This window comes from Mytilus californianus, unplaced genomic scaffold, assembly GCF_021869535.1.
Source record: "Mytilus californianus isolate M0D057914Y unplaced genomic scaffold, xbMytCali1.0.p SCAF_7, whole genome shotgun sequence".
NCBI lineage: Eukaryota > Metazoa > Mollusca > Bivalvia > Mytilida > Mytilidae > Mytilus > Mytilus californianus.
This window is the reverse complement of record NW_026262723.1, coordinates 87,829,274-87,943,027: the sequence shown is the minus strand read 5'-3', so window position 1 is coordinate 87,943,027 and position 113,754 is coordinate 87,829,274. Positions and strand designations below refer to the sequence as shown.

The 113,754-nt window shown below is 30.4% G+C and overlaps 2 long non-coding RNA genes across 49 annotated transcripts; one reads left to right on the top strand and one right to left on the bottom strand.

Annotated features, from left to right (window-relative positions):
- The first annotated feature begins 21,917 nt into the window (after positions 1 to 21,917).
- Positions 21,918 to 95,276, top strand: LOC127707468 (uncharacterized). 5 transcript variants are annotated; one of them, XR_007984931.1, is made up of 11 exons: positions 26,959 to 27,200; positions 29,614 to 29,670; positions 36,173 to 36,333; positions 46,185 to 46,331; positions 51,315 to 51,468; positions 54,220 to 54,288; positions 64,155 to 64,272; positions 65,587 to 65,626; positions 81,189 to 81,300; positions 90,264 to 90,359; positions 94,938 to 95,276. It is a non-coding gene; the product is annotated as an uncharacterized LOC127707468 (long non-coding RNA). The 5 variants fall into 5 exon arrangements; XR_007984930.1 differs by lacking the exon at positions 94,938 to 95,276 and having other exon boundaries at positions 90,264 to 91,019; XR_007984932.1 differs by lacking the exons at positions 26,959 to 27,200; positions 29,614 to 29,670; positions 94,938 to 95,276 and adding an exon at positions 21,918 to 21,981 and having other exon boundaries at positions 90,264 to 91,019.
- On the bottom strand, positions 68,313 to 71,853 carry LOC127707467 (uncharacterized). Of its 44 annotated transcripts, none has more exons than XR_007984897.1 (4): positions 70,592 to 71,853; positions 70,454 to 70,522; positions 70,385 to 70,419; positions 68,313 to 70,348 (listed from the first exon to the last, which is right to left on the bottom strand). It is a non-coding gene; the product is annotated as an uncharacterized LOC127707467 (long non-coding RNA). The 44 variants fall into 44 exon arrangements; XR_007984896.1 differs by having other exon boundaries at positions 70,385 to 70,453; positions 70,489 to 70,522; XR_007984925.1 differs by lacking the exon at positions 70,385 to 70,419 and having other exon boundaries at positions 68,313 to 70,241; positions 70,278 to 70,348; positions 70,489 to 70,522.
- Positions 95,277 to 113,754: the final 18,478 nt, after the last annotated feature.

Sequence of the window (113,754 nt, the reverse complement as noted above, 5' to 3'; positions counted from 1 at the left end):
TTACATCAAAACTGTCAGACTGTCAGATGACTTCTTACAAGAGTTATTGGCCTTAAGTGACAGATTTTACCAGTTTTTGCAGTATTGTCTTTTTATCTTGAAAACTATAAAAGAATCTTTTAATACGAAAAAATTATCAGCAAAAGAAGTCACCTTTAAAATAAGATACTTTTGCCGAAATCATTAGTAGCCTATTCTCAGGTGTGATTGCCCTTATATTATGATTTTTTTTTTTTTACCTCTTTTGTGTTTTGGGCAAAAACTAAAGAAGATAGAGAGAAACTACAATACATGACTAGCAATACAAGATCCACAAAAAAGATATTTTTTTCTAGGTTATATAATCTAGATAGAGAGAAATTGTAAATAGAAAAGCTGTTAAGCACAATAAGATTTACACCAAGATGTCCTTACATGAAATCGGATACCCTACATTTATCATGCTTTTCAATAACACATGGTCAAATTGCTGAAAGACCCCCACTTAAATTATTGAAAACTATCATTCTGCAGTGACAATAATTATCTTGGTGTAAATTAGATACACTCATTCGGGCGTGTATCTAATACATACAAATAAGTCAGCATGACCGAAATTGTCAACTGGCTCCTTTTAGAAGTTAATGCCCTTGAAAGTTTTTTTTTATCAAACTATACTAGATAGTGAGAAACAGCAAAAAGCAAAACTGTTCAGCACAATAAGATCTACAAATCAGTCATCACGGCTGAAACTCAGCCAACTCCTTATATATAGAAGTGATTTCCCCAGAATGATGATTTTTATCAATTTGGCATTTTTATCAAAACTATTGGAGTTAGAGAGAAACTTTAAAAAGCAAAAAAAAAAAAAGAAAGATCAGCAAAATAAGATCTACAAGTAAGTCAACATGGCAGATGTGTCACACTAGCTTTAGGATTTATTGCCATTTAATGATTTATCTAGAAAAAACTTTTGCTAGAATGCATTTAACTTTTCACTTTTATTGTTAATCAGATTACTATGTGATGTTACCTATTCTGAAGGACAAGATCATAATAGATCCATGCACAATGGTAGGAATAGAATGTTTTGATCCAAAAGCCAGGGTTATTGGGCCTCTTGAGCAGATAGATCTATTTCATGTTGATTCAGCCATAGATATACCTGTATACTCAGAATACTCAGAAAAACATGACAGTGCTCATTCTAACAACCTTGGATGTTCTGATCATGTAAGGTTATCCAAAACTCAGGATTTAGTTGTCCTCATTAGCAGATAGCACAAATATATTGTTCATCTATCATGTCTGTTGCAGAAAAACAGGAGTGCTCATTTTAACAACCTTGGGAATGTGTTCTATTCAACATGTCACAGATTATGTTAAAAATAATCATTAAGCCTCTATAAATTTTAAGATAATCACCTAATTTTGTTATTTTAATTTCTGTGGTTAAATGTTACACAAATATGTAGTGAGAAATGTGTTATATGTTTTCTATGTAACACATACCAACTGTCAGAACTATTCAGGCTATATCTTTTACACAGGAAGTCGTTTTTGCAAAGATGCATTTTTCCTCTGGGAAAAGAATGTTACTATAGCTTTTCTACATGAATGAAACCAAATTTAACATTTCTAATCTGGGTCAAATCAGACAATATTTATCTAGGTCAAGACTGTGAAGAATTTTAATTGTCGGCTTTAACCCTCAGTAACTGTACTTACTGATATGTAATGATTATACATTTAAAGAAAATAGTAGGATGATGGTAGGCAAAAATCAATATTCATAAACTACTTAATGAATAGTAAAACAATATCACAAACTATATCATTTCTTTACAGTGTAGAAATACAGTCCCATATGGCATGCACTTAATGATAGAAAACAGTCTGGGTTATAAGGTATGTATATATGTATCTTGAAAATGTTAGTCTCATAAGTAAAATTTGATGCAGCAGTTTGTGGGATGTCTTTCTTTTAATTCAGTTTTTGGGTTTTATTGTATCTTGATTGATGGATGATCAGTACAATATTCAGGACAAGAACATGTAAATGTAACACGGGTATTAACCCTGCTTTTTACAAGACAGACATATTGTGTTTGGAATTTTTAACATACTTATTAGGTAACATTCATCAAGAAGACATGTCACCCCTTCTTGTTACCTTTATATGTTAAGTAAAGTCACTTAAAGACTAGTCATTGTATTTTTATTTCTAAATACCACCTGCTTTGTTGAGAAATTGCACATACCCATTTTTAAGTCTTTGATTTAATATTAGGCACTGAGTTAAACTCCCTACCATCCACACTGAAAGCACCAATGTGGTTTGGGGATGACCATTTGATTTTCAGGGGGGTTCAGACAGTAGGATTTTGGAAATCAATATCTTCTTGGCCTTGTAAGAACTGACTAAAAAATAAGTCCATATAGCCGAAATTGTTCGTCAACACTTTTTAATAGTTAGTTTTCTTAAATGACAATTTTTACCATTTTATGTGTTTTTGTCTATTATCTTGAAAACTACAATAGATAGATAGAAACTTTATGAAGCAAAAATGATCAACAAGACCAGATCTGCCAATAGGTCAGCATAAATGAAATTGTCAATTGTCTTCTTATAGGAGTTATTGCCCATATATGACGATCTTTTTTACCCTGTTTTGTGTTTTGGGCAAAACTATAGAAGATGCAGAGAAAGTTTAAACAGAAAAGTTATCAGCAGTACAAGATCAACAAAAAAGAGATTAAAGTCATGAAGTATCTAGATAACAATGTTGCAGAGTGTCCATTGTTGAAGATGCACACAGACCTAGGTAAGGAACACAAAAGAGCATGTAGTTTCATTAATGCCAAACATCTTGAAAACTAGAAGAAAGAGAAAAACTTTAAATAGCAAAAGTTATCAATATGACAAGATCTTCAAATTAGTCAATATTACTGAAATTGTCAGAACAGTTCTTATTGGAGTTATTGCCCTTGAATGACGATTTTTACCAATTTTTTGCCTTTTTGTCCGTTAATTTGAAAACTATAATAGATTGATGGAAACTTTAAATAGCAAAAATGATCCACTAGGCAAGATCTACAAATAAGTCAATATTGCTGAAATCATTGGTCAATTCTTTATAGCAGTTAGTTATAATGCCTTTTTGATACGACTGTGGGAGGGCTGTATAGCCAGTCAAGGTCGTTAAAAACTCCCATCATCATCAACCCTTTTGATGACATTTTTTTCCAATTTTTTTGCTTTTTGCTGTTATTTAGAAAACTATAATAGATAGATAAAAACTTTAAATAGCAAAAAATATCGGCAAGACGAAGATCTGCAAATAATTCAGCATAGATGAAATTGTCAGTTGTCTTCTTGCAGGAGTTATTGCCCTTAAGAACGGATGTTTACCCTTTTTTAGTGATTTGGGCAAAAAATTTAGAAGGTACAGAGAAACTGTAAACAGAAAAAATTATCACAAATGCAAGATCACAACAAAAGATATTAGAGTCATGATTGATATTCTAGTCTACATTGTTTAAGAGTCTTCATTGTTGAATATGCACAAATACCAAGGTGAGCGACACAGGCCCATAAGAGTCCTTTCACCTCTTTTTCTGTGCATTTGTTCTGGCAGTAAACAATTCTGTAGCATGTTCCTAAGCAACAACAAGTGACAGCTTCTTGATATATATTGAAGCAAGCTTCACCTGTTAAAGGTGTTTCTTGTCACATGTTTGAGATCGTTGGTATTATTCTTCCTGTTTGCCTCAAAATTATAACTTTAAAATGTCTTGCAAATATATAAAATAACTATGAGTTACAGCTTCTTGATACATGGCACTGAGCTTCATCTGGTTATACCATACCATGTTGTATATTATTCAGTTCCTTTTGATATCCTCCTGGCTGAAAACTTATACTTTTAAAATGGCATGCACTGACTGGTGTATGATAAATTTCTTACATTTTTCTTAGCAACTACAAACCATAGTTTCTTGATCTGTGCATAGCCATAATCTATGAGCAATATATATCTAATACTTGTACATCTTGTTTTATTTGATTTTTAGTCTCTTTATTTAATGTAGTACATAGCCTTATTATATTGCCATTATTGGTAGATTCATTAACTAGATACCTAAGGAAATCTTTAAAACAATAAAAATCAAACCATAGTCATTCATCTAGTAACTGCTGTGAATCTTTGTGTATTGAAAGCAAGGTTAGAAAGCTTCAAGTTTTAAATAGTTTTTATTTATCAAAATGATGAATAAAAACATTCACCTAAGATGTTCTTTGAAGTTCATGAATTATGTCCCTTTAAGTAAACAAAATTGGATAATTTATGCATTGAAATATGTAGCGGTATACATTAATATACATTAAACATCTGAATAAAACAAATCTCTGACATGTTCATTTTGGCTTAAACTTGTTGATAAAAAAAAAAGTAAAGTTATATTCTCAGACAATTTTATGGAAAAGCTTTGAATGAAAATACCCATAATTATATCTATCCTGAGTTGTTCCCACAGATATATATCCATATTTTATGAGAACTGATAAATTATTTAAATTTTTCACAAGACAGTTTAGGCCTGTCCTAAAGATGGTAATTCTGAAGTATCATATCATTACATAGTGAGGTTTTCATAAGGGGTTCCCTCAACCAAGTGTTTTTTTAATCAATTGAATTTAAATGGTAAAATTACATTTTCACAATTGCCTTCATGAACTTAAAGTAATATTTGTGATTTTGAATAATTGAGTATGGGTTATTTCTCGACCAACTTTAGATGCCTAACAGTACCCATTGACAATTTCTCCATTGTAGGTCGGGCATACTTTAATTCTGAATAACTTGATTAAAAGACATAGCTTATCCCATGGACAATAAAGAGATGTAATAAACATAGTTTACTTGTGTGAATAGATCTGAAACATATCTATGGATCAACAGGGTATGGCGGACAATAGCTTTTTCCTGTGGTTACAGAGATTTAAATTTGCAGTTATTTGGTGTTATTTAAAAGCATGTGAATGGTTTAAATTTCTTCCTACATATAACAAAACTAATTTTCCTTAGCTACCTAGGAATCATCCCTATATAGCTACTTAAAATAGTTTAGGGTTTGTTCTACATATACCTATCAGTGGCCTTTAAACTGAGTGATTGAAATTTTTGGTGTACAGATCACTAGACTACATGTGTCTTGTGATCTACATTTTAGTTGTACAGATCACTAGACTACATGTGTCTTGTGATCTACATTTTAGTTGTACAGATCACTAGACTACATGTGTCTTGTGATCTACATTTTAGTTGTACAGATCACTAGACTACATGTGTCTTGTGATCTACATTTTAGTTTTACAGATCACTAGACTATCTTGTGATCAACATTTTAGTTGTACAGATCACTAGACTATCTTGTGATCAACATTTTAGTTGTATAATAGATCGCTAGACTATCTTGTGATCGACATTTTAGTTGTACAGATCACTAGACTATCTTGTGATCGACATTTTAGGTATACAGATCACTAGACCATATGGTGATTTACATTTTAGGTGTACATATCACTAGATTATTTAGTGATTTACATTTTAGGTTTAATGATCACTAGATTATCTGATGATTTACATTTTAGGTAAACCGATCACTAGACCATATGGTGATTTACATTTTAGGTATACAGATCACAAGACCATATGGTGATTTACAATTTAGGTGTACAAATCACTAGACCATCCATATGTTGATTTACATTTTAAGGGTACAGATCACTAGACTATCTGGTGATTTACATTTTATGAGTACAGATCACTACACCATATGGTGATTTACATTTTAGATATACAGATCACTTGACTATCTGGTGATTTACATTTTAAGTGTACAGATCACTAGACTATTTGGTGATTTACAATTAAGTGTACAGATCACTAGACTATCTGGTGATTTACATTTTAGGTGTTCAGATCACTAGATTATTCGGTGGTTTACATTTTGTGAGTACAGATCACTACACCATATGGTGATTTACATTTTAGATATACAGATCACTTGACTATCTGGTGATTTACATTTTAAGTGTACAGATCTCTAGACTTATCTGGTGATTTACATTTTAGGTGTAGGTAATATAATTGATTTTTATATGTACATATCACTAGTCTGTGAGCTGATATGAGTTACTTGAAGTATTGGTTCAAGCATTTAAAATCAGTGCAGAACTTGCTTGTAGTTTTACATTTGGTCCTTTCAAAAATAAATAAAAAATCACTTGAAAAGCCATGATTAAAAGAACAGATATGTAAGATATTTACTTTTGAGGTATAGATATTTGTGGTAACATTAATGTTAACACCTCAAGCTATTTGGCATAATTTTTTCATAAGCCCTTTGAAGATGGTCCTTGTTTGGTATATCATTATCTGTTTGTCAAGTCCTTCGATTTGTCAGCCATTCTTATGATAATTCAGGTATGCTGTAATGGATCTTTATGAAACCTTGCACAATACATTGTTCCATGATGGCAATATCATTTTTTAATTTTAAAGAGAGCACATCATTTGATAAGTCAATCTTGCTTTAACCGAATATTCAAGAATTCTGGGACTAGAAATGAACAATAATGAGCATGTGTTGCAATAACTCAAGTTTTCCTTAATCATGTTAATGGATCCTTATGAAATTTGTACTCGGTGCTTGGTTCCTTATAGATAAGCTCATTCCTTTCTTATTTTTTTCAATTTGTTACAGGGTGTTAAAAACTCGCAATGCATTCCTCATAGCATAGAATAAGTTAAAGCTTACAACACATACTGTCGCTGTTATTTCTCTAACTTTCATGTTTTTTTCACATTTCTTGATCAATGTGAGAAAAATATTTCTCATCTTTAGAGAAAACTTTGTACTCGGCAAATGATTGGTCAAAATTATGACGTCAAATTTTCTTGGTTTCTTTAAAGTTTCCTATTGTGACGTCATGAAAAAAGGCAACTATGCTTGATGACTTCACATATAAAGAACACAACTTTCTGCAAATCATAGAAAAGGAAGGATAAACTTTGTTTAGATATCGTCTAAAAATCATTAAAGAAACAGATGCCACCACTATAACCTGTATATTTTGATATTTATCCACTCTCAACAATTAGATTTTAATTATTTAAAAAGCTCGGGTAGCCTCGCGCTTTAAATATTAAGAATTAACTGTCTCGAGAGGAGAAATATTGTAACACACTTGATGCAGTGGTGGAATCTATATATCTAAGAGTTGAACTTTGGTTCTGCCTAGTTAAGTAATTTAATTGCCACTTGATGGTCAAAATAGCTTAATGTTTGACACTGTGAAATATTAAAAAGAAAATTCAAACAGAGGTGCTGATTAGTGTAAAACATTGCCATTAAAGTCCTAAGTAGTGAGTCCTAGTTGTAAGGCTGTAGCTCCACATACATGCATGTTCTTTTAGCCTCTGGTGGCTTAGCATACACAAAAGAATATGGGTAAGAATAAGAAGAAAAATGTTATCCACCAAATTAGGACTCCCAAGTAACACAAACCAGTATGATTGAAATATTGAATCTAAACATGTATCAGTGAATGTTGTATATATTCTTTGGTAATAAAATTAATACCAATTTATGAAATATAGTTTGTGCACCTGCTATAATGGAAATTACTTTTTTCCAGCATTTTTCCAGCATTTAGAACTTAGTTATTTTCAGCCAAAGGAGTTGCTGTAATTATTTACATCTTTGTCCTTTGGTCTATATGGATAGCTGTCTCATTGGCAATCATGCCACACATCTTTGTCCTTAGGTCTATATGGATAGCTGTCTCATTGGTGATCATACCATACATCTTTGTCCTTTGGTCTATATATATGGATAGCTGTCTCATTGGTGATCATACCACACATCTTTGTCCTTTGGTCTATATATATGGATAGCTGTCTCATTGGCAATCATGCCACACATCTTTATCCTTAGGACTATATGGATAGCTGTCTCATTGGTGATCATACCATACATCTTTGTCCTTTGGTCTATATGGATAGCTGTCTCATTGGCGATCATACCACACATCTTTGTCCTTTGGTCTATATATATGGATAGCTGTCTCATTGGCGATCATACCACACAACATTGTCCTTTGGTCTATATGGATAGCTGTCTCTTGGCGATCATACCACACATCGTTGTCCTTTGGTCTATATATATGGATAGCTGTCTCATTGGTGATCATACCATACATCTTTGTCCTTTGGTCTCTATGGATAGCTGTCTCATTGGTGATCATACCACACATCTTTGTCCTTTGGTCTATATGGATAGCTGTCTCATTGGCGATCATACCACACATCTTTGTCCTTTGGTCTATATGGATAGCTGTCTCATTGGCAATCATACCACACAACATTGTCCTTTGGTCTATATGGATAGCTGTCTCTTGGCGATCATACCACACATCGTTGTCCTTTGGTCTATATATATGGATAGCTGTCTCATTGGTGATCATACCATACATCTTTGTCCTTTGGTCTCTATGGATAGCTGTCTCATTGGTGATCATACCACAGATCTTTGTCCTTTGGTCTATATGGATAGCTGTCTCATTGGTGATCATACCATACATCTTTTTCCTTTGGTCTATATGGATAGCTGTCTCAATGGTGATCATACCATACATCTTTGTCCTTTTGTCTATATGGATAGCTGTCTCATTGGCAATCATACCACACATCATTGTCCTTTGGTCTATATGGATAGCTGTCTCATTGGCAATCATACCACACATCTTTGTCCTTTGGTCTATATGGATAGCTGTCTCATTTGCAATCATACCACACATCTTTGTCCTTTGGTCTACATTGTATATGGATAGCTGTCTCATTGGCAATCATACCACACATCTTTGTCTTTTGGTCTATATGGATAGCTGTCTCATTGCCGATCATACCACACATCTTTGTCCTTTGGTCTATATGGATAGCTGTCTCATTGGCGATCATACCACACATCTTTGTCCTTTGGTATATATGGATAGCTGTCTCATTTGCGATCATACCACACATCTTTGTCCTTTGTTCGATATGTATAGCTGTCTCATTGGCAATCATGCCACACATCTTATCCTTAGGTCTATATGGATAGCTTACCCATTGGCGATCATACCACATATCTTTGTCCTTTGGTCTATATGGATAGCTGTCTCATTGGCAATCACACCACATATCCTTCTTTTTAGATTAGAAAAATGTTGAAACTGAAGCTAAGCATTTTTTTTTTATAATTATAAAGACCAAAATGACCACCATGGATAAAAATCAAGGATAAAGGTAAAATGCAAGTGTATGTCTATTATCTTGAAAACTGTTATAGATAGAGAAAATCTGATGCCACAACTATGCTCAGAATGTCAAGATCTACCAACTGTTCATTTCTACCAAATGATAAGATAGATGACTTTATTTAATATTAATTGCCCCTTAATGATGATATATAACCAATTTGAGCTTTTTCTGGGGAATTATCTTGAAAACTACATCAGACACCGAAACTTTCAGTAAGTGTGAGTATACTCCAGGATTGGTACACTGTGTTTGTCTTCTTTATGTTAGACCCACATCCTTTGGTCTCTGGCAATCATACTACATCTCCTTATTTTTAAAACCACATACCACAACTAAGTCAATTGTAAATCATCAATCAGCACCTTATAGGAGTTATTGCCCTTGAATGACGATTTATACTAAGTGTATTGCTCTAATGTAGTGGCTTATCAGTGTGAAGTAGCATTGAATGACCCTGGATTGAAAAGAGGAGTAGAGGCGCTCTTATAACATTCAATTTTTGCCTACTAGGATGGGGGCATCATAAATCAGAAAAATTTCTAAGGGGTTCTGCGAAACCCTGTGTTTCGCCTACGATTGCTGCTGTCAGTGTAAAAGTGTAATGTTGACTTAAAATGTGAGTCCATTTATCAGTTAAATACAGACTGTTAAAAAAGATTCAAACTTTCTCTTTAGATGCTGTTTATTGGTCTTGAAGATGAGCTTCTGTCCAAGTTTCATAACAATCCATGAAGGTTATCAAACTTATCATGTCAAAAAAATTTAATCTCAGACTGTCAGTAAATGTTAACTGTAAAAAAAGTCCATCTATCAGAAAATACTGAAAATGAAAATATATTTTCAAAAGACATTATCTCTTAATCAAAAAAAAGTTTCATAAAATTCTATGAAGGTTTGACAAAGTAATTGATGTGTAACAAACTTTAACAAATGTAAAAAAAAAAAGTCCATTTATCAGTAAAATATAGAAAAATGAAAATAAATATTTTCAAAACTTTGCTCTGGATACTGTGTTTTTGTCATAAACAAGCTTCTGTCTAAATTTCATCAAATTCCATGAAGGTTTGACAAAGTTATTGATGACTGAAAAACTTTAACCTCAGACTGAATATAAATGTTAAGTGTGAAAAAAAACTAAGTCCATTTATCAGTAAAATGCGGAAAAATGAAAATAAATATTTTCAAAATTTTGTTCTGGATACTGTATTTTGGTCATAAACAAGCTTCTGTCCAAATTTCATCTAATTCCATGTAGGTTTGACAAAGTTATTGATGTCCAAAAAAACTTTTAACCACAGACTGAACCTAAATATTGACGCAGCCGCCGACGCAATCTAGGATCGCTGTCTCACTTTCGTGAAATAAATTTTGCAGGCTCGACAAAAATGAACTAAAAAACATTTTCTGTCTTACTTAGCCCTCCAAAAGTGTATTCAGATCTACCTGTGTAAGAAGTTTAATTTAAGCATTTTCTACAAATACATTACATTCAATATAGGATTAAACACATTTTTTCTAGAGGTTATTGATGTGTAAACCGGGGCGATTAACTCACAAACTGAATAAAAGTCCGAAGGACTTTTATGTTAAGTTTGTGAGTAAGAGCCCCGGTTTACACATCAATAACCTCTAGAAAAAATGTGTTTAATCCTTATAATTCTTCAGTCAAACATTCGCGATTTTTAGTTAAGATTTTTTGTTTGATGGCTACTACCATCAAATGCACATGTCGTAACTAAGGAGTTAGTCGCCATATTGAATTTCTAATATCCGTAAATGTTCGATAAATGCAACAGAATCTAAAATGAAATAGCACCTACCTCAAAAACTGTATTTTAATGAGATATTATCCGAATTTGAAGCGTACAAGTAACGAAATAATCTTTCGCTTGAAAGTTTTCATTTGTATGACGTCGTGTTTTGTCATGACGTAAATGCGCTAAATCATTCATGAAATTTAGCGGAATTTTTCATGAATTTTAATTTTATGAATTTTCAGAGCTTTAATGCAATATTTTTTTTTGTTACATATGCATTAAATTAGAAAAAAACTGTTATGTTTTTGTTTTTCAATCTCAATTTGCTGAAAATCCTGGACTCCCTGCATATGCATGTGTATCACGCATGAATAGATGGTACGAAAGTAGTTTCGGAAACATGGTTTATCGAAGTGTAAACCAAGGTAAAAAATTCTAATTAACCAATCCGTTTCAAGTATTTATAGATATGCAAATCATATAAGAATTATTATATAATACTTACACCTGAAGTTTAACTTGTAGAAGCTTCTTATTTTAGAAACCATTTTGAGTGATTGAATTCAGAAATGAAGCAGGATTTCTTGTGAGACACTGACCAAAATGTGTACTTTGAAGCTGATTGGCCATTTATTAGCTTAACTTTGTTAAAAGGGTTTGTATCATCTATTGACTTCAGTTGTTCCATCATTGTTTAAAAACTATTCTCCTGTGAAACCCATATCAACTGATCTGGCAAAATGTTTGCCACAATCAACTTAAAGAGGTCTAACTTTTTAAAGTTAATTCAATAACACAGAGATGGTCATTTTTCATTTTTTTTTTTAAGAAACTTATATATATATATAAATATATATCTTAGGTTTTAGCCAATTCACAGTTTCATTTTTTTCCAAATCAATAAATTAAATATCAAGTGGAAAGAATGAAAAAGTAAGAGTTAAAATTTTCTCACGTTTTGGTCTGTTGGGCATTAAAGGTTGTTACATACCTATTATAATAAGTAAAGTTATATAGGTAATGTTATTTGTGAGGGCCTCCCATTGATGTATAGGTAGAGCTTATCTAGGTAAACATATAGATAGTTATGTTCTGAAGTTGTTTAACCAAGGGGAAATGGAATGTGTTAGAAGACAGAAGACTACAATTCAATACACATTCTTGATCTGATTTTATCCTTCAGGCTGTTGTGTATAGGGTTCATCAGTCTAGCCAAGCATCACAAAGATATAAGGGTCAATGTATTGTTAAAAATTCATGTAAGTATTAATTTACATTTTTTTAGCGATATTTTTTAAAGAATTATTGATATAATTTTTTTTTTTTGTTCAGGGTTAAAATAATTAATAGGTAGTGGTGGTAAAAAGAATTTGTTATTTCTGTTTATGTATCTTTAATATAATAGTTATGTACAGCAATTTAAATGAAATTGTTTGTTATAAACTAAGATTTATAAAAGAGAATTGTATCTAATTCAGTTCTAGTGCTGTATATCTTTAGATATGTTTGATATAAGAGTTATCAGTTTATTGGTATTATTAAAAATGTAATTATTCAAATTTATTTTGTATATATCTTCACAATAAAAAAGAAAAGAAACATGATACAGTTCCCCCCACCTGCTGCTAAGTTCTTGTAAATCCAAATGCCATAATGCTTTGAAAATTTGATAATCCAGAATGAAAGATGATTTGATTTTTAACATCATATTCTTATTTATAAACCAAAATTCAGCACAATATCTACATACATAAAACAAAGTCTGGACAACTTCTTGAATTTCGGAATGACTGAATGACGCACATAAGTATATATCACTATATGCCTAGGCCACATTGTGGCAGGGGCATAAAATTTAAGGTTGATGTTGATTTTCCGTACAAAAATGATGTTAGAAAGTTTAAAAATATAGATAAGGGCAGGGTACATTTTTGGCATGCATAATTGGCCCCGTATTTTCTAGATATTGAAAAATTGCTTAATATAATTTTTTCTCATAATTCAGATAATGAAAAGATTATCTATGGCTTGGTGAGTAAATTGATTATGATGTCTTAATATAATATTATAAGACAGATTTGCTAGATTTTAGCCAAAAAATCCACAAATTTTTGAAGAATTATCACTAAATTAACATGAAGCACAAGCATGACCCAAAATAATTTTTTGTTAGACAGTTAATATTTAACAAGATACATTTCCTGTGTAGATATCTTTTTGGGAGAGGGTTATTCTCTGTATTATTTATCTTGCTGTATAAACTATAACGTATGAAATTATTAATAACAAAAAGTTTGAAACTTAATTGAAGTGCAAGGACTTAACACTTATACCTTTTACCCTATTTGTCTGCCATTACTGGACATTGTAGTAGTTTCCATACAATTTTCAAGTCACAACTAAAAATGTCTGACACAATTTAACAAAAGTAATTGTTGTATGACGTCAATAGTTTTAAGTGTTGCAACATCTAGGGTCAAGTGTCACAGATTCTTAAATAGCGATAAGGTTTTTTTTCGTCTCATTGTATAAGGTCACTCTAAGGACCAGAGAAAACTGACCTTATAAGAAAGGTGACATTTGAACTGAGGTTCAGAATTCATAGGTCTTACTAGAGAGGGACAAGAACGGTTTTCTTTTAATAGAGAGGACCTTTATAGCAGGTTTGAATGAATATTTGATTTAAGGACCAATTTGCCCCAAATAATTTCTTTATTCTGTTGTTTTTGTCATTTTTGGTCAGACTTGTTGTTAAGGAAAAAATTACAACAATGTAGTATTTGGTTTGTGTTCCAGTAAAATCAGGATTAAAGGAGACAAAGTATAAGCACTCTTCCTTTGTGATATATGGGCATTGCTATAAATTTACAATTAAAAAAGAAGAAAAAATTGGTGTATCAAGACAGGATAAGTTTGTCTATCCTGCACTGAAACCTGAATTGATTTCTACAATTACAATTGAGAATTGATTATAAATAGGGTTGGATCCTGCTCCTACTGATGTAACATATATTAGATATAGGTAATATATAATTTATCACTTATTTATCTTGCAGTAGTTATGCATTATAGTTTTACCTTTGAAGGGGTATGAATTTTACAGTACGATCCATTATAAATGACATGACATATTAAAATCGTTGTAGAGTACCTGACATCCAATTACTGTGACAGGGAACAGTATTGTTTTAAGCATACAATGCCTGTGGTCTATCAATTAAAAATTGAACAGTATTTAGTATTTTTTTTAAATTTTGAAATGAAATGATGTGCAAAAAGTGCATGTGATCATACTGCATTCAGATGACACCATTTCAAGAGATATGGCTTTTTAATCATAAACCATATTGTGGTATTGTTTATTTGTGGTTTTCATGGTGGTTCATATTTCTTGGGTTCCTCTTGGTGAAAGCTTTCAGCTGTATGCAACAGACGTTATGTAATTATTACAGTTTCTGTGATATTAGGAACCAAAATGACAGAAAATTGTTTCTAATTTGTAATTTGTCTAGCATTTTACTTGGTCAGGCATATAACTGTGTACACACTTGCTATACTTTACACTTAACAATATGACATATCCTGCTGCTGCCCTTCAATATTTAGTATTTCATCAATACTAAATATAAAAAAGTATCAACTAAAATATCAAACTCCAAGGTAAATTAAAAAGTCCATAAATGTGATAAAATCAAACGTCAGACTATATCAACCAACGGAACGAATGGAAAACAAATGTCATATTAGGGTAATTCCTGACTTGGTACTGGCATTTTCAGAAGAAAATGATGGGTTGAACCTGGTTTTATTGCTAGCTAAACCTCCCACTTGTATGACAATTAAAATTATCTTTCAGGGACAACTTGCAAGGTGTATAGAGATTTTAAAATTTTTTACCAGATGAAGATTGAAGATGCATATATATCTAAATTAACATCATGTGCTTTGGTTATTTATGATAAAATGATAAAATTGCTACGTTATTTATGATTGTGCAGAACATAGATTTTTCACATTATTAAAAAGTGCTGGTTAACCCAAATTGAGATATAAGTACTTATATATTATATATAATTTTATAATCGTAACGTATTTATTGAGGATAAATCTCCCATGTCCAAGACTTAAAGGTGGAAATCCATATCAAATTATTTTATTTCAATTTAAGATCATATATCAATACAAAACAGCTTTCTCAACAATTCTCTTCTCCAATTGAACAAGTTTCTCTTGAGCTGAATTAGTCTATATTCATCAAAATAGTTTTACAAAATAGTTTTACTTAATAATTTCCCTCACTTCGCTGTATACAATGTAGTACCATGGGATTTCAATATTTTTAGAAATTCATCTGTAAGATCATTAAATGTGTATTCGTAAAAACCTTTCTTTACGAAAGGATAGTGGGAAAAAGACCATTTGAGTAAAGATATGTTGTATTATTGCCATGTCAAGATTCCCCTGTAGAGTAAATATTGACTTGCATGCATTAAATCCAATGGGAGATTATCGTCTCTCTCAAAAGTTGGTTAAATCATTACACTTTCTACAGCTTTTATTATGTGACATCTGCTTGTCATACAGAAATCAAATACTTTACAAATTTAGTGAATACTGTAAAATAATCGATAGTACCAATGTTAATATGACTGGAGTCCTCCTACACTACGTACAAATGTCTGCTTCCAATGAATGAAATAAATATCACAACCTACTACACAGAAGTCTAATTTTCCGCGATTTTGAGAAACTAGATTTATTAGACGAAAATTGGTTAATTTACATCATTTTAAAAATATCTCTAAACATAATGAGAAAACTAATGGATATGAGATGATATTCCATCCATTTCATTCATATGAACTGTAATTATGAAATTTAATGGAAATAGAAAAGTTTTTTATGATTGCTAATTGTTCTATTTCCATCAATTGAAATTTAGGACTTAGTATTTCTATAATCCCACTTCATAATAAAATCATTTTGTTATGATATTATCAATTAATGTCATTTCATTGAATAAATTTCGACTCTCATTTTGTGGAAATCTAATAAAGACAAGAAAGTTATGTCTGGAGTTTCCATTTTCTTTAAATTAGTTTCTATAATAAAACTTCCTCAATTACGGTATATAAATTCCCACATCCTGATTTTGTTGGTAGACATTCCAGTTAACATTTGGAGTTAATATGGAAGTCAGTGACTTCCTGTTTAGAGATTAATGACATTCCTGGTTTTAGTACCACCCCTTAAACATTTCTTATTTAAAAAAAAAATCTGCATGATTGAGAAAATATGACAGTCACTAATTTCAAAATAAAAACTGTTTCCCAGAAAATTAGTATTGAGCTGTACCTTGGAATAAATTTCTCTGATGAAATCTGCTTATTGGTATTTCCTATTAGATTTGAATGTTGAAATATAGTTTGGTCATAAATTTCAAAGTAAAAATCATTTCAGATGCATACATTTTTGTGGTGATGCAAGGACAGCATTTCAATTGTGAATTTACCTAAAATCCCCAATCATAGGGCATAACTTCAATAAATCTGCTCAGAAAAAAAGTTTCATATTGTAAGAATGAGGATACTAATACAAGAAAAATTTCATTCCGCATCTATTATTGAAATAAATTAGACATTGATGTTAACAGAAACCTTAAACTATCTCTTTATCAAAGTCCATGCACTAAGAATGGTAAGGTTGACAATATCGCTATCTTCATTTAAACATTGGTATTATACTATCAAAATTATATATAGGTGAGACATATCTCTGTGTCAACAGTTTATTACATTATAATGTTTTGGTAATTTTTAATCATCATTCTTTTCTTCACACAAATTTGGATGAAAATGTTTCTTGAAAGAGATTAAGATTGAGATAGTAAATTCAAAATTAATCTATTTTTCAAACTGGTTTTTATACATTTGAAACAATTTGAAGGATATTTATGCACTTTGCATGTATAATGTATTTTTGAATCTGAAAACTTTATCTTAAGACATGGAATGCATAATTTAACATCTTCAGGTTATTTAAGCTTTATATGGTCACACATAAATAATCATTTGACACAGGTTTCTCAGATGGAGGAAATCTGGATCAATTAACTTTAGTTTGAAATCTGGTTTGTCTATGGAAACAAATGAATTATTCGAAAATGACTGCAGAGCATAACTTTTTCAAAATCAAAAATTTTAAAATCATTATTGGAAATGAACGCATCTTTTGGTCTTTAAGATTTTGGAAATTGACTAGGCCTCACTGTGACTTTGAGATGAAGAACAGCAATAAAAGCGCTGTTCCTTTGCTTTTTGTGTGTTTTTTGTTGTGCATGTACTGATTTTGTGTGATGGATGGATACCCCATATCCTTCGTTTGTCTATTGTGTGACATACATAAATGGTAAAGTCTGCATTATTGTATAGAAAGAGTTAACTCAAACAGCTAACGACGAAGAGCTCCCAGTAAAATTGATTGTGGCAAATATTTGGTTTTTTGTTTGTTTTGTTCTTCATATATTTCTAAAAAAAATCCAAATTAGTGTTACTTTTTCTGTACTTATGGACAAATTTTTATGAATAATAATTTTATTATAAATAATGGCTAATCAATGACTAAGGAAGCAAAATGATGTAATTTCAAATAAATAAACATGGGATTTCAAATTTATGTTATAATTTTCTGTTTATATCAGATAGAGAAGTATTTAGAAATGCATAGGGACTGCATTTATAGAAATCCCATCATTAGAACTTTCCCTATCATATTAAACTACGTCATTTACACTACCAAGTCATGCGATCTCCTTCCTCTGCCAAGCACTTCAATTAAGTGAAAAATTTACCTAATTGAAACCATTTTAATGACCAGTGAACTTATTAAGACACATAGTCTTTGATAATTGATAAAAGTAGACTTGAAGTTGGATTTATTTATGCTTAACTTACATTTTTGTGGTTTTATTTTTATAGGTTGAGTGTTCAACAGGAGAGAAAGTTTCATCACTGAAAACACAGGTTTGCAATGATATATTTTATTTTTACATCATAATTGAAGTAAAGGCAATTAAGTATTGGTCTTTTCAAAAATTTAGTTTCTATGTCACCAGCAAAATAGGGTAAACCTTTGATATTCCTTGGTGTTGGTAATCTCTGGACTTGTTATAAAATTCTCTTTTGAAACCACTGGAAGGTAAAGTTAAACTTGCCTGCAATCTACCTTTAAGGATGTACTTAGGTGAAATTAAAAAAAAATCTAGAATTTAAAATTGATACTATAACTCAGAAGAGCATTAGTTAAGGAACAAAATAGGCTAAAAATATTGATAGGTTATGGAGCTCCTTTTTGAGATATTTAATTTTTTAAAAATGGTGGGAAAAGGCTTACTCAGACTTTTACCTTATATTTGCATTGGTATTATTTGGGTCTCAAATTGAAAGAAAAGAAATCTAGAATCTGCTTAAATTTTGGTAAATGACCTTTTATGAGCTATTGAAGTCTTATATGAAAAGAAAAATGGGTGTTATGGGGCAAAATATTTTACCCTGTATAGTAGGAAAAAAACCAAGGTTATTTCATGTCTGTCATATTTGTTTTTCGTAAACTGTTTTGTTATAAATTAGGCCGTTAGTTTTTTCAATTGAATTGTTTCATATTTTTCATGTCGGGGCCTTTTATAGCCGACCATACAGTAAGGTTTTTTCTCATTGTTGAAGGCCGTACAGTTGCCTATAATTGCTTACATCCACTTCATTTGAACTTTGGTGGATAGTTGTCTCATTGGCAATCATACCACATCTCCTTATTTTTACAAGGAGTTCGTACAATTGACAAAAATTTCTAAACCTGACCTAAGTACATCCTTAAGTGTATAGTTTACTGAAGAAGGAGATATGATATTATAGGCTTAAAGATCTAGTCTCCTTTGAGCATCTAGTTCCACTTTTCCGTAATGAGAATACCTTATAAATCTTTCATAGTTTAATAAGGAGTCAAAGGTCAAGTACAAAAGGATGACGACTTAATTTAAACCAATGAATAATTTTAGGGGTGAAGGTCATGACATACATATTAAAGAAAAAAGCTTATAATTTTCTCAAGCTCGAACTTTGAAAAACAGTTGCTGGGAGTACTTTAGGGAGCAAGAGCCTTGTCATTCAGCCGTGTACAGTTTCAAGGTCTTTTGGTCACAATGGTCATATGAGTGTATTAGCCATAAAGAATTTGGAGTTTTATAGAAATATTCCAGTTTGATTCTGCTCAAGGCTATACTTAGAGCAAATATCATGAGGTTAAGGGTTGTAAAAACAATTTGAAGTCATGACTGAATGCTATGCTGTGCAAAATGTTTATTGTTTATGGAGACAATACTCTATGTATACTAGTATGCTGTGAGATAATTTAGATTCACACAAATGGATGTCCACTGGTTAACCCTATATACAAATTATTAGACAATACAAGTGTTATAACGTAGTTTTTTATCTCACAGAATTTAAAGATTAGTTAACTCAAGATTAACTCATGACTATTATGTTGGGGTATATTTTTATCTGTAAACAAATATTGAAAAGTATAGGTCGTATTTACTGAATATCAAAGGATCCCTGAACAGTGGTTTTCATAAAATTTCTGATCCTACATAACCCCAAGGGTCTAAAATTGTGCTGGTTCTTTGTAAATTTTCATACTTCTCTAGAAATGGGGGCTATATTCAATCACCTTGTCCTTCTGTCCAGTTGTTCATCCAACAAATATTTACAACACACTTTTGTATGGTAATTACTGAACAGAATAACTGAATATTTGGTAAGCTGCTTAACAGCGATGGTTTTGTTGGATAAGAATGAAGATGAAATCGCCACACAAGTGCAAGCAGTTTCATAAAAACTGAGATATCCATACTAAGTCTCCAAACTTCAATACAGCCCCACATACTTAAACTTCATCAAAATCACCTTTTGAGACAACTGGGATAGACAGAAAGAATAGTTAACAAATTTGATTTTTTATGCAAATGCAGTCTCTTTCTTGACCTCTACATATCGTTTGATTATTTGTGTTGTTGGTTTGCTGTCTCATTAATGTATACTTAACATCTCTTTTGATACTGTGGATTCATTATTATTTGTGGGATACCAATTATCAGGGATTCCGTGGGTACAGGTAAACCACAAATTCAAATGTTTAACGAATTGCAAATGTTCTGTAGGGTTGTGTGTGCACTTTGTCTAAACCACGAAATCAAATATCCATGAAAAAGCAAGCTTTCCTCAATCCATGAAAATTGGTACCCACGAAAATAAATGAATCCACAGTATATATTTCTGTTTTATGACATCGTACTCAATTTGTTTCAGTATTCTTTTTATTTGAGAAAAAAAAATAAAAAAATCTTAAAAGTTATATGCAAATTAATCTGCTAAAACTAAAGCTCTTGAAATGTTTATAATTGAAATTAAGAAAAAAAGTATTACAACAAATATAAAAAGATGAACAACGACCTATCATTAAAGGCAGTTTGTTGAACTCTAGATGTCTTTTGGTTTTTTTTTTGCCATTGGGTTGTTTGCTCATAGATGTATATCTCTTTTTTATTCAAATGTACATTCTGTAATAGAAGGTTGTGTTAATATGGTTTGCTGAACTAGACAATGATGTTAAAACTATATATATAACTAATTGAATTACAACGGATTTAATTGTTTGCACGAAAAATTGGAAACATTTTAAGAAATGCAGATTTTTTTTCAGCATTGAGACTTTTGAAAATGAAATTGTGGTTAATTTTGGCATAAAATTACAAATAAAAAGATAGTGATTTCATTAAAATATGCTGACAAGTGAAATCTGTCATTGATCTTACAGCTCGATTGATTTAAAGTATATTTTTTTTCGTATGAAATTCTACTTTTAAAATATGCACTCCAGAATCACCTAGTCAACTGTAAAAACAGCTGATTAAGGTAAACATTGGAAAAATGTCAAAAGAAAAATCCCTTATTCTATATTCAAACTGTAAAAACAAAGAAAATCCAAGTCATACTTGAGCTCGATCCAAAAATTTTACGTAAAAATGATTACATTCCTCAAAATTAGAAATAAGTTCCCCTAATGCAAAGCTTCTAGATTTTTATTACGACGAGGGGAAAAAAGACAAGGCCAAGTGATAAAATGAAATAGAATTGAAAATTCGTAAAAAAAAATCTATATTTCGGCAATTTGCATAATTTAAGGTGCAAATAAATAGCATATCAGTCATTCTATAAGATCTTAAAATGCATTTTCCTTAACTTAATTTTATGTTACTTAACTTATTTCAATAAATTTTGAAAATGAAAAGAATACTAATTATAATTTTGCTTAGCCTGCAGGACAAATTCCTCTAGGTCTTCTTGATGAAATTCTTTAACCTAATATGATAAATCTTTAAAGTGGATTATCAGCTTAGACCATATTAAACAAATTCTTTGGTCAATCTCAAACAAAAGTCTCAGCCAAGTGTTGTGTAAACAAATGAATGTGGATTAAAAAGAGGCACACGGTCATTTCAACTTTTTAATGTGCAGGGTTGGACTTTTGATAATCCAGATTAAAAAGTGGACCACACGCATGTCATTAAAGGATGCATTCCTTTATTATAACTAGTGCAAAGTTTGAATTTATTATTAGAACAATGCTGCAATATGATAAACTTAATCATATACATGTAAGAAGGGTCATAACCTATGTCACATGATTTTTCATTGATTTCTTCTAATTTCATGCAATTTTACAAGAAATTTGTTCAGAAAATGGTTTCTTTTTTAGATCAGTCGCAGATTTTGTGGATAGAATGAAGAAAATGAATGCAGGCTTTTACAGAGATATAGGTGTGTAATAAATGTATATAGAGACTTATAAGTCACTAAGGTGCAAATCATTTTATACATATTTAAACAGAACTTTGTTTTAGTTACCGTAGAAGTGCAGTTTCAATGCAGAAGATAATTATATTTAATTGGAAAATAAAAGAAGAAACAAATTCATTAATTCAACATTTTCAAAAAACTGTAGGTATTTAATTTATTTTTAACATATTTGCTTTATATAAAAAAATTTTTTTTTAAACAGAGCGCATAGTATATTTAGGGTTTGGGCCTTAGTATATTTCTTTTACATGAATTTTAGTGATAATTTTAAATCCTAAATATAATATAAACTCTACTTACTGATCTTATCTTATACAGTTTCCTGGACCAAATTATTGACAAAAACCTTGGGTTGGTTGTTCTCTTGTACCAAATTATTTGGTTGGAATTCTTATTTGCAGCTCAGTGAATGAATTGGACCCAACTTTGAGAAAATACTTTGTATTTTATTCTCGAGTATCCCTTGTTTTATTTTTTATTGTGATTAATTAGGGTTTCAATTACCGGAGAATGGTCATTCATTTGCCTTTCTTATTGAGTCAAAATAGGGATAAAAATTTGTCAAATCTGTTCATTCTTCCACTATTCTGTAATTTAATAGCAAAGAAACTCTGCTTGACAATTTTGCAAAAGAAAGTAAAGAGAGACTGCTTGTAAAATTTCAAAATGTAAATTATGTTTTTAAAATTCTTAAATTTGTTTACTTTACTTAAGAAACTACTTATCAGCATTATTTAGTTTGCTGAGTCGACAAATATTATAAGAGTCCTGGTTTATCAGTAATAATGGCTTAATGCAAAGATTCTTTAAAATTATGCAAAAATAATTCTATTTGTTTGAGGGATAAGGCCTAAAGGGAATTGAACAAGACCAAAGAACTTAAGCCATTATTCAAACATGATTTGGCTGAAATATTTGTGTAACAAACAATCAGACTTGCCGTTATAAGCAATGGTAAGGGTATTAGCTACATAATTGTATATATTGCTTAATAAGCAAATATTTTATGGTTTTTAAAAATGATAGCCACATAATTTTTATTGAAATACCTGTCCGATGAACAAAGGACGGAATTTGAGTTCATTATGTCTACATTACATTTTGGTTATAGTTAGAACTATAAATTGACCCAGTTAAAAGGTCAGTGGTATGGAAAAGGGCACATCAATCCCATCCCATTATCTGTGGCTCTTTAAAACAATTCATCACACGTTGCTTTGTAAAGACTAGATATTTAAGGACACAATTGAAAAATTCTTTTATAATTCAGAAACTAATTTACATTGTTATGTCGACATGGTGATGAAACATACTTAAAATTCTGTGGTATTTAGAAACGTTTTAATTAGACGTCACTGTGATTACCCCTTCAAATGTATGCTAATAACAGGAAAAGACATTTGGATCGTCCGTTTACCAAGATTACCTGTGTAAGTACATGTAAAAGTTTTTTTTTACCGTGAGATTGTCATAAACTTGACATATTCATGATTGTTGTCATTTATCTAGGTCATGTCAACTCCTTCAAAGAAAGTAAAAAGTCTTATTGCATATATAAAGCTTCTAATAAGGGGGAAATGAAATTTTATATTTGCATGATATATTATTTATTTTGCTATTTATGGTGTATTTTTCTTTTTCAGTAATTTCTATTTTTATTTGATTTTAAGTCTTTTTTGTGGTCTTTTGCTAGATTTGCTTAGGAAATAACATCTATGGTAATCAAGGTGGCTGTTTCGAAATAAACTTTGTTTTTTTAGTAGTTAGCAACAAATGAAATCACAGTTTGCATCAATATTAAAAAGTTTACTTTCCAAACAATTACTTGTTATGAAGAAAAAATATAATCTATATGTTGTTTGATTGACAAAAATGATCTATATGATAAATATTCAAAGATACAATGTAACTTTAAAATGGTGTCGGCATACACATACTGCACAAGAGACATGTACCTTCATACAATTTTAAAATTACTAACAGTGTCACTTCTCCAATTGTAAAGAAGTAATTTTGTAAAGGAATTTTGTAACTTAAATCTTGTATACAATTTAGCCTAATTTATAAGTTCCAATGTACCTATCATGTTCTTGATACTCAATACAAGCACAGACATCACTCATGGTTAAAATACCTTAATCCTGTTTTTGTTGATAAGACAACTCTTTTAAATTCTTTGACTATATATGGAGTGAGTAATATTACATTTCCATGGAGGAATTTGTAAGATGTTAATTATTATTATATCTATTATAATTTTTTTTTAAAAGCAGAGGGGGTGGTAATAAAAAAAATTATACATCTACAAATGTATACATCTTTATTCATATCTACCTATTTCATCTAGTCTTTCTGAAATCTTAACAACAAATTGTAGAGACATTTTGGTATATATAGATAAGATCTCTTAGTGACCATTTGTAGCTCCTCTGAGCTTTTCCTCTTCTTTGTTTCAGTCTCTGTAAAAAGAATAGTTACAATGCTAGTAAAAATACAAACATGAATGGATAGACTAGTGAATCAGAAATGGATATTAATAGCAGTTTAAACTTTGTCTGACCTGATTATTGCACATGTGCACCCAGTGAGTTGATGCTGCACAATTTTGTTTGTTAAGGTGCAAAAGATATGTCAAGTATGTTGCCCTGTAACAACAATTATTTTCATTCACTGAATTCTTTTTGGGTGTGTCTGTCTACATTTCAACAAAATCATTGAAATATAATTAATATTTTGTTGCTTTTATTCATAATGGTATAATTATGACAAAAATATATGTTTAGCTTTATATTTCTACACTTAAACTTCAACTGGTTTCATTCTCTAGGTTCAGTTACATTTGTTTGACTAACTATAATATTAAAAGACAATCATCTCTACCTAATGAATAAAAAAATATCTTAAATTTAGTGTGGTATTCAACATCCAAACCCCCAGCCCCATGTGAAAATGTTCAAAAGTGAAATGCATGATGATTTGTGAGTTTTGAATTTGAATGAAGTTCAAGACATTATGTATCAAGGTACGAGGTGTAAGTGAAACTAAGCAACTGAAAATTCAGAACTTTTTATTTATTATTTGTGACCGGATACATATGCAAAAATGATAAAAACTAGCATTTAAATTTTGATAGCATTATGTGTATACAACACTTCCATAATTCACAATAATTAATCTTACATTTTTGTCCATTGTTTAGCAATGGCAATAATTAATGTATGCAAACATAGCTGAATTTACAATACATATTGACACCATGTTTGTGTTCTTACTGTGGCAATATAACGTCACGGTACCCAAATTGCACAGAGTACCTAAATTGCACCTTTTTAGCTAAAAATAGCAGGGGAAGTCTTACATATCCTTTGTTTTTCTATTACAAGTTTTTTTAGAGACTAAACAATATGTATTTTTATGATTTGTCATTATGCACGTCTTTCAACATAGCTAAATATATTGGAATATATACAAAACATTCACAGTATATATCAAAGATGGAGTATCCACTAGAAAAAGTAAAATCTACGGAAATGTCGGCATGCGACGTCCACAAAAAGTCAACTTTTGAAAATGAGCAATTGAAATATGTTACAGGCATCCATATCTTAAAAAGGAATAATAAGTATGGACTATTGTCAAATTGTTCTAAATATTTGGAGAGATAAAACAAAAAATCAGCTATTCGATTTTTAAGGATGTTATTTTAAGCATGGATGCAATTTGGGTACCCCTCACAACAGAATCATGGATCATTTGGAGGTCGGTTCAAACCCATTTTTCTATGATTCAGTATGAATTCAAAATAAAATTGGTGAAACTATATAGTAGATAAGGATACATCTACAAAATAAACAAAGTATGGAAACTTTTGTCTGGATCATAAATAAACGTAGGTGAAAAAACTGTCAAAATAAGTGCAATTTGGTTCCCCTCACATTATATATATTTTGGTTCTATTTTACACTGTCTCCAAAAACTGTATACAATTCATTCAAAGCTAAATAGGAAATCTTGATTATAATGTCATATGATGTAGAAGTCATATTTTGTATATAACCTAATGTTAGCTTATAAAATATCTGTGCAAATTAAGTTATTTCATATCAAAAACAGTCAAAGATGTCTCTTACTGCACATACTTTTTGAAATCTGTACTTTTCTCAAGTTCACTGATTATATTCTGTTTGCTTAAAACGGAAATCTGTGAATAGAATATATAGAGCTTAAAGTTAACCGTTGACCTTTAATGGATTTTTTTTGGTAAACCGCAAGAACCTGACAATTAGTGTTTTTTGTGGGAAGAGTTTGGAAGGATCCCTTTGAAGAGCAGGGAAGCGAGTTAAATCATACCTACAATCTCTCTCACGATTGTAAAGTAGATAACGCTGTCATGTGATTCAATTTTATAAACATGAATGAAAAAATATTATATTTTCAATTTTTATGAATGGAAATGAAACTTATTTACATAAATTTTCATTCATAAGTTTTAAAAGTTTATTGACATCGATTCAGTTAATGGCTGACTTATTTCCATTAAAAAAAAAAACAACCCAACTTTTCTATGAAATGTAAAAAAGCTTGTTTAGATAAGTCAGATATGTTATAATTATTCTATTTTAATTCAAACTTTTATTCAATATGCTTTTTTGGTTTAAAATCAGTTTTTTTTTAGAAAAAAATCAAGAAAATATTAGAATTAGTATTTGAGAAGAAAACTAGTTCTGTTTTTTGTTAATTTATTCAAAATAGACATAATATATTTACATATAACAAAAAAGAACATTTTTCCTGTCTTCAACTAAAAGTAGATTAATTTATTTTCAGGATAGTACATATATCACAAAAGTTTTTTATTATTTAAAATTGTATTCTATTAAAACATTTTTTTTTTTGTACATGTAAAGCTTGGAGGTATTTTCTTAGTTTTGCCAGCCATGAAATAAAATTTTAAACCTCGTCTGCTATTAAGCTGTTTTAAAATTTAAATATATTTTCTAACTCATTCATCTTCTCTTGTTGATAAAATTGAGTTGATGTTTTGTATAAAAGGAATGTAAAGTATTTGTGTCAGTGGTACATGACATATGGGAGAACAGGTAAATGTAGGAGTTTAGACGGGAATATCCAGGGAAAGTTACTTGGTTCTCAAAGCTTGCAAGGTACAGGTAATACTGCAGGTATTTAAATTATTTTTCTATCTTTCTAAATATATTACATTTTTAAAAAAAAATTGTTCCCAAGAATTTAAAAAAAAAGTTTGAAAATATCAAAATAAATAAAAATTGTACTTGCATTGTTTTAATGGTTTGATATTTTGTGAAATGAATGTTTTTTTTTTCTTTTTGCATGAATTGTAATATTAGGAGTTATTTCCCCCGAGGGGAAATTTATACTGTATGCATTTAGCTTTAGCTAAATTCTGTTTTGCATTATTTAGTTATTGAATTTCTAAGCTTAAAGTCAGCCATTCTTGACAAATATATATAGTTTTATAATTGATTTGAATATAAAATTTATGAATAGCACTTAGAATATCAATTGATTAAAAGATAGTGTTCCAATTCATTTTTTTTTATATATTTATGTAACACTAAATTAAGGAAAAATTGAATAAGCAAAACTTGAAAATGAACAAAGTGTGGTAAACCTGTATTTTAGAGTGGTTTTACTCTTAAATAATAATGCAGTTGAATGTTTTCATTTCTTATATTTAGAATTGAATTTTATAAAAAAATAAGTAAATATGAGATTGCAATAGGTATATGTATTCTGTAAAGGAACCAATTACTGTATATGTTTAGGCCTGAAACAGGTCTATATATATATATTTATGTGTGTGTGAGAAAAAAGAAAAGTGTGATTTGAGATGTGAAGATCAAAAGTAGGTGACAAGTGGGTGTAAACTGACCTGTTCCCAAGATGTTTATTCTGGGAGTATAAAACATCTAATGATTCATTACAAACATGACAAGTAAAAGGCAACATCTATCAACTCTATGTGAAGGGACATATTTCTCAGGTTTCTAGGTAAAGAAAAATATACACCTTGGGAATAAATGAATAATCTTTATGAAAGGCAAATATAAAATTCTGAAATTTTATTAATGGGTGGGTGGTATGGAAATTCTAAATTAGGATTTTTATATAAATACCTACCATTTATATGACTGATACAAGTCCCAGTTTTTGGATCTGTCTCCTTGACTGATTTAAGAAGAAAGAAAATAGTTTGAATCATAGATGTATAAACCCATATATCTATGTTTGAATATACCATGTGACAACAATCTTATTCAAAATCTGAAATCTTTAAACTTCTGAACATTTAAGCCCTAACTGAAAATAAGGAATTTTACAAGCTACATATTAGATTTGGTAAAGAGTTACTAGTCATTCTGCTCATGCATTCTCTTTTAATCTGGATGTATATTTGATGTTAACCATTCTGAAATCAAAAGTAATGCATTGCCACCATTGAATGGACATGACATGGAATATTGGGTTAAAACAAAAATAAGAAGATGTGGTATGATTGCCAATGAGACAACTCTCCATAAGAGATCAAACGACACAGAAATTAATACATTCATATTCCTATCATAGATATAAGAAGAGCATAGGTCTAGACCACTGCTGGTGGACTATTAGTCACCAAGGTTACCATACAAACAGTTGCTAATGCTTTGGTATTGGTATGGTTTAATTTTGTTAGACTATATATAATGTAATTGTAATAAAACTAAGAGTTGCATCTCCCAAGTTGACCTTTCTTGTTTTAGCTGTTCTGTTTTAAGTTAGATTGAGATTTGATGCTCACAGATATTTTATATATTTTGCTTCCAAAATTTTTGATCTTAAGAATACCTGATGGAAGATATTCATTTGGGATCCATGATTTTAAAAAATGTGCCAAGGGAGGTTGGGGCTCAGGTTCAATTACTGATGTTCCAGAAACATTGGGACTGAAAAAGGGTAAATAATTAACATTAAAAATGAGTCTTGGAAGCAGAAAACTCTTGGGTAAACTTTGATGCAAAAAAATGAAAGTTTAAGAATATTTGCTTTAGAAAAGGCAGAACATTCTTAGTCTATAATTTAATATGTTTGAACTTTTAACTTCTGTTCAAGATTTTTATACAACACAGGATATAGTTCATTATAGACAAATTACAATGTATATATAAGTAATATAGGTCAGACTTTATGTCACTTTTTTGCAGAGAAATTACCACAGAACAACCTGTTAAAATAGTTTTGGTTTCAGATGGAAATCTAATTTAACCAGATCAATGAAGCTGTACTTATACCCATAAACTTAATGTTCCTAACAATAATTATTATTTATTTGAGGCGTTTAGCTAAGAATGCAGATTACTGCTATGTTTTTTTTCATACATGAGTTTTTATTAAGGATAATTCTCCTGTTTGATGGGTTTTGTTCCCACATGTATTGAATGGCTTGTAGACAGCCTTACTTCCGGCTTCTGTGCAGTAATGAGGCATTACTCTAACATCTATTACTGATAAAAGATATTTTTTGTTCAATAACTAATGCAGATTTTTGTTTAAGAACAGATATATGTATTTCAGGTACAAACCACTGTGCAATGAATTTACAGACGGGCGTTGTCTAAAGATATCAAAAAGGTATTCATTAGTTATTGGGAAAAAAATCTTCAAAGATATTTTTTTCTATTGTCTTCAGAAAGTTTTCAGAGCCTGATATTGTTGTCTTTTGTTTTAAGTGGTATTCATGGATAGATCCTTTTCACAACGTTGAATATATTTCAAACACTTCTGAATCTATTAGCGATAGATTTTCTAAAACAATATTCACAATATTTCAAATCTTATGAATTGTATGCATTACTTCTGTTAATCTATGAATAATTCTTTTACTCAGTTACATGGTTTGTATTGTGCATTTTAATTCACTTCCATTTTTTGCCCTTCTGAGAAATATTATCTGAATGTTGCATGAAAATAATGTTAAATGACAGACAATACTATAGTTATTACAACTACACAATTTTAGTTAAGATTTGTCACTTTCGATTATACTGTTTTTAATCTATATTCATTGAAATATGGGTGACAAGTTTTTGATAAAAAAGTGATTTATACTGGAATTTTGCCATTTAGTTGGTCAATAAACCCAATATAATTAATGTGATACCCTCTGATGGTACTGATAGTTGGGTGATGGCCAGAATAGGTTTCTCTGAACTGATGTGTCCTGAATCAGGGTCAAAATATAACTGAAAAATGTGTTCAAGTTTGTATATTTGATAGTTGTACAAGTACTAATTTATACAGTTGCTAAAAGGTATACACAATGTTAAATCATCATTTAATCTTTTGCTGCTCAGCTGGCTATTTTCGTGTCATCTGTTTGAAAAACAGTATTGCATTGGAAGATTTGCAGGCATCAATTGGTGATCTGATGGTTGCAAATGGAGTTTACAACCATAAAATCAAAAATTGGTGCCCTCAAATCTTCAAATACATTATTGTTACCTCCATTCTAATGCAAGCCAAAGAAATTCCGCTTAATCATAAATTTAAAAATCAGTCACACCATGTTTGGACCTGAGCACACAATTAAAGCACAAAATTGTAAGGCAAAATCTGTTGCAGTCTTCATAGGGATGATTTATAGAATCTTTAAGCTGATTTAACAACATAGGGCATAGATAAGACACATCCCCTTGCATAGCCATATTCAAATCATTACAATAATTATATAGCCATCTTAGTGGTCTCATAATTAAAGATGAGGTCATGTGAATGATCCCATATCTGTGAAACCAGACTAATTTGGTATAAGCTCCTCCAAGCTTGCAGTATATGGATGTTTAAGCAAAACTGGTCAATTAGGCTTCGGAATATAAATATGTCTCAATAGGGTGATATGTCTTCCTTCTGACTGTTACCTTGCAAGCTAACACCAAAAAATCGTACTCAGTGTGTTGGTTAAGTAGGAAGCAGGATATATAGACCCCGTTTACACTTGTACAAAATTGAACCTACCTTTATTTGAATCGATCTTAAAAAAGACCAGTTCGCGTTTACATTTGCACAAGCAAGATCGATTTTACACTGCAACATAAAAAGAACTGGTCTGACCTGATTACTTTACATTTCGTAAACAAATAATTGTAAAAATAGAATAGTATGATAACGTGTGCATCTTGCACGGACAATCACACACTTCAAAATCATGGAAAACATATTTTGATCATTGGAATTTCGTATGCAGTTATTAATTATCTTTTTGGTTTGCACATCATTTATTCATTAAACAAAGAAATGTGAGAAGACTATCACTTAAAAATGAAAGGTCAATGCATTTGAAAATTAGGATTTGCAGCAAATAAATAGAATTTATCGATTCAGAAGAATGATCCAACAACGGAATCTATATTTACTGTTCTTATCCCATCCATCGTTTTTAAACATGTGTGTTTTTGCCGCCGAACATACACAGATTTATTTTCATATCTAAATATAACATTCACTTGAAGAAAGAATGATTGTGGATCGATCTAAGCGCTTACACTTGAAGAAAGATCGATTCAAATAAGATCGATCTTTTTAAAACCACCTCTGGAGGTGGACTTTTTAAGTCCGATTGAAGATCGATCTTTCCTGTTTACATTAGACTAAAGATCAGTCTTTTTAAGACCTATCTCAGGAAAGATCTTCCTGTTTTATAAGTGTAAACAGGGTCATATTCATATCACATTAGATGCTAGGCAGCCAGTCAAAATTATGCCTATGATTTTTACTCACAACATATTTGAAAAATCTTATAAGAAGTCATTTTAGGGTTGTTATTCATAAAGAATAAAACCTAAAACGAGGTTCTGCCATCCTTGAAGTTATTCTGTGAATTCAGACATTGCTGTGTGCATTCATTATTGGTATTGTTGCTAATGTCAGTAATTAATAAAATTGTGAGATCATTTAATATAATCAGGAAATGTTGCATACAAGTAATGTGATCAGAATTTAAAATGCAAGTTCTAAATAATGCTTAACTAATCATATTATGTATGTTACAAACAATTCTTTATTTACAGTAAAAGATGAAACAGTTTTTTTTACACCAGAGTACAAATGTACTTCATCATTATATGTCATAAATAATCTCTCATGCTATTGACCTCCATTGATATACAAAATGTATACATTCTCAGTTCAAAGGAAATCCAAATTGTTTACACAATGTGAAGAGAACCATTGTTTTTATTGAAGCAGATTGGTCATGTATCATTGTCAGATCTATTGTATGGGATTGCATATCATCCAAATCTATATTCAAAATTTGTGGGATCAAAAACCTTGTGAATATGTCAAAAATGAAATACATAAAGAAATTTCAATATGCATTACACTGCTGCAAATAGAATTATTTGGCAGGGAATTTCTGTATTTGTTGATAATAAGCCTCCTGAACTGATTTCTCGTAGACGAATATAAATTAAAGAGTTGCAGTATGATTGCCAGAGACAACCATCGAACATGGTCCAAATGACCTGAATTTAAGCAACTTTAGGTCACTGTCTGGCCTTCAACAATGAGAAACAGTAATTTTTCAGTGCAGATTTAAGTACATTTGAATTATTTTTTACCATAATAAAATTTTAAATGCATGTTCCCTTTTTTATGTAACAGTATATTTTAGATGTATAAAACTGCTTCAATTGTGTTTTATACTTTTTTAGAAATGGAGCACTATGTTACATTAAAAAACCATTGATTTTATATGTGATATTTCATTCATGATAAAGTGTGAATGAAATACTTGATGAATAATAATAGTTGTGTGGTGACTCAGCTGTTAATTTATTAATGACCAGTAATAATGATGATGCAGATTGGAGTAATTATTTTAAAATCTGTTTTACACGTTTTACTTGAAAGTGTCAAGTGAAGTGAATACTTATTGTTAATGAAATGTTCTGACATCTTTTTTAAATACAAGAAATATACTATTTCAATAGTGACAAATTAATAAATTGCTTCTGAGTGAATGTATTGGTTTCTGTGATTTTAAAAGAAAATAAACTAAAAAATTATATTTTTTAAACCAATGATAACTGAACACGTAATTTATACATTAATGAAATTGAAATCAATATGGAATCAACTGCTTGTCTTATTAGCTAACCTTTGATTCTGTACATACATTTTTTTTAGTTTCTAATTAACAAATTGCTACTTTATCTTGCTTAATACAAATTCAAATATGAAATAGGCAAATTTATTTCTTATTCAATTAGAAATTATGAAGACAATAAACTTTTTTTCAATTTTGACCTTTTTCCCTGACATATTTTAAAATATGATGCATGTTAGACTAAAAGACTACACACTATGGACATGTACTATATTCTTAGACTAAAAGACTACACACTATGGATAAGTAAGGAAGACAGTAAAAAGCATGGATGTTAATTATAGATCGTAATTTTAAAGCCATGTGAAATATAAGACATAATAATAATAAGTCTTATTTTTTTTTCATCCCAAATTGTCAGCACATTTTTCTAGCATTCCTTTGAAATTTGGTTTTGTCCATGTCAGTTAATTTGTCTAAATATAATACAAATTCCCATTACAAGGTAATGATAATTGTTGGGTGCAAGTACACTGGATGTATTAATCTGGATTAATTGAAAGGAAAATGTTTATACTGTAGCCTGGCACCAGTTTTTGCTGTATGTCCCCAAGGGAAATAGTTGTGAGGCGACTTAAAGGGCAATTATTTTATTTCCTGAATATGATATATATATTGTAATGCTCTACACATTATCTTCATTACTTAAAAGCATGATTCATAAATATGTATTATAACTGTCTGTTCCAGTAAAAAATAAATTTATTCATCATTGTGTTGTATGAATATAAAGTGATTTGTCTCCTATGGCAGATCTCATCATATAAACTGCTTTATAAAATTTTCTGTTTAATTTTCAGAGTTGCATCTTTTTCATAAGGACTGTATGAATTAATGTGTATAAAGATATCAGCGCTTTTGAAAAAGCAACAATTTTCTATTAAAAACATATAGTTCTTATGAAATAGCCATTTTATTGTTAATTGATTGGCAATTATTAAATAGCTAACTTTTCTATAGAATGCATGGTGATTGCGAAATAGAAAATTCTATACAAATCACTTTGTGTGTATGAAAAGGACATATTCAATACAAAAGATAAATATGCATTTGAAAAAGTCATATAAATTCTTGACAACTTACTTGCCATATATATATAAAATGATCTTGGCTAATTTATGCTGACAAATATTTGTACTTATAGGTTTAAATATTTCATTGATAAAAGTTTTAATGGAATATTTTAACACACTGGATAAAGGATTTTACTTTACAGAATTTGTTTCCCACCAAAGTTGGTTTTGTTAAATGAATGCATTAAACACATCTTGATGGAAAATTTAATAGTTACATGGGAAAAATACAATTAAGTATGTAGCAATAAAGAAAATTACCAATACTTTAGAAACATAATTTCACATGCTTACTATATAGTCAGGAACCTGATGTTCAGTGGTTGTCATTTGTTGATGTGGTTCATAAGTGTTTCTTGTTTCTCGTTTTCATATAGATTAGACCGTTGGTTTTCCTGTTTGAATGGTTTTACACTAGTCATTTTTGGGGCCCTTTATAGCTTGCTGTTCTGTGTGAGCCAAGGCTCTGTGTTGAAGGCCGTACTTTGACCTATAATGGTTTACTTTTACAAATTGTGACTCGGATGGAGAGTTGTCTCATTGGCACTCATACCACATCTTCTTATATCTATATAATAAAATGATAATACACATTGGCAATGGTTATGGAGTGTTAAAATATATGTTATGGTTTAAAGATTATTGCAAGTTTACCATATAGGTTATGGTCAAAACAGAATAACTAAAAAAAAAAAAAAATAGATCAAAAGAATTGCTAAGTACATTTCTAAATAAAGTACAGAACGATTGAAAAAAAAAATTAAAAAGAATTGCTAAGTACATTTCTAAATAAAGTACAGAATAATTGAAAAAAAAATAAGATTAAAAAGAATTGCTAAGTACATTTCTAAATAAAGTATACAGTGATTTTTTTCCCACTCAAAAGTTGTGTTAAATTTTATACCTGGTAACATTCAGAGACTAATTTCCTAATTGATTTTGGAACATGATGACTTGTGAAAAACAGTATTCATGATGACTTTGGAAGGACAGTATTCATTATGATTTATGAGAAAGTAAGAGATGCCTGGTCAGGTCATCCCAGGACTACAACACAAGGCCTTAGGGTTACAAATTATTCATGATGTATATTCATAAGGCCATTACAAATTAATTTTTAGCATTTTTGGATTCAGTCACATCAATTTGGGGTAGAAGAAAGTTGTGATATGAAATTATTTCATTGAATCCAGCAGTCTAACCACATTTTTCTGACTTATTATTTACATTTGAAGAAAAAAATAAGTTACTGCCTTTTTGACAATAAAATTGAAAATTAGATGTTTGAGTACTCAAAGAAACAAATTTCAGATAAACAAATCAATCTCACGTCACATTTGAACATTTTATTTCTTTCAATAATTATGGTTTTCAGGAAAAAAATAATGGAATTAAGCTTACACCTGTTCTTGTCATCCAAAAACTAAATAAAATAAAGTTTAATTTGGTATGGACTAAAGTACTTATTGAAGATACCAAATAACTTTTAAGACATGCACTGAATAAAAAACAATACCATGATTCCTTTCCTAAATTGAAAATCCTAATGATAATGAATCAGAACTAGATTTAACAAAGTTGGTATCTAAGAAAGTGAACCCCCCTTTAAGTACCCTTGCCACTGTATCTAACAAAATATTGGTCAAGTGTGTACATATCATTGTTAAGATATAGGTCATGAAAGCTATCAGTGATCATAGGACTTCAGAGAAACATAAATTTAAACATCATTTTTACATCACAAATCAATACTTAATTCTATTATTCTATCATCAGTATTGAGACATACTACTTTTTATGGAAAATTGACCAAAAAATGGTTAGTTTTCCCCAATGACAGAATTTTTTGTGTGAGGCAAATGTGGTGTGTAACCTGATCCCTGTTTAATTATAGAGAATTGGTACAAGATATTGACACCAGTGGACTCTAAGCTTGATTGGTCTGATTGGGAAGGAAGAATTAAGGTGAAGGAAAATAAACTTGAGTTTGTATCAGCCACCATAATCAAGTGTTTCCTGTGTTTGAGAAGGGGTGTTACAGAATGGCTGTCCAAGGTATGGAAATATTTTAATCTACAATTGTGAAAGTTGGTGTAAATGTCTCACTCAGACAGATGTATGATAGGCGGGGGCAGGTGTTAGACAATAGGGCTTGTTATACATATAAACTTGGCAACATGAGGACAGACTTTACTTTTATTCTATTCTCAGGTAAAATATATACTGTTCTGTGTCAAATATTTCTTTGAAATGAGAGATTTTTAAGCATATTTCTGTTGTTATTATAATGTATGCTTACTTGAGTTTCAGTAAGATATATCAATCTGACATCAAAATTTTTTGTGCAAATTGATGCTCAAACATAAATCTTCAATGTACCAAGTTGTTGGCCTAAAATGTATGCTTTTTTTAACTGAATGATAATTTGAATTAAAGTTATCTGAAGCATGACAGATGTCCTCATTTTACATGTGACGACTGATACAGCTTATAGCAACTGTTTACATTAGAATATTCTTACATTTTCTCTTTGAAATAAAGTTTGTCACAAGAAGTTCACAATCTTTCTAAAATTCAGTTTGTAGGTTAAATAAATTCATAATCACATGACTTAATTGACCTTGACTTTAACAATTGTCATACCTAAATCCTTACTTACTTGTCTGAGAAATCTCTGAAAAGGTAAATTTTACAGTCAATGAATAATAATTTTTGTTTAAAAAAATTTTTTAAATAAAAATATTCATAAAAATCAGTTTATGACAATTCTCAATTGCAGTAGTATTTGTTTAAGTGATATTTAAATTTCAGTGACAGTTTAAGGACATCTAAATATAGTATTTTATAATAAGATGAACAGGATGGGTTTTTGTGAATGATAACAGATTTCATTGATAAGTTATTTCCTTCCTATAAACTCCTACAATTATATATTACTCATATTATAATGATCAGTAATTGACCTTTAATAAATTCATATAATTTGGTTTATTCATACATGTTAACATTGTATGTGAATGTCAACAAGTCTTAGTTGTAAATTTTCTGTTTTATCCTGTAATTATAAATTTATTACTTATATTAGTCTTTTAACCTTTAGGTTGTAATACTTTCCCAAACATTTGACAGATCAAATCTACTTGTAACCTATTTTACATAACATACAATACCACAGGAACTACAATGTAATCTAATTAAGAGTTATTTCCCTTAACAGTTTCACCGCATGGTCATTATTGACCGTCATTAAGGAAGTTATAAGAATGAATAAATGAATGTGAAAGTAAGACCATGATTGCTGGAGGTTACATATATACATGTGCATAAAAACTGCAAATAACAACCTTCCAGCATTAAAATACTACTAGGGGATGTGTAGCGACCTTGACTGGCTGTTAAGCTCTGTAGGTTAAAATGTAAAATGAAAATAGAAAACATAAAATTAAGTAGTTATGCAGAAATTTACTATCATTAGTTTTGAAAAAAAAAAACAATAAAATAATTTATGGTTCTACATTTGTGAATTTTAAAGACAAAAAAATATGTTTTAATTTTATGTTTTCACAAAATATCATCAGGAAGGGGAGGTAACTTACAAAGGGATAACACATATTGTATGTATCTAATTACATTGATTAAATAAAGCAACAAACATAATGACCTATATTTAATGAAACTGTCATTTAAATAAAAAAAGAATAAACCAAAAGGGAGAAAAGAAGAAAACTCTTCAATATTTTTATCTGTGTATTATGCATCCATATGAGATCCTTAAGAGTACTTCTTTAATACTGTTTAAAACAGAGATGATTCTTTCTACTTAAAGTGCATGAACAATTTCCTACAAAAAAACTAAATGGATTTGCATTAGAAAATGTGTGTCATAGAGTGTGTTTTTTTTGTTGGTCTTTTGATCATTAGGAAGGCCATTAAGACTGGATGTCTCTGTAATTTGACAGTGAAATTTGTCTTACAATAGTTATAAGTAGTAATTTCCTGCAGCCAAAGGTGAATGCTTAGATTTTATGAAGTGCAATGCAAAAGTCATTTTAATGTATAAAACTTGCATAATACACATGTAATCAGTTCATGTCTTCAGTTGAATTATTTGTAAATAAGAAACTTAATTTTCTCCCATGAAAAGATAGTATAAACATTTAATCAATATGAACATGAATTCTATGCATGACCTGAAGGCTAAAATAAAATTTGACCTAGTAGCCTTTATCTGTTGATGGTCTTGACAAACAGCCAAAATCTGATGGAGGATATTTTAGAAATTACAAAAATTATGAAAAAGAAAGAAAAAGTTTTATTTTTCTGTATTAAAAGATAAGACATTTTCTGAAAGTAAATTTTTTCCTCCCTCACAAAGTACTTGACCTAGATTTCATCCTATAAGCTGTCATAGTGAGCCTGTTCATTGATTTACTATGTTGAGAATTCCTTTCTATTAATAGAACAGCTTGAGTTGTGTCTGTTACAGAGGAAATCCTCACCCTGGGAGATCTGACCCACAAGTAAGATAATACTACTGTTTTTATGAATGAATTGCCTTATTTTGTACTTTATCTTTTTTTCATTGATAAAAGTATCATTCAAGTTTTAGGCCGAAAATTTAGTTGTTTGTGATTGAAGATGATTGTGTATTCTCTTGTGTAAACTGAACTTGAATAATTCATTTGAGAACTTACGATCTTTTAATATTTTTATCATACCAAATTGTTAAGTAAATATTTGCGTTTGAATTTAAATATTGGAATTTTGACTATTACCTATTAATGTTGGTAAATGCGCAGTACAAGGTAAGAAACACACTTTAATACATTTTATAATCCATAAACTTTCATGTAATAGAAATGAATACACGGAGATGTAAATGAAGGTTGCAACCCAGCAACACAACAGAATCAGTATAAACATCTAGAGGACAACATATGGTCATCAACAATAGACAAGTGCTATTGCCATATGCTAAGCTTCAAAATCGTCCCGGGTGAAGAGTCTAGACATTTTTTAATGAAATTAATATAGACTACCAAATTTCAGTCATCAACACCAGTTACTTTTACGTTTGAGAAGAAAATACTATTAATTGTTTATTCTATTTGAATTTTTCGCTGCTGTAAAGAAAAGAAAAGAGGCAATTCATCCATCCAAGAATATCTCCCAACTTTCATGTTTGACTTAATTATACTTTGCAAATTTTTTACACAAATGTAAGGATTGATATTGAAAAGCTAATTTTGGGTTTTTAAGAATTTCACTATTGCCACTGGAGAGTTTTAGACATTGTACTAGGAAAATCAACAGTTTTAGACTTTGTACTAGGAAAATCAACACGTTTAGACTTTGTACTAGGAAAATCAACAGGTTTAGACTTTGTACTAGGAAAATCACAGTTTTAGACTTTGTAATAGGAAAATCAACAGTTTTAGACTTTGTACTAGGAAAATCAACAGTTTTAGACTTTGTACTAGGAAAATCACAGTTTTAGACTTTGTACTAGGAAAATCAACAGTTTTAGACTTTGTACTAGGAAAATCAACAGTTTTACCCTTATTCTGAATAGTATAGTTTGCTCATTAAACTGGACTATTCACTGAATTTGAAACATGGTACCATCGAAACAACAGTTTTATTTGTGGTTGTGATACTAAATAAACATTAGACTGAAATATTTTTTCGTCCTTTGGTGCAAAGCATAGTATATAATAAATGACTTTAATAAATGGACAAAAAAATATTTTCTCGTTCACTTTTTATTGTCATTACTGGCCATTGTATTTTCCTAAAATTGTTGTATCTATAAGAGGGAAACAACAATATAAGAATGATAGTTCTGTTAACAAGAATGGGAACCAGTTAGATACTCTGTCTGGCCTTCATATGTACCAACTGTTACATTCATATTAAACTAGGAGGAAAAGTTCATGTTTCTTATGAAAAAACAACAAATAAATGCTCAACCAGCCATAATATTAAGGTTGTTCATCACTCTTTATTTGTACCACTTATGTCTGTAGTCCATCTGTCTGTCTGTCTGTCTGTCTGTTAGTCTGTCATGTTTTTCAAAAATCTTACTCTGTGAATCTGTGAAACCAGTTGGTAGATTTGTATAAAAGTAGTCTGTATTACCATTAGATATATATTGTAAATTCACAAATTATTGCAAGGTTTTTATTAACACCAATAATGTCACTCCTTGAGTATCGCAATAAGAAGAACTCACGTTCTGATATCTGATACATATATCAGTATGTAGCTTTTCCTAAAATTACAATAAATATATATATTATAAACTCTCAATTTTGTTCATTCTTCAAAAATCGCAATAATAAATGCATGCAATAAATTCTGAATTAACAGTAATTAAGGGCATGGCTGCCATTTCTTTAAATAAGTCATAAGGTTTATCTATGGTAAGGGCAAAGGTGTCAAATCATTCTAAATGTTAATTTTTAATGGTTATTCCAATAAAAAAAATGACCAATTTAAGTCAAGCAGAGTAATAATTAGCAGCAGATTTTTTTCTGTTAGTAGAATCATAAGTTACATTCCTTTGGCTTAATACTAACCAGAGGAATAGTAGGAACTAAAAAGCATCATGAAAAAAAAGTATGTGAATTTACTCTTGGCAGTCTAGTAGATATTAAACTGACATTTATTATATAATTGGATAACGAGTAGTTACACACCTAATAATTGTATAACGAGTAGTTACACACCTAATAATTGTATAACAAATAGTTACACATCAGATTTGGGTTTAATTATGATTGAATGAGTGGTGTCCTAATTGAAGCTAATGAACTTAGAAAATTGCTGAAAAAGTGAATACTACTTCTTTTTTTGGCCATATTGACCGGATTTTTGGTGTCCTATTGAGAAGTTTATGCTTCATATTCCAAGAATACTTTTTATGCCCCCGCCATAGTGGAAGGGGCATTAAGGTTTACCCTTGTCCATCTGTACGTATACCCCAAAATTGGTTTCCATTCTCTAACTTTAGTTTGCCTCAACCAAATGTTGTGACACTTACACAATGTTTATTACTACAAAACTCAGTTCAAGTTAGAATTTGGGTAACGTCACTTTTACAGTTCTGGAGTTACGCTCCTTCATAAATGGAAAAAATGGTGAATTTTCCATTTTGTTCTCTAACTTTAGTTTGCTTAAACCAAATGTTTTGAAACTTATACACAATGCTTATTACCAAAAAACACAGATCAAGTTTGATTTTGGGTGGAACCACTTTTACAGTTCTCTAGTTATGTCCCTTTATAACGTTATATGCAAAAAAAAGGGGGGGGGGGACATCATCTGTGTCCCATGGACACATTCTTAATTTATTTTTACTTTGATATTCAGAATTTTGCATATTGATACAGTCTCATTAAAAAAGACTGATCTTTCATATAGTATATTCAGAATACTTTCTTCAATTATAAGTTTTCTTATTGGTGTAATTAGAACATAGACTACAATTGACATTTAAAAGAAACTGGAGTAATTCATTGCATATTTATAATCTAAGACTTGTTCTTGAATTAATTAAATAACTACTGCCCATGAAAAATAACATTTTTATGTTCACAAGGCGTAAGAAGTGTTTGGTAACAAGAACTCATATAAATATTATATTATGACGCCTACAAAAATAAAATCATCAATTCATAGTAAGTATAGAAATTAAATCTATAATTTTCTACGATCTTTAATGACTAAGCAAATATATGTACAAATTATAATGGAAAAATTATATCATTTTGCTTAAATATGTCATCTGAAAAAAAAAATTCAATAGTGATACCTGATGGTAATAATAGATAAAATTGTTATCACAGAGATATGTCTCGCGTTTTTGTAATTTTGATTATGCAAATGTTGAAATTAAAATGGCAATACTTAACAAGTTAGGATAATATTCAAAGTCAATGAACCATGACTGAGGTACATGGCTAAACCATCTCCATGTAAATGAGATGCGCCAATGCTAATAGTGAATACTAATACAACTGCGCACCAAATATCATTGACTTATTATAAGTTGTTCCCTTTAAACAAACATAAACACAAACATTAACTTGTAAACTGTGTAAAAGTTTCAAAGTCAATGAACCATGAAGAGGGGGTGGAGCTATATAATCTCCATGGAAACGATACTTACAAATGCCAATAAATTTGCATACCAAATATCATTGACTTAACATTAGCAGTTCATCTTAAACTGATCTTATCACAAACTAATACATGTAAACTAAGCAAAAGTTTCAAAGTCAATAGGCCATGACTGAGGGGATGGGGCCAAATATTCTCCATTGAAATGAGATGTGCTAATGCTTATACAGCTGAATACCAATTAACATTGGCCTACCACTAATGATTCCCCTTGAACTGACCTAATCACAAACTAATACATGTTAACTAAGCAAAATTTTCAAAGTCAATAGACCATGACTAAGGGGGCTGAGCCAAATAATCTCCATGGAAATGAGATATGCCAATGCTTATACAACTGCATACCAAATATCGTTGACCTACCACTAATGGTTCCCAATAAACTGACCTAATCACACAAACTAATACATGTAAAATAAGCAAAAGTTTCAAAGTCAATAGACCATGACTGAGGGGGCAGGGCCAAATAATCTCCATGGAAATGAGATGTGCCAATGCTAATACAACTGTATACCAAATATCATTGACCTACCACTAATGGTTCCCCATAAACTGACCTAATCACAAACTAATACATGTAAAATAAGCAAAAGTTTCAAAGTCAATAGACCATGACTGAGAGGGCAGGGCCAAATAATCTCCATGGAAATGAGATGTGCCAATGCTAATACAACTGTATACCAAATATGATTGACCTACAACTTGTGGTTTACCACAAACTAGACCTAATCACAAACTAATACATTGTTGACGCCACCGTCGCCGACGCCAGAAACAGCATACCTATGTCTCGCTTTTTGACTCCGTCAAGCGAGACAAAAACTAGGTCAGGCCAAAAATTAAATTTAAATTGTTTGATGTTGCCTACCTACCCATATTAAAGGCAGCCTTCTGGAAATATTTATTACACAAATTGTATTTCAAATTTTTTTTAAGATATTTTTTCCTGCTCTAACATTGTATTCTTGTCTAAAACATGATACTTGTGCTGTTGGACAAACTAATAATAAAATATCTACCTACCTACCCAACCCTACAAAGCATGGGTAGGTAACTTCAAACATAGAATTTTTTAAGGGTGGCCTCATGTCATCCATTGTCTAGTACCTATGTGTTTTTCTACTTGTAAATGTTTGAATTCAAGATCAGATGATAACCAAGGAATGTTTCTTTCAGTTTTTTATCCCTGTACGTACCAAGTCACTTTATTAAGCTGACTGTTTGTATATTGTTCATGTTGATTGTCCTAGTTTGTGAAGTATGTTCTGAATTTAATAAATTTGGTATTATCTATAATATCTTCTCATAAGATTGTCTTGGCTACCATCCTTGTGAGCTTTTTGTCTTTTCTTGGTGTCTGCTGCTGCTCTATGCAACATGAGCACCTTGATTTCCTCCAGATATGCTGAAGGAAATAGGACCGAACAAGTAGATATATTTCTCTCATGGTGTCTGCTACTGCTCCATGCATCATAAGCAACTTGATTTCCTCCTGATATGCTGAAGGAAATAGGACCAAACAAATAGAGTTGTTCCTCTCTTGGTTTCTGCTGCTAATCCATGCATCATAACCACATTGATTTCAGCCAGATATGCTGAAGGAAATATGACCAAACAAGTAGATATGTTCCTCTCTTGGTTTCTGCTGTTGCTCCATGCAACATGAGCACTTTGATTTGCTCCAGACATGCTGAAGGAAATAGGACCAAACAAGTAGATATGTTCCTCCGTCCTTAGACTCTGTTCATAAATCAACCTTAAAACCGAATTATAATCTGAATTGCTCCTTAATACTATTTACAATCACATGTATTCTGTAGTAGTTTTGAAGTTGTCAATTAGAAAATCATTCCACACAAAACAGGTAGATTGACAGATTGAAAGTTTTTTTTTTATACTGACGGATTGTTGTTACTTCAGCTCTGGTTAGCTAATAAAAAGGTGCACAGGCTAATTTTTATCCACCTCCACCAAAGTTTTACCAAAAAAATTGTGGCACATTTTTCTAAGGAACTACAAATAAGAGCTTCAAGAAATTTGGTATCAATCTTCATGTGAGCATATTATACTGTATGATGTGTTTTCACACCAATTGCTTCCTGTTTAATGAATACTTTTGTATTGTTACACATGACCATGTATGAAATTTTCATTACATTTCTGCAGGAACTACAAATCATTCTACCTGAAATTTTGTATCAATCTTTATTTAAGCATGCTATTCTCAGGAACTGCAAATCGTTCTACCTAAAATTTGGTATCAATCTTCATGTGAGCATGCTATAGTGTATGATGCGTTTTCATTTCCATGGTTGATAAACTTCCTGTTAACTGAATACGTACCTGTAGATATTTTTGCACATGGCTATGTATGAAATCTTAGTCACATTTTTCTCAGGAAATACAAATCAGAGCTTCCTGATATAAGGTATCAAGCTTCATATGAGCATGCTATACTGTGTGGTGTGGTTTCACGTGAATTCCTCATCAACTTCCTGTGTTCTGAGTACTTATAGCAGTGGGTAACATGAGTAAGCAGTAGCTCATAATACATCTTGTTTGCCCAATTTAATTTTTTTTTTAGAAAAGAGCAAATGTCCAATCATAAGAACTGTGCAGAAAGGTTCCTTATGATGTACATAATACATTATATTATACTGCTATCACCTGACCAATATGAATGTTTCATTGGATATATTGGGCATGAAAATATTTTTGTTTTAAGAAAAGTAGCAATATTTTTTTCACCACTTACCACGATTGATTTTATGCATGCAACTCTTGAATATAGTGCTATTTAAAAAATAAAAGAAAAATTATTTTTCAACTCTTGTAAAACATTTTGTACAACGAAAGCGTATTTCAAATAAATGATTCACCCTTTTATGGGGGTTCTCATCCCTGGTTTGCATAATTTATGTGTTACAGGCTGTATAAAAATGTTTTGAATCAATTTTGTTGTGACATACTGAATGTGACGCATTATCTAATCATTACTTGCCATGAGCAACATCACAGATACCAATAGCAGGGAACTGCTGAGCAACATCACAGATAGCAGGGAACTGCTGACCATTCTTCAACAGCTGTTTTCATCCCAATTTTTGGTAGGGTTTATTTTGCTCCATCTCTTCAGTTTTTGACTATTGTTTGTCTTTTGGCCATGATCTTACCTGTTTTTGTTTGACTTGTGGTCATCCCAATTTTTGGTAGGGTTTATTTTGCTCCATCTCTTCAGTTTTTGACTGTTGTTTGTCTTTTGGCCATGATCTTACCTGTTTTTGTTTGACTTGTGGTTTTGACTGCCCACGTTGCATTGTCTCCCCTTTTTTAATATTTAACTAAAATATCTGACATGATTTTGATGTTGGAGTGGAAGTAATGTAACACAATTATTATATAGATGTTGTCCAGTATTTCAAACTAAATGAGCAGTACTAAGATTTGGCAAACTTTCAGTAATTTGGAGAAAATTGAAATTTATAAAGCTGCTAACTTGTTTATCATATATGTTTCATATACGGTTTACTCATGAGAAAGTACAATAGTTTGGGTGTGAACACATTACGTATGTCTTCAAACTTTTGTGTGGGATAAATAATGATTTATATGTACTATGGTTTACAAGTTAGTATTTTCCTGTAGAAAAAATAACCAAAAGGATGTATATAAATTTAAGAAAAGTTTATTTAGATTTAAATGATTATTATAAAATTGTCTTCCAGGAATATAAAAGTTAAACAAAACATAACAATGGGAGTCAGGGCGATTTGACAACACCTACAACTGTAGACAGATAATCCAAGTAATAGTGAGGAATGTTATTGGTTGGGAAGAAGCCATGTAGAAGATTCTTGACAATCATAAAAATCGTAAGTAAATTATTTATTTACCCCTGCTGATGTTTGATGAAGAGAAATGCTGCTATCTATTTTAATCCCAGAAGATAAGGGTCAGCATTGGTAGATTTAGTACAAGTTGATGAAAGTATCTTAAAATAATTTTGATGGCAAATCCATGTGATAACAAATTGATTTCCAAACAGGATGCTAGGAACCTATTAGAGTTTTATGATTTAAGAGAGAGGTTATAGAAAGTACAAAATTGTTAGCAGATTAGTGTTAACTTAGAAACATTTATAAGACTGGAATTTTTACAAGAACTGCTCACATGAGAAAATTTAGATAGTTAATTTCAGAAGATCTAAATCAAAACTGAAAGACCCCGTGGAATGAACAAGTTTTAATTTACAATTAAAGAGAATCATTATATTTTGTCTTGAATTGGGTTTTTTTTTTAATCTGATGAATCAATTTCTACTAATCTGCACAATAGTACCAGACAAAACATCTAAATTTGACCTTTTATGACCTTTCCCCCATTGCTTCATTTGACAATAGTGAATTAAGGACCTTTCACAAATTTGGCAAGAGCTTAGAATTGTCAAAAGAAATTCTTAAAAAGTTGGTCTTTCTAAAAGTGACATTTCCACGATTGATAGTCCTTCATGATGACTTAGATGTTATTTACAATTATGAAAATGAAGAAAAACTCAAATTTGCCCTAAAATGTCCAGGTAGTCGTGACATTAGTAGAAACTAGCTGTGGCATACATGCAAAACATTTGCATGCTAAGCAACCTTTAATTTAAATGATAAGGACATTGAGTTTGGAAAGCAGATCTTTGTACAGGGGTTCCATTTGATAATGGAGCCTTTGATTTGATAGAGAGATAATTTTAAAATATTTTCAACACATATTTTAAGGATCTGGTGGTTTTGAAGCCAGGAATTCAATGTTCTGCCGTATAAAAGAGCCTGTACAATGGAAAGAAAAAAATTAGCTATGTGTATATTAACAAGTGAGGATCTCCACACAGATAAAATGTTTGCAATGTTAATTGGCGTTTTGAAATTACAGTTCAATCATTTGAGATTAAGATGTAAATAATCCTCAGATAAGACACACCTACACTGTTAAAATGCTTAGCCAGTTAGTAATAAGTTCACAAAGTGTCAAATACATACATAAAAATTTACTTTTAACATATACCCCCACATCTTCTTTTATTCATATATATAAAAGACAAATTCAGACATGATTCTTTTTTTATTATTTTAGACATGAGATTTACTGTATTTTACATCTTTTATCAACATTAGCCTTTAGCTGACCTTTATATGAACCATGGATAAGCTGAGGACCTTTTCTTGTTCAAATTGATGTAACAAGTTACTAAAATGATAACTTCTTCATATCCTCCAATGGACAAAGGACTTTCAGTGACAATTTTTGGGACAGCATGTCTGATTTGATAGGGCCTATTAAGAGGGAACTAAGATAAGTCAATTAAATTTGGGAGGACAGGAGTAAACTTCTTAAATGAGAGTGTTGATATTGTCCTTCATTTACCAGTCAATAGAATCTCTAGATTATAGACAGGTTTTACAAAACCTTAAATTGATGAATATGGATATTTTAGCATAATTTGAACGTATGGGGGAAAAAAACGTGGTTAAAGAATTTATATTCAAATGAAAGTCATAAAAGTGGAGGAAATTATATCCAGTAATGAGGTAAAGTTAATTCACAATCATAACTATTAGGGAATTGATTAAAACTAAGTTTGTTACAGAGACACCCACCCCTTTCGATCTATAAATAGATTGATTCCCTATACATTAGTAGACAATAAACTCCTACTTTTTATTTTCAGTATCAGAGATCAATACTATTTAGATCCATTTACAAGTTACTAGGTGGGAAAACATCAATAATAAGGGAATCAAGGATGGTTTTATTAGATCAAAATTTCATATTATTACAGAATTTTTTAACTAAATTTTTGGATATAATTTTTTGATGAAAATGTTGGAATTGCAATAATTGGTCTCGACAGGAATTTAAATTGTATGAATAAAGGGATACTTTATATTTGTCACCTGGGAATAACTCTAATGAGATAACTATGTAAATGTTTTTCGGACATTCTGAGAGATAATTGTCTTGTAAATTGTTTGACCCTTTGCCTCTAACACCAGTAGACTATGTGTGTGGTAACTGCAACGTCTGGATCTCAGGCCAAGGCATTCACAATTCTTTGGTTATCACAGTAGATTATTACTGTAGGCACACTTACACTTCATTACTTTTAAAATGTTCTTTAAAATTTAATCTGATAATTATCATTTAAAAATATTTGAAGGCTTTCTGGCAATATTTCAGTTCTGTATGTTTAAAGAAAATTACACATATTTCAGTTGTTTAAATATTTGATTTATTAATAATAAAATAACTAAGCTCATAGTACAAGTTATGTATTGCCAGTTCTTACTTGTCTTTGAAACAACAATTAAAATTGCTACCATTAGTTTATTATGACATGTGGTTTATCATCAGGTCCCAACTAGTGTTGAGATGGCTAAACAGGTATCCAGTTCTTACTTGGTGAAAATGTGGTAGATAGTATAGTCACCATTTTGCATTTTTTTTTATATTTTGGAAGAAGAAAAAAAACTACAAAAAAATATTGATATTATGATTGAGATTTGTTTTCTATCAGAGGATCTTAGATACCTTGCTTTGGCTAGCATTCCGCTAAAATTGTTGACTCTTGGAAAATATGATTGTTCACTTTTTTTCTTTTTTTTTTTTAGATAGAACTAAAACAAAAGTTCACAGCATTCTTTTGTCAATTATTTCCAATTTACAACTGATTGCTTTATCTGTTCTTTTTCATACCCTGAACAAAAAGTAACATTTTGTCATCTCAACACTTCTTAGGGGATGAAATGCAGGTTAATAATGATTATGCAGCTAACAAATATAAATTACGTTGCATACAATGTCTTACACTTTACAACAAGGAATTATTTGAATCCGGAATTATTTTGAATTCTGGAAAATTGATTTGAAATGCATGATGAAAACTAACCCAATTTAGGAGGGTTAGCCAAGCATGCATGGCTAAAGGGAGTTAGTTTGTTCATACAGAAATATCAGTAAAAATTATGTGAACCTTAGCCATGCTCGCATGGCTAACCCTATTTAGTTTGGTTAGTTTTCATCATACATTTCTTATAAATTTTCCAGAGTTCAAAATTATTCCAGATTCAAAATAATTCCTTGTTTTACTGTGAATTCATTTATTTTCATGGGATTGATAAAAACTTGCATTTTCATGGATATTTGATTTCATGGTTTTGCCAGATTCTGCATACATTCCTATAGAAAATTTGTAATTCGTTGAACATTTAATTTCATGGTTCCCCTGTAGCAAAGAAATCCACGAAAATTGGTATCCTACTAATAATAATGAATCTACAGTAAGTGAATTATAAATGTTAAAATAACATTGAATTCAAATTAATTTAGAAATGCTCATTTGAAAGTTAAAGCTGTCCCCACACTGGACAACCTAAAATTTAGTCAAAATTGACCAGAATTTCTAAAAGCAAAAAAAATCATCAGAGAACATTTGCTCAAACTAATGTTTAAACATGACATTTTAAGTTGAAATATGGTGGTATGAATGGATTCTTTTCAAAGACATACTGCAGAGGACCATCTTTATGTGACATTTAAGACAGAGATGAATTATTTTCAAATATTTTGTTTCTGGACATCTTTGCCCAGACACAAAAGTTTTCTGATATAATTTACAATGAATTATGAAGCAATCGTCTGCATATTACTCAATTTTCTGCAGTAAATCATTGATTTTGTAAAGAGATGTTTGCATTTCCTAGTAAAGAGAAGATTAGAATATGTAAATTTGTTGTGAGGATGCCAAGAGAGCATATGATTATTAATTTGATAATGTATAAGTGTAAAATGTAGAATTTGAAAACTTTATCGGAACATCAATATTGTCTGTTATTTGTATCACAGGATAAATGTGATCATAATCTCTGGCTCTTATTTTATCCAAAAAAAATCAGGAGAAATATTGATTGTGTTAATGTTTTTATACACTGAAAGTGAATCCTATCTTTTATGTTAAAAAGAAATTTTATCACTTTTCATTTTATTTATCCTTCAGGCAGAAGAATCAATGTTTCCACTTGATAAAATGTCACAAGTAGAATTTATCTGTAAAAGACTGGAAAATTTCTTGTATCCATCTATCAACTTTGAACATAAAAGTGGTTTTTGTTTTCCTGTTAATTACAGGTTAATGGTGACATTTTGGATAAATATGTTTGCCATAAGTTTTAAAAGTGTTCCTCAGATTATAAACTGATCAGCTTTTATAGGGCATTGTTTTAGAACTCTTAGAAACTTGAATCAAGTCTAGTGACAGGTTAAATAACAAGTGACAGTTCATTGGACTAAATATTGTAAATGTGCTGTAAAAAAGAAAACTGTTGTGTTCAATAGCAGATGAATTTTTACTTTACCAAATGTTTGATGAAAATACCACAAAATTTCATATCAATTGCTTTGAGGCAGCAAGACAATTGTCACATATTACTTCCTCAGTCCAGCTGGTTGATTGATTGTTAGTGTTGAATGCCACTTTCAGCACTATTGGCTGTATCATGGCGGTCAGTTTTTATTGGTGGAGGAAACCTGAGAGAACCACGATCTTGGGTAGGAAAACCTCAGAGTTGACAGGCTAGTTATACAGTAGATGAAATACATAGACCACTCAGCCAACCAAGGCCCCTAGTCAAGTTGAACATGCCTTGATAAAGAACGATACAGATTTCTTTTATATATTTTACTTTGAACTGAAAGTATTTGATATAATCTAAGTAGAAAAGTGTAAATCTATGAAGACATCTTTTGTTTAGAACAAGTAAGCTAACATCTAAGGAGTTTTATCCTCAGTTCTTTCTTTATTTCTTTTGAAGGATTAGTTGAAGACTTGGTAGTTTGGTCTGCACACCTGTATAAAAACGGATTATGTCTAAAAAAAAGAGTAATCAGAAGCAAGGAAGATATAAAGATAGCTACAGGATCTTCTAAAAACATCAGAAACTTGCAGTATTATACCAATTAAACATGGTAGGCCTCTTCTGTAGTTATAATGTCAACTAGGCGTAACCTTAGAAACCAAAATCACCAATTGCTTACCTCACCAAATATCTGAAATGAATTTAAGAGAAACTAACACCAAAGAAAGCCAAAAATTAAGTGTCAAAGTTATTTGACAATGACCCGGATGTAAGAAGAATCGAGAAATCAATATTAAGTCACCTATGAAAACTTGATTTTCTGAAAGCACTATCTATATAGAACATTTTCTATTTTTGAAATTTCGGAACTATTTTGTTTTCATATAAAAAATAGCTGAATGAGCTAACATCACGTGTCTTTGTATTCCTGAACTATGAGATCTGCAGTTTACAATATCGAGATCTACAGGGTACCCTAGGGAAATCTTAGTAAATAAAGGACCATAGAATGATTTACAATAATATTTGTCCAGTTTACATCATTTAGGACTGTTTTTATTGAATACCCAGTGATTCTTTCATGGGTTAGTACATTTTGTTAAACTTCCACAGTTTTTGGTGTAAACGGTTGGAATTTTAAAATATACTTGTATGTAAAATAACTTGTATATATAAAGACTCTACTACAAGGGAGGTGACATTTGGCTGGAAAATGCTAACATTGAAATAAAGATAATGATTGAAATTCTTAGGTAAAATTGAAAACAGATACAGTATCTGGAAAGGATTAGAACAATGATTAGTAGTGCCTAACACCTGGTTGTTAATCATCACCATTCATACTATAGAGGGTAGATAATTGTGTAATGAATTGTCAACAATGAATGTACATTGCACTCCACCTCTACATATTACATTCTTCTACATTCCTTTACATGTGTTGGCCTCATGCATTTTTCTTATGGGTTTTTCCATGGCCTTCTTATACCATTAAACAGAATCATACTTGTGTGGTACTATATTTGTGTTGTAGTATAAAAGGTGTAGTAAATTTAATTACCAACTTGAAAAAAAAACATCATTTTTAGCTCACTTGGCCAAGTGAGCTTTTCTCATCACTTGGTGTCTGTTGTCGTGGTCTGTTAACTTTTTAAAAATCTTTTCTGAAACTGCTGGGCAAAATTTAATCAAAATTTGCTACAATCATCATTTGGGTTTCTAGTTTGGAAAATGTGTCCAATGACCCTGTCTGCCAACCAACATGGCTGACATGGCTAAAAATAGAACATAGGGGTAACATGCAAATTATGTCTTAATCTTCAAAACCACAATAGATAGAGAAAAACAAGATCTACAAATAGGTCAAAATGATGAAAATCATCAGTTGACTCTTTTTTTGAGTTATTACTCTTTAAGGACAATTTTTACCAATTTGTAGTGTTTTTAAAGGATATATACAAGAGATATAATTTTTTCTGATGAATAGGAATATGACCAACATGGTCCTTTTTTTCTTTCAACTGTTAATACAAAAATAAAGAGATGTGGTATGTTAAGGCTATCAACAACAAAAAATGGAAAACTTTCAAAAGAGGTTTATTTTCGCTAATTTCGTGATTGAGATAAAATCGTCAAAATGTCCTTTCACATAGATTTGATCATAAGGAAGTTCAGATTCAGGAACAACTATTACACGAAAATTAAACCGCTGAAAAAGCTAGGCCTTTGAAATCATGAAATTGAAACTCCATGAACATAAACCACTACAGTAATATCAAATCATCAAATATTTTGCTATGGAATTTGTTTTTAGAATAATGCTTCCTGTTACTGCTAATAATATTAAAAAATTAGTATTGTAAAAGATACTTTTTTCATTTTGATGTAAGATGATTTTATTTCCTTCTAAGACAACAGATTTCCACAGTCAAAGTAAAAATAGGTCAGTTTATAGATTAAAATAGAAGAAATGAAATAATGATGATTTGAATCATATTATCTATTTATTAAGGTTAGATTTAAGTATATTAAATTAACTCAATTGATCATCTTTCATATTGCAATAATCTGATTTGTTATAAGAATATTTATCTCAACAAATATAAATAAATGAAATAAAAACAGCTTCATCTCTCCCCACCCCCATACTGACCTAATTAGATTAAAGAGAATTGGCATGGTTTCTTGAGAAATAAAAAATATAATTGGAATTGTAGATAATGATGCTGAGAAGTAAAGAGAATAGAATAGAATATCCTCTACATAAATATCCACTCATAAAAATGAAAAAAGGTTGATTAGCCTGTATCCTGGTTAGTATTGTTTTGGAATCTAACCTTTATGTTATTACAGGAATGTCGATTACCAGAATCTGGTAACACCAAGATATAAATAGGATTCCTACACAACATTCTCTGTGTAACAGATCAAACAGGCAATTGTTATCATTCATGTCAATGAGATTAACAGTCTTTTATTATATATTAAGGCATGTAAATTTTTTATCAGTAAATAAGAATGCTTACAATAGATGTAAATATATTGATCAGTTAGAGTTGTCTGCCACGGCTTATAAACGGTTATAAACGGCCTACGGCTAATATCAGGTGGATAAATGTTTGGAATACCTACACATCAAGATAGATATATACATTCCAGGTCATCTGTTGTACCTGGATCACCTAACGACAGGTGAAAAATGACAGGTAAGCTAAGCTTAAATGTTATATAGTTTTGTAATCAAATTTTATGTATTTGAAAAAAAGTTTATATTACTTTTTAAATATTTATTTTATACCTATGCTTTATTGTCCAAAAATATGTCAAATATTTGTATGGCAATATTTGTTTTATTTTCTAGGTCTAGATATATCTACATTTAGAGTTCTGGAGTTCTGTATGGAAGGTCATCACCTGTACAGATATATAGGTAGATATATTTCATTGATGACTTTGTAAAGAATTTTATCAGAAAACAGTTCATTTACTTTTAAAATTTGCAACTAGGCATGTTTTATAAAAGTTAAAATTAGGTATAAAAAATTTATGTAGGTGTGCTAAAAGTAGGTCAGGAATAGGCTAGTTTGTCATTAATTTTTTCTCCTTGAGGTAACTTAACAGTAATTGTAGAAGGAAATAGAGAAAACATATGTCAACATATACAAGTATCCAGAACATGTCAACATATATAAGTATCCAGAACATGTCAACATATATAAGTATCCAGAACATGTCAACATATATAAGTATCCAGAACATGTCAACATATATAAGTATCCAGAACATGTCAACATATATAAGTATCCAGAACATGTCAACATATATAAGTATCCAGAACATGTCAACAATTGGTAGCTTTCAGAATTGATATATAAGATTCATAAGGATTAGAAATGGTAAGAACTGTTAAATATTAAGACAGTATCTTCAGAGTTAAGTGCTTATTTAGGGGTTAACTTTCATCGATAATGCTTAAAGCTAAAATTTAGACATCCAATGTTGCATAAATTGGGGAGAAATGAAAACAAAGAACAGCCAAAGTCGTTTAAGGTGACCTTTGCATAGTGCAGTCTGAGCTTTTGTTTTTGTTATAACCTTTTGTTTTTCAATAATATAAAGTTAATTGATTGAAGTTTACTAAAATTTCTCCTGCTAGAGAATGTAAATCCCTTTTGATTGATAAACTAAAAGTGCTTTTGACTTGTCTTGAAACTAGTCCAGAAGTACAAGAAATTAATATATGCTTATTTGAGAAAAAAAGTTGTATGCAGACAAACGTTTGTTAGAAGTCATTAACATCAAACATTAACCCAGTTTCATATGAATTTAAAACTAGTACACCCTGTAGGATATATTTAGTACTGATTGCTCTTTCCTACAAGACGTCTACTTAGCAATGGAGAAAGCTAAGAGATAACTAATTACATTTAATGCAATTAAATAAGTTGTAAATGTTTATAGTAATGGTAGTACTATCTATTATTCAATATCTTGCTATCTGATCTGTGTGTGGTATCGATCTAGTGCACCATGCATATTTGTGTATTGATGTTTGAAGTAGCAGTTATCTTTTATTTAATGTGGAGCTACATTGATATTTATTAATAGGTAGAATAAGCTGTATAATAAATCCTCTTATGTCTGCTTAAGTCAGTAAAAACAGTTGTAAAAGGTTAATTGTTCATTGAGTATTGTAAAATGTCTTCCTTGGGAACTGTAATCTATATAGTAATCAAAATTCCTTATTTGATCATTCAGCAAAATTGTATGTTGGTAAATAGTGCTTATCATGCAAGGTTCTGTACAAGTACATTCTGATATGGTATGCTTATTTCCACAATTCTGTTAGAAGTGCTACTGATATCTTTGTATTGTAGAATACAATAAAACAAACATTCAAATCACTGCTTTTGTTTGTGACATAAACAATTAGTTTCCATTTTTTTTAAGTTCTGATTTGTGAAATTATGAAAGGATGGATACCTTTTTACAGAAGTATTGATTCATCAGTTTATTTGTCTAATTTTCAAATGTTTTAATGAAAAAAATGTTTTCTTTTGAATACTAGTAGTTTTTATCTTTACAGTTTAAAGGAAATAACTGTAAATTGAATACATTTTATTTGTACTTGTCACAAAACAGGATATAAACACTTTGTAGGCCTAATGGTTTTACTTGTTTGTAAGCTTTGTACAAATAAATTTTACGAAAGACAATGTATGTTTATTTCATTGCCAAAATACAGTTCTTTTTTCTTCTCTAAGCAAAAATCTTCTTATAGTATTTTTCAATGATATTTTATGAGGGGAATAGGCTGGAAACAACTTGACAACCCCTTACTTACAAAATATGTTAATAAAAGTTAAATTGAGCCCCTAAATATTTGTTAATATAGGATAAGTCATATAGCCTTAAAAGATATAAATTTTTGTAGCATTTACCTGGTACATGTACTCAAAAGTATCATTTTAAAATGTTAATTGTTACAAAAGTATAGTTGAGGCCAATTAAAATGTATAGTTGTGTTTCCTGCCTCCCTACCTACCCTAAATTTTCATGCTTACCGTAACACATTATATGGATATTTTTTTGTTAAGCAACATACCAGGCAGACATTATTTTTATTGAGAACCATTTAAGTCCAAAACATATCCCTCTATAGTCTATGTAAAATATTTAAATCAATAAAATTATTTTATGTACCTACCATATTTATTATACCCCACGCAACGAGTTGCGGAGGGTATAATGTTTTTGACCAGTCCGTCCGTCCGTCCTGTTTCTTGTCATCGCAACTCCTCTCAAACCACACAACAGAATTTCACGAAACCTTTTTAGATAAAAAGGACATATTATGTAGTTGTGCATATCGACAGGAAATTACGATTCAATTTTTTTCTAGGAGTTACACCCCTTTGAACTTATTTGCTTTAAGGTACTACTTCAACAGTTTGTCATCTCAACTCCTCCGAAACCACACAACAGAATTTCATGAAACTTTGTAGATAATAAGAACATACTACGTAGATGTGCATATCAACAGGAAATTACGATTCTTTTTTTTTTCTAGGAATTACGCCCCTTTGAACTTATTTGCTTCAATGTACTTCTGCAACAGTTTGTAATCTCCACACAACAGAATTTCATGAAATTTTGTAGATAAGAAGGACATACTATGTAGATGTGCATATTGACAGGAAATTATTATTCAATATTTTTTCTTATACAATTTTTTTTTGTTACACTTATTTAATTTCTCCAATGACAATGTTGGGACGTGGGGTATGTGAGCGTGCTCACTAAGGTTCTTTAATTTTTTTCTGGCAAGAGGCTGGAATCAAGTATATTTTTTTTTGCCTGATTTAAAGAATGCTTTTGCTTTTTGCCTTCATTCCCTGTGTTATCTTTACTTAACACTCTTTAAAGTTGCCTTTCAGAGAAGATTTCATTCAACTTTGACACCTTCAATGTATGTTTGTACTATCTAATGTCTAAAAAAAACTTTCTGCCTATTCATAGTTTTTAGTTACACCAAAACAAATGAATGTATATACTTGCGAGTATTTTTATGCATTCTTAACCTATAGAAGACTGATGAAACACTCAAAAATATTTGGTGTATGGTACCAGAATCTTAATAGCCAAATAGCTGATTCTATTTGTATTCGTAGACAGTGGGTGTTCATTATATTTTCATTAGAAGGCGTAGATTTATCAAGAATAAACCTTTCAGTTCTTTTTTCAGGCAAAATGACTTTTTATTTCACTTAATTAGACCGAGAATCTTAGTTGTCAATGTCCTTGGCCTTCTTTATTTTAGAGGATACTGGTACTAGAGTTTTATAGTGTACTACCTGCTTTGATTTTTTGTGCTTTAATAAAATGCCTACTCTGTATAGTTTTTATTATTGTTTTTTTCCCATTGGAACTGAAAAATTTGTCTCATAAAAGAAGGTAAAATAATTTAAGTCCCAAAAAATATTTTGTCTAATCTTTAACGTAGTATTTCCCTAAATCTCATCTTAGCCTGGCTGTAATTTTTGTTAGAGGGTAGCTTTCAACTTATTTCAAATAATTTTGTCATGGCTTCCTGTTTAACCTGACTTTTTTATAACCTTTTTCCTAGACATCACCTAGCTTATATCCGTGTAAGTGGTCTTTACTGATATTGTAATGTTTTTTTGTCATTAGGCAAATTTGCTGTTGGTACCATATCATTGATATATACATGTAGTCTCTGTAAAATTTTATTCACAACTTTATTGGATTTTTTTTAGGCCTTTACTTTGTATAAACACATGTCTATTGTTGAAGATGGTATTCTGACCTCTACGTAACAGAAAAATCACAGAATTTATATGTAGTGGCCTAAAGCGGTTATAAAATTATCTATACCATCCCATTAAGACAATCTAAACGGAGAAATACTTTCCATATATATAAACTTATAAATCTATTTTCATGCTGTTTATATGACTTATCTTCTAAGTCTCAAATGGTGTCAGAGTAATGACTGTGCAAAGACTAGGAATGATAGCTATTATAAAATGGTTCTCAACCTACAAGAATATTTCATCGTTGTAGGGAAGTTATATATAAACAGAATATTATTTTAATGAAATAGATGTTATATAATATTTAAGCTATGATATATCAGCTATGGGAAGAGTGTTCTCTTGTTTTGTGACATTTATTTAGTCAATTATAAGGGGCTTTGAAAACTAATGGATATTTAATGTTATTGATAAAGTTATATAAATGGTTTATGTATTTCAGTAATTTTATAATAAAAATTGATGTGGAATGGACAAAAAGTACAAAATTGTTCCCTTGTTCAAGTGATAAAATCTTTGAAATTGCAGTAGACGATTTTAATTCTGCTGTAGAATTGTCACTTATTATATTCATGTTGAAATTTGCCTAACAATGAATGTTAAGATTGATTTGGACCATGGTGATTATTGAAGAAAGCCTTGATTTACGTATAAGGAATGGGCCTTTTCAGGTCATTGATTGAATTTTTAAACAATAATGGGCATTGATTTCTCACTTTTTGAGATTTGTGCATAAGGCCCGTTGTCACTATCAAAGTTTTTGATGAATTTTTTCATGATGTCAACCGTCTTAGCAGGATTAGAATCTCATCCTAAAATTTTCATGAAACTTGGATGTACTCGGACAGGAATAATCCTATCACAATGCAGTTTTTCTTTGACCAAGTTTTTTATGGAAATGACAACCGATGACTCGGACCAAGTTAACCTGGCTTTTATCTTGACATTGGTTTAAAATTATTGATTGTTGGAATATTTTGAGTTAGTGATGGACTTGAATTGGATTTGGCAATATGGAGTTACTGACTGCCACAAAAAAGATTGCATTTTGAATGGGCAAAGATATACTATAGAGAAAGTTTACCAGTGGATACCTATTGATTCTTTGGCTTATATCATGGTTAGAAATGGACATAGACTTCTCGTCTCACTTATCATCTGACTGAATTATTGGACACTTTTTTAACGCCTACCTTGTCACGATATATTCATAGGTAAAGTTATGTTGAAACATCTGTTACTAATAGACATTTATTCATGTACAATGATTGAAAACAATAATCGGTGAATGTATGTAATAATGATGGCTTATTCTTATTGATTTTTGTGTCAAAAAAAAAAGGGATGTGTACATGTTTGAAAAAAGTTCACGCCTATTACAATAAAGTACATAAGAATGTAACAACAAGAATGTAACGATAACATTTGAATGGATGAAAGTTTATCCTACAGGGAATTATGATAAGGTCGTTGACTTAAGTTAACTTTTGGTTTCTCAAAGGTAGAAAAATGTGAGGTATGGCCAGGTAAAATTATATTTACTTTAGGAATCTAGAGATCAATTTGAATCATTAATTCTCATGCAAGAATTTAAATCTAAAGGGAAATATATGAACATTGTATTTGTATAAAAAATATTATTACGAACTCCTTTGATATAATATCTAATTGAATAAAATTAGCTAAATTTGATATCGATTTTTTGTGTCAATAATGTTGATTCTTTAAATTATTGCAAACAAATCTTTATGAGCAAGTATTTACAAAATATTTTAACTTTGAGAAGCTCTCAGGTTAGTGGAATTTTAGATGATGTGAAATTAAATTTAATGAGGCTGCATTATATAAATTTTTAAAATTCACAGACCTTTAGTATGAAATGTAAGTATTAAATTTTAAAACTTAATTTAAACATTCTAGAATTTGTTTTCTCTATCTAGTTATTTATATAAATTTTGAGTACATACTTGAGCACAAATGTAGTAGTTGGCAACTAATGTATTGTAGTCTGCTAGATGATTTGATTTATTTCATGTTGGAAGTTTAATATAAAACATACTCTGATTATATAATTACGGTTAATTAGCAGGTGAGAAATACATGTACCTGCTGATTTCTTTGTACTTCAGAGTCAGCAGTGTACTTATAACACTAAAGTTTATAAGCAGAAAGATGTATGTTCACAAATAATATCAAACTGTTTCTCAGATAAAATAATGCTAGAAATAAATCAAGACATCAGTCAAAGATCCATTTATTTGAACTTCCCCCTCCGTTTATTAACCACAGACTATATGGAAATGAATATTCAGTATTAATCCTAATGTTAGACTTTATATCCCTACCCACCTCACCTTCACCACTTTTCTGTTTTTTTGGGGCATAAAAAAATTGGAACTTCAAATTTTCCCTTTTATCAAATAGATGTTTAGTCTCTAGTTTACACATTTCTTTTCCTGACATGCTGTATTTTAATAAAATTCTGTTTTTCTGTGACTATTTTTAAAATGCCCTGTTGTTAGAAAATTGTACCTTTCTTTTAGCTTATATTATTAGGAAAAATATGACAGTTATTGACACAGAATAGATATCTTTTGCTCATTAAAACATTCAATTTCTATGGCAGTTTTATAATATTACTTTCAGTTCTATATAACCATGTGTTCCCTGAAGTAATGTTACAATAAATCATCTGTCTTTTTTTCAGCTCAAATGATTTTTTTATACTCACTAAAGTTTATTGTGACATATTATGAAAATATATTGGTTTGCAGTGGTACATGAAATATGAAGAAGTAGTCCTATATAAATATAATGTTGCTAATGAATCATTACATTTAAATATATTATATTTTAATAAACTTGTTCTGGATATGCATGAGATATTTGCCACTGTACAGTCAATAAATCTTATTTTACCATATTAGCTTTTTTTTGTAAAAGGATCAGTATCTGAATTAGTAAACATACACTATCAAAAAAGGGATCTATATTATATCTATATCATAATTAGATATATGTTTGGAATATTTTTCCTCTTTAAACTAAGTTTTAAAAACAAGGGAGATAACAATAAATATTTTAACCTGTAGATATTTAGGTTAATTTGTGTTGGCGGATTGGTGTCTTATTGTCATATTAAAAAAAACCAGATATTCCAAAAAATGTTAATTATGAGTTATAACAAATAATGATTGCAAAAAAGGTTTATTGAATGGGATTAAAATAAAATTGCCTTAAAAAGGCCACATATGATGCACTTTAGAAGAGATTTTGCAAGAGTTTTAACTTGCAGATAGAATGTCGTATTATTTTCTAAACCTACAGTGTGCTTCATTTGTTAAGTCCCCAGGGATGAACAAATAGAAGAGTATTTTTTTGTTTCAGGTTGAAATTTTACTAAGGTCATGGACAGATATGTCATTTGCATTAGACCTTACAATAAACAAAAACAAAAAATATGAAAATAATGTATTCTTGCTTTAATCTATATGGAATAAATCAAACCTTTTAAAAAAAATATCAATGAAAAAAATTTTGACCTAGTTTTCCCAGACTTCTTAATGCAAGCTGTTTCATAAAGAATTTATACCATAAACTTGTACTTTTATATTTATATACAAAACTGAATGAATTATTGTGAAATTATCGAGAAAGTGGATCAGTAACTATTGTTGCATATAAAAGCTTATCAAAATTCACATCATATCACAGAAAAGACAGAAAAGAGTTTGTGGAATTTGGTCCGTGTTTTAGTATAGCCCTTTAACTTTCAGACAGTATAAATCATGAAGGTGTTGTTGTACACATAAACATCTAAAAAGTAGTCATATGGTTATAATCCTAAAGATTAAACTGTAATAGACTGGTAGGTTTTACCCAATTGTTACCACCCCCTCTCTGGCAGGGATCCAGAACAATGATGAAGTTACACTTGGAACCAGTCCATATTGTTCATTCTGTATTGTTATACTCTACCCATCAGTATTATGCAATAATTAATTGTCTGGTATGAATATTTTAACAATTTCCATGGATATATAGGATAAAACACAGGAATGCAATGCATGCTTTATTGGTATGCCATTGTCTAATAATAGATAGATTAAGTGTAAAACAATAAATACTACTAGACTGTTATACTAGCAGGTATTTATGATGAGACATTTTAAAAGACATTTGAAGGGCACTTTGTACAATGTTTTCACTTTTTATTAACACGTTTCAAATCCTTCACCAAATCCTCTAAATTTTAAGGAATTGTATCAGAACTTACCAGTTTAATGGTTTTTGTTTGTTTTCTCACTCAAGATATGAAAAATATCAATTGAAATTGTTGTTTTTTGTCTAAAAGATATTTTTGGGATTATATTTTTATCTAGTAGTCAGTTGGACTTTTGACATGACAGCGTTGTCATTTAAAGTCTTATTAATATTTGGCTTCTGGTCACAAAGATTCTAATTTTCTATGTATTTATACACCCCTGGCTTTTAAATATTTGGCTTTGAACATTCTAGATAAAGGTTATTAAATCCTTAAAAGGGCTTCGGAAGCAGGAAATTTAAAAAGGGTTATTTTCTTCTAAAGGGGAATAAAGAAAGGTTGTTATTTATATGTGACTGTCAATCAAATTTTATAAAGATGATCTTTTTTGTTATCAAAACTTGAAATATTTAATTGTCTTTTATACCAATTTAAAAACTCTAAAAAATGAAATAAAAAATTACAGATACAATTACTGATTATCCTGTGATTATCATTTAAACCTATTACATTTTTTCTACAAAACGTAATTTTTTTTTATTAAATGCTCATATGATTCAAACATGTATCTTAAAGCAAATTGTTTTTTGCCCACATTGCTTTAAATGACAATCATTAAAAGTCTCCTACAACAAAGATAATTATTGTTGTTAAATTTTCCATGTAACAAACTCTACTCGAATGTTTCCACTAAGAAAATCAATGCTCCATATTTGTTGATGTGGGAGGTATAAAAAATGACTGCCATTATCAAGATATGTTATAAGTACAGTTGTAATGGCTACATAAAATATTGAATAAATGCTATTTACAAAAATTATGCACTACCGATTTCACTGACAAGTAGATGAAATTGCTTGAGATATTTTATCCAAAAACAATAAATTTATGAAGTATTGCAATTAACTATTAATGCAAAGATGTGACATGTTGAATAATATTGAAAATGGTATTATGAAAAATCATTTTTATTTTATCCACTGCTTTACCATTGCAGAGAAGTAATAGTGGGGTTCTATTTATTTTTCTACTGAGTTCTTTTGTCCAACAGTTTTTTGTTGATGATATATATAAGTTCAAGAGTCATGGCTCATAACTTTTTTTTCTATAGTGATAAAATATTTTGCCTTTTTCCAATGCACGCAGCAAGGTACCTTTTCCCTCAATGTAACAGTCTTTTTTTTTTTAAACACAAGTTAAACTATTTTATTGCATCTTTGCTGTTGACAATTCACTGAATCTACAGCTTCAATTAAGTATGTCTGTATGTTAGTTATTAAATATTAAGGGAAGATATTCAACAAGGAATAAAGAGTTAGGTACTTTCATACATTTATACATTTTCACTTAGTCAATTATGATAAATGTCTTTACTTGTTAATATGCTGCAGTCAGTAGAACACAGACGCAACGAGAGCCTATAGAACACTTGCACTTAGTATGAGATCACTCTGACATATGACAGCCTCTGTAGAGCTTGTTGGGGCCCTAACAAGTCCTAAAAAGGCCAACAGACGTCAGAACAATTTTGGATTAACATGCACTCTCCTCTTAGGAAAAAAGTGAGTGGCTGGTAGACAAGATGAGTAGGTTTCTATCTCTTAAGGTATACCAACCTTATGTTAGCAAAATTTGAACAAAATTTCATATAGCTTTAAATTCTCAATTTTCTTATAATTTTTTTTTATATATTTTCAGAATATATAAAGAAGAGCGAAAAGAGATAAGAGAAAGAAGAATCACCGAGTTGTTGAAGAGAAAAGAGATAAGAGAAAGAAGAATCACTGAGTTGTTGAAGAGAAAAGATGAACAGATTGTAGGTTCATTAAGTTTCTGTTCAGCTTCTGTCATGCAATTCACTATTTATGATCATGAAAAATTAATACTAATTTCTAAAAAGAGCTAACCACTTGTAAATCTCCATATGGGAAATCTTTGATGCGCAGAATTGTATGATGTAATAACGTACTATTAAACACAATGTCTTCATTTATTTTGCAAGCTGCACTTTTAATACACAAATAAATTGATCAGTTGTATGGATTTTCAATAATACATGAAAGCATACTTTTCTGTTTGATATCAAATTTTTAAGAGAAGCTGAAGCTTTTAGACCATATAATTTTATTGCATTCATCTGAAAAATAAGAAGGAATGAGGGATATACATCAATGATACAGCAATCTGCCAACACACTTACAGTTAGATAAATACAGATAAATGGATGACCAAACAGTCTTAAAAGATGAACAAGCTCCTATGCATTGAATGGCAAAATGACAGAAGATTAAGTTAAAATCATTGAAAGAAAATCAAACCAGAAAAATCCGTTTAATCTAAATGAAAAACCGCATAAAAGAAAGCCATCGTACAGTACTTGTAATTGCTGATTGTGCTCTATAGTATCAGCCAAAGTACTTCAAAATAGATTTCATGTAGCAATGGCGTAAATTTAGATATAATGTAGTGCAAAAATTTTTGAATGCTAAAAAGATGAAAATTGAAAATTTGTGTTAATAGGAAAATGAGTACCAGCATTAAACAAAATTACAAGATTTCAAAATTTAACTGCAATACTATAGATAAAACCTTTATCAAAAAGCTTATAGTCAATGGAAAGATCTTAAATTCGTTTGATCTGTTGTTGGAATTTCCATATATAACTTTGTGGGAAATACCCTTTTTAATTTAAATATTTAATTTCTTTAAGTGGAATCAAACTTCAAAAGCAAGTGTCTATATTCATAGTAGATTTTTTAATAAAATAAAATGTTTGACCAGTATGTTATATAGGAATCCTTGACAGTTGTAGATATTAAACCAAACTGTCAATTGTAACGGGATTAGTATAAAATAAAAAAATAAAACACTCTTCATGCTCATAATTATTTTTGCTAGAAGTATTCCTCTATCGTGTACAGAACCTTGTCAAAGCTTCTGTACACTATATCTGATGTACTCTATATTACTGTAGTTTGTGTGTTTACAGTATATAAATAAATAAAACAGATCCTATATAGCATCACAAATAGAATTGCGACTTATTTTTTGTGTCTTTCGACAGTATACCAATGATGTTTCCTTGTTAGTTGTAATGACATGTTGTTCTAATCCATCATGTTTTTTGTAGGTCAGGCATGTAGCAGACAATTTACAGATATATAATAAATGTAGGTATTTAGATCACATTCCAATATTACCATGTTATACTCCCATGTTTAATGTTTTTAAAAACCATTAATATCATAAAATTGTCATAAAATGGAATTTTGAAGATATATTTACAAGGAAAAAGTTTAAACCTTATAATGTTGTAAAGGGGGATTGGTATGCAATTAAAATTTAGATTGACCTTAAATTGGAAATGTGTAACTGAGCAACAGGGAAAACAAATTAAAAATTGTGTTTGTTTTGGGGATATTGAATTTGGTGCTTGTGCATGGCCCTTAGAATAGAAAAACATAATTCCATTTATGTACTATTTGATGCTACTCTGAAAGCATGGGGCACTAAAAGTAATAGTAAATACTGGTTGGGTTGGAGTCAGTATAATGTGTCCATGTAGGTTGATAGACCATTCTGAGGCCTGTTATCTTGTGAACAAGATATTTAAAAATCTATATGAGTGTTTTGGTTTAGTACAAAGCATGGTTCATATCAGTATCATTCTAACATGTTCTCTCATCCTAAATATACATGTAATAATGGCAGCTAGATTTTAACCAGCCATCCATCTCACAATTTGTATACTATACAATAATAGCCTTTGTATGAGGTTGATACGAGGTTATATCGACCTAAGAGAAGCATATTGACTGAGGATGAAGTACTAGGTCGATATGCTTCTCTAGGTTGATATAACATCGTATTGACCTCAACCAAAGGCTACAATTGTTATATTATTAATCAACAACTGTAGCATGAACACATACTAAAATTGGGGATTTCTAAAATGTATTTTAAGAAACATGCTGTATGCCCTGTGCAATATGCTGATTTTGACCTATGAAAAGCTAAACACAACAGTATTGGCATGCAAACTGAGTAAATACAAATGTACATCTGATCAAGTTTTAACGAATCACAAATCCTTAAAAATATTTGATTAATAATTACATTGTATTCATTTGTCAGTAAAGCTATGTATGCAAAAGTTTATACAATATTGGTCAGAAATGACTGGCAATGGGATATATTGTTCAAAAATTGTTTTAATTAAGTTTACCAATAGTCTACACCAACATTGACCAAAGCCTTATAATAACCTAACCGGAAAGTATAATTACAGATTTTAAAATTGTGTTTACAAATTTGATGCACATTTTAATAGATAGCATAGAGCAAGTGAATTAAGTCAAAGAAACCTGCTTACATATATAACTATAAATGAAATTGACTAATTGATTGATTGGTGTATGCTTAAAGTCCATTGACAAATATTTCATGAATACATATAATGATTTTTATCTGGGACATATTTGATTTTCAGTGAGTTTACTTTTATTTACTTACTGGTTATAAAAAATGTTTAATTTGATCAAGACACATCTGGAAATTTGTTACTGTTTAAGGTAGTACAGTATTCCTCTACCACTTTGGATTGTAAAATCGGAACACAATCAGTCTAGATTTTATATTAAATATGGAAATTTAGAGGCAGAAATGCAATTCCATTATAATTTTTTTTTCATTTAAATGTAGAAAATTCTGTGATTTATCACATTATTACTGTTGTTTTAATGATACTGAAAATTCTATTTATTTAACTTAGCAATATAAGGGGAGATAACTCTAGATAATTTATTTTTTTTAAGAAAAGCTCTGTAAATTTGCCTAGTTTGTTTTGTAGCAAGAATACAAGTCCTTTGACCCGCCTTTTATATTTAGTTTCTTAAAGCATATTCGGATATTTTAGTTTAAATTCTATCGTTTATGTTTCCATCTATTAACAGAAAAGTGTTTTTTCCATGTAAACCTGAAGCTTGAAAAATAGCTTCATAACCCACACTTTTTAATATATTTTTGAATAAAAGCATGATGTAAATTACTCTTTGGCAAAGACTGAGAAAATTCTATCATTTTTGATTTAGACCTTACCTAAACCTATTTTGGTAGTGTTCATCATAAGTTTAGAGAAAGGCTCAAAGAAAAGAAAACTGAACAATAACAAAAGTCAGTACAACTTGTTAGAAATAGAGGCACAAAAAGATTATTAGATTGAGTGTTACGGTTTAAGATATTAAGGAAAATGTAAATTAAAATGGTCTTCCAATTGATATTTTATAGTGTGTCTTTCTATGTTGTGATGTTGTACTATTGTTTCAGAAAAAGGGAGAAGGTTTGGTACCATTAAAACGTTTAATCCCGCTGCAAATGTTTGCACCTGTCCTAAGTCAGGAATCTGATGTACAGTAGTTGTCGTCTGTTTATGTAGTTCATACGTGTTTCTCGTTTCTCGTTTTTATATAGATTAGACTGTTGGTTTTCCCGTTTGAATGGTTTTACACTAGTAATTTTGGGGCCCTTTATAGCTTGCTGTTCGGTGTGAGCCAATGCTCCGTGTTGAAGGCCGTACCTTGACCTATAATGGTTTACTTTATAAATTGTTACTTGGATGGAGAGTTGTCTCATTGGCACTCATACCACATCTTCCTATATCTATGAACTGTAAGATGATAAGAATTATCCACCATGTGTTCATCATTTTATGAATTGAGTTACTCCCCTTTCACCATGTTTATTTGAAAATAATTTTTGAAATGAATAAAAGATTCTCTGTTTTCGTTTTGTATTTCAACATTTGCCTTGAAGGTAGAATCACAAAAAAAAAAAGAAGAAAAAAATGTTTGATAATAATTAATAAAAAAGTGACATTGCTATGTTTGAATAAAGATGGAATTATAAATGAACTATATGGAATAAAGAACAAAGTGATTAAGTCAAGTGTCCTGTGATGGTTAAGGATATATATTCTCAGTTTCATAGTTCATGTTGTTTTTATCTGGTTAGCTTTCATTATACTATGCTTTGTTTCCCCTATGCTTAGACTCACATACACCCAAAATGATAAATAAAAAGTTCTATTGCTTAGCAAAATTTGAGGAGAGGGGGAGGTAGTCCAACTTTTTATAAAATTAAAATCTGGTGGTAGAAATTGTCCAAATTTATAAATGCATCTGGCATAATTTTCATTTAAGACTGTTTGATAGAAAATATGTTGATACATGGCAAAATATATGAAATTCTAGAAATGTTCAATGTATATTATACATTGATATTTTTACTACAGATATATGGTGTAAGGGAGATAATCCAACTTTTATTGCAGTGTATCACAAAAAAAAAATTCATTGAATTTTTTTCATTCTTCTAAGTTCAAATACTGAGCATTTGTAAGCCAGTGAAAAAATCATTTGCCATGTGCAAGTTTGTCTGTGCTCCTAGAAGTGTAATGACACAATACAGTATAATATTATATAAAAAAGAAGAAGCCTGTTTTGTGAATCAACTTCTGCACTTTTCAACCTGGAATGTTTGTGTATAAATTTAGAATGTGCACTTATTTTAGATGCACATTTGCATAATTACAAAGATTTTCTGGTGGTGAAACATTTAATTGATAGCAGCATTCTCATAGCAACATTCTCAAAGGAAAATACCAGTTTTGCATAATCAATTCCTCCTACAATTTCCAACCTGGAGCCTTCTTACTGTTTGAAACATTTTGTTTACTAAACTCATCTCACAGTTTTAAATCCAATGCCTTAAAATTTCCTTGACATATTTGTCTCAGGTGGTCAAACTAGGTCAATTTTTGGGGAAATTTTCATAGAGGATACTTGTTTTGTGAAACACTTATAGTTGCTTATGTTAAGTTTTCAAACTTTCTAAAATGTTTATTTATACATTAAAAATTCTCACCTCTCTATGTGTGCACTTTTGGATAAATCTTGCATATTTTCCAGATGATGAAACATCTTGTAAATTCTTGTCTTTTAGCAAAGATCTCCTTGGATATTTCCTAAATTTTTGTATTTGTAGAAATCAGTCAATATCATCTTTCCTTACTAGCATTTAAATACATATAGATGCTACTATTTTTAAAAATATGGCCTTTTAAATTTCAAATCATGAATATTGCAACTAGGCCATTTGAGTCTGTGACCACATTGCTGTAAGAAATTTTAAGTGTCAATCAACTGTCTAATATATAAAAATGATAACAGGAGTTATGAAAAATATCTTTACAATACAACTGACCTACCAACACCTAACTCTTCTCTGAAAAAACAAACTACCAACACCCAACTCTCCTCTGAAAAAACAAACTACAAACACCCAACTCTCCTCTGAAAAAACAAACTACAAACACCTAACTCTCCTCTGAAAAAACAAACTACCAACACCTAACTCTCCTCTGAAAAAACAAACTACAAACACCTAACTCTCCTCTGAAAAAACAAACTACAAACACCTAACTCTCCTCTGAAAAAAACAAACTACCAACACCTAACTCTCCTCTGAAAAAACAAACTACAAACACCTAACTCTCCTCTGAAAAAAACAAACTACCAACACCTAACTCTCCTCTGAAAAAACAAACTACAAACACCTAACTCTCCTCTGAAAAAAACAAACTACCAACACCTAACTCTCCTCTGAAAAAACAAACTACAAACACCTAACTCTCCTCTGAAAAAAACAAACTACCAACACCTAACTCTCCTCTGAAAAAACAAACTACAAACACCTAACTCTCCTCTGAAAAAAACAAACTACCAACACCTAACTCTCCTCTCTGAAAAAACAAACTACCAACACCTAACTCTTCTCTGAAAAAACAAACACTACCAACACCTAACTCTCCTCTGAAAAAAACAAACTACCAACACCTAACTCTCCTCTCTGAAAAAACAAACTACCAACACCTAACTCTCCTCTGAAAAAAACAAACTACCAACACCTTACTCTCCTCTGAAAAAACAAACTACCAACACCTAACTCTCCTCTGAAAAAAACAAACTACCAACACCTTACTCTCCTCTGAAAAAACAAACTACCAACACCTTACTATACTCTGAAAAAACAAACTACAAACACCTAACTCTCCTCTGAAAAAACAAAACTACATACACCTTACTCTCCTCTGAAAAAACAAACTACCAACACCTAACTCTCCTCTGAAAAAACAAACTACCAACACCTAACTCTCCTCTGAAAAAACAAACTACCAACACCTAACTCTCCTCTGAAAAAAACAAACTACCAACACCTAACTCTCCTCTGAAAAAAAAACCCAAACAACACATGCTCCAACAACCTGACTTTGTATGACACAAAATATGGTGTGGTTAAACCAGATTTACCAGCACACAAGTACAGTATTAGACATGCATTCACAGCTGACCAGCACACAAGTACAGTATTAGACATGCATTCACAGCTGACCAGCACACAAGTACAGTATTAGACATGCATTCACAGCTGACCAGCACACAAGTACAGTACTAGACATGCATTCACAGCTGACCAGCACACAAGTACAGTACTAGACATGCATTTACAGCTGACCAGCACACAAGTACAGTACTAGACATGCATTCACAGCTGACCAGCACACAAGTACAGTACTAGACATGCATTCACAGCTGACCAGCACACAAGTACAGTACTAGACATGCATTCACAGCTGACCAGTACACAAGTACAGTACTAAACATGCATTCACAGCTGACCAGCACAATAGTACAGTACTAGACATGCATTCACAGCTGATTGGCTTGATAATCTTTGCTTTGTCTTTTCCAAGTTCTTCCACAAATGGTGTTGATGATTCCCCAAGATTGTTGGGGTTTTGTTGTGATAAAAGTCAGATTTATTTTCATGCTGCACTCAATGGTATTTGTAGATACACCTTCCTAGGCTTCATCAATAATTGTTTTACAAATTCTTTTGTGGGACCAAGTAGGAAAAAATAAGAAGTAAGATTTCACCAGTTTTCATCAGTTATTTTTACAATTCATTGATTAAACCCATATTTGAAGACATGTAGCAGTAATTGATGAATATCAAGCAGTGTCAAATATGACAGGAATGACCACTTTGACCTTAATGTAAGGTGTTGACTCTTGTTTTTTTATTGTAAACATCCCAGTGTCTGTCAAGATGAAGAACAGCAATAAAAGCTGATTGCTGATACATTAATTATCTTGTTTCCATGGACATTTTTTTTTGACTTTTTTGCTAACCTATATTTCATATTTTCCAATGTTACTTTGAGAAATTGAAAGTCATCAGTTATTTTATTTGATGATTCTTAATAGTACGGGAATTTCTTAATGGGCACCATAAAGTTACAGAATGCATCTTTATATTTTCCTTGTTTTGGCATTGCGCCAACTTCTATAAGGATATATTTACCTCACATGTGTTTATATTAAGATTTTATCTAGTGTTGTCAACCAGTCACAGAGAAAAGACATTACTAGTATTTAAAATAAATATCATAATGCTTGATTTAGACAGTCCTTTTTGAATTTCCATTGAAAAATATAAACTCCATAGTCCATATATATAATCCTCAATGTAATAAGTTTAAAACCAATTACGGTAAATTTTACATTAAACTTGCTCCAGGGAAACAACTCAAAATAGGAACTGATGTATTTTTCATCAAGAAACTGACATTCCCCATCATTTAGGTGGAATGTCTCCTTTCAAAGTACTATTGTTTTACCTTTCAACCTGGCAATTGTTACTTCAAATAAAGCTGAAACAGAGGGGTCCTAAAGTCTGTAACTTAATATGATAATGATATCAAACAAATACATTTTTTTTACAGAAAGGTATTATGAATTATCAGTTGTTTGTGCCAGTATAAGGTATATATGTTAGACGATCAATGCAAACAAGCAAATCAAACTACTTATGTGCATTGAGGTAGGGGAGGTAATGATTGCTTTCATTTTGAATTGAGTTACCTCCCCTTGTCCATGAAGGAAAAAAAAAAATTTCAAATGAATAATTTTTGATAAAATTTTTTTTTATCACAACTATTATATTCGTAAATTAAATATCAGAGTATATATTATTAATGAGATGCTTGACATAGACATAGGTAGGATTTAAAGAATGTTCACCTCACGGCCCTGTGATATGTGTACTAACAAATACAGGTAGAGAGTACATGTAGCTAACCCGCCAGTGATTATTGGTATGTTATTGTACTTCTGTAATCTTTACCCAAGAGACTCATACTGTGTTCAGTAGCTGATATTTTACCCGAATTACTGATTATATGTTTTTCTTATTGATTGACATGTTTTGTAGATCCAAAATTTACTCCTTTTAATCCTTATCATAATAATGACATGTCATAATTCATAATTGATGTTGTTTGGTCAAACACTGTGACATTGATAAACAACAGGTCATACATGATATCATCAGGTCAATTAGGTTTTGACATCACAAAGCCATGATACATATAGATTTTACTGCAGCATCTGAAAGTATAGAACATTTCTTTTCTTTAGACCATCTATTTTCAGCTGTTATGCTTTCCAAGTGTTTTACAAGCTTTGGAATTTTTGGGGACATTGCACAGTTTATAACATTGCTGTATGAAAAATATATAAGAAGTACAGCAAATGCAAAGAATATACTCATACAAAATCAACTGAAATATTATGCCCTAGAAAAATGGTTGTATGGTTAACCAAAAGATTTGGAGTAATACCTGCGATCACAATGACGTCACACTTTGACAGAATGATAACGGCACTTTGAATAGAGATAAATGGTCAATATATTTATCAGGGACCCTACAGAAGTGAAGTGTTACTAGACCACTTATGTCATTTCCTGAATGGGTATTAACACCATTTGTGGTCCAGTTTGATTATTTAATTCCTGTGGAGTTGCGAATTTGCTGAAGAATTATTTGATAAAAATGGATAGGTTTTCATCATGTTCGTGTTTATTTTGTAGATTCCTTTCAAAGGTCAGAAATTTAAAGAGATCTTTTTTATAGATAACTGTTAAAAATTTTTCCAAATAATCTCAACAAATTTGAATACATGTATATATGCTACTAGATAGTGTCCCATGCAGATATTTTAAGGACACTTTTGATAGATATTTCTGAACATAAAGTACTGCAACATCATCTATTGAGATGGGTTAAGTAGTGGTTGATAAAACATGAACGTCATAGGGCCCGTGTTTAGGTATTATAATGATGCGACTTTGAGGCTTGAATTGATAGACTTTACATATAACTTATCTGTGGCAAAAAACCTGCAATAAGTCAAATGTTTATAGATCGCGATACAACAGTATAAAACTAAGGCAAACAAAACTATTACATAATTATGTGTTAAATAGAACACATGACTCGTTGTTTATATTTTATGGATTGTTAACTATAAATTGTACCCAGTAACATCCAGAACTTTAAATTATCAGTTAAAATTAAATAAATCATGATAGAAATGAGAAAATTCAAATTTCCAGATCTTGCAAAGATTTCTAAGTTATTAAATAGAAATAGAAAATTTCTTGTATTTTAGGATTTAATCCAAAATTTAAGGTATTTCAAATCTAACTTGTTTAAGACTAAAGAATCAAGTTTCTGTTTTTCAGTGGCATAGTTTGTAACTGTTTAAAAGTGGAGTTGTCTCTCTTGCATCATGATTCTTGGGTGTCGTAGTTGTGACATAGTTTAAAGTTGTTAAAAAGATAAATGAAATTGAATAATGAAAATTGAGATAAGGGAGAGGAAACTTAGCAGAAATTATCAAAACTAAAGATATTATTCCATTTTCCCATCATAAAAGCATTAAATTCTGAATATCATATTAAAAATCTTGTATCATTTTGTAGTTTTCATCAGCTTTAAATATGTACCTGATAAAATCTAAACTTTAGCATGTGGATTTTGACGGACATGCTTTCATCGAGAATGGCATGTTCACATGTAAATGCATCAAGTGAACCCATGTCTGCAGTTTTCACTTCATTGATATGTCTGTAAGCAGGACATTAAAGTGTTGTCATGCTGATGCTGTGGGAATGTTGAAGAAATCTAATCTGTGATTAAATTTTAATGAAATATAGGTAGAGATAGCTTACCAAATGTTTCTATCATTTGAGAACTGTCACGCTTGTTTACAAAATGTGATGGAATAATTGACTTTATTCACTTTTTTAACATTGAGATTGACATGAAATTTCTATAGAACTAGAATGTCTTTAGCAATGCTGTCAAGCCTTGTCTCTGCAATCTTTACACAGCAGGTATATAAAGCACCATTTTTTAATGGTCATTTGTAATAACATCTCTTATTTTATAATGGCAAATATCATTAAGCTCAAAATAATTTCTAATTACTTAGTAATGCTGTCAGTTGCAATTACTAGAATTAAAAAAACTCTTGCAATCTGCTACATCAAAAAATGAAACTTTTTATGTATAGTCATTTTTTGTTAAGGATACCAAGTAGCCCTTTAACCATTATGGAAAATATCCTTTAGATAGAAGACAGGTTTTTCCACAGTTCTATGTCTAGTGATTGCAGCAATTTTAAAGGACATGCAAAATGTAAAAAAATGCAAAAAGCTCTTCCAGTGCAATTTGTATTCATTTACAGAAGTAGTAATTAAAATCTGAAGGTTACCATATGACATTTTTCATTCAAGTAGATTTAAGATAATTTGATATTACCTCCCCCTTCAGCCTGTCACAAACATTCAATAATTAGCAAAACTGATATTCACAATAGCAGCTGACATCTTATAAAAATTAACTAGCTTGTCATGTTAACCTTTACAACATTTCTAGTGGTGAAGTGGTAAAAATCTGCAGCAATTAAAATTAACTTACCTTTCTTCAATAAAAATTTAATTTGCAGTCAAAAATTTGTTGAGTACTCAATTTTCATAACAGCATCAAATTAATAAGATACTTAAAAAGTTTTATTACATTAAACAAATACTTAAATGGTTCATAAGTTTGCATTAGGAAAACTTTCAATGTACACAAAAAAATTTAAAAACCACAAAACAAGAGTCATTATGTTAAATTCATTATATAATCCTTTCAAAATTTTTGAAAGCTTTCACATGGTTGTGAATTCTGTTGAAATGTATTGTAGCATATTTATCTGAAGCCAAGATTGTCTCAAGAAAATGGATTAAAAAGTCTGATATCACGTTAGAAATAAACAGAAATTGAGTGAATATGTCTAATCCCCACACAGGATGAAAAACTCCCCCTTCTCAACTGCTGTAATTTTAATTGAAAGCTTATTTTTTTCAGACAAAAGTTAACCAGCAGTGAATATCCAATTGGATAACTTTTATTTAGATACACAATTAATTATAATCCAAACTATTGCAAGCTTTATAGTTAAAATATGATTAATAAGTCCACATGTTTTCCACGTATTCTCTATTTTGTGGTTTATTAGGTCTATTTGATTTTCACATTAAATTGAGATAAAGGTCATAACTCACACAAACAGGTCTGCTATAAATGTTTACAATCTGTCTCTGCTCTTTCTTTGCTCTCATTTTGGGTGCCATGATTGGCAAACACAGTATTTGTTGTTATTGTTGTAATAATCAATGCAGTAAACTTTCTAGATGTAATGGCTAATTTAGTAAATATTTTAGATGTAATGGCCAGTTCAGTAAACATCCTAGATGTAATGGTCAGTTCAGAAAACATCCTAGATCTAATGGTCAGTTCAGTAAACAAATTTAGATGTTGTGATCAATGCAGTTATCATATCAAACGTAATGACCAATGCAGTAAACATTCTTGTTGTAATGGCCAATTTAGTAAGCATTCTAGATGTAATGGCCAGTGAAGTTAACATTCTAGATGTAACGTCCAATGTAGTAAGCATTCTAGTTGTAACGTCCAATGTGTAAGCATTCTAGATGTAATGACCAATGTAACAAGCATTCTAGTTGTAACGTCCAATGTAGTAAGCATTCTAGATGTAATGGCCAGTGAAGTTAACATTCTAAATGTAATGACCAATGCAGTAAGCATTCTAGATGTAATGACCAATGAAGTAAGCATTTTAGATGTAATGACCAATGTAACAAGCATTCTAGATGTAACGGTCAATGTAACAAGCATTCTAGATGTAAAGGCCAATGTAGTAAACATTCTAGATGTAATGACCAGTGTAGTAAGCTTTCTACATGTAACAGCCAATGTAGAAAACATTCTAGATGTAATGGCCAGTGTAGTAAGCATTCTACATGTAACAGCCAATGTAGAAAACATTCTAGATGTAATGGCCAGTGTAGTAAGAATTCTACATGTAACAGCCAATGTAGAAAACATTCTAGATGTAATGGCCAGTGTAGTAAGCATTCTACATGTAACAGCCAATGTAGAAAACATTCTAGAAGTAATGGCCAGTGTAGTAAGCATTCTACATGTAAAAGCCAATGTAGAAAACATTCTAGATGTAATGGCCAGTGTAGTAAGAATTCTACATGTAACAGCCAATGTAGAAAACATTCTAGATGTAATGGCCAGTGTAGTAAGCATTCTACATGTAATGGCCAATGTAGTAAGCATTCTAGATGTAAGGGCCAGTGTAGTAAGCATTCTATATATAATGGCCAATGTAGAAAACATTTTAGATGTAATGGCCAGAGTAGTAAGCATTCTACATGTAACCAGTGGCAGATACAGAAATTTTTATAAGAGGGGGCCTGCTGACTGCCTAAGAGGGGGCCCGCTCCAGTCACGCCTCAGTGATTCCCTATATAATCAACCAAATTTTTCCCACAAAAGGATACTTGATGTAATTATGTGCAATTTAAAGTTGGATTCTCACAGAGAGAGTGTTTCTTGCAAACTACAGACCTGATATATCACAATTCCTATTGCTACCTACAGATAGGCTTTTTCCATGAAATGAGTTTATGTCACCTCTTTAAACTTCAGCAATTTATCATATGATAGAAAAAAGCACACCACAACTGTCTCTGTTATAAGATAATAAATTGAACATAATTACACCAAAAAATCAAAATAAACACAATTTTTCATGTCAACTATTAAATATTTGCATAACAATTATAAAGTACATCTAAAAAAATCATGACAGTGCTGTCTGAGGACTAGCGATGACTAATGTAAAAGTTATGAAATTTTTGTATAATGTTGTTTTTTTTTAGTTAACAAATTTAACACAATGTATTAATATGCCAACTTTCCATAAAATTAGATTTAAACAAAGCAACCTGATTTTTTTCTGTTCATTAGTTTTTGGACACAGAAACATGAAGATTTCAGCAGGTCATACAAATGATTGAAGTTTCTTGAACTAATTGATTCTTCCTGAAGCCAGAAATGTATTACAACTTGTGTTAAATATAAGGCTTCCAAAAAGAAATAAAAGAATTATTGATATCTCTATCCTTATCAAGATCTTGTAGGTGGGCATGTTGCAGACCAATGTCTTTATTGTAATATGGAATTTTTTTGTTCTAACATTGATTTTTTTGTTTTTATATTATTTTGTTTGATTGTCCCATTATCAGAGAGGAAAACATGATTTTGAGAACCTTTTTCCTGTCTGCTAACTATAATAAAATCTGACAAACTGGCGACTACCATTAATTTGCTTCCTATTTTATCAGTTTCTGTTTCTGTTAATAAATGATAAACAACAGCCTGAATTTTTATTAACCTGCATCAAGTTGGTTTAGGTAAATCCAAACTAACAATGCTTTGACAAAATACTTAAATATTGATGTTGTCTGCAATGATATTATCCATAAAATTTATTATTCAATTAAATTAAAGTAAAAATTAATATAAATTTTGATAGGTTTATAATTTGCAATTACATAAGCTGTATCATATGAACTGTAATATTTCATATGTATTGTCTGTGCTTGGTAGGAAGAAATGAAATTCGATAGCGATGGCATTTTTTGTCTCTTTACCAGAGGTCTTATTTATGACACATAAAATGAGAATAGACATAAAAATGCATATTATAAATCTATTTAGCGGAAAGTATCTTTTATCCTATAGTACCTGAACAATAGATTCACCTACCACCTAAACAACACACCTAACTGACTAAAGGGTACAAAGTTAACTGCCATGCACTTAATATCACACATACAAAATATTAATTTCAACTATAATTTTAACATTTTCATATTTCACTTTTTTGTTAAGACATTTTAATACCGGATAAATCAAGGACTGAAAGGAATTTGAAGAGATTTATTTATTGTACCTGTACATTTTTCGGTATTCTCACTTCAGCAAGATTTATTATTTTTAATTGCAAATCAGAACTTGTAGAAATTTGTATTGATTAATGGACTTTATAAACTTTTATAGTTTAAATGGTGATTTTATTATGATGAAAGCTTTTGTTTCTTTACCACAAGATGGTGTATGATTTTGGAGGGTGTAACATTCAACAGTTTTGATTGACAGGAAAGAGCTACATATTTGTATTTTGAAATTGATTTTTCTAATTGATAAATTGCAGGTGTTTAGCTGGTAAATGAATCTAAATCACCCAATGGCAGTTATACATGCTTTGTGCACTTACTCCAACTTTTTTAAATAAAAAATTTAAATTAAATCTGTCTTCTGCATGAGTTATTTTAGATATAAAATATAAAAATTTTGAAAAAACCTATCTTCTGGTATGAGAATTTTTGAAAGGAATTTTATTATTTGTCTGAAAATAGTTCTGTGTTTTTGAATTTTTCTTGAATTTTTGGTTTTTTTTTCCAATTTGATTAAATCCTGTCTTGATTATAAGTTACTGCTTGAGAGGTTTTGGTCTGTGCCGTGGGATTGCTGTTTAGTTGACATAAACCCAATTTACCCTGTATTCAAACTTATCTGTACAGTGCTCATTGTTGAAGGCTGAAGAGTGAATCAGTGAAAATTGAAAGAAAATTTTGCACTATCACTGAGGCTTTTGACATCAATACAAAACTGACCGATTTTTAGTTTCAAATTTCTTATTCCATGTCAAATATTAATTTGATATCCCAACATCAGGTTCAATTTTATATCTAATATAAGCCTCACTGCTCGCATACCTTACCGATAATGATATGACAAATTATGATTTATGTCTAGAAACTTATTGTATTAGAAATGTTAATATATAATATTTCGATAAAAGATGCCAATTTTCTCCCAATTTCCATTCTACTGAAATAAAGATGGCCATCCCATCTATTATAATGTTACTGGTAACATCCTATCAACAAAAGAAACAATTATGCATGTGTACATATTGTTTACTTGTTATCCCGAGGTGACTACCCATCACTATGATACAATCTCCCCTCCCTAAACAAAAGATGATCCCCATGACAAAAGAAATATAGAATATGAATGAAGCCTTTTAACCTTTTTCGTAGGTAATTTTTAAAAAATGTCTAGATAAATATGCGTCTTTAAATTTCTTTTATAATTTATAGTATATATTTAATCTGAGGTCAAATGGTCTATTATGAATTACAAAACTTTAGAAAGGGAAAGAAAAGATGAAGATACCTGCACTTATTGTTAATAAATAATGAAATCTAACTCCTGTCAAACAAGTTAACCCCTGCATATAACAAAGTTGTATCAAATTTTATTTTGTAAATTTTCATAAATTCAGTAATTCAAAAGAAGGCATAGGACTATTGGAGACAAAATTATATATGACTTTATAAAATCTGTTGATTCAGTACTGAATTCACTGTCAAACAGTACAAGTTTTTTAATAAATCAACGCTGGATCGGGTTAATCAAGATGACACATGCAAGAAAAATCTTCAAGATACATGAAGGTTGACAGATTCTGATTTCTGATGTATTTTCACATGAACATATTTTGATAGCCAAATGTATTGCAATCTTGTGTACTTTTTCTTAAGATACATTTTTAAAAAATAACATTTTATGCATACTTAAATTCTACCCAGATAAAAAAGTAATTATGCTATATTTAGATCTCATGTCAAATGTTAATTGTTTATATGAATAAGATATGTGCAACTTTACCTCAATTAGACAATTAACAACATTAAGACACATAACCAAATGTTTTTGCTTTAGGTTATTTAGAGCTATTCTACTCAAGATTTCTCTTTGGTCTAAACTATGTACATTAATACTAGAAAAATGAACTGATGATTGTTGTATATTGCTTCTGATTATGTATCATATTTATTTGTTCAGCTAATCTGTACTTACCACTTTACACCTGGTTAAAAGCCATTTTCGTTATCATTAGGTTCTTTTATAGACCAGTATTTTGCTTTCCCTTTGAATGAATAAAAAGTGCTACCAGAGGCAATTCTTGACACTGATTGGTCACTTTTAAATGTCTTTTTTCCCTTGAAAAAAATATTTGGAAATTTTTTGGCCAAAGTTCTTCGAAGTTGTTCCAGTTGCTAAATAATAGCAAGAACTAAGACCTTTTTTTATTCACTATGCACTTGTATGATTGATGTATGCTTAAGTTTATCAGAAGTTTTTGTATAGTTGGGTTGCTGTCATATTCTGATTCCTGGTTTTCCAAGTCTTCTGTTATTCATACTAGAATGGCTTTACAAAATAAAAAAAAAAGCAAGGCTCAGGTGAGAACCATGCTGTTCTATTTAAACTTGTTCAGACAATGAAATAAACCTGTGAAAATACAAAACTGATTTTTCTCATTTATTTTTCAGAACAACCTAAGAAGACAAGTCATTGGAGGTCCATATTCTAATAAAGGATGCTGTCTGGGATGAAACACTGATAAAACATACTTTAGTCTGTTTGGGATCAGCTCATCAAAAGGTGCTTATTTTCAGATCCCTATTTTTAACAAAGATGTGCACTAAAAACTTGACTAACCCTCATAACACAACCCTCCAAACAGACGTTTTTAGATGAAATGTTTGCCCCTGCTTTTAATTGTTGTGTAATAAAGGAACAGTAAGATACATTTTACCCTTTCTAAGCAACATATGGAATGTTTCTTCGGTGGATTGAAATATTTCCAATAGTTAAAAGTTATATAGGTAAGATGCAAAAGAAGCCATGAAAAAAATGAGCTTTCTGATTTTTGTATGTTTTTCTTTAAATCAGAATATATATGCCTACAGTTTTAATGTAGCCCTTAAATTTCTAAATTATTAGTAACCAAAGTCAATTACAAAATCTTTAATAGGATCATGTTTGCGATGTCTCTAAGAAATATTCAAGAAGCTTTATGATTCTCTTCACATTAAAAGGCTTGAAAAGTCTTTCGTCAACTTGACGCACTCGTCATAACCTATTATTTAAAACTATTAGATCAATTGCTTTTGAAGAGTTAAAATAGTGCAGATTGTAAAATGAAGCTTGAAAAATGTTAAAAAACAATGTACTCCATAACTTTCTGACTATATAATATGCTTAGACTTGATAGACATAAATTTTTTAAATGAATTTAATTTCTTTTATAAAATATTATGATTCCTTTAGAAAAATTGAAACTTTACACCCCATTTTTGTTTTGGTTTTGAAAACAAATATTTTTGAAGTTTCCTTTTACAGCAGTTTCATTCATTTGACAGAATGAGACAATTCTAATTAATGACAAGAATCTTTTTCACCGATTTAGGTGCACTCTAATACCTGGCACTAGTTATAATAGGATACATTAATCTGTTTCACGAATATATCATCAGAAATTCTAGAGCATTGCATTTACATAACTTATATAGAGCAGTTAAGTTATGTTCATCTAATATATTTATGAAGCAATGCTGCAGAGTAAAAAAATGTATTTTTTTGGGGGGTAAATGCTAATGTTATTATTTGACTTTGTAAAAGAGAAAAAAAAATGGTGCAGTTTTATATTTGCAAACATCAATCTGTTATTTTCAATGTCCTGAGCTGGAGCAGATTTTAATATGTGTGTAGAATAGATAGTAAGTTTGTTGTTTTATTTACTAAAATGGACCAAAATTACTCAGTAAGTGGTGATGACTGTTTGGAAATAAATTATTGTTTGCTGTAATGATTTTATAGGTTTTCATTTGATATAAAATTGAGAATGGAAATGGGGAATGTGTCAAAGAGACAACAACCCGACCAAAGAGCAGAAAACAGCCCAAGGCCATCAATATATATGTATATGTAGGATAATTCAGAATTAAATTTTCATTAATTTTAAGAATAATTTTGATAGTAAAATGTTGGGAAAACATTTAAGAGGCAGTAACCTGACAACACCATAGGAAAAAGGGTAGAAAGATACCAAGGGGGCAATAAAAAACAGAAAAACAAACAAACAGCTAAAAGAAAAAACATAAAAAAGACAAACAAAAGTTGACAAAACATTACACAGATAACAAAAATTTGAGCAACATGAAAACCAAAAACTGGAGATATAGCTGTTTTTCTGTTGAAAAAGCACCTGTTAATTTAATGATATTTTAATATAGAGAACTTCCCTATTCATACAAAATGCATATTGTTATCACAAATAGGTAGATATTAATTTCACCCTTAAAGAAAGTGTAGGTATTATTTTCTCCTCCTTCTTTCAGGAAGTTTTATTTTTAGCAGTTTATAGACTTGATACGATGTTTTACATGAATGTTTTCTCACAAATGTACAGAAGTAACAAAATCAGATGTTATATGTAAAAGTCGGGTGATTAGGGGACAGTTTTTTTATGTAATCTAAGACGACCCAAGATGACACCAATGAAATGAACACCCTGTGAATATCTCAATATAAATCATAACAAATATATTTACCTACAGAGAAGGATACCTAACCTTAGAGATTTCATATTTAATATTATGAGTAATCGCCCATTCCATCTCTACAATTCAGAAGATGTATGTTTCCCTTTTACATTAGATCCAGGTTAATAGGTATTTGTACTTCACACTCAACTAAAAATTTAAACACTTTTACATTTTTAACAAAAGGGGTTTCTACAATTTGCATAAATTTACCTACTTGTGAACTATTTTAAAGAAGTATTTCCTATTTTTGGGTTTTATTTTAAGCGCATTAATTAAAATATTTTTCCTTTTCTGAAGACCAAAGAGCCTTTGTCATTAATAAAAAACAGGAAGTTCTCTGAAACTTCTAATTAAGTTATAAATCAGCAATCAATTTTTATCTTTAAAGCAGATGCATTTTTTACACTAGAAGTGACTGAATATAAAACTATCATAGTAACATATATAAAGATGAACCTCAATTAAAGACATATATAAAGTCGACCTCAGTTATAAAGACAATAAAAGGAGAGGAATTCTTATGGTATATTTACTACAATCAGACAAATACTGATTGAAAATGAATTAAAACTACACACTGACATATATAAACACGAACCTCAAAGACAATAAAATCATCCGTGCAGATCATATTTTAAAGTTACACAACACAAAGCTGATAAAAAAATTTCTTATGTAAATTGTTGACAAAAGTGTTTGTATCTATATTAGTAATAACATCTAAATTACAACCTTAGAAATCATATAACTAGTAAATAGCCACTGGCTTTACATACGATTAATTATATACAAGATTACAATGTTGATATCCTCATCCTTCAAAGGGACACCACCATGTTTATGATTCATTTGGTTCATCTCCTGGTACCAGTAAATGCTGGTGCAAAACATTTCCTGACCATAAAATAGGAACATAATCTTGCACTTCATTACCTACGACATATATGTCATCTAATTGACGTGTTGACAGTTGAAAGTGTCAACGGAGCATTCCATGTCTCACATGAAATTTATAAGGTGTTTCACAACAAATTTAAATTTCAGTGCATCTTATATTTCCTCCATGTAAGCTTCCTGTAAGAAAAGTACATGCAGTAAGAATCATAAGTACTTGCAGAGTTTTCCAAGTTTAATTCGTCACATTTGACCTTTTGAACTTTAAGTTTTGTCTGTTCCTTGAGGTTCAGTATACTTGTGTTCACTATTAAGAGTCTATAATTGTTATCATGCACAAAACTATTGGTATATAGAAATGGTAACACAAATTATTTTAAACTATAACTTCATCTGAAAGATTATTTAATTTAAAAACTTATTTTAAAATCATTGACGTCAGTATCATACATCCAGGATATGTTGAAGACCTTTGCATGTCGATTTCATCATATTTTATATTAACATGACATTTATTAATTTGTATGTGTAAATAAAAACAGAATATTCCCATGCAAAGTTTTATTAATATCAAAAGTTTTCATCTTGTCCAAAACAGATTGAATCGATCAAATATTAGTGTGTACAATTTGACTAGATTTTTACATTGGGATGACAATATTATAACGTATATAACATTTGCTACATTTCTTCTCGGTTGGTCACACTTCTAATGAGCTTATCCATCACTCAGTCACGATTATTTCTGATACTTTACATATTTTTGTAAATCATCATAAAAAACACATGAAATCAAATAATATGAGAAAAATTTTAATCAACTTGAGTTTTTTTTATTTCATACTGAGCGCTCCAGATGTAGGTTTTATATTATTTTGATAAAAATGTTGAATAGAATTGATACAAGTGCATGCATGCAGGTCTTGTGCAGAATACTTGTGTTAAGTAGAAAATAAAAAAAAAAAAAAAAAACACCATTGACCTTCTACGTATACCTATAAATCAACCTGTCAATTATTTATGTTGGCTTTGTTGAATAGTAATTAAAATGTTTTCTCATTAATTAAATGGTTATAAACATAAAACATTTGGTCCTTGAATGAGTAAGAAAATCAAAAGTATATTCTTCTTTTAGACAACACTAGTTTAGGATTCCATTTCTTGAAGAAAAAGAAACATACAATAATTAGAGGCATTCAAGAACAATAATGATTTTTATACCACTGCACATCAAATATCAACATTTATGAACAATACTGCTAAATGTACAAATAAGGGTAGATAATCAAAGAGTTGTATTCCCTAGTTAGCCTACAAAATAAATGGTGAGAGAGAGAAAAAAAAAGTATATTTGTTTGTTTAGATGAGCAAATACATTTCAGTTTTCTCAGGTAACATGTAATTTTAGTTATGCAACAAAATATGTCTGAAGTCCTGTACGTTTAGAGCATATACTAAGTTAATCAGTCATTTTGTCAACTAAGATATTTGTGTGAAATTCCTGAGTCTAAGTCATCCTAATTACTTAGTCATTTAGATGAACATTTTAGCTATATAAGTTTTAACTGACATATATTTTGGTAAAAAAAATGATTTAAGTACATTGTGAGTTTGTAAGAAATATGCCACACAAACAGATATTGGTGAGTACTAATAATATTTATTTTAGCATGTTCCGTCAAGTAACTACTTCTCTTGAGTTAGTGGAAACAAAGTAGAATTGCTTTTAAATGTCGTGTATAATTAATTATAATATAAATATGTGCAACTAATGCATCTTTAAATGAATATTACAAGTTTATATAAATTTAATGTGCATTATTAATTTAAGTCTAATTTAAACATGGATTCTTAAGAAGAAAAAAGTCAGCCCTCTGATAACAGACTGGGAAGAAAATATAGTGGCACTTCCAGCCTAAAGTTCATTTAGCTCAAACTAATCACAAATCTTTTCAATTTTATAATTTACTATTTAAATAGATGGCCTTAATTGAGGGTAACAATCTATATCCACAGATTGTCCCTGTCAAATTAGATCAAATTTCACATTCATTAAAAATTATTTGAATTAAATTTTAAGTATTGAATGGTTTTACCAATTTATTGATACTTTAGTTAAGTAAATATCTTATTTTTGAAGTGATTTGACAGTCAAGTTGTTTGGTTTGGTCTTAATTGTAATTCTTTGTGAAAAGTCAGGTGGGAGGGGGAATTATGTCCGTAAGTCTTGTTTCATCTTTTATCTACAAGGCACGCCCACAAATATTACAATTATAACATTTTGAATGTGATGTTTGAAATATTGGAGACATGAAGTCTTTCTTCTATAGAAATAATTTATAAAATTAGAGGAGAAACTAAAAGGTGTCTTTAGCTTCTTTTATGTCTGAATTTTGTATAATTATCTATATTACCCGAAAACGTTAAATATTAGATGCTTTACAAATTGCATCAATAAAAAAGATCAGGTTAAGCTTAGTGCATATCAGCTGAAAATTTTGACACAAGTCTTCAGAGATCTGGATCTTCCTGTCGCCAAACCCTTGAAACTGTAATAAAATTATAATTAATTTCTGACATAGAAATGCAAAAAAATGATTTAATTTATGTTCATTACACAAATAAGTAATTAAATTTACATTATGAAATATATTATATGTAAATGTTGTTTTATGAGTTAGGTTACTTTGGAAGTATTTATTTGATAAGCTTGGTATGACATGAAATCATTTAGTAATTGGCATGATAAAAAAGAAACATCTAAATTTATTACTGAAAAACAACATTTTTGAATATGATTGAGATATAATTAAGAGTCCTGAACTGATCTTTGTATTTCTAGGATTTTTTTTACCTTATGTAAAAATAGCAAGATAAAATCAAAGAATGACTAAGGTATCATGTAATTTTAGTTGTAAATCGCCAAAATATACCTTAAAGACTTGTAGAACATTTGTATGAGTTGTCAGTGTGACACTGTGTATCAAAGACTACATAGCTTGATTTTTATGCAAATTATAATAAGTATATCAGCCAATATTGAAGACTTTAAAGTAATTTTTAAGACTAGCAGGAATAAAAAGTGCTATTAAATTTGGTGATTTCTCAGAATAACTTGATAAAACAGACAAATTAGAATTATTTTCTATTGTTAACAACCTTATAATGCCCTCTAGGTGTCTTTTCTGGTTTTTAGTGTTACTGTCTTAACTGTGTATATTAGATCCTATGTTACTTATATTCATTTTTTATTAAATCAACAAAGGTTTAGTTTGTTCATGCAGGATTCATTTATTGGTGCCAACCATTTTCCTTAAGACATTAGCAACAGCCTTTCGTGATTAAGCCTAAATGCTGTATAGTACATTATTTAATACAACCATTTGCAATCAAAAGTTATAAGTAAAATTTCAATTTTTAAAATGTTAACAACTTTGCACCAAGAAAACATGTATATAAAAATTTACAATGCTCTAGGCATCAATATAATGATATTAGCAAGGGTGAATATTATTAAAATGTTTTTGTCCATGTTTTCTAAAGATTTAGATATGTTTGTTTGGACTTCACACCATGATTGTCCCCAGTCACATAAGAGGAGAGAAATTGAAATAAAATCTTGTTCAAATAATTATTGAAATTTTTAAGGTATTTCCGTTGAAAACTCAAATTGAGACTAAGCTAACAAGACAAGATACTAATATTTAAAAATTCCCATTAAAAAGACAACAATACATGATAATATTGAAAATACTTAAGTATAATACAATGCTGTGGCAAATTGTAATGCCATGTATTTTATATTTCTGACAGAATTTGGAACAAAGCAACAGGATGCAGAGATGATTAAAGTTATGATATTAAATTATCAAAACTCCATTTAGAACCTCTATTAACAAAGTGAAATCATTTATTTCTACATTTTTCTATTTAAATGTTTTCTCAATTCACAAGTAAACATTAATTTTTGTATTCTACAATAACATTTACTATCAATTCTGTACCTGTGCAACATAAAAACAGCTGACACTTGCGATTATTTGGCACCGCTCACCTAAGTAATTTGTCATTGAGTTATTGTGCAATCGTACCCTTACAGGTTTTCATTCATTGAAGGATTAAATCGTTCTACAGTTTGACAACTATCATTGATATTTCATATTGTTTTGGGTATTATATGGTATTAAAAAGATGAATGAATAGGTTTTCCTGATGGTTACCTGTTGTGTTTAATCTGCCATAGACATTTAGAGTAAAATTTTATGACGGATAAAGAGATAACCTAAAATCTATTCTAAAGTGTCCTCATTCAATTTTCATTGATATTTCAATGTTAATAGTAATATATGATAGTTTGGCTCAATTTAACTAGTATTTTGAGGGATTATTTGGTACCATTTATTTTAACTGTTTTGTTAAAGCACCATATATTGTAATAGTTAATAATACTACAGGGTGAATGGTGTTTAGCAGATTCAGTCTAAACTACACATTTTACCCTAACTCCACTTTTAAGGAAGCCTGTTTTTTATAGGTTAAGATGTGTTACAGTTTAGATTTGTTCTAGTTCTATATACAGGTCAGGGTAAACCAGGGAATATTGTTCAGGGATAGATATGGGTTAAGTGTCAGTTTTTCCTGTTTGTCCTTTGAAGAAAAAGAAGACTATATAATTTAGTTGAAATGCATGCTATGTATCTAAGAAAAAACATGAAGCATTTCTTTTGGTGATAAACTATTTTTGTAGTTTTATGACCTTTCATAAAGTGTACTTTTGTCAGCCTAAAGAGTAATACTTCAATAAATTCTAGAATTTTAACAAATATTGTGTGTGAAACTTATAGTGATGAAGAATAGAATCATAATGCATAACCACAAAAACTTCCTAGTAGGGGTTGTTTCAAATAACTGCTGTTTATAAACAGTGAAAATGCAAAATTTGATAAAGTCTGCAAAAACCACAGAAACTGACCAAGATGAAACTTGCATGCTTTAAATCAAGTTAAATGATGCTTTTCAAAAGGTAGTATGGAACACCTTGAATAAAGCCTATATGATACGTATAAACTTGTAAACTTTAATGTCGACTTAACCATAATGTTGGTGTATTGAGTTACAACAATGGAAGCGACGATTGCATGTGTAAGGTCCATCAACATTTCGTAAACGGTTAACTCAAAAATTTGACAGTAGTCGTAACAATAGGCCTGGCATTGGTTAGACCAATATTGTTTTCATTAATAACGGGATAAGAATTCTGTTTAATTAATGTCAGCCATTTCTATGATGCTGTTTTCCATGGATATGTAATGTACACTAGCGGCTGAGGATTGTATAGTTTAAATTTTTTATAAAGAAATGTCTCGTTGTACTCCCTGACTTAGTCTTAATGAGAATTTAAATGTAAATTAAATTGATCAGTAATTCTTCAATAGGTGCAAAGTATCATAGTATTTAATGAGAAATAACAGTTCAAAACAGTCTGTATATTGATAAGAGAAGTGAAGTAATACGGGTGGGGTACCAGATTATAACTAAGATAAACCAGCAGATTTTTTATCTTATTGATACAATGATCACACTTTCATGATTTAATATTGTAAATTTAATTATGTAATAAAATACTATTAAATTGGAAAAAAAAAGAAAACTTGGATTTTACAGTATAATGGAAATGATACATCTCAAATCTTGTAAGACATGAACAAGGGCCATAATTCCCTCAACTAAAACAAAATGCAAGATTTATCTGTAACTCATCAAGACACTATGTATAACATGCCAAAATTTTGGTATGAAGTCAAATTCTATTTATTAAGCAAGATATGTAAGTCAAATTCTATTTATTAAGCAAGATATAAATGAAACTTTCACTGAATTCTGTCATAGTAGATAAAACATTGAAGATTACAATGTAATTGTCTACCAATATTTTAGGGACAACACTTAGATAAATCATTAGAAATAAGGAGCGGAGTAGACTGTTGCAAAGGGAAGAGCACAATTTAGAAGAAAGTTTTCTTTTATATAAGAACAAAAACGCATATCTATTTCTATTTTTGTGTGTGGTTAAGACATGTTTTCTGTATAACTTATTTCTAGACTTTTTTCTCTTTATTTCAGGTCATGAATAACCTTGGATGATTACGAGAGAAAAGACCACCAGTTAAGAAAATCTACCGAAATCTATGTTGACCATTTGACAGTAAATATTATAATGTATGTAAGGGTGTATAAATAATTATTAATTTCAATTTCATAAAAAATGAAAAATTTAAAACCTATTTACCAAGACTAACATTGTTCAGTTCATTAACTTTATTTTTATGAATGAGTTACTGCATTGAGAAGAAAAGTGTAATATTCCCATAAAAGATTCAATCAGTATAATTAAGATTTAATTTCATTTGGATTTTTCTTATAACCACAGGTGTTCATTTTAAAAGGGTAGCAATTTTTCAGTTAGTTAAATTGTAAGGGTTGAACAATCATGAAAAAAATTCAATAAAATAATGGCCACCCCCTAACCTGTTATTAGGCATGGTGACCATTCTGATGAACCATAGTGAAAAAAAATTGTAAAAAAATGAAATGATGTGTGTGAATACCACACGTATATAGTGATTTAAAATTTGATTGTTATTATTTTTGTAACCACAATTGATGTCAGAACAGTATAACAGACTGTTTAGGGGGCCTTTAATAGAGCATGGGGTATCCCTGCTGCATCTAAGTAGAAATAAAAAGCTCACATAGGGTCCAGTTCATACCAGAACAGTATAGGCAGTTAAGAGGGCCTTTAATAGAGTATTGGGTATTCCTACTGGATCTAAGTAGGAATGAAAAGCTCACATAGGGTCAAGTTGATGTCAGAACAGTAGTGTAAATTGTTTAGGGGGGCCTTATCTAAGTAGGAATGAAAACCTCCCATAGGGTCCAGTTGATAGATATTAAGTACAGGTACAAAATTGAACCATTTATTAAGACAGTATTATAACCTGTAGTTTTCACAAATAATGTTTGATGAAAGTGTTTATCTTTTACCATTGTATGGAGAAGTAAATTTACTCTGATCGAAATGCACTATAATAAAAGAAACCCAGTTAAATTGGTAAAATATAATGTATTCTCTTTAGTAAATGAATTTTTATCCTAATATAAATTCTGGGGGTAGGATTTTTTTTTCTTAAAGGGTGTGACAAATACATGTATCCTGATAATGATACAATGATAATGTCCATAATCAGTCTCAAAGGTTTCCATAACTACCCCGAAAAAAATAAGACTCATATTCTGATAAGGCAAAAATTCAACTATAAAACAATTTATTTGAGGAATTGTTTATAAAAGAGACTACATGCACAAGCCCAGATGGTGTCACTGTACTTACTGACATATGGGTCCTCCAATATGGGTACTCATTCGTATCATAGGTCCATTTAGTCAAACCACTGGGTATCAATAGGAGGGTAACAGGGTGTTAAAAACCTAATCAACCATAAGAATACTGCATTAATCATTTGTTCACAAATTTGTCAACTCTCATGTTTGTAGCAGGTTTGTGTGGGATATGATCTTGTTCATCTGCCTTATCGATCAACCAAACTTTCTATTGGTTTTTTTAGTTTCACATTTTATGGCGGTTTTGTTACAATATTTTGACAAAATCAAAAGGAAAATTTTTTTTTTGTAAAATGATATTCTGACAAGATCTGACTTCTGTCAAATTTCTTTGATAAAAGTATCGACATCTTTAAACTTCAAAATTTTGATGGGGAAAACAAAAGGAGAAAGTAGACTTTCCCATGGGTAAATTATTATCAAGATTTACATATTTATATAATCTAAAATCATTAGTTCTAACATTTGCTTCTCAAGTATTTGGTTATATCTGAAATGAACAGGTCAACAAAAATTTGGAATATTTTCCAGTGCATTAAGGTTGTTATTAAACAAAATTGACATCTCAGAATTTATAGAGAAACTTTTTGTCAACAATGCATTGAATAGAAATCTTGATAAGAAATTTATTTACTCCTTTGAACATAAATAAAGTGAGTAAATATATACACACACACACAATTTAATTTGTTTTCTGAATTGAAATAACTCATAATAATTTGAAATTTATTAATTTTGTTGTATAAATTTGTTTTACAATTGATATGAAGATATATTAGCAATTTAAATTCCTACTGTTATTTTGACAGAATCAATTATCAAATTAGAAATAATGATATTTTATTAAATTGTAAAGAAAAAAATAGCAAACTTTATGACCATGTTTGTCATATCAAAGGTGATAGAATTGATAGATCTCTCTTTAAGATGTACTGATTCAACTGCTAAGGTTGTTTATTAATATATATGATCAGAAAAGCATAGCCAATTTTCTTCTTCTATTGTAACTTTGTAATTTCAATTTTTTTTAAGATATTGGCAGATAGGTACTCTTGTGACCATAATACTGACCATTTAAAATTGTTATGCTGTTAATACTTATTAATCTGAAAATAAAAGTAAAAATAAAAAATACAAAGTAAGAAAATGTGATTTTGACGGGAGTGAAATTACTTTAACGAATTGATGTCCTATTTTGAGATACATTGGAAAAATAAATATGGCATAATTTGGGTGGGAAATATAAAAAAAATTGATACATGTAAATTTTGATTGATCTTTGCTTGTAAAAGTACTACTCCATAAACAGGTCAAAGGCAAAGCTGTCATGACCTAATTTCCCTTTCAAGAAATTTTAAAAGAACTGCTTTTAAGCACTTTAAGGAAGTCTAACAAAAATGACAGATGAAATCTTTCTTGTTTATAATTTTTAAAAGAATACTTATATTTTTATAACAAGTAATTTTACAAGATAAGGGTTTTGTATAGGGGTCACATTGTTGACAGAAGGAAACTGCTTCTTCAGATACTGCAGAAAATCTCCTTCACTTCTGACTGAATTAATTGCACAATGATCATATCATAATTTTATGACATCTGAAGAGTACTTATTATTTTAACCAATAATAATTTACCTTAGATGATTTACTTCCACATTTGAGAAATTGATTCAAGATATTGTTCTGTATAAGTCTTGGATTGGGATGCTAAGTTAAATATAATGTTTCTTATATAGATCTTATATGTATAGAAAGAAGAAAAAAAAATGTTTTGTATTTTGGTTTTTTTTTTAATTTAATAATTGTCTAACTTCAAAAGTGTGTAGGCAAACAAGAAGGTTTTTATTTCTGACAGACTTTGAAAAAGTAGTTCTTCTCTATATAATTTTTTCTCCTGTACTAATTGACCAGGGTATTATTTCAATAAGTATCTATTACAATTATGAAATCATGTAATTTTACACTGAGAAAGTTTACAGAACAAAAGATGACAAACTTTGGGTGGATGTTAGTAAAACTAGTAATCAACTTTTCCCAGTATCTGATACTGATTCTTAGTATTGTTTTCCCAGATATATTCTTAGCTTATCAGTGAAACATCAAAAATACAGGTGTACTTTTTATAAAAAATTGACAGGTCTAAATAAAGAAAAAAGACCTCTGTGGTTTATACAGGACGAAAACCTGATAACAAAAATTTGTAAATCTCTTATTTTACAGGTCACTTAATCACAATTACTAAGTGGGAAATAGTTGAAGCTGAGAAAATTTTTGAATGGTTGTAAACTTTTTGAAAACATGTTTATCTTGATTTTTATCCCATCATGTTAATGTTAAGGCTCATTGGCTGGGATTTGGGATTCTCATTCTTCGTTCTATTGTTGTATCAACTATTTGTGTTTTCTATTCCGCAGTCCCTTTAACGATTTGGGCAGTGTTCAAAAAGTTGTAACCATATCTTCATCTTATGATTCAACTTATTTGATGAACTCTAGTGATATTAAAAGTCTGGTTACGTACGGTACAGTCAACTTTTGATTTTTAAGTTCATACTTTACGGTATTGGTCACTTTCAGTATTTGCTAGTATGTGTCATATACATCAAGTTAAATCACGTCTGGGAAAAACAATATAGTTAATATGTATTAATATCGCACATTTTCATCTAGTGATTATGGAAAAAACAGATGAGGATGAAGTTACAATCGTAGCGTAATCCAACCTCCTATTTCTTTTAGAATGAAAATCAGCTAAATGTACCAGATTTTTATCAGTACTATAAGTCTGATGGTCACCTTTGATTTAAATATTTTCAAGTACTTTCCAATAAATGTCAAGTTATTTCTTGCATTATGTCCAAAAAGTAGTGAAATCAAATCTGAGGTTACATTTTAATCAATTGATTTGTAATCGGTAAAGTACTCTTGGCCCATTGATGCAAATCACAATACATGTTTAATCGTAATCAAATCTTGCATAACACGGAAAGAAAAAGTAACGGGGTGGTAAATAATACAAGTCTTAGTCAACACCTGGTTTTGTAATGAGATGTTAGTATTATTAAATTTCATAGCCTAAAACAATGGTTGAATAAAAACCAATTTTGTAGTATTGATACTCATTAACCAAGTCCTTAATCTGGGTTAGATATTTTTGGGTTATGAAAATAAATATGGTTAATTTTTTCGTTGTGTGATATTTATCAAGCCTTTTAATTAATGTTTTAACATTTTTTGATGTCATCAGTAGTATATCAACTTTGTGAAGGTGCCAATATCCATGATAAAGAAATTCTAAATCAGATTTGTCCAATAAACTAATTAAAGACATTCTATGGGACTTGCATCTTAAGTCATGGTAGCCATTGTTGACATTTGTTTATATTTTGTGATTTTAGGTTGCTAGTTGAGGAAAGCTTAGGATGGTGTACAGAATATTCCATTGAAGTTGAAGATGCATGGTTGGTTTACCAGATACCCCTGGCAGAAAAATCATTAGAATTTATTTTTGTTTGCCTGTTGCCTTTATCAAAAATAAGCAGTAGTTGCTTTAGTTAATGACCCAAGGGAAAACTCCTTATTTCCAGAATTATCCCTATTAAACTTTGAAGAGAAATTTCGAAAAGTTCATAACAAGATATACTTGTTAGTTAATGAGAAATCTCTTCAAATGATCATCATGGGAACAATTCGGCAATTGACTGTCATGGCTCTGACTTTTTTGCACTTTCATAAATATAAACACCTTTCTCATTTAATGGGACCAGGTAAGCCCAATATTTAATCAACGACTCACAAGAGTTTTGTGAAAATTTGTAATCCACACTTGCCAACTGAAGCTGAAACATCAGATGCTGGTACAGTGCCAGTAAATAGTAAGTAAAACATTTCAATCATTTAATCTAACACTTGCATATATATTATAACTGAGTCATTGTAACATTGCCTTATATGGATAAGCATGTGAAATACAGCTAATGAATGATTAAGCCTTTAGAATTGTATAACTTAAAAAATATAAAAAAAATAAAAAAAGGCAGAAAGCGTATTGTGTCTGGTAGGACATATGACATTAAATTTGACTTCCTAAGTGCATTACACTATGATATGAATGGGATTGCAAAATTGGTGAACATGCAATGAAAATTAATAATTGTTGCTTATACATGTAGCTTTATAATCAAAACATGCACTCATTATAAGGTTGGTCTAGGAAATATTTCCTTTGCAAAAAAAAATTAAATTGGAAATATTAGTTTGTAGTTTGAAAAAGGATTGTTATGGAGACATGAAATTAGTCCAGAATCCAGATGTAAATGTCACAATACAAGATTCTTGCAGGGTGAACAACAAAATACTGTATAGATATTTTAAAAAAAATAACATTAACGATACCAAATTTTCTGCACCAGATGCACATTTCAATAATAAATCTCTCTTCAGTGATGCTTGAGGGCAAAATATTTGAAAATCCAAAACTTATTAAAAAATTGAAGAGCTTATAAAAGGTTCCATAAGGCTTTGTGGGGTGGGGGGAGGATGGTATTTTTTTCTTGTTTTATTACATAAGGTAAAAAGTAAATCTCTTCTGCAAAAAAAAAAGCTGGTGAAGATGATTGACAAACAGTAAATAGATCAGGTTAAAGAGTGTACACAATTATTTCTTTTCATCTTCCAATCTTAATCTGCAGATAATATGATTAATTGACCATGTAGTAAGATTGCATGATTTCTTTTCAAGGTTGTTTTGTGAATGACAGAAAGTTTTAAATGATCAGTGACCTTATTAGTGCAGTGACACTGCAGCTATTTCAGTGTATTGACTGCTTAATTGATTTTATAGATTTGGTCAAAATGTGCAACTCTTTAGATTTTTTTATACTAAAAATCATTGGGTGGCATACACGTAAGGTTGTCAGGGAAAACATTTTTTGTTTCCATTTGTTGTTACCTATTAAATACTTTTCTACAATGATTTTCAGGTTAAATTGAAAATTTTATATCATATGAAACATTTATGATATATTATTAAGATGTATACATAATGTGTTTCTAAACTCTTATTAAAAATTATGTACATGAATTCAAAATCTGTATACAATTTGCATGTAAAAATGCCATGTATCTACAAGGTTGTCGACCTTGTAAATTTGTTTATATCATAAAAGTAAACAAATATAAACATGAAAGTGACAACAATGTAGTAACATGTCAAATAATATGCTTGGTCACCAGAGTTATCAATGGAGGAAAATAAAACAATGGAGGCCATTGACAATCCTTGTGTACTCTCGATTAAATCAAGGGTATTATTATATCAGCTTCAGGGCTTCATGACCACAAAATTCATCACAAACCGTTATTTTATTTTATAACTATCAATATGTAAACATATAAAAAGTAAATTAAGTCCATAAATTATTACTTTTTTGTATGACTTTAATTCATTCTACAATATGTTACATACTTAGTCGATATAAATTATTTCTCTTCACTAGGTCAATGGGGAATTAACATCAGATCATTACGATTAATTTAACATATATTTATTTAATAAGTTGACATTTTCATTTTATTATTATAGCTTCATCATCCAGAAAAGTTATATAAACAGTTACATATAAATGTAGTATGAGGGAAATTCAGAAAAACAATCCAGTTAATATTTCAGACATTTGATAAATAGATTTATCACTTTAAAAGATACATTTTAAAAAAGAATAATTTTTTTAACAAGTGTAAAATATGTATTAGTATTAGAAATGCTAGGTCATGTCTCATCTATTATGGTAAGACAACATTAATGCCCTTAGCATATAGTGTCAGATATTTGGCAAAATTTAAAGGTCACTTTTACACCAATTTACCAAGGGAAAGTCCACAAAATCTGATATATAGTATTTCACAGACTGAAAATTCATCATCATCAGTCATAAAATCTCATTTGGATAGACATAAAAAATGAAGAAGGTTGTAACCTCAAATCAATCAATATCTCTAAGCTACAAGGGGATATTTTCACTCGCATTAAAAAAGCTTTTTTCAGAAAGATATCAAGATTGAAATTTTCTAGCAGACCTTACTCATAGTCCTATGTATATTATTATTACTACCCCCTCACAATAAAATTACAGAGGGTTCAATGTTTTTGATCAATTACTGTTGTCACCAATATAGCACCTTCATTTTGTTTTATCAAATCCTTTTCAAATTTCTTATAGTTTCCACTCATTTAAACCAATTTACTCAGGAGGGGGACTTGTAAAAACATCCAAAATAAATTTTGAATAACTATGCAAGCAGGTAACGTTTAAGTAATTCCCCTTTATGAGGGGCATGGCATACGCAAGCATGCTTACAAAGGGTTCTTTCACCTCTTTTGTTATGATTTAGGCTTATCTCTTTGGTAATTTGTTTCTCTATCTACACTGATGTGGAGTGGTCTGTATTCGATGCCTCATAAACCAAGATGGCTACAAGATTATTACATTTCAAAATGTAAAAATATTTTGAAGTTTTCAGTCAACCTATAGTTTGGTTGCCTCTCTTTAAATCTAACAGATCTTTCTATCATCTAAGATGGCTAGCATATCATCAGTTTGCAAGATGCCATTTTGTGTTCTTTGCCTTCAGCATTATGTGTATAAATTATTGGATGCTTAGCATGAACCTTATCTGTCCAAGATGATAGGCATGGCCTCTGACTCATTGATTCATCTGATTACAAATGGCTGAAGTAAATGAAAGAAAATATCCTTAAAGAATTTATTTATATCCTAAACAATTAATTTGCAGGTGGTATAATATTCTGCCCAGTTATTCTTTCATTTCTTTACTTTAAAATATTGCACTTTCATTGTTGGACTACTTCAATTATACAAAATAAAATAAAATGGGGAGATAATTTTGGGATTGGGATTGGAACAAATATCACATAAGGTAATTACTCATGTAGTCCTTGTGCTCTCATGCATCTTTGATATTCACCTTCACATCCAATGGAATGTTAAAATTTGTTAAAACAAAAACTAGGGCCCTCTGATAAATCCCAAACAATTAATTTAAAATTGTATTGCATAATTTTGCAGAGCAGACTTTTAAGCTAATTTTAATTGAGCCAAGTAGGAGTTTCAAATGTGTTCTGTTTTCAATTGTCTTAGGATTGTCATAATGTAGGTTGTACACCTGTATCCAAGATTGTTACCTTGATAAAGGTGTGATAACACTGACTTCCGATAGCGGTCAATGAGGTTAAATGTCAGTTCTTACAGATAACTCCCTGCCTTTTTCATTATCAAGGTAAATACATATCTTTCCTGAAATAGAATCATGTACGTAATGTTATTCTATTTATTAATAGCATTGGGAAATAAAAAGGAATTAACAGTTTGGGACAGCAAGTATATTGTATCAAAGGCACATGGTAGAAAATTAAATGGGTAATAAAATGTGCATAATTTTAATAACAGAACTCTAAAAAACATTAAAGTTGACCTATTTCAAATAGTTTTCCGTAAATATTGTAAAATGAACTATATGCAATTTAGTGGAGTTAATCACCGTAAAATAAGTTTGAAAACCTACCTGGAAACTGATACAATAAGTAGATAGTATGAGATGTTAACTTAATATCTATACCTATAAAATGTTCACTTAAATCAGAGAAAATTCGTAAACTTCAGAAGTTTGTCATGAAAAGTTGTTTGATATCTGACCCTTATAATGGACCCGAGCACAACCTGTAACATATATTGCAGGTGATGGTTGGTTTCTGAGCCTCTGGAAATAGCCGTTAATGAGAGGGTAATTCTCACCTGTCGAGGTAAATCAATCTGTAAACTTTTACAGATGGGATGCATTCAGCTATTAGCTTTAGATCAAGCGCTAAAATATAATATTGTAATTTCAAACATTTGTCATAGATGTTTCCCTTACTGATTCAGGTCTATTAATACTTCGCTTAAGCTTAGTTTGAGTAAATGAATAAGTCTGAATAAAATATCAGTATAAAAGCTTTACAATGTTGGCTTGATAGGATTGACAGAAAAGTAACAAAACTTTAGTGTTAGATCCAACATAATAAAAGAAGTGAAACAAAAGATGTTATTTATTTCATAGTTAGGAAGTATCCTTTTATTGCATAAAAGTGCAACAGGAAAATATGAAAATAATACATTGTATTGAAGAAATGTTATATTTTTATTGTAAACATTAGAGTACAATTTTTACAAAAGAAGAATGATATTTGTTTTTTAATAGTACATTTTATGAATGAAATAAATGAGTAAAAATAAACATTGGTAATCCTATAAAGTTTTCATATCAGTAGCTGGCCTAGTAACCTTTAAATCTTAGAGTGCATGGTAGGCAGGAATCAGCATTTTGTGTAAAATGGAGCAAATTGATATTAGTGTTTACTCCCTTGGTAATTTAATAATTAAAAGACATGTACATGTTAATAATTAATATATGATTTACAGCAGTTATCAGGACCAGCCATCTAAACATTTATACAAATTGTTCTTATCCTGTCTGCCATCTTCACTTGCTCAATTTTTCACTAGGTAGTCATTTATCATTATGAGAGGGTTTGCTTTATTAAAACCCAGTAATTAAGATGGTTAATTTTACATTAAAGTAGACATGCAAAATAGAAAGTATATTTCTATATGAAATTTAACACAAAATTCATACATGACCCTTTGTCATATTGCTGACCTGGGTTGTGCTTACTGCAACACCATGCACAAGCAGGAACCTTCTCCATATCCCATTTTGACATATGTATGATGACTTTTGAATGCACAATGTGTTGTATATATTATCAGATAAGGAATAACAATATGATAATTAGATTATATCTACTTGTCCAGGTATTATTTGTTACCTATCGTTTTGCACCTGTAATGAAATAAAATCTACCTAATACACACCTTTTATGACATTTTAATTCTCATAATTTATCCCTGTTCAGATTGTATAGTGATAAAGAATAATCTTTCATAAATTGGCTATTCTAGAGTTACTTTTAATTAATAGGTCTTCTTAGCTGTCCATACGATACGAGAATTATGAATGAAATATTTACTGCAGACTTGCACACGAGGTAGACGTGAATAGGATGTTCATTTTAGGTCACTGCACTGGTTAACTTGTCATATACTTTTAAGTATAGCCATGCCGCATGTGGTCGTCAGCATTTTCTTAATAAAATTTACAAAAAAAATCTTTTCAAAGACAATACATGTCTTGATTTTTCTGTAAATACAGTGGGCATATGATATATTCAGCTAAATTTATTTTTCAACTTTTGAATTATGCATTTCATAGTAAATCATTAAAAGGGGTAAAAATAATTTAAGATAGATAAAAATTGGGAAACTGAACATCAAATAAAACAGATATTGGGCAGCTGTCTTGTATTTGTTATTTATTTTCAAAAGAGGACATGACATATGATTAAACAAAACAAGAATTTATAATCATTTGCAGAGAAATGCATCTGTTAAAATGTTTATACTATTCTTCAAGATACATTGAAAATATACCATAAACACGGACTCTTCATAAATCATGGAATCTGTGATTTTGGTAGGGAATAATTAACCTGGATATTACAGCAAATCAACCAAAATTTACACGGTTTTGTGAAAGGCAAGAAAATGAGAATGGGTACCCCATTATTCTTTTAAACTTCTGGGAGCAGTTAGTTAAAGTATTGTCCCTCCAAAAAGTTATGAATTTCTACTGATAAGTTTTTGTTTTGTATTTGCTATTATATATCCTTTTTCGAAAAAATGTATGGTTACCAATATTTGATTCTATTTTGAATGTAAACTTTAAATATCTTTTGTAAAAATTAATTATAAATCCATGGTAAATCCAACCTTTAAAATGTGAACATTTTATGATTAAATACAGTAAATTTAAATTAATCTGAAACAAAACAAAAAATGTTCTGCTATACTTATATCTATGCATCCTCAATATTCTTAAATTTATGTTTAAAGATAGGACAGTTTTAAGACGTATTCTTGTCATTATACCATTGCTTAGAATTAAAAAAAAGGTTTTTGATAATAATTTATATGAAGTCGGAAGTTAGATTGGTCTTGCTGATTCTTTGGTACATTTAATTTCCCATTTGCTTAGTACAGATGACTTAATTATTATTGTTATCATACGATACATTATAACCTACAGCCCATAAGAATAGTTCATATTACCCAAACCTAGTGTGTGGTAGGTACACCAATGTTACCGTGTTTAAATTTGAGTGGGCATGAAAATACACTTGGAACCACATCATATTGTTGTAGAAACATATGATACGTTCACATCAAGGGATCAGGATTAATATGCCACTTTTGGAAAATTTTAAGAAAATATTTGATTTCGTTTGATGTGATAAAGCTCGAAAAAGTCATGCAACTTTGTCATTTAATCCTGGACAAACTGGTGCAAAGCAAACTGACACAATATATTAAATCTCTTTTGAAATAGTTTTACAGGCTTAGTTTTGCATTTCCTTATTTGCATCTTGAAATCTCATAATTGAATTACACAGGAATAGGGAAACTTGATAGTATTAAAGTTAATTGTCAACCATTATTTCAGTAATTCACATAGCAGTTATTTCAGATGCCAAATGTCATGAATTTACATGAAATGTTTGCCACTGGACATTTCACAAACACAAATTATACAATTCAGTGCCAAAAGTTGGATTTTTTGACAATATAATTGTAGATGGCTACCAATTGAGTATTTTAATTTCATCCAGATTTTTCACTTCTGTTTGGAAAAATCAGGGGCCCCAGTAAGGCTCTGTACTTATGCGTGTAACATATAACGAAGAAAAAGTTAGTTAACTCATCATGACTTGAAGATATGGTCACCGATGTTTTTACCTCTATCCATAGACATATTACATTTGTCATTTGATGTTTGATTCTAACACGATGGTACATGTAAACACAACAGTAAAGTTGTCGACCACAAAATTTCAGGTGTTTATGTTAACCACAGTATGTTGTTGGTCTCACGATTAAAAAACATTTATTTAGCCTTGAGCAATTCAAATTTTACATGACCCCAAAATATTCAAATGATCAAAGGTGTTGATACAATAACCTTTGCCTCATTAGTAAAATTTGGCATTGATATTGGAATTTGTCCCTGCAGATGAGGGCAAGAGGGATACTCTTGGCTATCACACAAAGTGGTGTCTTATAAGGTCAATAAGAAAATTACTACAATAGCAGTCGATTTTTTTTGTAAAACAGTATTTAAAAGAGACTAAATTTGTTTAATTGTGTGTAAAGGTAACTCGAGGGTGTTCAGTATCTCCCGTATTGTTCAAAGCTATTGTAGACTTCAGTGTAATGAAGGGTTGTGTTGTGGTGATCAAAAACCGTCCATGATTATTTCAATTAAATGCCTTGCAATTTTTCTGGTTTATTTATATTCTGTTTAAAGAAATACAATTGAAGTATACATAATTTTTGATTGTAAGTAGTGCTGATTGTCAAATAAAGTGCTTGCATTTTTTTCCATGTGTTTTCTGTAACAATTATTTTTATACAGAATGGGATACAAGTTTTAAAAAAAATTCTTTTAACTTACTATCATTGAAACACTGTCATATGCAAAATTTATACTGGAGCATTACATCTACCCATCATACTGTCAAGCTTGATACTGTTAGTTTTGGCTTATGCCTTCAATAGTAACGTACTTAGTTCATGTTCGATGTTCAAACTTTTTTTGTGACGTAGGTATACAACGTAGACTGATGCTGCACTTCATGTCTATAAAATTACAAAATATACATTCAAAAACTTTTAAACAGAGGGTTGTTGTTCTTCAGTATACACTTAGACAAAACAAATCTTATCTTTTAGATCCTTGGGCAGGTATGTATAATAAAACAGATAATAAATCGCGAAGTTTTATATGAACATATGCCCAAGATGATCATGCATCCATCCAAAAATATATTTTCATTTGTCATGGAATGTTTTGGTTAAATCATGTTCATGAATCCAATCTGCAGATCTTGCAAGCATTATCTGTGTGATGAACATCTGATAGTATCTTTCTATTCACTTCCAGGTCGGGATTCGTATACTGTCAAGTAGCAAAACCATGCCGAGATATTTCATATTGACGTCATCATATTGACAGACGTGGTAAAGAGTTGTCAAAGGATTGATAAGCTCATTTGATTGTTCAAAATGTGGTTGCATTTTAAATGCTTCATAACTATAAATATCCAAATTCGGAATAATCTGAATCTTAATGAACTAAAACAGTTTTACGTACCGAGTTTATTTTTTTTTATATTCCAAGGACATATCAACACTTAACGTGCATCATTGGCTTTCAAATTATTGGCTTTGGGCGGTGCTGATGAGGTAAATCCAGAAGACTGTTCAGACGCATTAAACTTAAGCTTTCTTTTTCATTTTAAATTATATTTATCTAGGGTTATCCACATTATCTCAAAACTTGAGCATATTTATCAAAATTGTAATTATGGAAAACGTGAGGCAGTTGACGCAGATTTGTCATGATGACAAATTCTGCATGGTTTTAATTTCAGGAAATCATCTGCATTTTCATGATACATACTCTAAATTGCATAATTCAAAGAAAACAAATTATGAATTAAATCAATGCAGTAGATATTTAAGCTTTTCTCGTATGTATTCAGACAAACGACTAAATATTACAACTGAAAATAATTTATTTGAGAATTCGATGTCAATAAAGTAAAAAAAAAACAATTCCTTTGCACAAGATAACGCAAGGTTTCAATTTCAAATTATTTATCCATATATTTTGTATCGTATTTTTAGATTTGAATGACATGAAAATGACACTAATCTTTCTAGATATTTTTTTTGCAAACATGGATGCTGCATTAAGCAGACGTGCTGTAATCACGTAATAGTTTATAATGTTTATTCCATCTTCATGGATTACTTAGCACAGTGGTTAATGTCAGATATCACATACACCCATTTATCACACTTTTTGTTGTATCTTCTAGCCAAAAATACAAAATTTTGACAAACTCTTACATGCATCAGTATTGGAAGGGGTAAACAGTGCATGGGAATTGATTCTGAGAAATCAACGATTTTTCACATGCATTTTCGTCTAATTATTTTGTACTTGGTGTTAGTTGAATCAGTTTTCTAATCAAGATAACTTTTAATGAAAATTCGGTTGTGGACGAATAAATCGGAAAATAAACCGAATTCAAACTAAGACTCTTATAAAGGGTGGAATGGGTACCTTTTGTCTAGAAAAGTTGTTCAGTAATTTTTAAAAGTACTTGAATATAAACGCGTTGATAAATGAAAAATGAGATAAAAATTATCAAATTATTTTCTGGCATACTATGGGTGTTTTATGAGTCATGTAAAATTTCGTACATTCTTACGTAAGAAATCAGACCTGAACGTAAATGCATTGAAAAAATGATATCTGGTATCTTAGGACATAGTAGCCAAACATTACATGCTGAGAATGGTAATCACACCCTTTTAAAGCGATTGATCGGGTGTTTTTGCTTTTAATGGTTTGTCAGACATTTGCTATTACTAAAAATGTTTGTAATTGTATTCCTATTGTTCAAGACTGTTTGTGTTTTAGTATACACTAATAGTGTCATAATATGTTTAGGCCGTACAGTGACCTGTATATATGAAGATTTTCACTTTAATATAATTTGGTATTTAAGAGGAAAAAACTAGAGGGCATTCAAAATCATAAGACAAAGGAGAACAGAAAACACAATGGTCAAAGTAGTTGAAAAAAGTTTAAAAGAAAATTCGTGAAGATACTTTGATGAAACGTTGCCATGAAAATCATGTGACTTGACCAGCTTGACCTGATGGAGATATTGAAAATTTGGTATGTTTCGATATTTGAAAATCAGTCACTGTGGGTGGGTTCTAATGTTTTTGATATCAGGTAATGCTCATAAAGATTCAGATTGTTTTATATCAGCAGTATGTTAAATCTGTACATATAACTCTTCAACTGTTTCGGTTCTTAATCATCCTTTGCTTTCGAATATTCGGTTTTAAGCATTCCTGATGAAGGTAAATCCAGAAAAGCGCTTCGGACACATGACATTTATAAAAGGTTGTTTTCATTTTTTTCTAGACGTCATGCAATGCATCCACGTTACACTACTACATGCAAACGATCACAGTTACGAACATTTCAGGTGATCGATCCGAAGTACGTAATGGATTTTCCTATATTGATTAGATTAAAAATTAATGCACACCATGATTTGATTCAAGGGGATTTCCCAAGGTAAACTCTGCAATTTATGACGCTTGTACATTTCAAATATAGATTTTGATTGACGGGAATTCTGTAATCAGTTGACACTAAGATGTGTTTTGCTTGTAACGATTTTGACAGCCTAGTTGAAAAACGAGCAGACAGTTAGAAGTTTTTACCCCAGCATTTAACCACATTCTGTTATTTTGCTGCCTTCTGTTATTTTCAGGTCATCCATAACTGTCAATAATGTTTGTCAGGGAGTTCACGTGTTCGTCACCTTGATTAATGATTTCCTGCGCATGCACATTTCACTTAGTTACGGTTCATTAATCACAGCTGATCACTTACGAGTTTCTCACACACGTCAATTATCATATCTGCATAAAACAACATGGTACATGTAATAATTACAACTGCCCGCTACACATGTCCTTAGGTTAAGTATAGTTACCATTTTCCTTGCATAACCTGTCAGAAATTAGTATTATTGTGATAAATATATAGATAATGTGTTGGGAAATACTACCAATATGTCAATTTTATATCCTCCCTCTACAGAATTATAGATTAAATAACACCATAAAAGATGATTTTGCCAAAAGATCAGACAACCATATTTATAATTTGAAATTAGTCAGCCTAGCATCACTCTTTTTCCTAAACATTATATTTGATTATTTATTTAAAATGTGTTATTGATCTCAATAATGGTATTGGAATTATATCGGTGAAAATGTTATAGGTGACTTTATTGCTTTAAAAATGTTAATCAGATAGAATTTTAAAACTTAATTTAAAGTTTATGATACCGTATTTTTTGTTCGGAAATTATAGGGTTTGCGTTATCCTACATGCCACAAGGAACACTGTAAAATTATTAATGTTGGAAAAGAATTTTATAAAACTTATAAACTACTAAATAAACATCAAAAGCGAAATATACAAATATGTATTTAAAGGGTAGTAATGGTGATGTATAGTATATACAAGTTTTTGTTGAACGTTGTTTCTAGATAATAGTTAGCAATTCTAACAGGGGTATCCTTCAGGTATGGTACAAACGTAAGATATTGCTAGTCATTAGACACATCGTTTTGAACCGAACGAAGAAGTATCAGGAAAATAAAGTAAATTTGAATTATGACTATAAAACCAGTCTTTTTTACACTCTGGTTAACCATCTTCCTTCATCATGGAGCAAATTGAGAATATTAGACACAACATATTAAATGTTGCAGCTTTATTGTAAACCTTAAGATCAAGTTTCATGGTGCATCAAGTTTGAATACATCATACCTCGTACAAAATAATAGTGTTGAATAATGACTTTAGCAATGATAAACTTATAACAATAGAAGTAATGGGTTAACAAAGGATGTGTATTGAATTCCCTATGATATAGTGGTCCGTGTCACTTCAAATACTGTTAGTGTCGGTGTTACTGGTGATCCTAAGAATTAGGTGAATAGGGACTTGTAAGTGGCAGTTTAATATATTCTTGTTACGACCCGTTCACTTATTATACAACAAAATTGATGCAGTCTCGAACCAAATTAATAACTTCTGGACAGCAAGCATGCACTGAAAACGTATTCGATTAAAATTGTTCTATGAAACCGTATAGTTTTGTAATAAATATGCTGTATTATTCAAAAGTTGGTCAACTTGCATTCACGAAATAGTTTTAAAAATTTATCGTATTTTTTATGCAGTAAAAGCCTGCTGTTTTTTTTTTTTGCCCCCGGGGGGCATTAAGTTTTACCCTTGTCCGTCCGTACGTCCCAAAATTGGTTTCCGTTCTCTAACTTTAGTTTGCCTCAACCAAATGTTATGAAACTTTTATACAATGCTTATTACCACAAAACGCAGATCAAGTTTGAATTTTTAGTGGCGTCACTTTTACCGTTCTAGAGTTATGCCCCTTTACAAATGGAAAACTTGCTGAAATATTCGTTTCTGTTCTCTAACTTTAGTTTGCTTCAACCCAATGTTATGAAACTTATGCACAATGCCAATTACCACAAAACACAATCATGTTCGGATTTTGGCGGCGTCACTTTTACCGTTCTAGAGTTATGCCCTTTTACAAATGGAAAAATTGCTGAAATTTTCGTTTCCATTCTGTAACGTAAGTTTGCCTCAACTAAATGTTATGAAACCTTTAAACAATGCTTATTACCACAAAACTGAGAACAAATACAAATTTGAGTAGCGTCAATTTTACAGTTCTTGAGTTATGTTCCTTTATAACGTTATATGCAAGCGGGGGCATCATCTGTGTCCCATGGACACATTCTCCATTTATTTTTTTTACTTTTGCCTTACTACTGTTACTTTGTTATGGACTACTATTACATCTGTCCACCAGGGTACTTGTGGACTTTTCATACATAAACCGGAAATACAGCCATTTTACAGCTATACTGTAAAATCGAAAGAGTAATAAATTCACTAAATCCTTCATATTAAAACAATTTATCTAGCATTTTCGCTGTTGAATGTTATGTTGGTCATGCTGCTATTATGATATGCTCTTCAAGGTATACTGGTGCTGCCATGGACACTGCCCTAACCGATTCTTAGGCACAATAAAATGTGATATCATCAAACACGAAGGCGCTGAGATACTCTCATACAAAAACCAATTTATGACATCTTTTGTATTCAAATTATCAATTGTAAATGAATATGGGTTTCTATGATTTGCATGGTAGCTTTAGGTAAATCTGCTTGTGATAAATGTTTTTCCGTGTCTTTTCAGGTCTCAGAACGTTTGAGTTATTTAGTAGCAAACTTATTAATTTCCTTGTTTCTTCTAAAGTAAATAAAGATTTAAAAACTATGATATCCGGTTCTTCAAACAGAACTGTTCTTGGGAAAATGAAAAAGAAAGCTTTTCATGGAGGTATATTTTTCTTCAAAAGCAAACGGTAAATTTATTTTCGTTATAAAATTTTAATTTTTATTTCAATTTATACTTTTATAACAACGATATCGATCATATATTGACCTATAATGTCTCTTAGATTAGGTTACTGAATGCATGAAAATTAACGAATATTTAATAATGAAATATTTTGACAAGCGATGCAATATGTTATTGTTATGATGAATAGATAAATTAGCCATGCAATAACTTTGTTCAAAACTGAGGAACATATCTATGACGTATGAATAGCGTGTGGGAACGTAAAGATATCATGCAAAGTTGATATCAGGACATCATCCTCTATGTGTTTACATTTTTGAAAACGAGGAGGTACAAAAAGTTTGCTGATTGGAAGTGTTGGACTAAGATTCCACGTAAAAATGTTAAGCATGATATATTGTGGTGTAAAGTCTCCTCATCGTCATGTTAATTTTTTCCTTCATTTCTTTGTAGTAGTCATTCTTTGCAATATATAGTATTTAAGATAATTTGAATTTTAATAAGAAAGTTTGTTGCACTACCAAATATTTTATAAATTTTTTAATCACATTTGTGAAAATGCTGAATTATTCTTTTATACGTAGCTCTTTATATTTTTTTATACGACCGCAAAAAAATTTTTGTGGTCGTATATTGGTATGACGTTGGCGTCGTCGTCGTCCGGCGTCGTCGTCGTCGTCGTCGGCGTCGTCGTCGTCGTCCGTCGTCGTCGTCGTCGTCCGGCGTCGTCCGGCGTCGTCCGAAGACACATTGGTTTTCGCACTCTAACTTTAGTTTAAGTGAATGGATCTTTATGAAATTTTACCACAAGGTTCAATACCACAAAAGGAAGGTTGGGATTGATTTTGGGGGTTATGGTAATAACAGTAAAGAAATTAGGGGCCAAAAATAAGCATTTTTGTAACTTCCAGACATAACTTGTGTGTTAGTGTATGGATCTCTCTGACATTGTACCACAAGGTTCCATATCACTAAAGGAATGCTGGGATTGATTTTGGGGGTAATTGCCTCCAAATTTTAGGAATTAGGGGCCAAAAAAGGGGCAAAAAACAAGCGTTTTTCTAGTTTCATGACAATAACTTGTGTGTAAGTGTATGGATCTTTCTGAAATTGTACTACAAGGTTCCATATCACAAAGGGAAAGCTGGGTTTGAGTTTGGGGGTAATTGCCCTAAACGTTTAGGAATTTGGGGCCAAAAAGGGGCCAAAAAACACATTTTTTTCTAGTTTCCAGACAATAACTTGTGTTCAAGTGTATGGATCTCTCTGAAATTGTACTGCAAGGTACCATACCACAAAGGGAAGGCTGGGATTGAGTTTGGGGGTGATGAATCATAATGGGGGTTCAAAAAATTTGGGGGGGGGGGGGATTTATTTTTTTTTCCTTTTTTTTCTTTTTTTCCTTTTTTGTTTCTTTTAAAATTTTCCATTTTAAGTTGGTTATTTCTGATTTATATTTAAAATCAAATAATAATGATATGGTAGTAGATACACACCAAACAGGATGTGTAAATTATTATATAATAAGTATTGTGCAATAGCAAGAAATTTTCAATTGCACAGTATTGCACAATAGCAAGAAATCTTCAATTGCACAGTATTGCGCAATAGCAAGAAATCTTCAATTGCACAGTATTGCGCAATAGCAAGAAATATCCAATAGCACAATATTGCGCAATAGCAAGAAATTGTCAATTGTACAGTATTGCGCAATAGCAAGAAATATTTAATAGCACAGGATTGTGCAAAAGAAGATACTTCCTATAAATTGCTTATTTCTTGACCAATTTCAATGGGGTTTTATTCTTGATTTCATGGGGTTCTTTAATATGCTGAATATAACCGTGTATTTAGTTTTTGGATTTTGGGCCCCGTTTTTAAATTGGTCCACATTGAGGTCCAAAGGGTCCAAAATTAAACTTTGTTTGATTTCATCAAAAATTGAATTATTGGGGTTCTTTGATATGCCGAATCTAACTGTGTATTTAGATTCTTAAATTTTGGTTCCGTTTTCAAATTGGTCTACATTAAGGTCCAAAGGGTCCAAAATTAAACTTAGTTTGATTTTAACAAAAATTGAATTCTTAGGGTTCTTTGATATGCTGAATCTAAACATGTATTTAGATTTTTGATTATGGGCCCAGTTTTCAAGTTGGTCCAAATCGGGGTTCAAAATTAAACTTTGTTTGATTTCAACAAAAATTGAATATATGGGGTTCTTTGATATGCTGAATCTAACCATGTATTTAGATTTTTGATTTTTGGGCCCCGTTATCAACTTTGTCCACATTGAGGTCAAAAGGGTCCAAAATTAAACTTTGTTTGATTTCATCAAAAAGCGAATTATTGGGGTTCTTTGATATGCCGAATCTAACCGTGTATTTAGATTCTTAATTTTTGGTTCCGTTTTCAAATTGGTCTACATTAAGGTCCAAAGGGTCCAAAATTAAACTTAGTTTGATTTTAACAAAAATTGAATTCTTAGGGTTCTTTGATATGCTGAATCTAAACATGTATTTAGATTTTTGATTATGGGCCCAGTTTTCAAGTTGGTCCAAATCGGGGTCCAAAATTAAACTTTGTTTGATTTCAACAAAAATTGAATATATGGGGTTCTTTGATATGCTGAATCTAACCATGTATTTAGATTTTTGATTTTTGGGCCCCGTTATCAACTTTGTCCACATTGAGGTCAAAAGGGTCCGAAATTAAACTTTGTTTGATTTCATCAAAAATTGAATTCTTGGGGTTCTTTGATATGCTGAATCTAACCATGTATTTAGATTTTGGATATTGGACCATAATAGGTGAATGTCCAATTTAAAATTTTTAAGTTCTTAGACCACATTCAATCTGTGTTAGAAACCTATGCTGTGTCAAATATTTAATCACAATCCAAATCCAAAGCTGTATCAAGCTTGAATGTTGTGTCCATACTTCCCCCAACTGTTCAGGGTTCGACCTCTGCGGTCGTATCAAGCTGCGCCCTGCGGAGCATTTTATTAACAAATTTAATTGGTTCCGACCTACTTCAGAAACCAGTATTGGATCGAGGTATGGAAATGGTGGAGTTCTAGGAAGAGTAACAAATAAAGCAATTGAACGGTTTTCACATTGATTCACAGATTATAATGAAATTCTGAGATCATTGTGAAAACTGATTTTATGCTTATCATACAACAATTCGAATTCAGAGTTCATGTTGGATATGTTGAAAGCTGTAGAGAAAGATGCTGAACACAAACAGTTATGACTTTTAAGGTTTACACACTATTCACTGTTATATGGTAAGTGAGCTTCCTTCAGCACTCTTAACATGAAAGACATATAATTAATCAATTTAATATATTGAATAACTACAGTCAAATTCGTGTTCTTTTTTATATGTATTTTGCACAATTCCATCATATAACTTGTAATTAATCGAAAGATTCAGCCTGTCCAGTTCCCTCGATACGTTTATCAGCTGTTAAACAACTAATATGCAAAGTTGCAAGCATTGAAGCTTCGTGTTATCTTATTTTTGGACAATTCAAATCACGCAATATGTTTTTCTTTCTTTTAGAAATTCACAACTGCTTTAAAAAAAAGACACAAGATACCAAAGGGACAATTAAAATTCAGAAGTCGAAGAGAAGCCGACATAACCATTGCAATACAAATATAATTAACAATATAACTTATAAAACCGGGTGCTATCTCATGTGCTCCTGTTCTTTTGGGCCAAAGTAAAATTTTGTCACCACTTTGCGTCCATCGTTGTCTGGAAAAAAAAAATCAAATTCGATCACGGATCATCCTTTTTGACCAAACGTGAACACTTTGACTAAGACAATAACATGGAAATAAATGTTCAGCACCAAATATAATGCTGTTTCTAAGTTAATAATTTGTTATTAAAGGTTCTAGTACTAGTATGGTTCAGATGCTTTTAACCTTATCACAGGTTAGAATGTATTTGGAAAAACTGTGACTTTTTTAATTGGTTTCAAAAACGAGTTTTACGTTTTATCGGGTTAAATGGTTGCAAATTACATATTAAAATTAGCTTCAAGTTTGTTCCTAAATTAGAGAATGCCTGAACAAAAAAACCAGCTATGAATCTGCATTCCCCGCCGATTTTGTTCTGAATGGGGTTCGAAAAAGATTTTATTTAACCTGGTTAGCAATAAAGACTATTTGGAACCTGTTTTTAAAGAAAGATTTATGTGGGAAAATCTCAACAAAGATACCATGCTTGTGACTATAACATAGGATAATTTATCATGGTCCTGGAAAATATTAAATACAAGGAAAATAGTGTTCTCTGTCAGCATGCACATGCTTTATTTCTTCAAATGGACTTGAGTTGTTATGTATACGACATGTTTATATGACGAATATATCCGTAAATTTCAAATGAGTCCTGCTAAAAAGAAATTCATGGAGATTTATATATGCATTGAGTACAAAAAACATTTGTACTTAAAATGTCTTATTCTTTTAATGCATTGCACACATACCATTCTTTTCAACAAACCCACAAAGTATATTATGTACACTGTGGTTCCACTTCCATGTAATCCAAACGAATGGTTTTAAAATATTTTTAACTGACAAAAAATATTAAGGTAGTGCATCGAATTGTTTTCAAATTTCAAAAAGTCATGGTACAGATAAAACAAGAATAGGCAGGTGTATGATTCACAGTGATAACCATCTACCAAAGAAAGATCAAAGGACTGAAAAACGAACATCAATGTAGTTACTAGTCTCCATTCGGCAATCAACTAAGGATACACATCATGGTGAATTTGGAAATGAAAAGGTTTCAATTAAACCAGGTGCATAACCAATGCCTATCTAATTTTGCTTTTATTATTCATTGTTCAAATTAATACCTAGTAAAAGGTTTTAAGACCAGGAACATATCAAAACTAAATTCAAACTAATATGTACAGTAATAGACTAACTGGATCTATGACGGATTTAAAATATGA